The following is a 144,179-nucleotide window of genomic DNA, read 5'->3' as shown; positions in this document are numbered from 1 at the left end:
ATACTTTATTGATAAGGCGCCAATAGCAACGATAAGACGTGACTGTTATAAAGGCTTCACTATGTTGTTTTGGTTTTGGTTATAGATGCTAACAGTGTTAGCCTTTTAGCTTCACTTACTGCTCTGAAATGTGTGAAATGGTCTCTTTGGCTCCACTCAGTCAATTAATTATTTGTTAGTTGTTTCCTTGGTTGTTAATTATTTCTGCCCTGATTGTGCCTTGGCTGCACATAAATATTTGCGTAACATAAATTCCAATCAGCGCAATTCAAACAACATACCATCTGTGTCTCTTTGTCAAGTAAAACTCTCTCCATCCAATCTCCATCTAAACAGCTTTTCAGCCATTTCCCCCAACGCTCTAATTTTTTTTTTCTGATGTTGTATCCTTGAATCCTTAAATGTTTGTCAGGGTTCCAGGACACACATCTTCAGCTTGAAATAAAACTATTAAATGTTAAATAAACCATTTGCTCCAATAGGCTATGCCAGCTTCTTGTTTGGAGAAAATGCTTTTTGAATTTGCTGTCTTATTCAATAGCATCCACTCCTTTGAAGTATCACAAATAAATGTAATATAGTGGAGAGACATGGTTTTTGACACTTGTATTTTTGGAAAGGCTGATAATAGCCTTGACATTTTATATTTTTAGTACTGTCAAACAGGTGATGCAGGTTGCTGAAATAGAAAAAAAAAATGATTTGTTCAGTTCCATGTGTTATTTTTACATGAGGCAATAGAGTATTTCATTAGGGTGATGCCAACAAAGCCATAAAGCCAATGATCTATCATGAAAAGTCAATGGCTGTTTGTCATCTCTGCTTAAGGAGTGGGTTGTGCATACAAGGTCAAAATTAGGACAGGAATTCAGTTCATGTTTAGAATATTTTTTAATACAAAACATGGTTTTTGCAGCTTAGCCAGAGACTAAAAACTAGACTAAAAGACACCGAAAACATACCAAAGCAGCAGCCAAGTGCAGCCAAACTGAAAGTTTGGGATTGATTGACTATTAGCGGTGAAGTGTTGACAGAGAGTATGCACAGCCAATCAGCAAACAAAGTCCTCTGACATGTTGACCTCAAGAATGTCTTCCCGCCTAAAGCTCATGAACACTCCTGCTAGCTGCAGGAAGATGTAATTATGGCAACGAGCCACACTTTGATGCTGCCTGGTGTGTTTTCGGCGCAAGCTTGGGATTTGCATCTGTACAAATAAGTAAAGATCAGTCAGTTTTCACATGTGCTCTCTTTAAGTGCTGATCGGAACAGAAACACAGAGGAAAAGATGATATTCTACGGAGCTGAAAGAAATTATTTCATTTTTCAAACTGTTTCATCTTTACGTTTTTTTAATGATTGCTTTGCAGCAAATTATGTCTCTTTAAACATTTTCTCATCACGCACTGATAAAACAGTACAGATTGTAAAATATATTTACATGTGAAACAGGTCTAAACGTTCCCATTGAAGGGTAGAGCACTTCCCTCATTGTGTGGTCCATTAAAGATTGTCTGTTGTACTTTCACTATACAGTGTTTAAACGTGTTACCATGAAATCCCACGTAACAGCACCGCTGCTTTTCTTTAAACCTTTCATTTTGATTTATTACATGCATTTTTCAAAGTTCTTTTCCAGGATTTGAATATGTCATGGTCGTAAAACTTTCTTTTATAAGGGTAATAATATCCTGCAGTTCAGGTAAATACGTGAATATATAACTGGAACAACAAGGTTTCACTATGACTGCACTAACAACATATTTTATGGTCTTGTTCACAGGAATTGTTTGATGTCTGGCAATGTGATTATTCAAAGATGCAATGCATCCCCGCAGATGGATCCCACAAAGCTCGTCTTGCCACGCTTTGTGGGTTGTTAAGACCAACTGTTCTCGTCAACGGGGAGCAATGGAGTGATCTCTCTTTCTTTTGTTTTTATTATAATATACAGTATGATTTTCACACAATACACATGTTGGTAAACAGCATATAAATGTAATGTTTCCCCAACTCCCAGGACTGTCCTTTGTTGTGTTTACTTTGATGCTGCTGACAGTGTAATGTCCTGTGGGATCAATGGTGTAAGTATAATCCCAGTAAAGAACATCCCCTTTGGTAAAAATGCTCTATAAAAAGGTGATTAAATGTTCTGACTACATCGTGGTCCATTGGGGGCTCTAGGACATCCTAAGGCTGAGCATCTGTTGGCACAAAATCAAAATTTCAGAGATTTCTGGCACACTTATATAGTAGCTATTAGCAGCAGACAGCAGTTCGTTTAAGTCACCTCTGGTTCTGCAACTTAATTTAAGATCAAGAATGGAAAAAAATATCAAATTTTTGTCATCTTCAGGTTTATATTATTTGTCATAATTTAAAAATGAATTCAGTGTTTTATGTTAACAGTCATTTTCTAAGAGCATTTCAGGTGAGTTTCCTCACAAGGAGGATTTTCTGGAACCAAACCTCTCACATCTTTTGTTTTGACAGCCAGTCAGGTCTGTGCCATACTTGATCTTTGGTTGGTGTGTCACTTTAGCTGCCATCGACACAGATCTCCACATCCAACAGGCTGTTTACCAGTGGTTCTTTTTGACTTGTGACTCCTCATCACAGGTTGCAGTGTTATTTTCTTTCTCAGATTTTTTTTTTAACCTTTATTAGTACAATTTACAATATTACAGAAAGAAAGCACATTTATAAAATAAAATATAGGTGATATATCCACCATGTCAATTACCTAACAACTTCTTGGGGCCCCCTCCAGTTTGGGAAACACTTCAAGTACCTATATATAATTGTATGTACATACGTAGTCAGGATAGCTTCTCCACCACACTGGGTGAGTAACATTGTCACATATTAATACATTTTGTGATCCAGGCTTTCAAGTTGCACCAATAAGGTGTGAGCAGCTAGGTCTGGCAACATCATTCCAAAATAATAAATTAACAAATAATCAGCTAACAGGTAAGGAAGAGTGAAACCTAAAACTACCTGGGTGTTCTTCGACACCATCATCAGTGAAGGTGAGTAGTTTGATCAATCATTAAATGCCACATGTGTGCATCCATATTTAATTTACCATTTAAGACGTCTTCCCCTCTCAGCGATACAGCTCGTGTCTGGCCGATAACTTCACCTGAAAGCAACTGTACAGTATTAAATGCTTTGTTAGGAAAACAGGCTTTTGTTCTTGCTTTTGTCATTGTCATGCTTTTCTTACTGCCCAGTTATTTGTCGATTTTTAGCCATCGCCGCATGAGCTGCCACCCTCAAAAGCAAAAAAACAAGAGATTATTTTCAAATGTTTGACTCTACATTAGTTTTCATGGTGGATGTGTATGTATAACCTTGTGCTCTTCCAGAGGTTTTGGATTCACTCTGTTTTGAATGCTCTTTTGGAAGCATGTGCCTCTGCTCATATCCACTGGCACGCACGATCCATCAATTCTATGGCGGGAAATGGAGCCGTGCCACGACGGCACCGAGCCCAGAGCGATCACAGTTCAGTGCTCAACCTTTTCAGCTCGGGGCCCCCAAAGTGAACTAATTCTGTTACTTAGAAAGCTGAAGGCATCAATGTGCAGAGCCATGAACTATGACAACAAAAAACGTTCACCAGCTAATGACTATTTAGATAGATAGCCACAATATTAAATGTCATGTCAAACAATAATGCTTCCCAAACAGATATGAGATGACAAAAGTAAGAACAAAGGTTTGTAAGGCCTATTTTTCTCTGGATGAACTTTGTGGTGTTTAGTAGATGGTTTCTCACCAATAATCAATAATGCCATTTCTTTAATTATAATATTTAGCATACTGAGGTGAATCTACAGCATCGCTGTTGCAGTCCCATTTGGTGATTAAGGCTCATAAACTGAGTGTATAAATATTGCACAGAGCAGCAGAAGAATAAATTGTCAGTTTCAGTGTTCACACTTCCTCAGTAAAAAGATTTGTTTTATGAAATTGACCAACTGTCCTCTGTTGCTTCTTCTCAGTTAGTTGTGGTAGAAATTCAAGTGAACAAAGACACATTTTCTGCAGCACAGACTGTACTAATACCTGTGGGGTAGTACAAAGACCATAACACAAAACCTTTGCTACTAATCTCTGCACACAACATTAGAGGGAAACAAAAAGGCAACAATGGGACTAAGCATGTCCCAGCTGTCGTGTTCAGAGTACTTACACCCAATATACCATGAGAGCTTATTCCAGCTATCAAAGACAGGGTATGGCATTAACATTAAATTGATTGGAATTGTAACGTGCATATACAGTATTATGCACTTGATCTCACTTCCCCAGAACACAAACTGAAACTGTGCTTTACAATAATGAAACTCTGAGCTGAGTCTCTTAACCTCTTTAGGTGGGGCGAGAAAAAATAAAAAAAATACAGGCTATTATACGGTCTCTTTCCTCTCCCGTCCAAATCAGATTTCTACTGCGACCTCCCCCTTTCATTAATAGCCCGAGAGACAGCTACATTAGATCCGGTGTCTCTGTAATTAGTGTCTGTGATCACTTAGAATTTAATTATACCAGAAGGTGAACAGGTGAAAAAGTTTGACACCTTGGAAGAGAAAGTCTTTTTAGAGCTTTAATGATTAGGCAATTAATTAATCAGTCAATCAAAAGAGAGGTGATTGTCAATAACTGTAATAACTGATTGTTGTTGGGGTTTCTCTAAAGGAGTATAAACATTATAGTTATTTCACAGGAAAATGTTCAGTATTTATATTAATTATATATATTTTTCCTCACTTTTCTCACTGGTTTGAAGCAATCAGTGCAAAACGATGTTGTCACTTATTTCCTTCCCCGAACCAGAGCAACGTTTGAGTTGAAAGTGGATGACTGTTATTTGGGGGGTATTTTGCCAATCTACTGCCACACCCACAACTAAGGGAGACGGGAGAACAACAATTTTCTTTTCAAAAATGTTTAATTCTTTAGAGAAATACTAAGATTTTAAGTAATCTATCAAGCTAAAGTGCTCACAAATGTCAGGTATCAGCTTCTCAAATGCAATAAATATTGTTTTTGTCACTGGAAATGGATTATCTTTGGGGTTTTGGCTATTGGCCAGTCAATACAAGGCAATTTGAAAACATTAGGGGGGAAATTGTGATAGATATGTGTTTAATATTTTCTGACCAAATCTAAACCATTGTTGATTTGCTCATGATTTGGTGTAAAATGGATATGGATTTGGGTTAGAGTCACTGAAAATAAAAATGTACATGAAAAGTAGGGCCATTCTGAAAGCTGAGAGTTTTAACCATGATCCTCTACTCTGTTATCTTTTGTCTAGATCTGTTTCACAAGCTAAGTGAGCAGCCTGATCAAAAAACGGTGGACCCATATAAGATTTTTTTCAACAAAGCAGTGGTCCTGACACGAATAAAGGAAAAGGGAGAGCATTTTGGCACATCCAACACAGTCATATAGACCCCAAAAAATTAAAAAGATACAAACTCATATCATTTATGATAAATCATCAGCGCATGTCATTTTGACCTCTGAAGTTAAATCTGTCCCAGGATCAGCATGGCTATCAGCTTGTGTACACATTTTACATGTCAATTGAATTTGAATCATAACTTGTCCACTGAAGCAAACTCAACTTTTATCAGCAGTGGAAAAACAGTGTCACTGTGATGGCCAAAGACCAAGGTGAATACATTTGGTGTACTTGCCTTCAACTCCGAGAACTCCTCCATTTTTTTCCCCTTGACTCAGTCTGAAAATACAAGACACTGGCTACTGAGTTAGAAAGGTTTCACTCGTGGTGGTAGATGAGTACAAAGACAGTTTGAAGCTCCACCAACTTTTGTAACAATGTAATGTGCAAAAGGCAGCAACCATCATTGTTGGACAGTAGTTACACTGCAGCAGCTGCTATTCAGACAATATGTATTTATGGCCGCCAAGTTAAACTTGCCTCAATTGTTTTCAATCTTTTTTCCAATCCCCAGAATAAAAGAGAGAGAAAAAAAAAAGATTTTGGCTTCTTCATTGTGTCCCTTCATGTGCATCTATTTAATCACGGCATCCTGCTTCCTCTTGCCTCAGCAATCACAAATTTGGGGATATAACCATTCTGGCAGCATGGTGGCCTTGTGCCACAGTCTTAGCCTCGCTGGGCGTATTCCCCTGGCTGTGTCTGTTGGTCTCTGCAGCATCGCTGATTGGCAGACCCACAGCTTTACACATCAGTGTCTGGCTTCTCCACCAGTTTCAGAGCTTCGTGCATGCCAGCCGCCGACAACTTCCGATTGATGTTCCTGTAGCGGCACCGCAGGAGGTTACTGTAGGTGGTCCTCAGATCACGGTTGAAAAATGCATAAATAAAGGGATTGATGAGGGAGTTGGCGTATCCAAGCCACAACAGAGTCCTTTCTAGCCACAACGGCACGCAGCTGCACTCCACGCCACAGACGAAGGGCCTGGCAGTGGACACTAAGAAGAATGGCAGCCAACAGAAGGTGAAGGCTCCAACCACGATGCCCAGAGTGGCCGCGGCCTTCTGCTCCCGTTTGAAGATGGACTGGTTTTTCCTCTTCCGGCGTTGGTGGTGTTCACCGGTCTTGAGGAGGCGAGAGACGCGCGTGCTGCACTCCTCCTCCACCTCGCGCTGAAGCTTCAACGCCGCTGCCACGCAGTCCAAGCTCTCCTCTTCTTCATCAGCATCTGTCCCTTCAATACTTCTCGTTTCTCCTGATGCTTCCGGCTGGGGGGCCTCATGCCCTCTCCGTCCCCCTCGAGGAGCACTGAGCTCCCCTTCCCTGGGGAAGCCGGTGATGTTGTGCTTGGCAGCGCTGAGTTTGGCCGCCCGGTAGATCCTGTTGTACATGATCAGCATCACTGACATGGGGATGTAGAACGCCACTGCCGTGGAATAGACGGTGTAGCCGAAGTCCTGGCTGATGAGGCAGACTCTGCCGTCGTTAACGTTCTGCGCCCAGCCAAACAGAGGAGGGAGCGTGATGGAGGCTGAGAGGAGCCACACTGACAGCACCATCTTGGCCATGCAGCAGCCGTTCTGCCGGACAGGGTACGTCAGAGGTTTTGTGATACCCAGATACCTACAGAGAGAAATATGGCCGGATGAATGATTTCACTTTTCATTTCTAGTCCAACACAAAGTAATTTTCTTGACTCCCTCCACCATCATCAAGGTGCCCTTGAGCAAAGTGCGTAACAATAATCTGTGGTTGCCACATGCAGTCACCAGGTTGGAAACTCTTCCGAGATGCTGAAAGAGACCATGTGTGATCAGCAAAGTGTTAAATAAAGTTACATATGGATCATTTGACCACTAAACCCAGTAGCCTATAGTCCCTACACACACAAATTAAAACAATGTTCAAACAATATATTAATTACATTTACATTCTTGATTTAACCCACCACCCCACAGCAGATGAGCAGGCATGTGTGAGTTCAAGAAATCATTTAATTGTATTAAACGTATGACATTACATGCAAGCAAAATCGTAGGGATAATTAATGACAAAGATTTTCAGTTTTTATTTTTTGGCAGCATGTGAGTCAGTTAAAATAATCTGGTGGACAAATGACCAAAGTCACAGTTTTGATGCCCACGTTATTCACTCAGCACTTTTGTCCAAGCGCCTTTGAGAGAGAGCCTGAGCCACAGTGAGGCTCCGCGCTTTGACCTCCGTTACACAAACCCCACGTACGCGACAGAATATCATATTAGACTGAGTAATGGCATTTATAAGAACATGGCGTGTGGGAGAAGGTTTGATTAAAGATGAGGGTAGGAAGAGGATATATGCAGTATGTCTACTTCTGACAAAATCGAGGGTGGGGATTCTGGTTCCAAAACTGCGATGCGTAAAAGTTGAAGGAATGAATAGATTAAAGGTATAGTTTTAAATCTGCCCTGGTGACTTTTTTGGCTTGTATAAATAATAATCAAGTCATTTTATATAGTGTGATTGTTTGACATATCGCTTTACTGAATTCAAGAATACAAACATTTACTCTATTACGGGCAAAAGTAAGTTCATCTCACCTGTCAATGCTGATTACGCACAGACTCATGATGGACGCGGTGCAGCACATCACATCCATGGCGATGAAAACGTTACAGAAGAACTGTCCAAATATCCACTGACCACCAATCAGGTCCGTGATGCTGACGAACGGCATCACGGCCAGTGCCACTGACAGGTCCGCCACGGCGAGCGAAACGATCAGATAGTTGGATGGCTGGCGCAGCTTTTTGACGAAGCACACGGAGATGACCACCAGTACATTCCCGCAGATGGTGGACAGGGTGAGCATGGTGAGGACTCCGCCGATCAGGACTTTCTCAAACCGGCCGTAGCTCAGGATCTGCTCGCCGCACCGAGTCCCGTTTGTCTCCATGACCTGCGGCTGACTGGAAGTGGATGGAGACGTCGTCGCTGCCGCTGCCGCTGCTGCCTCGGCGGCGCCCTGCGCAATCTTCAGCAGCCGGGGCGCGAGACCCTCCGAGATCATCATGTTGGTGGAGCCCCGGGGATCTCCACCACCGTCTCTATCGTCTATCATGAACGACCTCATGTTGCCACTACCGAAGCTTCCGTTACTCGCTCCCGCAACAACCATTCTGATGCCCTCTGTTCCTTTTTATCCATGGACTTGGAGACCCGTCCAGTGGTGACATAGACGCGCACGGATGTGCCAGCGTTGGTGTGAGAAATTAGTAATTCCCTTTCCAACAGCCCCCCTCAGGCTAAACTACTCTGACATGCTCTCTTTCCCTCACAAAGCCCCGACGCCTTAATTCTTCTATTTAGAGGCATGCTCGTCATTACGCACGTGGCGCGCCGCAGGCATCTTCCTAAAATACCTGACCTATAAAATACGATTCTTTGTTCTTGTTGTCCACGCTGGGAACCGTGCGACCATTCGTCCTCGTGTGTGGAAAGATAGAAAGTTAAAAAACCGCAGTGCGCGTCGATAGATCTCACAAAAAAAGTTGGCATGTGACGTCAAAAGACACGTTGGATAGCCTATAGGCTGCCGAGTAGCCGATCTGAACATTAAACTAATTATCCACCGAACACACTATCTCTGGGGCCTTTTTGGACTTCATCCTACTGAAAATGTCTTGGCAAGGACAAACTGTGTCCATGGATTAGCGCGCGTAATTACGCAGAATGATGAAATAATCTGTCGATTCCAAATGTATTTTGGTATCGCATGTGTCATTCATTCTATGCATGTGTCCTTCCACACATTCACACACACGCGCACGCGCTTTTACACGGGAGGGAGAGACAAAGGGTGAGATTACACAGAATGTCAATGGACGGTAAACGATGGTGTGAAAGAGTGGGCTGTCGCCGGGCATTTAAGAAAATTGATATCGTTACACAAATGATCCATCCAAGAAAAATGTAGGAGCACTCTGCCATATTTTTGGATGATAGCAACAGTTTTATATATCCATTATTTGTTCAATGGCTCACTTATATCATATGATATAATGGCAGAGTGCTCCTACATATCATATGATATAAGTGAGTCGTTGAACAAATAATATTCCATTATAACTTGGACACATGGTCGTTAAGTGACTTTTTTCATGATAAAGATTGAATCAAAATCGGTTGGTTCTTATGTTACCTGTTGTTTTTATTTGCATTTCAAGCGAAATATTGAAATTGTTTGTGTTAGAACAAGAGTGCAATCATCGTTTCGCTGCTAAAACGTGTGAAATAAATGTTGCTGGAGGTGAAAGCAGTCACCCAAACTGATTCAGCAGCCTTTTCCTCATTTTCTAATCTGAGCCCAATTACCGTATGATAATCCCATACGTGGGTATGATACTAATGCTGGGGGTCGCCTTGGATGGTAGCGACATCTGGCGGTCATGAGCCTCTACTGCACATTGTTGCTGTTGCTCATGATCATGATTTATATATATATATATATATATATATATATATATATATATATATATATATATATATATATTCATTTTAGTTTTTAAATTGAACAGTGTAATATATTTGGATTGCTCTTGGCTTTTAACTGATGATATTCACCAATAATAAAAATGAATTATTCAAGAGCTGTGGTTCTCAGGGGTCTGGGGCGGAGTATTGTTCAATGTCACTTAATTTAATCCTCTGCCTTGATCCACCAAGGCAACATTAAAACCGTGTTTATGGCCAGTGTACCTTCACAATGAAGCAATGTTCAGTCTTCCTGGGATTATTTCATTTGAAAGGATAAAGATAAAAATGCAGGAGCATCTTTTATGATACGAAGATCTGACAGCATACGATTTAAGGGGGAGTCTATCATATGAAAACATTTGGCAACTCCTGTTTTATAATAGTTAATTGGTGATTTTTACCATTTAATATTGTTAGTGTGGCCCCAAAAAGCCAAATTGAATCAGGGTGCATACACAGGAGGGGCGCAAATAAGATTACTATTCAGACTAGACGCATAATTAAACCGGCCAGACTGCTTGAAAGCATGGTTACCATCAAAAGTCTGTTTTTACTCATAGCATCAGCGCAGGTATGTAATGTAAACCACCAAAGGCTGCAGATTCACACCTGAGGTCAATGCTCTTGCTGATTTGACACCATATTGGAACCATTATTCATGCAGATATGGAAAACTATTCTGCATTTGCTGTCAAAGCATCAAAAACTGCTCTTATCAGCTTCATTCATTCATGTTATTTGAGCAACATGATGACGTGGTGTATTAGAAGCAGGTCACCACACATCAGCTTTGTAGAAACTTCGCTCCGACACTGAGCACTCCCCCGTTAATATTCTTTTGGAGTATTGTCAGCAACTTTAACTTCAACTTTAATAGGTTCCTGAGGGAATACGGAGGTCCATCCATCGTCTACCGCTTATCCTGTATTCAGGGTCGCGGGGGGGCTTGAGCTGATCCCAGTTGACATTGGGCGAAGGCAGGGTACACCCTGGACAGGACACCAGTCTATCACTGGGCTGACATATAGAGACAGACAACCATTCACACTCACATTCACACCTACAGGACATTTAGAGTTATCAATGAACCTATCCCCATCCTGTATGCAAAATCTGGTTGGAGGCCTTCCCAGAAGAGTGCTGACTGTCAGCCATCACGTATCGAGGTAATAGGTGTACTGTCCACATATGGAGTGTATAAATCTCAATCTCTTCTAAAAAAAAATTGTTTAGCTTGACATCTTTATTGTGATGAGAAGTACAGCTTGCAGACAGGGTTTACAAAGAAAAGCAGCAGGCACAGAAGAACATTTCGAACATAAATCATCAAATGTAGGGCATCATAAAACATGTTAGGGGATGATAAACAGCTCACATTATACCACTGGGTGAATCGGGGTCTGGGTCTTTTTGCATTGACACTTAAACACCCCTTTACCCTCCACTTACTGTAATTAATGTCCATTGTGTATGATAAATCTTAGATATTCATCTAGATTTTGGCACTTAAAAAACTGAATAACTCAAAAGTGTTCCATTTCAGAATTGAATTAATTTCATAATTAAACTCCTGGTTGGACAACTGCGTAAAAGCCTGCCAGGCTTACAATCATGTTCATCGCTCTCATCTCTTTGCAGACATCCATTTATTGTTTCACTGGGGCTTTTTTTTTGCAGTTTTTATCTGCTCTGATTTAATATAATGAGCTTTTTTACATCATTTTTCCACCTACCATCTGTGATTATTGCATTCATTTTATTATCCCTTTTTTTTTTGTCTCAGTCTTTTATTACCCTATTGCACAATCCTGATAGGAAGTCAAGCCAATGAATGTATGAATAAATGAATGTGCAAATCAATGAATATCAATCACCCCCACTCCCCACCATCAAAACCTTGCACAGTTACAAATTGTTTACCAAGCACATACACTATATTTATGAAGGTCATTTTCTGTCATTTTCTGTTCCTTTAGTATTCATCATTTTTTTTTATCAGTTTTCATGACATTTTGATTAACATTACGAAGCAATTTACAATTTAAAAAAAACCCACACATTTTAGGAAAAAGTTATAACTTATTCAGGATTGCACTATCATCCAGATTGGTAACATAGCCTCGACACACACATACACACACACACACACACACACACACACACACACACACACACACACACACACACACACACACACACACATATCCAGGTTTTCGGTAATTTATTTACTTTCAGTTCTGTACCTGCTGTTCTGATTTCCATACAAAACTTGGATAACTCTAGCACAGATAATTTTGATCTTGTGACTCTTAATCGTTGCTGATTATATTGCTTTAAACTGCAGTCCCGAGTAAAAACAACAACTGAACAGAGTCACCACAGGGTCGGTGAGCAGCTGAGGAATGAGGTTAGTATCTTTGTTGTTTGCTGATCCGCACCTTGCTTTTAGAGAGAATGTCGTTACAGGGGGCGAAGGCAGGGTACACCTTGGACAGGACGCCAGTCCATCACAGGGCCGACATGTAGAGACAGACAACCATTCACACTCACATTCACACCTACGGGACATTTAGAGTCATTTTAGAGTTTTAGGCACAAAGTGTATGCAACATATGTGTTCTTTGCAACAACTAACTGAGAAAATATGACAACTTGATAACTGATGTAAAAGTACAAGCTAACCGTTAGCTTGTTAGCTTGATGGCTCAGAGACCCACCGCAATGTCACCCCCATCTCTCTCCCCCTTTCTCTCTCTCTCCCTCTCTCTCTCTCTCTCTCTCTTGTTTTTTGTATTATTTATTTGTTAGTTTGAAACTCGGTAAAGCAGTAGTATACCAGAAGATGGCAGTAAAGCAGCAAAATAAATACACTATACTACACGTCGGTGAAGAAGAAAAAGAAGAAGAAGAAGAAGAAGAAAAAGAAGAAGAAGAAGAAGAAGAAAAAGAAGAAGAAGAAGAGCCCTCCCCTACTTGCAGCTGTTTCTGTACATTGGCTTGCTGTTCATCTCTGTTTTCTCTTCGTTGATTTTTAAAAATACATTAATTGAAGATGTCAGAAGATCTGCGGTCCGAGCTGGAGAAATACCTGCAGACTTTAAGCATCCAGACAACATGCGTGGAGCACCCGCCGGTAAAAACGGAAACCGAAAAAACAGCGTGTTGTCTGCTACAACTCAGCTAAAGTGAATTGAGTCCAAACGTTTAAATCGGAAATATAATGTTGTCATGTCTCACACGCAAAGTAACATTTATGATACGCTATTTAAGATGGGAGAGGAATACAATGCTATTCCATAGTTTCTAACGAGAACAAAATACCTTTGAATCCCATTAGAATACTACGCATTTGTAGGTCGTCTTTACTTGTTAAATCTATTTTTAAAAACACATATTTGAAGACACTGCATGAATCAATATAACTCGCACTTCAGTTCGGCGTTAACCAATACCCGGAATTACCCTACTGTACTTGTATCTTTGGGCACGGACGTGCATTAGCCTACATTGTTATTGGACACGTGGAGTTGTGGGCGCAGTAATAAGTTGTCATCTGAGGTAAACCAGAGTTGTACTGACTGTAACTCGGTTGCCGAATTGACCATCAGTTCAATCGAAGCTGAAATCAAGTGAAGATTTGGTCCTCCAGTCATGTATTTGTGCGAACTGATGAATGCGATTTTAAGGTGACTCTTTTTTTAATGGAGTCTGGAGTGAGTCAATACACGTCGCCAGAAACGTCCAAAAATGTCACGTAGGCTATACACTGAATATTTTTATTTTGAAATACAACGCTGTTTATTGGCAAACTTCAAATGCACAGTTAAATATATGAATTAAACTTTTATTGGATAGACCTTTTAGTCGCTACACACTCTTCATATCTCTGCCTGAACACTGAGTTCAATAGACACCTTCCCTCCGATAAAAAAAAAAAAGGGTTGTTGTGCAGTCCTGAATTCAGGATCTTAGATTTTAACTACAGATTGTATAATCTGTTTGACACCTTTCTGCTGCAAGAAGCCGCTGTGACCCGCAGGGGGCGCTACTTGCTTATTTATGCCTTTCCTGCACCTTCATGAAGTGTCATTCAGCTTCATACTGATACCACAGTTTACTTATGTAGTTTTCATCCATCCTAATTGTAGGATACTTTTAATAAATTGTTTTAATTTAAAACTAAATATCTTTCAATTGCATTATGCACAATAGTTATGGGGGGAGGTCTTAAAATCTACAAACATTGTTTATAACATATTTACATTATTAAACCCAACTAAACCTTTATGTGTGATGTTATAGTGAAAAATAAGAAAACTCAAATGAGTGGTTAAGTAAATATAAGAAAAACACTAATTATTATTTAGTTATTCGTTTTTGATGCTAATGACCCAAGTTTTTTTTAGACCCTTTTATGTAGTTAAATCTTTTGTTAAATTAGATGTACCAAAAAGGAAACCTTAATGTGTCTTCAGAAAACAGAAATGCATGTAAATGTTTTTTGGTCCCTGCAGGTGTTCACGGTAGAGGAGATGATGCCTCACCTGCAGCAGGTGAGCGGAGCTGTCACTAAGAACCTCTTCCTGAAGGACAAGAAGAAGAAAAGCCTGTGGTTGGTTTCGGCTCGCCACGACCGCCAGGTGAGCTCACATCTTTACATCGTTACAGCCACCGTCACGGGAACATTTAATCCATTTGACCTCTGAGGGGTCATCTTTTTCTCTCCTGCACCCTGACTGCATCATGCCACAATCCCCTCTGTTCCTCGGCAGGTGAACCTCAACGACCTCGCTAAGAAGCTCGGTGTTGGCAGCGGCAACCTGCGCTTTGCTGATGAGGCGGCCATGTTGGAGAAACTCAAGGTGAGGAGCTCAGAGTCCCCTCATGGTGAAATAAATGGATTTAAAAATAATTTATGCCTATTGCCTCAATTAAAAAGAAAATGTTAATTGTTGTGATTTAAATACTCAAATTTGGATTTTCTATAGAAATGCACCTAAAGTTTGAATCCATTTGAAATGTTTGTGAACAAATCAGAGTGATGGATTTAATTTCCATTTTGTGGCTTTGTCTTTTCAATATTTACTTCAGCCGCGACATCTGTTGCAAACATCAAAAATATAATACCCATATTTCATGTACCTTTCCAAACTGGTTTTGCTTCCCACTGACTGATTAGGACAGATTTCTTTGCAGCTCGTTCTGATTTCTTCGTTTATTTCTTCTCAGGTGGGTCAGGGCTGTGCCACGGCTCTCGCTCTGCTCTTCGACAAGGACCAGAGCGTGAAGTTCGTCCTGGACCGGGACCTGGTGGAGGGAGGCCACGAGATGGTCTACTTCCACCCCATGACCAACGCCGCCACCATGGGGCTCCGACCGGACGACCTGCTGCGCTTTCTCAAGGAGACGGGACACGAACCCGTCCTCCAAAGCTTTGAGTAGGACTTAACCTGGAATGGACTTTAAATCTGGACTTGAGCAGCCTGCAGGGATTAAACTGGGCATGAAAATACCCTGCAGAGCCAAATATGAAATGATTATGCTTCAAAGAACCCCAAACCAATAACAAATTATCAAATTAGGTCTGTCATGATACCAGATTTTCACTATGCTATTATCAAGGCCAAAATAATTCATTCTCGACAAACATGTGGCATTCTTTTTTTTGACAAATTAATTAGACTCAAGCTCAAGTGTGGGGAGGTGGAGGGAGAACCATAACCATATATCAAATGATTTTAAATGTTGAATTATTTACACGTTATTATATGTGTATCATTAACATGACATCAATATCTAATTTATAAATATCAAACCTTTAAACTGGTATATTGTGACATTTCTAGATCAAATGATACACAAAATTATGAATCACGGAGATGAAGAAAAGCTTGTCACTCGAATTTCCTGACGCATGGATCCAAATACTGAACAGGATGATTTAAAACATAAAGGGAACATTTTTATAGCTCTGCAAAAAAATCCTTTAGAAGTGTTAAAAGTGAGTATTTATCTAGACTTTATTTGTTTAAGAAGCTGAAATAATGAAATGTCTCTCTGTTACTTTGTGACCCTCAAGGCTGTTTATGAAAGGAGAAGACTGTTGTTTTACTTGTGTAATTCAGTAAATATCAACCGAATTCGCTGTCCCTGCTAATTATTTTGAAATCATACTTCAATTTTTAGATTGATTTCTGTCTGTTTTTTTTAAATCAACTTTCAGAGACAAGAGATTGTTGATAATGTGTCATAACTCATGTTGATAAACATGACACATACACATATTTTCTTACTCTAGTAAGCAGCTGACAGTGGGCGGGAATGTTTGAAACCATTATCTTTAAAGGCACCCTGTTTATGAGCTGTAAATAATGTCTTTATCAAAGGTTAATAAATAATGAAATCAAATTAATTAAATTTATATAGCACTTTTCTGAACCCAAAGACGCTTTCCAAGTTCCATTCATTCACACACAGTCATAGATCAGTTGTGAGCCGTTAAAACAACTTCTTATATTATAATTATCACTATTAATCAAAACTACATGGACTTTCCCTCTGTTGACTTGCTAGAAAGTGAGAACCTTATTATTGGCTTGTAATGTGTGATGAAGCTTTTTATTAACAATTAATGAAGCCAATAATTTCAGCTCATAAATTAATTATTAGAAATGTCTTTTTAACCACTGATTCTGACCATGCCTTTTTTGTTGACAGAGGGTGAAAACAAATGCATCTTAGAAACGATGCGTTCACTGACTTTGTGATTCAGCTTCAGACTGAGCTGCAAACCGTCAGGGAGTGTAAAAAAAAACATACAATGCAGGAATAACAGGAACTTGTGTGGAAAGTGAAGGGAGAGGCTCAAATCTGAAAAACCTGTAAAATCACTGCAACCCTGAAAAATGTTCTGAGCTCATGAAAGGCTGACTTTTTAGAGAAACGTTGAACAAATATGTGAGGATGTTATAGAATATGAACAGTATATTAAAGGAGTTAAACATAGCACAACCCAAAGTAAAATGCAACCTACCTATTAATGCAACAGTAAAATTAAAGCTGGGAGTAGGCCGTGTATTTTTGACATCTGGCCTTCCTACACCTCCTCTTGGCTCTGTTTTCAGGCTTTAGAAAATGTAGCCCGTGACCACAGGCGTAGTTTGTGTTGGTTCAGGAGGCTCACTGAGCCCTCTAGTAGCCATTGCCAAAAATGCAATAGGCAGCTATCAGCAAGTGACCTGAGACGGCACGCACCTGCCACTCAAAGTGCAACAGCCTCAATTATGTCAAACATTTAAACGTCTGAGTTATATAAAAATCCCAGTGGGGCTCTGAGGGATTCATACCAATAATAGCTAAACTAAATCATATTGGTTGGGTTCAGTATAGACAAACCAATATGATGTATCCCTAATCAGATAAGCAGTTATAGAGTAAAACATTAAATAATAATATAATAAGTATGAAGTGTCATGAAAAGTACCTTAAATTTGACGTAATAGCCTATTTGAGTTACTGTTATTAAAGTTATTCCACCACCGCACATAATGGAGTCCAGTATGCTACATCACCATCTTCAATGTCAACAGAAAATAGAAAATATCTCTCTCCAAAGGTGCGTCGCCTTGCTGGTGCTTTCATTTTGAAAGGCCCACCGGACGTGGTCGGTGTTTGTTGACAGCAGCTTGGTCGGTCCTTCAGTCCTCAGCGAGCCGGTCCTCAAGAGTCTGACGGTAAGCAGCTGGTTATTGGAGGTGACGCAGCTTTAATGTTTGTCTGACTGCTCACTCTTTAACCTGCACCTGCTGCGCATTGTCTGTGTGTGTGTGTGTGCGTGTGTGTGTGTGTGTGCGTGCGCGCGCGCGCGCGCTCGTGTTGCTCCCCGCGTGCACGGTGACGCTGCACGTGCACGTCACATCCATCCATCTTCCTACTGCTGTGAAACAGATGCTATTGGTGTTTAATGCTGCAGGCAGGCAGGCTCTTCTCTGCTGATATACGTTGTCACCGTGTTTTCTTTCTGTTATGTTCTGTTTCTGACAAATGACTTCCGATAAAAGTGCATGTTTGCATTGTCACTGTTTAATATAAAATATGTATTTCATGAAAGGTGTGTAAAATAGAGTATGTGATGAACGCTTAAAAGGGAACTTCACTTATTTTATCAAGATCAGTGTAGCACTCAACCTTCCCCGATGATGTCATAGTGATGTCATCTGAACTTGAGCATGGATACTTAACAAACGAAACCTGCCTTACAACGTGGTTTTTGAAAGACAACTGTTTACCAGGCAGGGAGGCTGTAATGAAAGACACAGTCCAGTGGCATTATGGGAATTGTAGGATCCAGTGTTTTTAAGTCAGGATGACACCTCTTCTGCACATATTTTAAACATTTGAAGACAATGTAAAGACATTCAAGTTAATGAACTTGAAGATGTGAAAAAATCAGCTGGTTTAAAAATAACTCATACAAACTTTCTCTCTCTCTCTTTCTGTGTGAAGCTCTCTCTCTCTCTTTCTCTGTGTGAAGCTCTGTCTCTCTCTCTCTCTCTCTCTCTCTCTCTCTCTCTCTCTCTCTCTCTCTCTCTCTCTCTCTCTCTGCATTCTTAATGAGAGCGTGTATTGTTTCATTGTTGTGTAAAATTAGCAAATGAATAACACATTACATACCGACACTCAGTTCCCACGCTGAGTGTGTGTGTGTGTGTGTGTGTGTGTGTGTGTGTGTGTGTGTGTGTGTGTGTGTGTGTGTGTGTGTGTGTGTGCGCGTGCCCCATCCCCTTGGTTGTTACACAAAGACATTTTGTTGTGAAATATCCTGTGTGGGAAAATGTATACATTAGCTGCCACTGTGCCACTAAGCACATCAACTTTAAACATAATATTTTATACTTAATAATATTGATGAGTTAAATTTAATAATGAGAGAGCAACTAACGGTTCCATCCCATCTAACCCATTCCATCCAATCCAATGTATTGGTAAATTCAATAGGTCCATAAGCAGTAGTTTATTTTATGTTATTATATATATTTATTGAGGTTATTAGCAGTACTGATTACATCATAGGACAAGATAAACCTTTATTGATCCTGAAAGAGGTAGTAATTTAGCTGTTGCAGCAGTACACAGGTTAGAAAAAGAAGAAAAAGGAAAAAAAGAATAATAAGTACATAAAACTAAAAAAGGAGATAAAGTGACAGTGGTGTTGTTGGTAACAGAATCAGCATGTCTATGTCATTTTAATATTGTAGTTGGCTGGAGAGGAGCCGATTATAATAACACTAATATAACACAATCTGTTTGTTATTTTTTTACACTGTTGGTGGTTTAATTTACTGTATAACAGTGTGTAATATGCTAATTATAGGTTTTCAATCGTTATCTTCAAAGTGGGTGCCTGATAAATGATAGTTTAGTTCAATATTTCCCCCTGAGATGTAGTGAAGTAGAAGTATAAAGTGCTGTAGCATAAAATAAAAAGTACTCAATTAAAGTCCAAGTAACTCAAAAGTATTCAAGTACTCTTCGGCGATGAACTGCAGCTCCATAACCATGGCAACAGAGGGCAATCGGGTCGCTATGGGAGACTAGATGGAAATAAGCATGTCATTACTTGTGTGTGTGTGTGTGTGAGAGAGAGAGAGAGAGAGAGAGAGAGAGAGAGAGAGAGAGAGAGAGAGAGAGAGAGAGAGAGAGAGAGAGAGAGAGTGTATTTGCTTCTCAAATAATTACAGTGATACAGAAGATAATTTGTTTTCTGCTGTTTTAATTGTTCTTCTTCACAACTAAAGAGTCTTCAGTAAAGAGCACTGGGAGTACTGATAACAGTACTACTAGCTGGTGCATCTTCAGTACATCTTCAGTACTGACATTTTAATCCGTATTATCAGGCTGCCAACACTTTGGTGCTTTCAGTAGGGTTTGAATACAGGACTTTTACTTGTAATGGAATGCTTTTGCATTGTGATATTGGTACTTTTACTGACATCTATATTTTTAAAAGTCTTACATTTGCACATGGAAACTATTGCTTGCTTATAGGACCAGTTCAGCTCAGCTTATTTTGTTACTTTGGGACAGAGTCAGGCTAGCTGGTTCCCACTGTAAGGCCTTTACATTTTCTCTAGCGCCACCTTCAGGACAAGCATTTCATATTTAACTGCATTATGAGACAGATTCAACCACTGACTACAGTTGCGTTTGTTACTTTTCCAGCAGGCATCATCTCCAATATGAAAGTAACAAGAATATATTCCTTCTCTGTTTTCTGCATTTGCATATTTCATTAATTGGATGGTTCATCCTGTGTGTGTGTGTGTGTGTGTGTGTGTGTGTGTGTGTGTGTGTGTGTGTGTGTGTGTGTGTGTGTGTGTGTGTGTGTGTGTGTGTGTGTGTGTGTGTGTGTTTACAGCCCCTGCAAGGTTTCTATAATAATCACACATGTAGCTGCAGGGAGCACTCAACCTCATTAGATACAGATAACTATGCAGAAAAAAAAATCAGTTCTGTCTTGTTGTGACGCTCTGCAGGGAGACGACTCAGGTCAGAGGTCAGCCCTGAACCTTGAAGTGTGAGGGGAAATTCAGATGGTAGTAGTACTTAGAAAATGTATTAGTTGTAAATATGTGAGTAAAGCTGTGATTGGATGAAAACTTGAAATCTGATTGGAGCACAGGGAACCCGCGGCTGAAACCATCATACTTTATGTCTGACATATTATCCCTCCCTCACAGACACAGTACATGAGGTGGTGGCCTGGAGTGTCTGATGTGTTTTGACGTGTGAGGAATGTGAGAAATGATATTATGTATAATATAATAGCACATATAGTTTAATATGTAGTGTGTTTGTGGTTTCATATAGCTTTAAAGAAACCTGCTGCTGTGTGATGTTTTGTGCCACATGAATGCGGTGGGAAAGAAACTCACCTGTTGCGTTCGCCCTGCAACATTCTGACTGACGCTTCCCCTTTAAGAGATCCAGGAAGTGCATGGGAGCGACGGGGGTGGTGGTTCAGGGGTGGTGCTTATTGAGGAAACAGGTGTGTGTGCGCTGACAGGGATGATGTCATTCTCTGGCTGAGTCACCTGGGAGACGGCTGCTGAGCGTAGTGTGGACAGAGAGAAAGATAAAGGAGGCAATGAGCTGCCCTCATCATTCCTGCTTTTCTCCCTGAGGAGGTGTCGTTGTGAGGAAGGAGGCCCGGCAGACGAGGAAGTGGAGGACGAGGAGGCATTTGAATACTGCTATCTGTCGAGGTGAGAGAGAGAGAGAGAGAGAGAGAAAGAGAGAATGAATGAGAGAGACTGAGACAGAGTGAATGAATGAGTGATAGAGAGACACTTATTCTTTCCTCCCCTCTGCGACTGAACCGTCTCACCAAACTCCATGCAAAAATCTGCTAATTTTATCATTGCTTAACTGTGGTACTTGATTGAGGACCTCAACTCTTTAAAGGATCATGCTGGTGTTTTTGTATGCTTCAGCTCAATAACTAGCATATCCATCTGTGTTTGTAGTAAACGACATGGTCATAAGTATGTGGACACCCTCTGCCCACTCACCCGCTTGTACTTTGGTGTGTATTTTTAAGATGAGTGAACTCACTGCATTGACCTGTCGCATGTGTTTTCTGGCGTCTAACAGGAAGATGCTTTCTTTAAACTGACGGCGATATGTTTGACGGCGCTGGTTAGGAGTAAGGATGAGGAACAGACAGTTAAACAACCATTCAGAGCACAGGCTGTAATTTGGCCAGCTGCACTTTGGTTTAGTGGTCAGTTTGGCTTCAGTTTGTCGTCACTCCCTGTTTTTTGGTCACTGGAACTGTGGATGAACACACTGCTTATATGCGCATCCATCCACGCATTTATGCATTCACACACACACACACACACACACACACACACACACACACACACACACACACACACACACACACACAAAACCTCACAAAAACTTGACCTCCATGCCAAATGTCAGCCTCCTAAGGCAAAAACTGTGGCTGCCGAAGGGTGGGGAAATGTTTATGGACCGATTTTTTAGCTGCTAAAATAAAAACAGCGTAGTTGACAGTAGAGCTAAAAAGTTCAGGGACCACATTCACAAAACATCCTCGGCTCAACATGTCCAACTTTTAAAATCAAGTTTGTGTCAGTCCGAACTTGAAGACTCTAAAGGTCTTCAGCTCTAAAGATATCTCAGTCTGAGAGAAGTTAGAATGATAAGGAGGCCAATTAATAAGGATTCAGTCAGCTATGGATTCAGTTGGTGCAGTTTGCACTCTACTTGGAGAAATAGAATTCTCAGCAGCAGTCAGACAGAATAATTCATCAGACCAGTTTCATTTCATGCATATTAAATCATCTCCAACTGCAATAAATATATAAATATGTCTGTTGATTTTATTTTGACAAATGGAAAAAAAAATATCAGAAGCTGATGGTATTTGATACCAGAGGCATGCTGCTGAACAAGTCAATATTTGTCTTTGTTTCATGTAAGAAATCTGTGCCGCAGTTTATGATTTTTATGAAATCAATCCATCCAGACTCGTTGTTCCAAGGTGGATACAAATGCAGTTTTGGCTCCGTGAATGTACAGCAAGTTTGAAAGCTGCGGCAACATCTGTGACAATTCACGAGGCAATGCCACATCACTGAACTACGAGTGAGCGCCGATTTCATGCCGACTGGATGGTTTTAGTTTTACATCTGAGAAAGAGGCAAATCTTGGCAAAAGTGTTTCAGTATGCACCGTGATGTCAAGACATCTTATCAGTTAGCTCAAATACTTCTTTCATGTCACTTTATCTTTATACAGATTGTATGGTTCCATAAAAATGACAAGTCGTCCTCATAACATGTATGTGTTCGTAATGTTTAACTGTTAAAGGTGTCCGTGTGTGACAAACAGCAGAGCAAACTGGTGACTAATAGTCTGTGTACACACACACACACACACACACACACGCGCACACACACACACATGCACAAGACTCATAACTGCCCCAGGCATGGTGTGTGTGTGTGTTCATGCATGTGCGTGTGCGTGTGTGTGTGTGTGTGTGTGTGTGTGTGTGTGTGTGTGCGTTATCATATGACTGGGAGAGTAAACAGTACAGATATATAATGGGGGAGTGTGAGGATGATGTCATGCAGGAAGTGGACATAGTGTAATGAAAGCATGCACAAGCTGTCACTGTACCACATACATGGTGTTACATGACACTTTGTTTAGTGTTCAGCTGCTTCAAACAGAAGTGTTTTATGAAAGGACGGCTTTCTGATTGTGTTTAATGTATTTTGTTAAATATCACATTTCACATATGTATCACATGAGGAATAACATTTCACATGTAGTAAAATGACAGGAAACAGGCATATGTAGCAGGTATTTTTTGGAAAAGTTCACATGTGATATTAAATGTGAAATTGATGTACATAACACACGCATATTTATAGACCAAACATTGACTTTGTTGGCTTAGCGTACCTGTTGGAAAGTCACAGTCAACACTGTCTGGAGAGAAATGTTCAATTTGTTTGAACATCAGTGTGAGCTTCCACATTGTTAGTTATTTTTGCAGCGTTGGTCAAGAGATTTTGGTTCAGGCTGAAATTTGTTAAGAACTGTAGGATGGATTGTCATAGACATTTTCTACAGACATTCATGTTCCTCAGAGGATGAATCCTGCCGATTTTAGTGATGGACTGACTGACTTTTCCTTTGGGGGCCACCACCACAAGTTTCATCTCTGTGGATCTGAGGAAAACATCTCAACGGGATGGATTGTGATTAGATAAGATACATACATCCATGTTCCCCTCAGTATAGTGTAATAACTCTGGTGATCATCTGACCTTTCATATAGCGCCATTATCAGGTCAATGTTTTAATTAATACTTTGGTTTATGATCGAATAACTAATGATATTCCCATCAGACTTAGATGCACCATGTGTTTACCACTTATAGCAGTAAGTGATAAGTGATAATATTTAAACAGACAACACTCGTCACTTAAATTCTGCATAATGACTACTAAGACTTGTGATACTTTCAGTCCATTTTGCTGATAAAACGTATACGTAAAATAGATTTGGATGCAGGACTATTACTTGTGTTTTTACAGTCTGGTAGTAGTACTGTAAATTAACTAAAGGTTCTGAGTAATTGTACTGCGACTAACTGTAAAGCTTCTTTATGAAAATTGTGAGGTGTGCATGGTTATGTATGTCATCATCATCATCATCGTCATAGTATTGTTTATTGTTTTAAACAGTCTTTGAAAATTCAGGAGTAAACTGGCTCAAACAGGACGCCCCCCCAGCACACACACACACACACACACACACACTGTGTCGGTAATGAGCAGGAAGCTGCAGCAGGTCAGCACAGTTTCCCTCTCGTCTGTTTTGGGCTTCAGACTCTTTGTATTCAAATCACAGCAGCTTTTTGTCTGCGAGTTGAATGAGACGCGTCTTCGCTCTCACTTCACCGAGCTCTTTGTTCCTCATCAGACACCATCAAACACTAAACTGTGAGAAGATGGAAATGACTCATTGTTGTTGTGTGACTTAGTTTTTGTGCAGGAGAACCAATAATTAATTGATGCTCATATAATAAAATCACCAAATTGGCTGAAAAAATGACGTTTGATCCATTTTTTTGCATAAAAGTATAGTAATAGTATTGGGGGGTGGAGTAAGGGAAACGTTGAAATAAATTTGAGAAAAAAGTTGTAAAGTTGTGAGAATACATTTTTATTTTCAAGAAAAAAGTCATAATGGGAGGAGTTACAGTGGGAGTTTTATAACAATACACATTTGATTTCAAGAATAAAGTCATAATATAATGACATTAAAGTAGTGATTTTACCAGAATAAAGTTATATTAAAAGATAATTTAGATACGTTAACAACATGCAGCAACATGTAATGTAATGTATTCCAATCATGACATCCAATCCAATCCACTTTTATTTATAGAGCACATTTAAAAACAACAAAGTTGACCAAAGTGCTGTCCAAGTCAAACAACAAATCACACAGCGATCAAAAGCACACAATAACACATACACAGTCTGTCACATAAAAAGACAAGTCTCTCAAGCTATGTCAAAAAGCTAAAGAAAGTAAATGTGTCTTGAGGCATGATTTAAATAAACACCTGCAGAGTGGGGGCCTGCCTAACATGCAGAGGCAGCTCGTTGCAGAGCTTTGGGGCTGCCACTGCGAAGGCCCGGTCTCCCCTAAGCTTCATCCTGGACTTAGGAACAGTCAGGAGAGCTGATCAGAGAACCTGAGGGACCTTAAAGGAACATAAGGTTCCAGTAGGTCCGAGAGGTAGAACGGTGCCAAGCCAACAGCAGAATCTTAAAATCAATCCTAAAATGCACTGGAAGCCAGTGGAGGGAAGCCAGTACAGAGGAAATGTGCTCTAGACGAGCAGCAGCGTTCTGGACTAACTGCAAGCGAGAGAGGGAGGCCTGACTGACGCCAACATACAAGGCATTACAATAATCAAGACGAGAAGTCATAAAAGCATGTATAACATTTTAAAAAACACTACGGGATAAAACAAAGGTTTGACCTTGGAGAGACCTTGGACAGACATAATATTCCTCCTAATAGTACTTCATTCTAATACCTTTACTTTTTCTCAGTACATAACATCTTTATCTTGTAACATTCAATATATTTTATCAAAATATTATGAATGTATTCTGGACATCTCGACTTAAATGAAACTAATAACACGTTTCAGCTACCATACTTAATGCCACTTGATACTTCTGACTGTGATTCTATAGAAGTATAAATCCTTTTATCTTCACTAAAAGTAGCTAACAAGTAAATAAAATCAGCTGTTGCGTCTTTTCTCTTCGGCCTTACCATGATGATATAATAGCTTACATTGGTCCTTCAAAATAAAAGCATGCCATCTTTCCTCCATATTAACTTTGACCTTTCGTCGCAAAAAATACACTCATCTCTGCTTTAATGTGACATTTTCCTTAGCTGTGCTGGCTGTTTTCTTTCTTTGGCGTCCCACTAATCACTGTTGTATGTGTGCTGTGACCTCTGACCTTTGACCTCCTTGCTATGGCTAGCCCTGCTCAGTCTGATCCTCTATGCATAGAAAGGAGAGTCTGTTTAAATGTCCAAACACGGAGAACAGGAAGAAGGACTTTCTAATTTTTTCAATTTGGACAAATGTTTTTTTTCCATATTTATGCTCCTGTTGACAAACTGCAGCTCCGACCATAGATTGAGGTTTAAAATGTTGACTAAATATGTATCTGACACATTAAAATAACAGCTTACTATTCAGCAGAAGGTCCTGATTTACAAATTTTAAGCTGAAGGGAAAACATCTGTTAATAAATTGGAAACAGCAAGCAGACCTAATTGTAACATCTTCCAATAGAAATGGAAAAAAAAAAATACAATTAATTTGAGTTGTATTTGAATAAAATGAATTCACTCATTTATCATTGCTTTGAACTTATATATATTATCCATGCTAGTTCTGTGTGGCTCTGTTTCAGGCTCAGAAGCCTAACTTTTGTCGGGATGACCACTTTTCAGATCGTACATCAGCCAGCATGATTATCTGAACGGGAGTGCTTCCAGATGCAGTGAATGTACAATTCAATTAAAACGCTATAGTTTACAATGTTTAAATTGTGCAATATCTCCTCAATTTCTGGGCATTAATTTCCTGAGCAAATGTCTGGAAATTACCATTCCAAAACACCTACATCATGTTTCCCAGGGGATGGCTTTGATGGTCTCTTTACCTTTTCGCTAGCGCCACTCTCAGGACGAGCTCTGTTGACTTTACCAGATAACATCTGTTTACGCAGACCTGCTCCCACAAACATCGACGTCATCACATCACTTTCCTGTCACACTGCAGTGGAACTTCTCAGTGGGGGGTCAAACAAGCTGGAACTTTTTTCCTCTGCTGGAAACTCTGCAAACTGCTACTGCTGTGCTTTTAATTAAAAAAAAAAAAACATTATCAGGTGACATTACAGTCAATTAATTGAGCAATTTCACATCATTCTGTGCAGGATTCATTCATAAATAAATGAAGTTGACTGACCCTGAGAGAGTCTGGCTCTGTGATGGATGGGATTTAAAATCCAAACATGCTGTAATATTCATGAAGTACAGGTATTAGTTCCATATATAGATCCTTTGGAGACAAGCACCCATCAGTCACAATAAGTTAATTCTGTGCTCTCTCTACCACTGTTCAGTTCACCTTTACTTCCTTTTTTACTTCATTGGTGGAAGAAATACTAACATCCTTTACTAAAGCAAAAGTACTAATGGTGTATGAATATAGTCTACTAAATAAAGGACAACGATATAAAGGATAATAAGTAAGGCTTCTGTACAACCCTGTTTAGACCTGTTCCACCCTGTTCGGCTCACTTCAGCCCCGTTTAATAGAAACCAGGTTGAGCAGTTTCCACCAGAGGAATGTTTGAGGGCTGCGGTTCAGATCTGTTCCCCACCCAAACACTCTGTGCGGCTCCACAGGAAACTGCTTCTCCATGTTTTATTTCATTAAACGTGATGAATTTATTTTAAACCACATGTTGACTGCCTTCCATCTCTCTCACATATTTAATCATCTTGTTTATACTCTTGACCTTCTTATGAAGCTCCGTTAACTCTAGTGGATATTGTGTTTGTATAAACAGTAGATTTGGCAGCAGCGATAGTGTTTATCAGAACCACTATGATATTATGAATGTATTATTATAGATATGACATGTTTAGTATGACAAATATAATTGAAAATACATACAGGAAAAGCTAAAAAAATACATAGTTTCATTGATTTTGTTCCTGTTAGAGCTCTGATTAGAATCGATGTCCACATAATAATACTGACTGTTTTCTAAAATTCTGTTTAGATAAAACGAACAATATAAAACATAATAATTAGAATTTATTCACAAGGGGATGTGATGGAGTCTCTTGGCTGTTACAAACTGGAAGAATTCAGTAAAATGTTTTTACGGTGAAGACAAGACTCTGGGAAGTGACTGCGGCTGGCTATAATTGGTCATGTAATTGTTCCAACATATAATTCCACCTAAAACTAAAACTTTTTTTGAACAGTCTTGTTTGTGTCCTTAATGAACAAGATATAACATGTTAACCAGTGAGCTTTGGAGGCCCTATAAACTTAATGATGTCCCGTATCCTTTGTGGATGCATCCTGGGTATTTAAGATGGCGACAATTAACGTTTTAGAAGTCTGAGGGAAGTGCCTCATGCTTGAACCGTTTCTGCAAAAAAATCAATCCTTAAAACAGGAGCTATTTGGCTTGTGGGTCTATCTGCTTTTATTCTGTTAGATATTTCCTCGGTCCAGTACTCACCATAAATGGACTGATGTGTATGTCTTTCCTATCACTCCTTTCTCTAAATGTTGCTTTGTTTTTTTGTCTAAACCTAACCAACCAGACCACATCAAAAACAGATTTACTTCTACAACTGATTTACCATTAACCAGTTTCTATTTATCACACTTATGATGAACCTGGGTATATTTCTGGCATTGTGTAAATTTAGTTTTTGCACCTGATTGATGATGTTTATTGAACTTTGTTTTATCTTCACTATGTACACTCTTTACTACTTTGTATTGCAACTGCTGCACAACAATTTCCATTGGGATGAATACACTTTTGTGTTATCGTATCACAAGTTTGAAAAAGAACGGCCCTTTGGATAGGAACGTCAGATCAGAAAATACTTCCATGTTTCATTCTTGAGGACATGGACATTCAACGAATGTTGCTGTTTATATGAGCTATACACAACATTCAGTGCATTAATATTGCAGCAAACAACTATTTGCTTTGCAAATTAGTAGAGTTATCTGGAGTTCATGTAGATTATAGATCTATAATCTATATGAACAGAGAATGAAGTCACTCGTCCTCAGTGTGTGCAGTTATCTGACCTTTTCCTCACTTTGTTTACATAGCCAGGCCGGTCGGCGAATCGGCTCAAGGCCACAGCTCTGCTCTCATATGGTGTTTACAGCTGATGACACACCATCACGATCTACAGCACTGTCGTCTAAGCACCCACCCTCCAGTTCCCCTTCGGTTAAACACTGTTAGATCTGTCAGCACTTTTGCTGTAGTTTGTACTGTTAGTGCTGTAAGCTACAAGTTTCTGGGTCAGGCATCGTCATGTTGAGAGCTGTTGAGAGGCAATCGAAATACTCCCAATTTCATATTTTGCACCTTTAAAAGGACTTGTGTACTCACATCATTCTCAGAAAGAAAGTAAATAAGTGTACCACCCAAATACTAATGAGAACGTAGACAGTGTGTCTGTGTTGTTGGACTGCAGTGGTTTGTAAAGTCCTCTCAGATTTTATTTAAATTCTTGACACAAACACCATAAATCTCTTTGTGGTTTCATTAGTTCTGGTCAGTTGCATTTGCAGTTGCTCCTGAATGAATATTGGTCATTCTGTTTGTAGAGTTACTTCTGAAATATTCGTATTAACAGTATGACAGTGACACATTGAACTGTTTGCAGTTGCTGATAAAATGTAATAAGAATCAAATATTTATCGGAATGATTTAGTTGTTGATGAATAATTAAACACACTATAATGACTTGGTGTGTGCATCAGTCAGAGGTTTATTATAATTAACATGTTGTCTATGAACGTTGTTAGTCCTCTATACAGTGCGTTGCTACAGGCGGCAGTGAGCTGCCACATATTGATCCTGACATGTTCTCCAGTGTTTCTAATGTGATCAATACCGTGATCAATACAGTCACACACACACGCACACACACACACACACACACATGCTGCTGTTGAAGCACTCAGCTCAGTTTAACTCTTGCATGACTTTATTTTCAACACCAGACTCCACAATTTATCCCCACATTTTTTTGTTGATATTATAATTTAATATAATCTTGAAAAATGAATGAAAAAACAAAACAATGAATTGATCTCTACTAAAATAAACACAATATAAACTAAATACCTTTAATTTGCTGATTTTGTTGCTGCAATTTATCTTATACAGGACTTTAATATATGTTGCGATAATAAACAAAAGATTTAAAGGAATATTTAGACATTTTTAGAAATTAAAGTGGCAGTCCATAACATTTTGATCTATTTCATTGTTTTTTAAGTTAATATCTATCAAAGAGTGAGTTAAAACAATGGTGATTGATCACATGACCCACTAATGAAAGTGCTTGTACTTGCTGCTTTGCCCAGAAATAGGATCTCCGTGTCTGTGGCGACATTCCCGTGCAAAATTAAAAATTAGTGACTTTTTTTACGTCAGTCAGTATTGCAGCGGTAACTTCCAACTGCTGAGTCAGGCTCCCTCTAGTCTAAACTAAGTGTTTGACCGGCACAGCCAGGTACATTTCATTACTGCTGACTCACAATGGAGGATCAACAGCCAGAGAAAGAAGACCATTCAACTTCCAGTCTGAAGAAAAAGAAACAAAAAACAAATGGAAGTGAAGAAGGGCAAGTAATCAAGAAGCAAAGTGACTGCCAAACGAGGGACCTGCTTTCAGTGTGGAGCATTTGAAGGCATCACGCAGATGAGAGACAGTCAAACCTGTTCGATGAGGGAGATGAGGTCCCATCGGCTCGCCTGAAGTTCCATCTACCGCCAGAGAGGCCGCTAGAAGCAACGTATCTCAAATCTTACCGACTGCCGATCTGTCAACTATTTTGGAGGTTGAAGTTATAGTTTCAGCGATACAAACGTGAAAAAGTGCTGTTGATAATTGTAATGAAGGTTATTGGTGAAATGTTAAAGGGTGCGAACTGTATTTTAACGACATTTCTCACTATTTCTACAAACCAAACCCTATTGATTAGCAATGGAGCAAAAATAATCATAATCCATAATGAAAACAATCATTACTTAGTAGTTCTAAATGAGCTCCACCTCAACCAACTACAACCCTACAATTAATGCATGAGTAATAATACATCAACTATATAAAACACTAACAGGCACATGGGATATTATAACACCCGCTTTTAATACTTTAACGACGTTTTCCTTATTATAGCATACTTACGCGCGCGCGCACACGCGCACACACACACACGCTCACGTGTTGTCGCTGTCCCACGCGCTCAATGCTCGCGCACAATGCTGCAGGTAGTAACCCCTCCCCCCTCCTTGCTGCCGCTTAAACACAATAACCACCGCTTCTCCGGAGCTGTGGACCAACTGCCCTCAGGTCGACCAGGATTTCTGCCTGTCCTGCGGGTTGCGGGTCACAGGTGAGCCGCTCTCAAAGGTGCATGTTGGTGTGTTTTTTTCCGGTCTGCGTGTCCGTAGATTGTAGCCTACGTAGCAACCGTTACTCTCATTCACCGGCGTTAGCTAATACTACGCATCGGTGATGATACCGGTTACAAACACGTCTCGGTATTGGGCGACAAGCTAACGGGCTGTAACGGGCTGTAAATATCCAGCACGATTCGGCGTTTTTTGCCTTTAAGCCGAACGGTACCATGCTATGTTCGGTTAAAACGGAGTAGTGATGCTGCTCTACCCTCATTGTTCTCCGTGAAGTTTGCTGGAAGTGATGTAATGTAGCCCGGTGCCTCTCTGCGGAGCGAGCACGGTGCCGGACTCCGTTAGCTATTTAAATGCCACATCTTCTTCAGAGCAACGGTTCACGTGATAATAAGGTAATTTAGTAGTGTGTGCTGTTGTGCTTTGGTTGATTTTTGACCACAAGCATAATTTTGTTTTTAATGAAAACTCAACTCCTGGCATTTGCTCCTGGTGTTCTTCATCATTGATTTTGAAGAAGGGAATTAACTTGTAGGAATTACTGGCGAAAAGTGACTTATTTTCTTTGTGAATAAATGCTGTGAGGTGGATCTAATTCCTGCCGATTTGAAGAGTGATTCGTATAGGTTTCTTAAAGAAATCGATTTATGTTTTTAGAGGAGAAAGCAGTGACGTGGGAGCAAAGAAACCTTAAAGTGTTGCATTCGTGAACGGAGTTTGGCGTTGGTGGTAAAATGTTTAACGGGGCAAGATGCTTTGGCATTCCTGTGTACGGAGTCAAGTCTCTCGTGGTTGAGACTTGGGTTCATGAAAACTGTAAGTTCTAGTGTTTCAAGATGATTAATCAATATCAGTTTGGGTTATACTGACAAAAAAGCAGAACGACGGAGTGAAACAACCTGTAGGTCTGTTGGACGAGCACCAATACTGTTTTTTTTTTAAAGAATGAATCAGTGATGCGTCACGCCTCGGGGTAATTTCAGTGGAAGCGGAAGATGGTGTTCAGCAGAAAGGAAGAGTTTATTTCACTGTGGCTATGTGAGTGCAGGCACTGAGCTTTTAAATTAAAGGCACATTATTCAGTAGTATTCACGGGAAATAATGTGTTGAAAGAACAAGAGGAGGAGCTCCTCCCAGTCTGGATGATTTACTGGTTGTTCACTCAACTGCTGCTGCTGCTGGGAGGAATGTGTGGAGTGAAATTAGAACAATACACTCTCAGCAGGGGATGAGATGGAGGAGAAACAGAGAGTCAGTGGCTTTTAAAAACTGGAAACGTTTGAATATAATTAATTTTTAAATGAAAGTGTGTGGGTTGGCTATCGTATAAAGAAGATTCACCCCATTTACACCCGGGATTCTCCTGTATGTAATCCATATCTGGTTATCAGTAGTGGAAGAAATACTCAGATACTTTCGCTAAAGTAAAAGTATGAATGCCATAGTCCTAAAAACAAGTAAAAGTACTGAATTAAAAATGTGGCTTAAGTTATATCAGCTAAATCTTCTTAAACCACCAAAAGTAAAAGTGCTCACCATGCAGAAGGTCTCCTTTCGGTAGCATATATTCATAGAATATTGTACTATTATTTTTTTCTTTCACTAAGAAATCCAATGAATTTTAATGTTTTTGTAATGTGGACCCAATTTCAGATTACTACTGGGTAGTAGGCCTACTGCTTCAAAGCATGTAGCCTGAGCATATTGTGTTTTTGTTTAATGTAAAATCTCAATCAGAAAAGTAACTAAAGTTATAAGATAAATGTAGTCAAGTAAGAAGTAGAATATTTCCCTCCGAGATAGTGGAAAGTTGCTTAAAATGGCAATACTCAAGTAAAGTACATACAAATTGTACTTAAGGATGCACTCGCACTAGGCCATCTGTTCCATGCCCAGGCATGATTGAGCCTAAAGTCTGGTTTGTTTGACTAGTGTGAGTGCTCCGTACTATGCTTAAGTATGGTACTCTTCCTTGGCCCCTGCACAATTCGAATAGGTGCATTTTGGCACGGTACAGTTCTTGCACAAGCACATGCAGATACATAATGTTGGCAATCGGACCTTGGCCCAGTTAGGCTTGGAGCAGTGTGAGTACAAGCCCACAGGGGACAGGGGACAATCATGCCTCAGCACGGTACGGATCAACTGGACCTAGTGTGAGTGTGCCCTAAGTGCAGTGATGTGCAGGATATGTTATCTGGATAATGACTTGCAACGCTATGTCCCGCCCCTCAAATACAGACTGGCCAATCATAGCATAGCATTGACCCGCTCAAAACGGGATCAGTCAATTAGCCCATCCGGCTCTGCTCCATAGATTCACATGCAATGGCTTCAGGCTGATTTTGTGGATGTCATGGTTGAACTTTGTGCCTGGGGAAAGCGTAATTGTGATACTTAACACCTGGATGTGTTGGAAGGAGATATTGGTTTTGAATGGTGAGGCTAAGGCCCTGTCCACACGTACCAAAACAACCTTTTTTCACCATTTTTCCTTGGCGTTGTTTCAAGAAAATCTGTGTCCACTAGGGCTGAACGATATATCGTTATCGTATCGTTATCGAGATATGAACATTCAAGATATTAATATCGAAAAAGCAACGATATAAACGATATAGATTTCCCCCGCGCTCGCCCTGCATGTAAAGCTCTGGCGGTCACAATAAACTTCATTTTTACGATTGCCCTTGAATGCACCGCTACGGCCAGCCAACCACAAACCTTACTTCATGCTTGCTGTGGATCGACAGCTGAAGCCAACCAATGACGAACATACGAGGGCGGGACTCCCGCCGTGGGAGCGAGGGAGACCGAGACCGAGACGCAGATACGACATACGCAGCGGGGAAATCCAAAAGAAAGAAAAGTGAGACGAGTGCGGAAGATAATGCGGCCGGTGGCGGTGCCGAATCTGATTTGGTGCCAAAACATAAATCATCCTCCATTATTTGGAGGTATTTTGGATTTAATAACGATGATGTGAACCAGAGCGAGGTGTTGTGCAGGTCGTGTTCGGCGTGTATTGCAACGTGTTCAGTAGCGTTACACCGTATGAGTCGGCGTCCACCAGACATAAAGACATTACAGACGCTATAACATACCACATTGCAAAAGACATGGTACCCGTGTAGACAGTCTAATATGTTTGATTTTTTATTGGATTGGTGACTTTATGTTAATATTGATGGCTGGCAGTGAGTTATCATCAATAAAATTGCAGTTTCCACATTCTTTTGTATTATGATGTTTTTATTTTTCTGAAAAATATATGGTTTTCACGGAACCCGTAGTCATATCGTATCATATCGATATCGAGATATCTGGCATGAATATCGAGATATGAAATTTTGTCCATATCGTTCAGCCCTAGCGTCCACACCAATCCACTGTAAACGACTCAGGGTCGTGGCGGGTGATGTCGCCGGGGAAGAAGTCAGGGTCGAGGGGTGGGGCAATGACGTCATCGTATGCATTTCTGCCGTCTACACGAAAACGAACATGAAACGCAGGGGTGCCGTTTTTTTCTTTTTCACCATGGGACCTGGTTTCAAAAAAGTGTGTTTTCAGGCAAAAAACGCCGGATCCGTGTGGATGGGGCCTAACAATGGCAGAATATGTTGGAACACTATTAACTAGCATCAGCACTTCTATACTACGTAAACTACTGAACATATACTCAACGCTGATTGGCTGTCACGTCGGAGCATCGCATGCAAATTATATTGAGTTGAAATATTTTAACTCTTGTTTCGCTTTTGGTGTCAACGCACCTTTCGTTTAAGCGTAAGAGTTCATCCTGTTGGCGCAAAAAGACCAGACTCTATCCATGAACCAGCTGCAGTCACTGTTCACCACAACTGAAGTGTCCTTGAGTGGAGACGTTGACTTGTCTGAGAGTCTCCGAGGGACACGACAAGAAGCTAATTCCTCCTTTCACGGGGTGGAATTAAGTGAATGAAGTGCTCCACATTCCCAAATTCTCTTGAGTTATTTTGGTGCAGTCGCAGCTCTGACGGCTGTATATTCATGAGTTCTCCTCTTTAGTCATTAGGCCCCAAATCTTCCCCCCAGACTGACTGCCAACGAGGTCAGCAGCAAGAAGAGCTCCAGTTCCTGCACCCAAAAAGCTGCTTAGAAAATATTTTACTTCCGTGTTTCTCTGAAGAGCTTCATAGAAATAAATTAGATTTAGTAAATGTTGGATCAAACACCAATACATAGCCTGGAAGCAAAGAAAATAAGGTTAAATTACCAGTGTTTTTTTCTAAACGGTTGTATCCTCTTCCTCCTCTCTACCTTCTCTTTCTGGGATAATCCACCATCACCTCATACTATTGAGTGTTTTCTCCCCTCCATCTCCATGACACATTTCATTTTTAGAAATATTGATGTTGATGAATAAACAGCTGTTTGTTAAAGGGTGCTGGATGTCTTGCAGACAACCTAAAATCTTTAGTTGTATTGAGTATCTGAAATGAATAGTCAATCCATAGAGGATTAATAGGAAAATATTTTTCATAATGGATTCATCTTTTATGCTGTCTTTTAAGAATGCCAAACATTATAAATCCAGCTTTTCAAATGGGAGTGTTTGCTCACTGTTTTATGTTACTAAAAATATTATTAATATTAATGCTGTAAAGCATCTCCATGGATGTCACTGCAGCTCTGATGTGTCTACTGGCTTCAGTGTGTTTAGTACATTTGAGTGATGAGGAACTTGGTGAAAATGAACTCACCTGACAGGTCATACTGGATCAGATCAATACAATGTCTTTTCTGTCAGCTGCCAGACCCTTTATCTCTGCTTCTCCATGTCTCCATCCCTGCTGGCTTCATCCCAGTGTTCTCAGTAGCATCCCAGTCTTCTCTCCTGTCGGCCCTGCAGATTGGTTGCATCGAGCTGGCAGTGAGCCAGCCTGGCGAATTAGAGGTGATTATAGCCGTGCATGTGCGTGTGCGTGTGCGTGTGTGTGTGTGTGTTTGTGGCTGTAAAGCCTCTGCGACAGACTGGCATTTTGTTATATAACCAATTTTACAACAAATCAGACTCAGTGGAAGAAGCAACCTCTAACCAGCTCTACCAATCCTGACTGATTAGTTAGTCTGCTGTCCAGGTAAACAGACATCACCTGGGTCCCATTTCATTCTCAAGTGGAGGGAAAAACTGACCAATTTATCTTAAACTTATAAAATATTACACTAGTGGCATATCTCACATTACTCAGTAATATTCATATATCTTTATTACATTTAAAAGTGGCATTCTTTTTGTTAGGGCTGTGTAGTTTATTATTCACATTCCAGCTTTCAAAATCTGACTTTTGGTGTTTTTGTATGTCTTATATGACAGTAAATTGGTGATGATTACTATGGAGACGTGCTTCCAGTCGACCTGCGGACATGGCACAAGCAAAGGAAGAGAGGGAGAGAATTAAAAAGTTTCAAGTTATGTTGGGTGACGTGTGTAACGTACTGTAGCTTCATCAACCAGATGATGTTAGCTTGTGTGCTGTGTCTGCTAAATGTAAATCTTGTTACTTTACCAATTAAATATGGCGCTCAAATACTATAAGAAACAATAACTTTGACAGATATGGTGGCTGAGGAGGAACACACAAGGCAAACTCGCACTTTACCAAAGCGCTCTCTGTGCTATAACAATACAATATCACAAAGTGGAGCTGAGGAGAAATACATTACTTTCTTCTGTTAGTAGTGTGTGACAGGGGCAGGTTAACGAAAGGCGGGGGAGGTGACTGATCATCAACGCTGTGTACTCTGTTGAAATATCCATCCAAGAAGTCAAAAGAAAATGGTTTTATTTTTGTTATTATTATTCAATGTGTAGCCTAGTCAAGACGTGGGATATTAAGTCGTTTTAAAATACGTGGGTCAAAGGCATCTGTATATTGAGAATATAACGGCACAAAACGCATTAACGTTGCACACGACATCAGTTTCTCCATAGGCATCTTCCACTGTCATAAATCATCCATTCCTTCCATTTACTAACCCAAATATTTTCTCTCACTCTAAGGTGAAAGGCCATTTTCCATAGTACAAATATTTAATTAATTCTAACCATTGTTTTATAGTAGGGTATTAAGTCTTGTGCCAATTTATTGTTATCCCCTTACTTGTTATATTTGTTAAATATACATCCTCGGTGACATAACCATTTATATTGATATGGGATAACTCTACATTCCTTAGGTACTACTAATTTTGAATTGTACGATGCACATATTCCTGAAATCAGTTTCATTTCTGATATCCCAAAGTTTCAATGTACTTCAATGTATCTTTTTTACCATCCCATTATCTGGAGATCATCTAGTCCCACTTTTTAAACTTCTCTTGACATCTTTGTAGTGATTGATTGTAAAAGATAGAATAAATGATACAGAACATGTTCAAGTTCATCTTGCGTTAAATTCTAATGGCACGCTTCAAATCTGCTTTTTATTTTTTAGATGATTTTAATTCCAAAACTTTCCATTTGCCTTCATTGTATTGGAGACATATATACTCCAAAGTAAACCTAGATAAACAAAACCTAAACCATCTGCTTGGACAGATGCACCATTTAGGGGGAAATTACCCTTTAAAAAGAAGCTTCTTCTTTAATTTCCTGACAAGGTCTTAATACAGATTTTTAGTTTTATTAGGAGGAAGCAAAGATATCAGTCCAGTCATGTTTGTGTGTCGTCCCAGTTATTCAATGTGAATGTCACCGGGGGTTTTATCAAGGTCTATTTCTCTAATCCTGCTGGCTCCATAAACTCCTAACTGCCTCTCACTTAGTCTTAATTTTACACTTCTTTCCCCTTTAATTGACATTTCACTGGTGTTGATTCAACCTTGGGACCCTAATGTGTTTCTGTAGGATATAAAAAGCTGTAATCATTCAGGAGAGACTTTTTCCTCCTCACTGCTGTGATGTGATAGCAGCTGGAAACCGCTTCTCCATGGTTCATAAATGTCATTAAGACATTTTTTTGCCTTTCAATTTTTCTCTACAGTTTTAACACAAATTTCACTATTTAACTCGTTCGAAAAATAACGTTTTCTTTTGAGATGAGGAACAGACAGATAGCTGGATGGAAGGACAGGCAGACAGACTTTTACCCTGCATGGGGATGTGTAAAGACTGTTTTTTTTTCAGCAGTGAGCTAACAAATTGTACTTGTCTTTTCTGTCATTTGGCAGCATTTGTCTTTAGTTTTTTCATGGACGGACTTCCTTACCTCGAATGAATGAGAATAATTGTAATTTACAGCACATGCCGGAGTCCAATTTTGGTTGAAAATTATTTGAAAGTTTAATCAGATATAAAAATAGCTGCATTTTTGTTGTTGTTTTTGTTGTTGTTTTTTTATCTCACAGAGAATCGATAAGCAAATGACAAGCTGTACGCATTAAAATCGTTACACTCGGGTACACTGCTGCCTCTGCTTTAAACTGCTGACCTGCTGCAATTAACATGATTAATGTTGTTAATGGAGGAGCAACAGACAGCTATACGAACAAACGGACCTTTATACACACACACACACACACACACACACACACACACACACACACACACACACACACACACACACACACACACACACACACACACAGAGGCGCACGCACAGACGGTCTAATCCTGTGCAGACAGACAGTCTGATCAGGCTAATCCCTCTTCACCTCCCTATGCTCTGACCGGCAGTTTACCTCTCTCTCTCACACAAACACACACACACACGTTTAATTTCTTACATTTCTCACTCTGTGTTAATTCATTTATGAATGTAGCTATTTATTTACTGCTGAAATGAGGCAAAGTCCCAGAGTTTAAATTCAGACAAAAAAGTTGTGAAAGCTTTAAATAAAAACAGATTCTTTGAGCCTTTGCACTGGCGGTTTTGCAGAGCATCATGGGGGTTCTCACTGGTATGTTTTCATGTTTGACAGTTTGAGATAAAGTCAAAGGTTAACTGTAGCATTGTCTTGAATCTTTTTAAATGTATGTTCATGCATGCATGTTTCACATTATCGTTTTGTACATTAGCTGTTCAAGTGTTTGTAATGTGAACCTGATGGGAGGTTGTTCATAATTCAAGACTTCAGCACAAATGTTGCTGCTCTGCTGTCAGTCGACTTTTACTGCCTGGATCCTCTGAGTCAGAAAGATAAACTTCAGCTAAATTCCCTCTTGCAGTAAACAAGCGCTCCCTGGAGTGACACATCCCTGATCTCACACACATACATGTCAGAAGCACATACAGTAGCTTTCTTTACCCTGCGTACTTATGAAATTGTGCCGTCTTCTTATATTTATTGTTAGTTTCCCACTTTTTAGTGTACTGCTGCATAACAATTGCCCTTGGGATTTTTTTTAGCTTGTCTTATTTCATCTTGTCAAACAACAATTTTAATTTACTTTATAGATCTGTATTTTTGTCCTGTTAAAGTCTTTGTGTCTTTTTACATTCAGTCGATGTGTGTTTTGCATTAATTGTCAATAAAGGCCCTGAGGTCTTTGGCAGGACATGTAGACAGTCAGGACAATAAAAACCACTCTGAGAGAGAGAGAAAGCAAGGTACAGACGGAATGAGATCAGAGGTATATAGAAAATGGTGTAAATGCCCATTATTGTGTCTGCAGTGTTAAGAAGAGGAGTAGGATGGTTTCCTCCGTTTGCAGAAGCCTTTCATTATCTCAATATAAAGTCTTAGACAATGAAAGGCTTTAAATCCAGTGAGGTCTTGCTCGAGTAATGTTGGGTTTCTGTCTGCGTCACTGAACACACTGTTTTAACATTCTTCTTCACTTTTAGAGACAGGGTCCAAACATTGTTTATTTCTTGAGGTCACTGTTGTTTTTTATGACTTGCAATGGGAACGTGACATATTTACACTATGCTACAAACTCCAGCAGCGTGCCAAGTGCCCACTGCACATTGGTGTTTTTTCTGAGTTCCTAATAATAGTTGAAAAACGCTGCACTCATCACAGTGTAGGTGGGACAAATTGCTTACCACAAAGACGTGATCAACTGTGTTTTATTTTGGGTATATTGTGTTCTTATTGGTTTTGTTGTATTTGATGTGGACTTAATGGTGTCCTCATGTCTGGAGCACTGGACCAAATGAATTTCTCTGTGTGGGACAATAAAATTGATCTGAATCTGGACAAAACAATGGTTAGTTACTCGCCAAGATGTTTTCTTGCCCACAAAATCTCATTAGCCACATAGACCAGCAGGCCCTCTCTGCCTACGTGCTTCATCAAAAGCAAGGGCCCGAGCAAGTACTCTACCTTGTGCTGAGATGTCCACTTCTGCTGGGTGTTTTCAGAAGAGAGCCTGGCTATTTCCACTCTGAAAAGCACATGGGTGGACATGCCCTCTTGTAGTACCACAACTTCAAAGGCATGCAGTCTTTAACACAAATTCTTGGAAAGCCTTAGACACTTAGAAATAGTAGACACTTAAATTAACAGATTGATTCTCCTTGTGGTGGTTTTGTATTTTTTTATTTATTTATTTTTTTATATTATATATGTGTATTTTATATACAGTTGGTAAGTGCTGGGGGAAATGTAATAGAAATTTAATTCCTAAATAAATAACTGTATTTTGCTCATGTTGATTTTGTCATTTTTTGACCATTACAACAGTGAAAATGGTAATACATTGTTTCTTAAAATGTATATTTGATCAATAATACTCAAGAACACTTTGTGTGAAATGAACAGTAAGAACAGTCCCTGAGCTGTGATGACAATTTTAACAGAGTCTGAATGTTGTTTCTGGATAATTAGAAGAAATAACTTTAAAAATAAACTCTTTGTCCTTCTTCTGCAGATCTGTCCTGAGCCTCTGATGCCCCTCCCAACCTCTGCTGTAGGTTCTGGCTGTGGTGATGATGATGATGGAGAGAAGGATGATGTGAGGTCAATGCTCAGCTCCAAGTGTTGCCATTTGAAATGAGGGCAAAGGTTGTTGCAACCGCAACAAGGAGAGGGATGAGTCCTTGAACGTTTTGGAATATAAAGATGACGACCATGGGAATTTCTTGAAATTGTTGGCATAAAGAATACTAACCATTGCCATTTCACACAGAGGATACAGCATTTAAATCTTCAGAATTTATAACGAAGGACATAAAACCGTCGGGGACCCTCTTGGATATCCTTGGATCTTTTTTAAATCCTTTATTGCAATCCTTGGAATTTAACAATGCAGAAGGTTGAAATTATTTCAAGTTAAAGAACATGCAACTGTTCAAGTAAATATTTTACTCAAGGAAGTTATTTCTAGTCAGTTTTTCTTTTTGGAGCTTTTTTCTTAGCTTCTTTTCCTGCTCAAACTTTTTTTTTTTTTTTTTCCTCCTTCTTGCTCTTGTCCATCCTGTTGTTGTGAGTCTTCATCAAATTTTGACTTTCATCCTCCCCTCGGCCAGAGGAAATGTCTCTGTCTACCTCGATAAGAGAACAGACAAAAGGAAGTTGACTCCTGCAAGGAGTGAGGCTGAAAGACAATCGAGGAGAGAGAGAAGAAAAGAGAAAATGTCGTGGAAGAGGAACTACTTTGCGTCAGGTGGAGGTGGAAGTGGTGCTGGTGGCAGCAATGGTGGGATGCAGGGAATGTTGACGCCTCGCACCATGACGTCCATCGCTCCCAGTAAAGGGCTGAGCAACGAGCCAGGACAGAACAGCTGTTTCCTGAACAGTGCCCTGCAGGTACACACACACGCTTTCTGTCATGTCTTTCTCTCTCGACTTCACTCTTCCACATACATACATCACATTTATCTCTGACCTTTGACCCCTGTTGTAAGACGTGTGTTGAGTGAACTGACTTCAGGCATGAAGTTCAGTGTACCTTGTAAAGCGTACCTGCTGGTTTACCCTCAAGGATAAAGCTGGGTGACATGCAATGTCATTCGATTGAATAAATTAGGGCTGCAACTAAAGATAATCTTAATTATTGATTAATCTCCTGATATGTTCCAGATGAATTGATACATCTGAGCCTTAGATGTCTTTAGGTGTGTTCTTCTGTCCAAAACCCAAACATATTTAGTTTAGAGCTGAAACAATAAACAAAAAATCAGGAAACTATTTCAATAGTCACTTAATTGATCAACTCAACAAAAAAGACAGCACTACTAGAAACGTAGGTCAGACATTTTCATTATTTTCTGACATTTATGAAAGAAAAGTATAATGAATTATTTGGGGGGGGAAAATAGGCATATTAAATGATAATAGGAATGAAAATCAGTTTAGGACTTTTCCTGTTGGACAGCTGATTGGTGTGCAAATGAAATGGCAGAGCTGGAATGACCCACCTGCAGATTGCCTGCAAACGACAATGGAGAGAGAATCGTGTATCAACAAGGACTTTATGTGGGAGTTGCTATTCTGTTGTAGGGAATGTGAAGCAAAACACATCAAATGTGTAATTTCAGTTTTATAGCATAATGGATGCTTTTCAGTTGTATAGCCTATAGTTACCTGTTGCCATTTTGGGAAAGGTTTGTTCTGTGTTCGTACAGTATAATACCTAAGTGTTTGAAATGTTGCTTAAAATATGAAAATGGCCTGAAATAGTTTTCTGAGGTTGCCAGTGAGCACAATACTCCATCAGTTCGCAGTAAGAGGATTTTGTCTGTTGTTCATACTTGCACTACTCTCTGTTTAAAATAAATGAAACAAATGGATCTTTATGCATTTGTTGGCTGCAGACTCTTGACTTCTGTATTAATGGCACTAAAAAGGGCCCTCTTTGTAAAGGTGCCTTTATGCCTATCAGCATTACTCAGCAATACTGTGACTGAATGTATCCAATGGAGATGCTGACAGAAGGCCCACTTCCACCACAGTGCATTTGAGCCAGTCAATCACACTGGTTGGTAAACAGCAGTCAGATGGTTGACTCCACCATCCACATAACAAGCAGTTTGACAATGTTCTCCATACTTATGTGAGCCTGTAATGAGTCTCCCCCAGGAGCCTGTAACACCTCCCAGACTGCACATTACACTTATTTATGACTCAGCTTTTAAAGAGGAGGTGGAGGAGGAGGTGGTGTGTTGTCTGCCTCAACAATAAGAGCTGAGACGATGTGAGAGCAGTAATTATTGGTGTTTAAACGCAGGCTGACTCATTAACCCTGTCGTTTGGGGCTGCTGCTGAAATGACAGACTGGGCTGAGGAGGAAACGCTCATTACATAATTTAACTGAAGCTTAGGGTGAGCTCAGCAGCAACATTACACACAGTCAGAGGTCGCCACACACAGACTTCATGGTGTCTTCTGTCATCAGAAAAACCCTAAAATGGTTGTATTGTAAAATTGTAAGTCTTAAATGGAAACTGATTTGCCACCTCAGCGATGTTTCCAGTTGTTGTAAAGAACTCCTGTACATGTTTTGAAAGTATAACGCCCTGTGAAGTCTGATAAATGTCCTCAAATTATGTCACTGGAGTCGGCAACAGTTGAGTCTGAAGACTACAAGTTTGAAAAGTGAACAAATATGGAGATTGAGTGCTCCAGACCTCTGTAGCTGGCAGCTCATCTCTGCTGCAGGCTGCCTGAGATGCTAACTCACTTTGATGTTGTATTGAATTGTCTGTGGTTGAGTTGCATTGTGGGTAATGTAGGTGCCAGGTTTGGACTGGATTACATGCTGCATCGCTTCCTGTCAATCCCTCGTATGTGTGAACACTAAAAATGAAAACCACTAGAAAGGTAATTGGGTAATTTAAATACATTGAATGGTTATTGCTAAAGAAAACTCAGACCATACAACAGTGCACTCTAGTGTTGCAGCCAAACACATGCCTGACAAAGTTCTCATTAACAGATTTATGCATGAACGTAATTCAAACTTTATTTTAATTTAAAAATATCAATAAAATCACTTTATACTTGTTTAAAGTACATATCACAAATATAGCAAATATAGTGAAGGAGATGAAGACTTTATGAATGAAGTAGCTCCTGTTGAAGTCCAAATCTCTTGACTATTAGTCCAAAACCCAAAGAGACTCATTTTACCGTCCTATTAAGCAAAGGAAACCATAAATCTCCACATTTGAAAAGCAGGAACCAACATTTGTTTGGTATTATTGCATGAAAAATGCAGAAAATAGTTTTTTTTTTTTTAAACAGTTGCTGCTATGACCTGTCAAAATATCTGCTGCGTTTTGGTTTTGTTAAAATACAGAATGAGTGTCTTGGATTAGAGCTGAAAACATGTCTTTTTTAGTCCAGTAAAAATATATACAAATTGTATTACAAAAATTGTAGGATAGCAAGAGAAGTCGAAAGTATACTGCACTCAAAATATCAGTCTCCACACAGTGGATTAGTGCAGTGCCTGTTCTTAATATACTTTTGGCATTAATGGGCCCATTGCCTGGCCTCCAGTATTGCTGCTTGCAGCTTTCTCAAGAACCACTTATCCGAACAACTTCACACTCTACACTGCCCTGGACACTGATCAAAACACCAGCCAAGTTAAGTTGATCGGATGAATTGTTGTCAAGAAAATTACTAATAAACATACCCTGTAGATCCCACATCTTTCAGTGGTGTAACCAGTGTTTCCCCCAGAAAATGTGTTAGTTAAGGTGGTGTCTGTCAGGGGGGGGGGGGGGGGGATGATGAGCATCACATTAATAGCTACAGATACTGTAAAACACTACAACGACATATGAGTGCATGTCTTATTTTATGAAGTAAAATATAAGTTATGGGTTTACTCAACAGCTTAATAGTTCATAGAAATTCAGGTAGAAATAGGTTAACTCAGAGTTCCACAGCTTATCAAAAACAATCCTCCCCCCACAGGGGGTGTCTCCCCCCCATGTAAATGATTATTGATTTATGAATGAATTGATAGGTGGCTTATTTTTGGCATATATTAATTTCTTTTTGGCCTGGAGGCCCTGCCCGGCCTGTACAATGGTAGGGGAAACACTGCGGCGAATAATGCTAGTATATGGATTTTTTTTTTTTTCTTTTTCTTTTTTTTTTAAGACGTTAGTTTAGGCGGCAGCCCTTTGTTGTTAAGGCGGCCGCCTTAACAGGAAAGCGCTGCGGGAAACCCTGGGTGTAACCATCAATATTGTGGCGAGTAGCGAAAAGTGAGCTATACCCAGCATGCCGTTCAGCGGTGTAATAGTTAATTGGGGTCTCCTTTCAATAGTGTGTACATAACACACTTTTAATAAGTGGGTCCCATTGATCTCAAGAGCTTGCTCTGGACCTCCTGGTTCCTCAGCATAACTCCTGCCAAGTTGATCATATGAACAGACAGACAGGGATTACAAGCAGAAAAATGACTATCCCAAATCTGAGCTGTAACTCTTGGCCTCCGGTATCAGTCTGCTGGGCTGCAGTTTCTCAATCCCCCCAACCCTGAGCCCAGCGTACCGTGAACACTCACATTTCCTCATGACTCCTCTGCAGCGACCACCTTCACCATCCTGACCCCCTGCAGCTCTTCTTACAGCCTTAACTTGTCACTGTTGTGAAACATCAAAACAAAGTAATCAAAAGGATTGTGAGGCTGTGGGCAACTGAGCTGAGGAAAGTGGAAGTGGCGTGATGTGGCGGCGGACCGGGGGAGTCATCAGGAGGCTTAGCAGCTCCGACATGTGACGAAGACGAAGTGAAGATGAAGAACATCACGGAAACAAGCAGCTGAGGCTTTCCTTTCAGCTGTTCACACACCATCATCCTCTCATCCTCCCTGCTGTTCAGGACATCCAGCTTTCTGATTCAATTTGTTAGACTTTATGCAATCAGACACATTCATTTAATAAAGATGGGACAACATTTGATATCTAACAAAGGTCAGACAGGCAAATTACATTTTACTTCATCCCTTGTACTGGTATGTTTGCAGGTTTTAACACAGTAACATGAAAACCTGCAACTGTCCATCTAATCCAAATCACTTTTTAAATCCACTTCACTCCTTTCAGGCAGTTGCTGGTATGAGGTCATTAGTTTAAAAAACTTGGACTATAATAATCATAATGTGTACGGCATTGTTGAAATCAACAGTTGTGATCATTTTTGTTTTTCTTTCAATAAATATTTTAACAGATTTAACTGCAACCTAAAAGCATGAAAGACCTTTCAAAAATATACATTAGTCCTCTCAGCCTGCTGACTGCAATCCTTCAAAGATCATGTCCACTAACCTTATTTGGACAGTGTGTTAAAGAGCAGCATAACTTGCACGCACCTTCTTCAGATATTTGAAAAATGTATTCCAATTCATGGTGCAGCCTCCCCTCCTTCCCAGTGGTTTACCCCCTGAACAGACACTCCCACCCCTCTAGCTTATTACTCCATCAAACAATGCTTCTTTCTTTCTCTAGCTCAACCTTTACTAGACCTGATGCGTTTGAATCACATTTATAAGTCTTATACATCGTTGACGTTGAAAATGTTCCTGTTTCCGTGTCAAGTGTCTGCATCCTCATAATAAAGTATAGAAGAATAACGTATGTTGTTCTGAAAATATAAAGTAGACTCAATGCTGACTCTCTTGGATTGTTGTGACGGAATACATTTGAAAACATCATTTTGGGCTGTCGGAATTTATAAGAGGAATTTCCACTATTTTCTGATATTTTTTAGACGAACGGTCACTTAGGTCACTTTAAACCTGATGGGTGATGTATTAAAGCATCCAAGCATGATTTAAAGCATACCGGATTTATCTTAGATCTGGGCTGAAGGTTTGTTACCTGGCTGACCTGCTGAACCCCGCTGGGTTGTCCTGCAGGAACAAAGCAACATATTGGACTTGGTGGGGGGCAGGGCAGGAAGGCGAAAACAACACCCAAAGTGCTGACACCACAGTATGTTTCACCAGATTCACACCTCAGGGCTTTTATTCCAACACACCTTCTGTCATTTAGAAGATATATATATATATATATATAATATTTTTTTTTTTTTTAAGAAATTACTTTGGCTCATATATGAAGCTGTAGTTTTCTCTATATAGCACCATATTTTCCTTAGTAAAGTCTATACCAGGCCAGCAATTATCAAGTATTTTCATTATTGATTAATCTGCTGGTAATTTTTTCTCTATTAATCTTGGTATTGGTCTGTAAAATGTCAGAATAGTGGGAAAAGTTATAATTGCCTGAATCCAATGTGATGTCTTCACATGTCATGTTTTGTCTGACCAACGGTTGAAAACACAAAAATATCAAGTATACAGTGATAATAATACAGTTAGAGAAACTAGAACCAGAAAAAGATTGTCAACTAAAACTGTAGACTATGAAAGTAGTTCTGTTAATGGACTAATCAAATAATCAACTAATCCTTGAAGTTGTAGTCTATAAACATCTAATACTTAAGAAGTCTGGTTTCTGCATCTGTACAACCATAAAGTGGAGCAGTGTAGCTCTGAATAACGCATAACAATTAACTTTAACTTTGGTGACAGAAAAAAAATGCCACAAAATGAAGCTAAATTCTGTTTTATTACATTTCAAGGATCCAAGGATTCAAACTATCCCCGACTCTGACCACCAGGCCACCACACCTCCTTTTTAAAACTGAAGTGATGAAAGAATTCCTCAATGTCTGAATTCCTGCCACCCGGCAGGAGACTCCCAGAGTCTCTGGAAAGAAAATATTGTTCTTATAAGCAGAAGTTAGACGTGTACATTTTCTGAGTTGAGCAAAGAGGTAAAAAATATAAAAGTAAATACTCAATTAAACACTACATGTTTATTTGGCATGTTTGAATGATTTTCTCATCCACATTTTGAACTCTTTCTGTGCTGCTGATGGTTTCTAATCCTGTTATGAAACCTCTAGTTGCTTTCACCACCCGACGTCACAGCTGCTTAAATTCCCTGTGAGTGTGTGCAGGATTTAACTACAGCTCCTTCAAGTGTTGAGATCATTTTTAAACAAGTGTTTCAGATATATCTGATGGTTTGTGATGTCCAAGGTCACATTCACTCCTGTAGTTTAATTGAACATATTTCTGTCCTTTTTCTGCTACAACATCTTAATAATAGTACTAGTTATGTTGCTGTTAGGAGACGTTCTTCCCCTCTAAACTAAATGCTTGATTGTTGTGATGGTGGGTTGTTCTGCTTGAGGCTGTTCAATCAATTTTTTTATGAGTTTTAGTCCAACACTGTCACTACTACACCTACTCATCAGCTCACACTCTTATCAATTAATTAAGCTTTTTTTCTCAATTAATCAACTATTCGTTTAATCAGGAAGACTTCCCGTAATCTATGTGACGTTTTGAAATTGCTTGTTTTATCTCTCCGTCCGAATAACACATATATTTTCTTTACTTTCATTTATGACAAAAACAAAACTGCAAATACATTTTCTGTCATACTTTCATACTTTGGTACCAGATCATAAAACGATGATTGCATTGTATTTGGTATTAAGGCGAGAGACACCCAAGGCACTGGTCAATTTTGAGATTTTGGGCTATTTTGCTTCCACAACATATCGTGTTCTGTTACATTTCTTGACAACAGCTGTAATTTTCCATGATGACAGGCCCCTGGTCCTCTCTGCTGCATAATTTTACCAGGTTGTATGGCTATTGAATGTAACATACTATGTAATGACACAATTTCCAAATTATTCTAGCACAAATTTCCATATTAGATTCTTTAAAAAATGTGTTTCATATCGACACGTATGTGCAATTGACGCCGGCCCATTAAATCGACCCACCGATAAATAAACACTATGCAAATTAGAACATATTTAATAAGATTATGCACCATTTGCATAAAACCTTTTGAAAAATATAAAAAAATAGTAGATAAAACATAATTGCCTTCATATACATTATTAGTTTAATTTGTTTTATTCTATCCACCTAAGAGGTCTCCACATAAAAAGATGACACATTCTTGAACTGGTGAAAGCTGGAAAAATTCAAATAAAATATTAAAGGAACATTTCACCCCAAAATAAAAAAAATATGTATTTTTCCTGTTACCCGTAGTGCTATTTATCAATCCAGATTGTTTTGGTGCGAGGTTCCAAGTTTTGGAAATATTGGTTATAAAGATGTCTGCCTCCTTGGCCCTAGGATTGTGGAGCTCAAATTGCCAAAAATACTTTTTGAAAAAACAAAAGCATGGAGTCTTTACAGATGTCATGACCCGGTTACTCAAGATAATCCACAGATCTTGTTTTGAGCAGTTTCATGTAGAAAGCTGCTGAGACATGTGCTCTCTCTGACACATGCAACATTATCTTTGGTCTTTTTTTTTTACCCTGTTTGTCGTCTTGACACAAACACGCACACATTTTATCCCTCAAAATCACTGTCACTTTAACACACACACACACACACACACACACACACACACACACACACACACACACACACACACACACACACACACACACACACAGTCCTCTTCATCACATGGCCCTCCAGATGGTTTCCTGAAGCAGATGGAGATGGTGATGGACTCAGTTTGACACACACACACACACACACACACACACACACACACACACACACTCTTTTCATGTCTTTACTCGTGTTTTCGAGTCTCTTTCTTACACACTTCTGCTTGTCCTCGGGTCATTTAAGTAGAACAGCTCTCTGATTTGCTGGCTGTAGTCTCAGGTCTGTGCTGACAGGTGATTGGCCGGTTGCTGTGCTGATGTAAACACGTCACATTGAGCCTTTTAGTGGAGTCAGAGCAGCTGCTGCAGCACTGACACACCATTAGAAGTTTATTCAGATTTTAAATCTTATACTCTGAACAGAGAGTCCAGTTTTCTCATTATAGTAGTTGTACTTAAAAAAGGATTTGGACTCCAGTTTTCAAAGATTGCTTTCATGATTTGGTCAACTGCTCCTCTGGCTTTAAATCCCACTGCAGAGTTGTGGACCGAAAGGGGTTTTTGCGGTAAAGTCTTTATTTCCTGCACTCTGTCTGCTGAGATTGTGGGATCACATCTTTGCAGGTAACTGCTGAATTCCTTTTTGGAGGGTACAGTGTACCAGGGATTGAAATCAATCTGTTTTGATCAAATCTTCAGTTTAATAACTGCTGAATGGCGACCTGACCAGGTGGTGTGTGTTTAGTATTTATTTGTGTTGTTTATCGTCACTGTCTCTGTCGTTCAGGTTCTGTGGCACCTCGATATTTTCAGACGTAGTTTCCGTCAGCTGTCGACTCATAAGTGTATGGAGGACTCGTGCATTTTCTGTGCTCTAAAGGTGAGAATCACTCTTACTGATGTTTTAAGCTGGTCTCGGATCAGCTTCCTGTTTCTAACACTTTGCATCTGTTTGTATCCTCTCGTTCCTCAGAGTATTTTCGCTCAGTTTCAGTACAGCAGTGATAGAGTTTTACCATCCGACGCTCTCCGCAGCGCACTCGCCAAAACCTTCCAGGACGAGCAGAGGTTTCAGCTCGGTATTATGGACGACGCTGCAGAATGCTTTGTAAGGAAACACACACTGCATGCACTATTCACTTATCACTGTAGAACATTCATTAATGGGATGTTTTGAGAGGAGTTTACTGTTGATGACCATTTCTGTTCTGCAGGAAAACATCCTGATGAGGATTCACTTCCACATCGCTGATGAGACGAAAGAAGACATCTGTACAGCCAGACACTGCATCCCCCACCAGAAGTTCGCCATGACGCTCTTTGAACAGGTGAGACTTAGGCATTATTTATGTGAACAGTCTTACAACTGGAACACATGACGCACTTTTAAACTATTTATTTAGATTTAAGGACAGGCTCACAGTTTTTCAAGCTTGTCTTAAAACAATAGTCAGGTGACTGAGACGGTTAAACTGTAAATTTAAAATGTTTAAATGTAAACAATTTCAGTGTGTATTAGTGTATCTATTTACTTCCACAAAACTATTTATTAATCTGTATCAATTTACCAGAATGTAAAGTTGTGTGTATTATACGCATATGAGCAACATGCATGGGAATGATTTACAGTATAATATTTTGAATATGTCTAAATTTTTCCCTGATTGTCTGAATACGTTGCTGTGTGGTGAATTGCACGCAACATGAACCACCGTGCAGCGCATGCAGGAACATTTGACTGTCACAGACTCTATGTTGGAGATTGATCAGGTGGTCACCGGTCATGGCCAATCAATTGGTGCATTACTATCCCTCCACTGCAGCTCTGCATGGGAACACTTTGGAAACAGAGGGATTTTATTTGATGAAAAGTCTGTTGCTGTAGAGCTTAGTGATTATTGTTTCCAGAAGTTTTCTGGTGAATGAATGACTTCTGAAACCACCAGTAAAATAAAAAATATAATGTCATATTATCTGGTGAGATGTATGTTCAACATCACTCTAGCTAAACTCTTGTCAAAATCGGTTAAATCGTATGGTTCCAGATGTAATGTTTACCTGTGTGTGTGTGTCAGTGTGTTTGCAGCAACTGTGGAGCTTCCTCAGACCCTCTACCCTTCATTCAGATGGTCCACTACATCTCCACCACCTCTCTGTGGTAAGTCTGTCTGTGTGCCTCTATAGCCCCTTTTACACTGCCTTTTCATTGCAGGAGTATCGCTCCTTTTTTCTGCACTTTCGTTATTGTAAATAGTACTCAGACGGAAAGTGGTGACAGAATGTTAAACCTCTGAGACAGCAACGGAGGTGAAACATTGTGATTGGAGCGAGCCGGGAAGCCGGAACAGAAGGTGCCGCTTGAAGATGTGTTACATGTGCGACTCGCCGCCGGAGGATTTAACAAGCTCAGAACGTTGATCTGAAGAAGAGAAAAAGCCAGTAGTTGCTCGTGTGAGGCTGCCGTTGTTTGGATCAACACGCTGCGAACGAAAGTTCTTTTTAAACGGTGTGATCGCCACATATCGAGGGCACTCACACACTGTCGCTAGGTTACACATAAGGGTCACCAAGGCAACCGACTAATCGCTCTCTCACCACACAGAGGTGATCTGGGTTTTTTATAATAGTTCTTGTATAGTTTCTCTTTTTAGTTGTATTACTATTTTATTGTTTATACTACTACTAATAATAATTATAAATAATTAATTCAATAATAATCTTATCTTATGATGTCTATGGCTTTTTTTCTGTAATTTGAATGTATTAAATACATACAAAACTATGACAATTGGAAAAAAGTCAGAAAGTTTCACATCTTCCCCTTCTCACCTTCGTCAGTAACCAGGCAGTGAAGATGTTGGAGTCGAGAGAGAAAGCGACTCCTGGCATGTTTGGGGAGCTTCTGCGAAACGCCAGCATGGGAGACCTGCGCAGCTGTCCCGTAAGACACTTATCATCACTAATGAATTGTCACTAATAAAATGATTACAGCGGCTCAGATGTAAACATTGATACTGTTTACTATCAATGTAAATTTTGTATTTGTTCTTTCTCCTCCTCTTCCTCAGAGTCAGTGTGGTCAGCAGCTCAGGATTGCTCGTGTCCTCCTCAACAGTCCAGAGATCATCACCATCGGTCTGGTTTGGGACTCTGAACACTCAGACCTCGCTGAAGACGTCATTCATACCCTGGGAACCTGCCTGCGTCTGGGGGATGTATGAAGTTTTTTATCGCTAACAAACCTCAGCCATCAGCATACAGTGGAAAAAATCAGTTTAGCTACTTCATTGAATCTTTTCCTGGTTGTCAGTTGTTTTACAGGGTGACAGAGGAGAAGGCTCGTCAGTCGGAGCTCTACTTGGTCGGCATGGTGTGCTACTATGGCAAACATTACTCCACCTTCTTCTTCCAGACAAAGATCCGACGATGGATGTACTTCGACGATGCCCACGTTAAAGAGGTATATTCAGTCATGGACAGATTCATGAGGAGTTATTGTTGGTAGGGCATACTGATATAAGCAATAAAAACACAGAAATAATAAATTAATTTATACTGTATGGGGCTGAAACACACTTTTGTTGTCATTATTGATTTATCTTATGGTTATTTTCTAAACCCTAATCTGGCTCAAAATAGTCAGTTACCTATCTCTCACACACACACACACACACACACACACACATATATATATATATATATATATATATATATATATATATATATATATATATATATATATATATATATATTTTATATATATATATATATATATATATATATATATATATATATATATATATATTTTATATATATATATATATATATATTTTTTTTTTAACTTTAACCATTTCCCCCTGCTTCCAGTCTTTATTCTAAGCTAGGCTAAACACCTCCTAATTCCAACTCTACTTTAAACAAACATGAGATTGATTTCCTGAATATCTCATTCTCAGAATAATAACTAGTGCATTCCCCAAGGTAAGAAGAGGAAATGACCTCATGTTGTAGTCGGTGATCGCTTTCTCTTCCTGTCCATCATCAAACCTTTCTCTTCCCTCCCTTCTTTACCTCATTCTGCTTTTTAACTTGACTTTTTTTTCTATTAAAGCTGTACTTGAATAACTTTGGTGGAATGAGATATCACATTCCCTCACTCCCTCACTCCCTCTCTGTCTCTCTCTCTCCCTCCCTCTCTCTCTCTCTCTCCTCTCTCTCTCTCTCTCTCTCTCTCTCTCTCTCTCTCTATCTCTCTTTACTGGTTGCAAAAACAAGGATATCCCTCTATTGTTGATCAGTCCAGCTGGACAGAACCGAGGGTGTGGTCAGAGCACACACACACCACAGCCGACACTTTTGCTCACACATCTCTTTCTTTCTCTTGCACACAAATTTTTCACACACACACACACACACACTGAACGGTACGCAGTTGACGGACAGGTCAGCGTTTTTGGATTTCGGGACGTCCCTTTAGACCCGATCAGATCTGGAGTTGAACAAGGACCTTTTTTTGGGAAAATGTAAGAAATGTTGAAATAGCAAGTGGGAAGCTTTGTGTCGCGCAAACAAAACAAACGGAAAGGAAGCAGGAAGACAGCGTTTTCTTTTCCAACACCCTGACGAAATTGCCTCCAAAATTTCTGCTGCCGTCACTGTTATACCTGCCGAGCGGGACGTCTTTACTTCAGCTGGTAAATTCACCAGTTACTTTTGTCACATCTGATCTGTAGGATGAGTATTGTTTGACTCTACCTAAGTTTACATGCCCTTTTGGGTACTTCAAATCCTTTATTTATTCTAATTTGTTACAAATGTTGCATGTTTTTGTGATACTTGAGGTAGAAAGCTTTTAGCACTAACCTGAAACTGAGCATGGGATGGTATGAAATGTTGATTACATACTACGGTACTAGGGGTGTAACGGTACACAGAAGTCCGGGTTTGGTTCATACTTAGTTTTAGGAGTCACGGTTCGGTATAGCCTAAAAGCAAACCAAATGCATATTGATAAGTTTCTTTTCAGTTTTCTGAAAGAAAAATTTAAGAATGACAAAAATATGCAACTACGAAGAAACGTACAGAACAAGTTAAAGTATAGCTTTTATTTATTCCGAATTTTTGACCACTACACCAGAAGTTTGTATATCTCAGTGTGGGGTTTTTGTCACATTGACTTTTGGAGTCATTGCCTGTCGTTTGTTTTTGTTTCCCTCCTCCAGATTGGTCCCAAGTGGAAGGACGTTGTGTCTCGCTGCATCAAGGGCCACTACCAGCCTCTGCTGCTGCTGTACGCCGACCCTCAGGGGACGCCAGTGACTGTTCAGGACCTGCCCTCGCGCTTTGACCTCCACCACCTCAACAAGGCCTGTTACGACAGCGAGGACTCTGGTAACTACAACACAGCTAGGAGTCGTAGTAGTAGCACAACAGCAAACATTCAGGTAACTAAACCAGAAACGGCAGTACTTGTTGTAGTCGTAGTAATGCTATGACAGACAAGACTGTGGCAACTAAAAGAAAGTAGTAATAGTGAGGACAGTTAGAAAAGTAGTTGTAGTAGTCGTGGTACTCATAGCAGTGATGTTCATGCGGCTCTGATATGTCGATTTGTGTTTGCATGTATACGAGCAAACCACTGACGCCCCAACTTCTTTACTAATCCCCCCCCCCCCCCGGCCAGGCCGTGAGCAGTCAATCTCCAGCGACACTCGCACTGATTCGTCGGCGGAGAGCTACTCGTACAGACAGCCCTCCCACTCGCACCATGAGTCCCTGGCCAGTCACTACTCCTCTGACTCCCAGGGAACAGTCATCTGCATCGAGCACTCCGACGGACCCCTACACGCCTCACTCTGCAGCCTGGATACCGTAGGTGGGTAGCTGGAGGGACCAAAAAGGAGTGTTGTCTGGGTGGAGTATAATAAAAAATGTAATAGCAGTGAGGTGAAGTAATGCCTCTAGTTAAGTGTTTGGAACAATCACAATATCGTATTGAGGAATGGATATATATATTTGTAAGGTAAAGAATACAAATCAGAAATAGTTTTATTATTGTTTGATTAATATGTTGATTGATAAATTAAATGTGAAATGAATTGTGAAAAATGTTCATCCCTTCCCTTCCTACCATCAGTCGTTGTCCTGCATGTTGTTAAACAATCACAGCTGGGTCTGCTCAGTCACAATTACAGCCAATCACGTTCTGCCATTGTGTTGCATGATGTGGCGACCATGTTGTAAACATCTGTTGCCATGCTTCTTGTTGCTAAGGCCACGTGACGGACAGTGAGCAGCACCAGTCTCTGAGGAAGGGAGGCGGGGCCTGTGATAGGCGGCGGAGCTCTAGTCGTCACCGGCGTTCTAAACCTGACGAAGCCTCATCGGCTGGTTACCACAGCGAGGGTAGGCAGAGGGGTTTGTGCCAATCAGGTTGGGGAACATAGGGCCTGTGCCCCCTAAATCAATCACAGGGCAGAGAGGAAACTACTGTTGAATAATAATAAACCAACACTGTATTTTAATGTTTGCTTTATTATGATAATGATATGTCTGCTTAAAATGAATTACTACACTAATATTTTTGATAAGAATCCCTTTAATTTGGCACATTTTATAGCTGAAAAACACGTCAACATGTTAGAAAAATAGCGTGTACAACAGCACTACTTAAAAATATGAAAATATATCCTGTTAAACTTTTTATCTCATGTACATCAGGGGGGCTCTAATGTTCACACATCGTGTTGAATGCTTTTTTGTGGGAAAAGAACGATTTCTTACCCGCTGGAGAACTTATGTTGCTGTTATCATTTTTTTTTTTTTTTAGTTGTCACTCATATTAAAACGTGTTCTCTCTTCCTTCATTCATTTCTAACCATCACTGTAATATAATCTTACGTTCCCCTTTTCTATTTTGTTTCTTTCTGACTAACCTACTTTGTCTCTATTTCCTCCTCATTTTATCCTTTCTGTCTTTTCTTTCCTTGCTACTCTCCCTCTCATCCAAATTTCCATCTTTTTCTTATTCCACTTTCCTGTCTGTTCCTCTTTTCTCCCCTCTCTTCTCTTTCTCCTCCCTCCTCTTACTCTTTTTCCTCTCTCTCCTCTTTCTTCCCCCCAGGAGAGACTTTAAAGGAGCAGCAGGTTCCTCGTCACCTCCCCAAACCTTCCTCCTCTTTCTCATCCTCGACCAGTCGCCTCCGAGACTTCAAGGAGACCATGAGCAACATCATCCACAGCCGACCCCTCTCCTCCTCTTCCTCCTCCTCTTTACCAGCTGCAGTCCTCTCCTCTGAAATCACGTCCTCCACCAACAACCACCACTACCCTGCCACCAATACAGCTCCATGTTCCACATCCAGTAAACCCCATGACTGGGAGGCTGAAAGCACCAGCAGCGAGTCCAAGTCCAGCTGCTCGGGGGAAGCAGGCTCAGGGAGGTACCGTCCTGCATGGAGGCCCTGCAGGGAGGTGCTTAACATCGACAGCATCTTCTCCCGCGAGAGGCGAAGGCAGGCAGGATACAGCCCACTCGGAGCCCCCCTGTCGGACGATTGTGGAGCTCCGGTCTCTGAGGGAGCAGATGCCTCTTTACCACCCCGGGAGGATGCTAGATCTGTCAGGCTAGGCTCCTCCTGGACTCCCACCATCACCTCAACCAGCCTCAGAAGAGGTAGAGATGGACCTGGAAGGGGAAGTGAAGCACGTGCAGATCTGCCTCCTCCTCCCCCTCCTCCTCCCAGGCTCATCCAGAGGATGGAGAGCGGATACGAGAGCAGCGAGAGGAACAGCAGCAGTCCGGTCAGCCTGGACCTAAACCTAGGAGACAGGTGAGCTGACAGAAGATCCAGATCCACTGCTGTTTGTCCCCTGATGTCATTAAGTATTCAGCATTTCTGATTCAAATCATATATTAACTGCATAGTTTCTGTCTGAGAGAAGTTGTTGTTCTGCCCTAACTAATCAGTAGAAAGCAAACATTTATATATCACTAAGTGCTCAACAGGATGAAGAGAAAGGGACATATCTGTCTAGTGGACATCATTTTCACAAGCTATGCTAGTGGTAACTAGGAGCATTTAACATAAAGGAATAGTTCACTCAAAAAGTATATCAATTGTATATTAGTCACCCCCCCTAGGCTGTCCAAACAAAAGACAGCATAAAAAGTTATAAAACATCCCAGAACTGAAAATGAGTCAGCTTTATAAAGCTGATACCCATCAATTAAAATACATATTGAACGGAACCAGCTGGTTAACTGTGACTGTAGCCAGATGCGGTTGACAGTTCTCAAAATATTGAAGACAAATATAACTGGGTGATACATGACTCTCTCTTTTTGTCTCTCTCTTTCTCGTCTTCAGGGATTGTGTTGTGAAGAAGCCTTCCTCCTCCTCTTCATCAGGACCTTCATGGAGGAATATCAGGTCGAAGAGCAGTGGATCTTTGCTGCAAGAGCTCAACTCTTCCAGCAGGGGGAGCCTCGGTACATATCCAACACATCTCAACATAATAAGTCTTTCTTTGCGGTCACATCACATCTAGCTTTTACTATGCATTCTCCTGACCTGCAATGTTGAACAATATTGCTTGCTTGAATCGAGCTGCACACACCTGTACTTAAGTAGAATCCTGCTTAACCAAGTTTAAACAGTTAGTCATGCTAACAGAACTATGGTCTTTCATTATTTTGCTGCTGCCCCCTCAAAGTATTGCTGGTTAAAGAAGCTACGGTTTGTTTTGCTCATCGTATTTGACAGTGTATTCTCTCCCTCAGAGAATTCAATGGAGCATGAGCAGTCACCATTAATGCCCCATTGGCCAACTCCAACTAACAAATCCTATGCAGAATATTGTATTTTAATTTGAATTAATTTTAACACGTCTTCTAGTTCAACCACTCAAACTGGAATCAGCTGACAAATATTGAATCTGGCGTGTGTTTGTGTGTGTGTGTGTGTGTGTGTGTGTGTGTGTGTTGAGCAGCACCCCCTGCAGGCCGCAGTGAGCTGGACGAGCTGCAGGAGGAGGTGCAGAGGAGAGCAAGGGAAGAGGAGCAGCAGCGCCAACAGGAGAAGGAGAAGGAGGTGGCGCTTGGCTTCAACCCACGACCCAGCAAGTACTTGGACCTGGACCAGCTGCAGATCCAGGGTACACACGCACAATATTTTCAATATCTAAGTGTTAACAATGCGTCATGGAACATGTGGTTGCATTGGGTTCATTGAAAGCAGAATAAACGCAAAGTAAAGTCAACGAGGCTTTGAAAATTCTTCGCCTGGTTGCAGTTACTGTTATGGTACATCTCTGGGATGAATGTCAATTTAATGTGCCCCAAAAGTCATGAAGTCAGCAGGTGTGTGTTGTGTTGGACAACAGGAATGTTCCTCATTGAGCAGCTGAAAGGGCTCGATTCAGCCGAAGCACAAAAGACAGAATGACCCATGCAGTAATAAAGCCTGTGTTTATACAGTATGTGTGTGCGCCCTGCCGGCTTCTCTTCACTCTATAACTGTATGTTGTTTGCTGTTTTGGAGATCTTTCATTTTATTGAGAGTGATTGCAAGTACTACTTCTCTGTCATCCTGCAGGTAAAGGTGACAGTTTCGAGAGGTGTGTCTCTGAGGCGGAGCTTCTGCTTGACCAGTCAGTGCGTCTGGAGCAGGCGGGAGAAGTTGCTGCTGCACTGTCGGCTGTCAACGAAGCTGTCTGTAAGCTCCTCCCACGACCCCCGTCTCCTACACTTTACGCATGCATCACCTGCCACACACACACACACACACACTCACGTTCAGTATCTCATCGCAAATAAACACACAAACATGAATGAGGTCACTGCACCCCCGCCCACCAACCCTCTGCTTTGTTGCTAATGGCAACCAGAGGCTGCACTGTGGCCTGCTGAGAACTGCTCGACATCAGCCAATAAAATTCCAATGTATTTGTGCATCACTGAGGATTGTACACACACACACACACACACACATACACGCACGCACACACGCGCACACACACACACACACACACAGAGCCTTGTCCAGCATCCACCAGTCTGTTGTTGTTGCTGCAGCACGACTGCTGTGTTTAGACATTAAAGGATAGATTGAAGAAATGCATCAAATATTTAAAATTGAAGGGAACAAAATATCAAAACGAGACGAGAGCAGACCAGTGAGACGAGTTTCAGATGATCTTAAAACCTCCTCTCCTCTAAATAAAAGCCCATCAGTGCAGCATCACTTTCCAGAAACTTGATGTAGGAAGTAATTCCAGTGTATCATGGCTCTTATTTTGTTAGTTTTATCATTTCTATCAGAAAAAATATCCTATTCAACAAGCTTACATCTGAGAGCACAAAGACCTCATTAACAAGAAGTCCAGTGAGCAGGAAGACAATCAGATAGGTTGGAAACAGAAATTCACCTGCACAGCTGAACAATTTGTTTGTTTTGGAAAATTATGGTACACCGATGTTTTTGGTTATAATTTAATGTTCTGTCCGAATATAATTTCACCATATTATCATTGAATACCAAACCTGAGTCATGCATACCATTCCCATCCAACACACATGGTCACATCACCATCATGTCAGCACTCTCATATTTTATTTTTCTGTCGGGCATATATTTGCTTTTTAAGATTTTTGCATGAAATCATCATAACAAGTTATTTTCTGCATCTTTCTTTTCTTTTGTTCCCCTTATTTATTCTTTCCTCTCTTTGTTTTGTTTCTTTCTGTTGTGTATTTTCTGTTGATATGTGACCCGGCTGCAGCCAAACTGCAGCTGGTGGCAGCTGAGAGCGGAGCTAGTAGTCACATTCGGCTGCAGCGCTGCATGAGGAGAGCCCGCAGCCTGCAGCAGCGCATGCAACTGCAGCAGCAAGACTCAGAGGCAGGCAGACAGCAGCCGCAGCAGGAGGGGCAGCAGCTACGGGAACAGCCCAGGTACCACCTGTAGCCAATTAGGAGTAGCGTTAACTCAACAACATTTTCCGTGTAAAATATAAAATACATTCTGTCTCTATCTTTTTGCTTATAATTGAAGGGGGGACTAAAGCTGTAATTGACAGCCAAAGTAATTGTGCAGCAGTGGTGATGCCTTTGCTGCGATGTGTGCCACTAAAAAGGAGCAGATACTACCACTGTTTCAACCTGAACCAGGAGAAAGCACAAGCAGCCCAAGCTGACCAGATCACTCACAGATCTGGTTGTCTCTGTGTGATCTGTAGCCCCAATTAGTAGTTATCTGTGGTATATTCATGCACAGCCACCAAAGCTATGCCCTAGTCTCTCATAACCCCCTTTTAAGAGTAATTCCATCATCAGTATTCAGTATTTTGTTTGTGTTCCAATATCTTCAAGTTGTGACTGTGATGAACACTGCAGCCTGTAGAGGGCACTCATAGGACTTTCGACTTGTGTAGTCGTGACAACTAGATCATTTGAGTGTGAGTCATGGCAAGAGATAGTTGACATTTTCCAGGGAACATCCTCTGAAAGACACACCCACACACATGCACACGGACACACAGGAGCTCTCCCATGACACCATCTGTTCTTTCTTTCTCTCTCTATCTCACCTCTCTCTCTCTTTCTCTCTCTCTCTCGCCTCTCTCTCTCTCTCTCTCTCTCTCTCTCTCTCTCTCTCTCTCTCTCTCTCTCTCTCTCTCTCTCTCTCTCTCTATGCAGTGAAAAGCCTCTCTCGCTCCAAATACTTTTGACTGAGAGACAGGGAGACCAATCAGCTCCCAGTCAAGACCAACAGGCCCCGCCTCTCTCTCCCTGCCTTGTTGAGCCCCTCCCTCCCAAAACCGCCTCCGGTACCGGGGCCCCTGCAGCTTCCCCCAGAGAGAACAGCAGGACCAGTGGCCCCTGCTCTCGCTTTGGGAAACCCCTCGCCGCCACCATGTCCCTCCCTGCCCTGTGCATGGACACCTTGGAGCAGAGCCCCCTGGGAGACATGGTTTCACCCCCTCCACCTAAGGAGGCGAAGCATCCTGCTCAGTGGACCAGAACGCCCCCCGTCTCCATCCAAGCACAGGCCCTGCCCCCGCCTAAGTCTTATTCCCGAACCCCATCACCTGTTGGCACTAACGACAGGAGTCAACTGATGATGGAGGAGGTTCCATATTACACCCAACATCCACAGACCATGCCCCCTACTGCTACCATCACAACCAAGCTAGCCCCGCCCCCATCCTCCTACCCAGCCAGGAACTGGTCCTGCTTACCACCTGATGTTGTCGATTCTCCCGTTGACTTGCCAATCAGCTCCACTCTTTACTCAACCCCAGACTCCCCTTCCAATGCACCCCCACTGCCGCCTGTGAGCTGGCCCGGTAGGACCTCCTCCCCACCCCCCAGTCAGGACTACAGAGCAGCTCTGCCTGTGGAGCGCTGGGCGGAAAACGTCAACAGATACTATGGCTCCCAGAATGCAACCGTAGGAGGAGTGGGAGTGCCCAATGAGGAGCTGTCGGAGCTGGACTCTCTGTACCAGGCAAGTCTGTTGGCTCCCAGCATGCAGCGGGGCAACCGTGGAGTCAGTCCTCAACCAACCAACAACAAATCAGGTATGAACTGAAGAAGTCCACGTTCAGCTCAAGTATACACAGTTAAATTTATAAAATAATGTGTGTGTGTGTGTGTGTGTGTGTGTGTGTAGGTGTGAGGAGAATGCTGGCAGGAACTGGACGGTCCAAAACACCAACGGCTGAGATCGAGAGATATGCCTACAGAACACCGGTTACCACTCCTAAGGTACACCAGCGTTGGTTGGGTCTGAAGACTGCATGTTAAAAAAGTAAAACAATAAAATGTGTGGCATCAGAAAGAAATGAGCTTTCAGGACCTCTGTGACCAGCTGCTTATCTCTGCTGCAGGCAGCGCTAGGCTATATTAACTGTCACCATATCGTTCTTTTTTGCACCCAGACATAACATGAGAGGGTGAAGCTAAGTACAACTGAAATAAGACATTTGTAGGCAACCAAAGAGGTTACAATTAACGTTCATGCATTGAACACACACTGTGAAAGGGTTAAACTTAATGACCTGTCAATAACAAGGGAGCCATGCCCTCAAGCATACCCTGTTTAACATCTCTTTTCGCCTTAATGGGCCCATAATTTACTAAATGAACACCATGTTGTATTGAAGAAGACCTTGAAACTAGTGATTGAGACCATAAACTCATGTTTTACAAGTGAGAAAGTAGGGTAATTTCCTCATAAACTTAGTTTTTCAACCAGAGGTGTCGCCCCCCCTGCTGGTTATTAGAAATAATGCAAGTTTAAGGCACTTCCACTTTGGCTTCACTTTTCAGACCCCGAGGTTAACACCACCACAATATCCAGTTGAACTGTTAGTGGTTGATTTGCATTGCGGATAACGTAAGCACGTAAGAATGATGGAATGGGGTTTTATTGTATGGGTTTTTATGGCATTTCTTTTTTCTTTACAAACAAATTGAACGCTTGATACCAGGAGGGAACCAAAAAAAAAAAAAAGTTAAAAATTGTATTCCCTTCTGCCCTCTTACCTCTGTGTAGCCGCCGTCAGGTGAAGACGAGAGCTACAGTGCAGCAAACCTGCGACGCATCGCCCGCAGCCTGAGTGGAACCGTTATCGGCTCGCAACCCCAAAACCTCAGCCCCTCCCACAGCAGCGTAAGCAAACACACACACACAGTCGATTGGTTTTCATTTAACCAAGTTGTACACCTGCCCCTAGTTTGGAGAAGCAGACAGGAGTAGCTGCACAGGTTTCTATAGCAGTAGCCTGTGTTTTTCTACACAACCTATTTCTTTCAGAGGGCCTCTTCTCTGTTGCCGCTGGCGTTCAGCCCTCAGGAATCGCCTCAGGCCAGCACATTAAACTTTGATTACTGATTTAGTTTTCCATTAAGCTTTTAACCTTGGCACTCGCTGCAAGGCGAAGCCGGTTTTATCTGAACCAAGATCTGAGGCTTGACTTCAGATATCACACTGTCAAATCCTCCACCTGTGGGAGGAACCCTGATGTCTCACTTCAGCCATACCATTTCATTCCCCACTGTTGGAGGGCCGATTGAGTCTGTTATACACCCACTGAAACATTCAAAAACAAGGTAATCCCTGACCTGCAAGCAGTGAGCCTCATATATGATTCAACCACTGACATGAAGAAACATCAGCTCTGCTCAAGAATTATTATTATTATTATTATTATTATTATTATTATTTTTGCCTGTTTCTTTACTGCAGTTTTTTGAAGCTTGAAGGTGAAAAGAAATAAACCCCTCACTTATCACAATTTACTCCTGACGGTTCTAAGAAGGTATAAATAATTCTTAAATCGGGACTGCAGACAGTAATGTTTCTCTATGTGACTGCTGGCTATCAGGAGACGTTCTACACCTCTAAACTAACAGTAGGAGTGTTGTGACAGTAGATTTTGTTTCTGCAGGAACCTTGCGTTGTCAACTTCTACAACGGCTACATGTTTATATTGTACTGCACATATTGTTTTTCTTTTATTTGCTTTTTTTTCTCTTCTATATTAAAAAAAAATATATATATATATATATATATATATATATATATATATATATATATATATATATATATATATATATATATATAATTGCCAAGTAACAGACTAATCTGCCAACCAACATGTAGATGATGGTGATATTTAAAATAAAAACATACAATACAATACTAAATATAAATAGGTTCCTCAGAAGTTGCCGGAGATTGGATATACAGTATACTGTATATTGGCCATGCATTCATCATTAATCACCCCCCCACATGTTCACCATATCAACTGAAAGGTGATCATATGTTGATTTCGTGTGTACTGCTTATTTCTGCTGAAAACAAAGTGGAATAATCAGTTGGAAGAAATCATCTCCACCTTTTTTCATTTCTAGAATGAATAAACTTGCATCTTTAAGGATGCAAGGTGTCTGGATCTTAAGTTTTCCTTCCATCATGTTAACTTGTTTTCATTTTTTTTACCCCCTCCTTATTTTTGATTCTTTGATTCCCCACCATCTTTTTTCACCTCCTCTCCATCCTTTCGATATATTTTCACTTCTCATTCTATGCATCTCTTTTTCTTTTCCTCTTAAATGTCCTGTCCTGGTCCTGCGTTTGCTTCATTATCCTCCTCTTCATCATCATTTTGTACCCTTTTTCCATCTCTTTTCTTGCCTAATTTTCTTCCTCTTGTTTGCATCCTTTTACTCCTTTCTGTTCCTCCGCCATCTTTCTCCATCATACTCCTCATTATCCTATCCCATTATTACCCTCCTGATTTCATCCTTATTATTTTCTTTTCCCATTCTTTATTCTACCTCCATATTTGTCTTTTATCATCTATTTTCTTTCTCCTCTTTTTCCCCTTTCCGCTTTACCCTAAAGGACGCTTCTGTGTCCAGGCCCCCCCTCAGACACTCCTCCTCTTCCTCCTCCCTCCCTCGTCGCCCCAGCACCTCCTTCCTGCACATCCCCTCCTCCTTCACTACAGATCACTCCTACCACCACCACCACCTCCCACAACACCTCCAACCCCGACACCACGGCCCTTCAGCTCCTGCACTTCCTCCACAGCACGCTCCCTTGCAGACATCACAGTCTCCAAGCCTCTCGTCCTGGGGACACTCAGGTAACATAATGGCCCTTCACCTCCACCCTCCACCAAAACCACATCAATCACCAACTAATAGGGTCCCAAAGGTCTGTAGCATTAAAACATTTGGTCTTTTTATCAGTTTGGTTATTTATTTTATTTTCTCTGCATCATAATGTGAAGTTTTAAAATTACATATCTAATGTGAAAAAAAATATATTTAGTGATTTAGTGAAATAGTTTATTATTTATCCTGCATAACTTTATGCCTGGCGGTGTGGAGAAGACTTTCATTAGGGAAGATATTTTCCGAATAATTGCTCACATAGTTCCCTGGAACTAAACTGCTGAATTAGTTTAGCTTAGAAGCAGTCTTCAGAAGTTGAATGTCCTTGAAAGCTCTATTTTAAATAGAGTTGGCTCAAAATGCAATTTCTATCTACACATGGATGCTATGTAGTGGTGGTGGTGATGGTTCAGACTGAGCTGAAGTTTAACAAGCATCAGGACATGTCGTTTTTTAGTTGTTCCTGATTCTTCGAGGATGGACTGTGGGACAGTTTTATTTACAGATTTTCTGCAATGCGTAGTAATGTTTTAATTTCCTCTTCCTCCTCCTCCTCCTCCTCAGGAGCTGGACCAAACCTCCAGCAGCAGTTTCTGGTTGTGTCTGACAGGCACCCGGCTGTCTCAGGTCAAAGCCTCCACAGCGTCGCGATGAGTTACGGTACTCTGCCCCGAGCTCCTCGCAGAGTGCCTGCTGCCTCCTCCTCCACCGCCTCCCTCCCCAGACCCAGAGCCAGTTCCGGTCCTGCCCCCCCACTGTCAGGTTCACAGAGTCACTACGCCACTCTGTCCCACCCTCGCCGCCCTGCCAACAACACCACTAACGGTCACTACCAGCAACCACTGCTGCCCAGTAAAGTCAACAGGCCCACATGCTACACTCCACACCATGTTAGGGTGCCAGGCGAGGCCCCCACCCAACCACTCCGCCTGGACGTGCCCCCTGAGACAGACTGGCGCCGTGACGCCGACTACAGGACTGTCAGCTCCTCCTGGGACCCCCGCACCTCCCGCCACCACCAGCCCCTCCAGAGAACCAACTACCACCACCCGCCCCTGCCTCGGCCCCGCAGGGACCCCCAGCTCTGCTCCCTCTGCCAGCAGCTTCCTGCTGAGCCGTCACTGCCCTACTGCGCGTCCTGTGGTGCTTACGTGGCTCGGTTCCGCCCAGTGAGCTGATCCAGCTCGAGGCTCATGTCTAGGCTTGCCCTCCTGCAGAGAACACAGTCTGATGAATCCTGTCTCATCCATCAAGATAACTTTTCTTTTTTTTGTATTTAAAATGTGCCAACATTTCTTTAAATCCAATTGCATCATTTGGAGAAACAAACAAGATTGTCTTGCAGAAAGCTGCCACTTTAAGAACCTTTCTCCAACATTCTCCAGTGTAGTTTCTTCTCTATTGCATCGGTTTCCCCGTGACAAGCAGCTACTTCGCACCGCACCTCTGCCATAACACTTCACATTTTGTCCTCATTCTGGACGCCCACCACAAGGCCACAAAGTGAACGATGCCACACAGACGGATCTCCTACATACAGTCTATGAATGTCTGCTGGATTTAAGCACATATTAGATTTTGAATCAAGAAAGGCGTCTTGATACATACCAGGACTATAAGAACTACTCTGGCAGATGATGATGAACAGAACTGAAATCAAAGCAGTGTGATCATGGAAACACTGCGGCTGTCTGTTAAAACTGACGAAGTTTGATCAAAATATGAGAAAAAGTTATTATTTGTCATTTGCTGGGAGTCATAATAAACATAGACATGTTTATTAAGTGGTAAGAAAAGGAACATAAGAGCAGTAAAGTTGTATAACTTTAAAAAGAATGGTTTAATTCAACTGAAAATTTGAGTAATTGAAAAATTGCTTTAGGATATTTTTAAACGTACCAAAACATTTCATGGTTCCAGGTTCTCACATGTGAGGGTTTGCTGATTCTTTGGTCTTTTAATGATAAAAATATGAATATCTTTGTGTTGCAGACACAAAACATCTGAAGATATCTCCTTGCGTTTAAGGGTATTATGATCATCAATGTTCTTTTTTTCTCATATTTTCTAAACAGAAACGATTGATTTGATAAATTGAGAGAATAATGGACCAACTTATTGATAATGAAAATAATTTGTTGATGCCGTAATGTGCTTTTTCCATCAGCAGCTGCAATAATTTAGATAAACTTTTTGACCGTTATGGCTTCTTTATTTTGTTCTCTTGTTCTTTTGATTGGACTGTAGTCTCCATTATACAAAATCTCTATTTGAAATAATACCCATTATCATTTATTTATTTATTTTGTCTTTAACTTAATACTTACTAACTCATAACATAGTGACTATAAAACCTGCAAAACACACTCTTTCGGGATCAGCTGTGGATCTCATTTCAGTTTATGTTTCAAATGTCGCAAAAAAAAAGCATGTTGTGGATGTGGCAATATTAAAAAAAAAAATAACTGCATTCATCATAATTTCTATAAAACAAAATCATAATGAATGCTTCAGAAGAAATAATTCCCAACGTTCACTTCGACAAAGAAAAGGAAAAACCAAATGTTATTACTTTCCCAATTAATCTGTTAATGGTTTACATTATAAAACATCAGAAAAGGATGATTAAATGTCTGTTTAAATCACAAAGATATTCAGTTTACAGGACAGTGAAACTAGCGAACGTTCACATGAGTGAAGCTGGAACTACAATCATTCTTTGACATTTCTATGTTATAAATTGACTAAAAATAATGAAGCATTTATCAGAATTGCTGATGATGACTTTTGATGATTTATGTTGATGAAGTTGGACATAATCAAGGAATAATTTCAGCTGTAACACCAGGTAGGAAGAGGAGAAAAGCTGTTTAAGATACTCCAGGTGGCGATTGATGTGTGATTGGTCTGATCTTGAATGCAATTGAACAGATGTCAGGTTTCAAATGAAGGACACTGACACATGACAGGAAGTAGAAAAGCTGCTTCTTTTCTGCCATTGTGTCTAAATATATAAATCTACTCAGCTTATTACTCTATTTATTTTTGTAGGCTTGTCAGACTGAGTTGTGCATAGATGAAACTATTCTACCTGAATATACTCTCCTAATATAGTCTAATTTTCTAAAGGTAGTTAGTCGCCTTGTTTGGGATGTGGCGCCTTATACTGCACACTAGGCTGTTAGAGATTAATATCTAAAGCTTTTATTTTGACAGCTAATATTTAGCATGATGTTTTATTATAGCCTCGAGAGACTTTGGTGTACATTTATTGTAACAATGATATATGCAGATCTTTTTAGCACAGTGACTTGCATTTAACTCTAATTTAGTGCACTTCAGAAGTGTTGATGATAGATTTCGTTCATGTGCTTGTTGCTGGTTTGTGTTGACTCGTCTCCCATTGTTCTGGGAGACGCTCCACGTAACATTTATGAGCTTGTTTTTGTACTCGGACGACATTAGACAGATTTAATAGATGGACAAAAGAACAACTTAAAAATGCTGTTTGAATAACTTCTGAAGGGCTGATTTGTCCTACTGCCAAGAGTGGCTGACCCCGCCCATCTGGGTCTCCAGGTGAGCTAAAACAAACAATACCCCGTCTGGTCTAAAGTCAACATTCCGCCTCAAATCCTTTCACCTGCAATTATTCTGAAGAACAAGAATAATTATAATTTTTTAAAATTCACTTTAATAACTAAAATGCTAACTATTAATTGATTTTTAAGTCCTGATTTATTGATTCAGCCACAATGTCGCTCCATCTTATATGCTGTTTGTCCTCATAATAATAGTAATGACCTTATTTTTTCATATCAAAGTTGATGGGGTTCTTTGGGCTTTTTGCTTCGCCAGATTTTATTTTGTTGTTGATTTTTGGTATATTTTTGATGCTTATTTTTCTACACTGTAGACTTGACAGAGATATGATGATTAAAATGTTTAAAAGAAAAATGTCAGCGTCTATTGGGATTTTTTATTTATTTTAAATAACCTATCTAGTGATCTTACAAAAAAATAAATACATAAATTGTATTTTTTTTTAGGGATGACCGATATTATCGGCAAGGTATCGGCCGATATTGACGTTAAAATGTATTATCGGATATTGGATAACATGCTGATATATTAAAACGATAAATAAAGACTGCTGCTTCCTTGATTAATTCAGATAAAATGCCTGAGGGCGCGAGGATTGCGTGTGCAGCGCGACGTGACACTTCACCTACTTCAACTTGCAACAGAGCGAGGGAGAAGTTCAAAATGTCAGTGGTGTGGAAGTTTTTTAAGGTGCCGGAAACGGATAGCAAGGTTTGTATTTGCAATGATTGTTCAGCGTTGGTGATGTGAGGAGGAGCCAAGACACATTCTTTTAACACCACAAACTTGATTATCCATTTGAAGAACCGTCATCCGAAATGTTACGAGTTTGTATATATTTGTATGTGTATATATCGGTATCGATATCTGTTATCGGCCAAATGAGTTGTTAAATATCAGCATATCAGATATCCGCAAAAAATCCAAAATCGTCCATCCCTAATTTTTTTTTTTTATAAATAATGGTCTCGAACATCAAGCAGGCTTTAATTCTTTTCTGATATCATGAAAGAAAATGGAAAATCTACAATTCTGTCGCAACTGGGTCAAATACATCTGCTGATGAAGATCATGTGGTGGAATGAAAAACTCCAGAGCAGCAACCGAGTTACCGAGACACTGAGGTGTGATTGTTTTTTCACACAGTTGCTCCATGATGTGAATCTCCCGTTCCACCCCATCCCATAGGTGCTCTATTGGATTGAGATCTGGTGACTGTGGAGGCCAAATTAGTACGGTGAACTCACTGACATGTTAAAGAAACCAGTTTGAGATTAGATTGAGAAGATGGTAACGCTGTGATCATAATGGGATGGACATGGTCAGCAACAATATTTGGTATGAATTTTTTGACCTATAATATTACTTTTTATTACTTTTCCACATACTATACTGTGACTTTTTTCAACTTTTTACACATATTATACTATGACTTTTAATAACTTTTTAGACATACTATACTATATATATATATATATATATATATATATATATATATATATATATTTTGTTTTTTCAATGCCTTTTTTAGACATACAATACTACTTTTTTGACCTGTCGACATACTGTTCTATGACTTTTATGACCTTTTCGACATACTATATTATGCTTTTTCATGACTTTTTCAACATACTATACTATGACTTTTTTTAAACTTTGTTCAACAGAATATCCTGACTTTTTTATTTATTTCGACATACTATACTATGCTTTTTTTTTGACAGTACTGTTTTTTAAAACTTTTTTTTCGACATATGACTTTAACAACAGTATAGTTTGTTGAAAAAGTCATAATTACTTTTTCAACATACTATTCTATAACTTTTTTAATTACTTTTTGACATACTAAACAATTACTTTTTTTATTACTTTTTCTACATACTATACTAGAATATCAAATATATACTATATCGAATGATATATGTCGTTTTGAGTGTTTTTGTATCATGGATCATGCAGCGACTTCTGTAGATGGAACTTTTTTTTTATTAAGTAAACACTGACAGTTAAGATAAGAATATTCGATAATCCGACTGTTCTATAAACACATTCACTTACACCAACAAATGTCTCAGTTGTTCCTTTTATATAAATATATACTGCTCTGTATGTTTTTACCTTCATATATTGGCACTTTACAAACAAATATTGTCTTTACGTAAAGTAAATATTCCTTTAAAAGACACAGATGAAATGATGACTTTACAGACATGTTTGATTTTTCTCCTCAGCGAAAAAAACGGCGTCGGCAGCAGCTGATCTGTGGTCAGATTTGTGTCCAGAGATTTAAAGTGACACTGCAGGGTCAACAACACGTCAGAGTTACATCTAACTGTACGCAGACACAATACTTCTGACTTCTACTATCGTCAGCCTTTCTGTCCGGCATACACTGGATGATGTCATTGTTTAGAGTGGGAGTCAGGATGTGGTCATATAGTTTAGCGTGAAGACTGAAAACGGGGGAAAAAAACAACTCATTCCAAAATACAACAAGCAGCATCTCTACAGATCACTGATTAACCAGTTGTATTTGTTTGTTGTTTTAAGGAGAATCATGCACTAACTATCTCTTGAACTGTGTCTTCATTTAGTGGTTTTGCGCAACTTTGTAGTAAAATAACGGGAATGTAAAACACAGTTTGTGGTTTTGGGCTGGAACTATTTCTCATACAATCTGTGTTTTAATAATAATAATAATCCATAGGACTTATACAGCAATTTTTTTGCATACTCAAAGACGCTTTATATGAGATGTGATTGACGTTTTTTCTGTTTCTGTCCACAAAAAGTGTTATGGTTAGTCTATTTTTAAACTCTGGACAGGGCCAGGATGGCTGTTTTCCCCCTGCTTCTAATTTTATGCTAAGCTAGTCAAAAAATGGTCTGACTCCGGCTTTGAACTGAACACAAAGACACTGAAATGCTTAAGTTGGGGCTTCGCTTTAAGTTAGTGGCAGTGACAAACAAGGAAACTGAGAACATTCCACCATGACATCCAGCCAAATACCCCCTCAGAAGCATTTTTAGCGATGGTCAACATTGTTTAAGATAGGGCTATCAGCCGAAGGCTTAGTACTAGCGTATGGTACATTATGTATATCTCGTTAATTACCCCACTAATATTGCAAACTTCTGCAATAGTACACATAGGGTCTGTACTCACAAAACGAGGCATTTGAAAGTTTGTAAGTACACCAGGAGTTTATTTAAAAGAACACCTGCCTGATAGCTTCTATCCTCTGCTGCTAACGCTAGCGCTGCGTCGACGCTGCTTCCGTGTTTACCAAGCTCTTGCCGTCACGTGAGTTTCATGTGAGAGTATGAAAAAGTTTTGCTGAATTTTTAAAAATGCTTATATTATCAGGTCAACAAGTGTTGACAAGTGTTGACCTGATAATACAAGCATTTATAAAAATGTGTTTTGTGAGTACAGACCCTATGTGTACTACTGCAGAAATTTGGTAACATTCCATGCATTATTAGTGGGGTAATTTACGAGATATACACACTGTACCATTGCGCCAGTACTAAGCCATTCGGCTGATAGCGGCTATCTTGACCAATGTTGACCATCGCTAAAAATGCTTCTGAGGGGGTATTTGGCTGGATGTCATGGTGGAAATGACCTAGGGTGCATTTTACCCCGAACCATCACTTTAATAGTTTCTTTGAATTTCTTTCAGGCCTTTATCAGAATGAGTGTTGGTTTAAAGGTTTAGGGGTGCTTTGCTATAAACATCCATCAACTGGAATATATTTGAATATGTTTTGACTCCAAGAGTCTCTGGTCAGTGTCTTTCCTCCGGCTGCATGGTCCACAGCGCCCTCAGATGGTCTGGTGGAGCAGCATAACAGTAAACACATTGTCCTCTGACTCCGTCCACACGGCTCCCTTCAGTTCCAGCCTCACTTCTTCCCCCTCCCTCAGCGACAGGAGGCTCATATTAGTGACCGGCCCTGCCTCCGTCACCTCCCGGCGGTGAAGAGACATCGGAGTTAGGACTGACACCCTCCTCAGCAACACGTGAGCGGGACCCGGCCTCAGGTCCAAGGTGAGTACGAACAGGTAAATCCCGTTCAGTGGAGCCGTGAAGGTGCCGGTGTTGGAATAAAACTGACCCTGATTCAGTGATGCTTCAAACACGATGACGTCGTTTGAGATGCTCAGAGGAAATCCAGCCACAAGCAGCAGGGACTCTCCTGATGGGCTGGACGAAAGGGGAGCAACACCTGGAGGGGAAGGAGGAGAAGGAGTCAGTACAAGGTGATCTGTTGATGAACCACAAAAGGTACAGGGATCTACAGGGACCAAAGAGCTTGCCTACTTGTACTGGCAGATTTGTTCTTTAATAGAAAAGTTTAACTTCACGGTTTTGACATACCGTACTATTAATATTTTGCCTATTATTTTCGATATGTTGCATTAATACAGTGGTCCAAGGAGTTGTCACACACTGAGGCTGTTTATTTATCATGTATGTTAAATGTAAGTTAAATTGTTGGTAATGACCTGGTAGAACTCAAAGAAGCCAAACTATACTTTGGTTTTTATGACAATGTACTATTTTGACATGGGTTTTATGAAATACTTTACCATGACACTATATTGTGACTTTTATGAATTGTTTTTATGACATTGTGACTAACAATATAAAAAACTTTTTTACGACAAACAAGACCTTTTTGTTAAATTTTTCATGCAAGTCTAAAAAAAATGTATGACATAACTATGACATACCATAGTATGCATTTAATGACAATTTTATGCTAATTCATTTTTTAATAAAATACTAAACTATGACATTTTTATGACACTACTATGTCTCTTTATGATATAATAATATGCATAATAGATAGGAATACTATAACTTTTGTATATGTTGTGGTCCAAGGAGGAATCACATGCTGAGACTGTTAAGTTGTCGTTCATAACAATCAATGTAAGTGAAAGAGTGTCGTTAATGTAACTTGTTAGAGCTTAAGGTGGCGATTATGAAATACTGTATATTTATATATGAAAAATTACTTATGATTTTTATGAAATACTATACCAGGACTTTGTACAATTACTTTATGGCTAATATACTACAGCATGATGACATTTCTAAACTATACTTTGTGTTTTTAATGCCATACGTTACCATGACATTTCTTTTGACATTTTATGTTCGTGTCATACTATAACATTTTTTTAGAGCATTTTATGAGATTAAATAATGACATTTTTATGACATAATTTTGTGGCACAGTATACCATGACATTTGTATATGAATGACATAGAATGTCATAACATACTACGACATATAGTATGTGTGAGAGACTGTCGAGTTGTTCTATCTCCCAATCAATGTATAGTAAATGTAAGTTGAAGTGTGGATAAGGTCTTAAAAGGTACAAAATTTAAGTTCAGAATTCCTGCACATAGCCTACTTTGTACTTCTGTATCTTTTTGTGGTTGCTTTGTCAGATGGTGCAGTTAAGAGAGTTTAGTAAATTCAACTTGAAACACTCATGTGAGCAGATCTCACAGAAAAAGTAAGACATTAAGGAGAACATGAAAATGTGCTTGCATCAAGTCCACATTCACCTGATGACTCCCTCCTGCTCCGAGGGTTTCCTCCTCTTCCTGAACCTCCTCCTCCCTTCCTCTTTTCCTTCTTTCCGTCTTTGTTCTTTAAGAGCTGCCACAGCTTATCGAGCTCCAGCGTGGCCTCTGATCCCATCAGCACGTCAGTGTTACTGAAGACGTTCTTGAACACCCTCAAATGTTCCTCCAGCCCTCTCTTTAGCCACATCACCTCCTCCTGCAGTTTGGCCTCCACACCACCGGGTGGCGCCTCCCTCTCAGTAGAAGTGTTGCAGGGTTTCTCCTCCAGCCGAAGCACCTTCAGCCCCAGCTCCTCCACTGTTTTCTCCAGATTCCACAGATCGCTGCCGTCTCCTCCATGATGCGGGCGCCTCCCCTCAGGGTGGAGGAGCAGTTGGCGCTCCCGGGCTGGAACTCCATCACTGCTCATCCTCATGCTGCCAGGGGGCCAGTCGTCATGGAGGAGGCGGGAGGAGGAGGGCTGGTCAGCAGACGGTACATCCTCTCTGCTTCCTGGCAGCAGAGGGAGAAAGAAATGAGTAAGAAACTGAGCTGGTGGTCGAGAGGTGACCATTTAATCACGTATCTAAAAGGCAAAACATTTCTTAAATACTAATACATTGTATTACAAATTTGATGTAGCCTACTTGTATGTCAGTATTTCCATTTTATGTAACTTTATACTTCTACACTATATTTCTAAGTTCATTCCTATGTTTCCCCAACCCATTTTCATTCCCAAATCGTCACATATGAACTCTTGGTCAAGGCCCCTTGTGCGGCTTAGGTCAAAGAGTAGTTTATATTTTTTTAATAAAGGTTACCAACTGAACCTTTAATGCAGCAACATTGCATTAGGGAAAATGTTGGAAGGAGTTTAAAGTTTAAAGATTTAGATAAAGTGAGCATTGTTTTAATCTGAAGAATCAGGTTTCATTTCTCACAGATTGTCTTCGTGCAGCTGGTTGAGAATTCGCGTTTTGGTGATTGATATGGAGTTGCTGTAGTTTTTATTATTAGATTATAATTATGGATGCATTCATGCATAATTACTTTATATACTGCTGGGTGGCTTAATCTATAATAATTGATTTTAATCAGGTTAAATGATTAATACAAACTATAACCAACTAATTATTATGTATTAAGTACCTCAAAATTGTACTTTCAGAAATGGACCACTAAAACTAAAACCTCTGCTTTCTAGCTGAAGCTATTTATGTCAGGAGGTTCCTACCTGGCTTGTTGCCAAGCAGTGAGGTGATGCTCAGGTCGTGTCTTCTCAGTTGCTCTTGCACGAGCCCCAGCTTCTCCTTCAGGACTGGAATGGAGAGGGCCTCCTGGTCCTGGGCAGTCCAGTCCAGGAACTCCAGCACCTCCTCCCCCATCAGCAGCTCCAGCACGTCACTGTGTCGGACGGCGTCCGTCAGCAGAGACTTGAAGGAGCCAGACAGGTGTTGCATCTCCTCCAAAACTCTCTTGTCTGCGTCCTTCAGGCCGGAGACCTCAGCCAAAGTGACCGTCACTGAGCTGCTCAGCTGGGCCAGGCTGTGCTCCAGAGTCCTGGTCCTGCTTTGCTCCGAGGTCAGAGACTCCTTCACCTGCCGGACAAGGGAGCGAAAAGAAAGGATGATGTTTATTTTCAAAACACTATTACATCTCTCTATTGTTTTCTATGCACACCCAGACCAACAATGTGGATCTCTAAATACTATCTGACTTCCTGCTGATGGGTACCCTGACCTGAGCCTGACAGTCCAAGTTCAAGTATTTACATACACAGTTTGCAGAAGTCTTGTTGCCACGAGCATTCTGTACGTTTGTTGCATGCTGTAGCCCTTTTCTCTCAAATGACACATTTTAGTAGAGGAACAAATCTTCTAAAAATGCTATAGAATTTCAGATGGCCCTTGTAATGAGAGATACATGTGGTGAAGCAAAAGCTGTCCATTTGTGAAACATCAACCACATCACTCAATTTGCATTCAAATATTTTCATACAACCACCCATTTCAAAAGCTAAACATATTAAAGTAATGACCTCAGGGGTAGCCATGCGTTAGGGGCCTTCATTCCTCCTCTAGTAACAATAAGCTTAAACTCAATAAATATACAATATAAAGCTACATTATGCCAAAGATTCTGCTGATAATATATTTATTTTATCGAGACAGAAAGTAGAGTCTGTCTCTTTACTAGAAAACAAAGCGTTTTATTCTTCATACCTCTTGCAGCCCATACTGGAGCGCCTCCACCGCCGGCTCCCAGTCAGCAGCCCCACTCCACTGCACCGCCTCCCCCTCGCTGTCCTCGTCCAGGGCGAATCTGTTCTCATTGGCCAGCTCCGTTACATTCGCCACGCTCTTCTCCAGTCGAGCCAGGGAAGCTTGCAGCCTCTTGCAGTCGCAGTCTCCGGACGTGTTGCGCTTGTAGACGACTTCGTACAAATAGTCCACGTCCACGTCCATCTCATGCAGCCGATCGCCCTGTTGGCTGAGGTTTCCCGCCAGCTCGCCCACCCGCCCCAACACCACCTCCCTTGCCGCCTCCACCTCCAGCCCCGTCTCCATGAACTGCATCTGACTGGTCCGGGCCGTCTTGTTGATCTGCTTCTCTAGCTCCTTTAAGTCCCGCCTCAGCTGCTGGACGGCCCCCGAGGTCACCTCTACGTCCTCCATCAGGCCGTCCACCTGCACATGTGATGAAGGATCTATTTATTTATTTAACTTTTACAATAAAACTTCTTTAAAAACTTTTGTATCTGTCTTGCTGATATTTACATTGATAAAATGTATATTTGTATCCCAATTAATAAATAGCCATAGAGTCATGTGAGGATTTCAATATTTTCATTGTATCAAGTTGAAATTTTAGATGTTGAAAAAGTACATACAACTGCTTGGATTATTATTAATCAAAGCTTGGAGAAACCAGCAAGAGCATAGAAATGCAGAAATATGTTTCAACTTTAAAATTACGAGATCTTGGCCAATAATATCTTGAGCCAGAACCCCCTTGAAATGGTTTGGGAAGGTTTGCATTGAAAGCGTCAGCCCAAATTCTCATGTTGTATTTAAACCCAGATTTTAGAAAGTAGGTTACACACAATACTGCACTGTTTCCTGCTGAATGTTGACCTCAGTCATACTAATGTTGATTTTCATCATCTGGTCCAGATAGATTTTATATCTTAAGAAAAATAATGAATAAATCATGAGTATACAATATATTATTATCTAATATTGATCTATAAAAAATGGTCTATATCTATTTTTTTTTCAGGATGTTGGGGGTCTGTAACGATCCCCGTATTAATCCTGGTGAGTTTTGGTCTCAAGTAAAGAAGTAAGACAATGAATGTTGCGGCCTGCAGGGGGTGCTATTTAACAGGACTCTGCAATAATTGATCATGGCTGACAGTGACTATGAACAGGAATATGGCTGACATACATGCTGTGTTTTGGTTTGACCCACCTTCACTGTGTTGTTGACCACCATGTTGTCCAGCTGCTCGACAGCCTCCCAGAGCGCCGAGGTCTGTGAGGGTTGCAGTGGCGGGCGGCTGGTGGGCAGGGAGGGAGGAGAGGGATGGTCCTCTAGTCGAACCTCAGGAGTCTGATCCGGATCCTGGCCTGGCTTAAACTCAGTTAGCGTGGCATTCATGACCTGCAGGCTGACCTGGGATCAGAGACACTGGTTAAATGCCTCTGAGGGTGTTTAATCATTATCAAGTAAAAACCCTTTAAAACAAATAAATTGATACTTTAGAGACAAATCATTTTGGTTTTACTTTCTGGAAACATTTGATTCAAATTTTACAAAGTCAATGTTGAATCATTAACTGAAAAGTGTTGAGAGATGAATTAATACTGAATTTAATCATTATTTGTAGCCTTGATCGTTATTAAAGAGCCATCTCTGACTGTTATCCATTTACCTGCAACATCTTCTGGTGGCGTTTCAACTTCATGTCGATGTCGGTCTTAAAGCTGGTGAGGTTGTAATGCAACATTGCATGCTGGGAGTGCAGTCTGTTCTCCATGTCTGTCCGCTGGCTCTCCAGCTGCCTTCGGACCTCCCTGATGTGCTGAAACACCTCGTCTAGTTTGGTATCCAGGCGCTCCTCCGCTGCCTCGTCGAGCTGACCGACTGGGGGCCCCACCTGCATCGCCACACCCAGCTGGGTGCTCTTCAGCTGGGCCACGTCATGTACCAGGTCCCCTACCTGCCGGCTCAGGTGCGCCAGTGAGCGATTGAAGCCCTGCAGGACCGGCTGCAACTGGGACATGACCAGGGCCATCATGTCGGGGACGGGGAGGGCTGCAGGCGTTTCTGGGTATGAGAGGGTGTCAGCATCCACGTCATCATCTGAAAAAAAGAACTCATTCAATTACAGATGCAATTCATTTCATTTGAGGCTGCTCACCAAAACCTGTCCCTGCTTATATCCCCAGGCTTCAGAAAAGTGCCATATTAAATCTAAAAACATTTTGTGTTGCCATATTTCAAATTTAGCAACGCATAAATATTGAATCACAACAACACAGAATTGAAATACTTGAAATACCGTCCCCAGAGTCGTGCATAAAGTTAGCATAGTAGCATATGTTATTGGTTGACCCGTTGTTGGCGCTAGATGAAGCACAGAAGAGCACAATATTAGGATGGATCCTCTGGGAAAATATGAACCAGATTTCAGGCAGAGCTAAAATAAAAATAAAATAACAAAACGTTTTTTATAATCCCACCCACACTCACAAAAACACAAAGCTAATCTTAACAAGAGAGAACACACACACACACACACACACACACACACACACACACACACACACACACACACACACACACAGGCTGGTGATTCATGGGCCTCTGGGGACCAGTCGTTGGTTGGCTCCGCTCTAAAATGAAACCAGTTTAGTTTCCAAACTGGAATATAAACATAGCACGACTGGAAAACACTCCAACAGGGAAACAAAAATGGATGAAATGGCTCGGATGACTCCGAAAACACTGATGTTGATGACATACAGAGGAGGTGGCAGAGATTCACACACGCTGTGTTTCCAGCAGGAGAGATGATCAGAGATTAGATGAGTTTTCACAGAGTTTGTTTCTGTTGGTTCAGTCGAGACCGACACAGTGAAGCCAGAACACACACTGACCGCAGGACTTTACCGGTCCTCCAGCAGGACTCTGCCGGTCCTCCAGCTGGACTCTGCCGGTCCTCATTCTCGGGGACTCTGTGTATCCATCTGACGTCTGCATGTTGTTGGTGTTTGAAACAAACATTTCCTGCTATTTATCTGTATCCTGATCACGTTTAAATCTAGAGCACCATCAAACTCCTCTCAGTGAAATATCCAACTTTGTTTTTTTTAAACTTGATGGTGGAAGGAAGGTCCAGGATCTGGTTTATATCTAAAAACTGTTTCCAAGTCAATATGTGTCAGCATCTGCATATTAAACCACAATTGGCTTTTGAAATATTGATGTTACAAATCTGACTTGATTACGATTGAATCTCAGATTTTAGGGAAGTGCAAACAAAGCTCCCACTTCAGTGGAGGACTGTGAATACACCTTTGTCGAGTCAAGATCAGAATTTGAGGGGATATAAACATTAAACGAAACCAAGAGGGGATTTTTGCTAGAGAATTAGGATTTTTTTTTTTAAGTGGGGACATTTATATTTTTCCAGTCTTCAATTCTTCAAAGAGCCGTTTAAAGGTTCAGACTTCCCATCAGGTTTAGGTTCAGTTTAGGGTGAGGGGGGTCAGGAATGTATCATGGCAATGAGGGTCCCCACAGGTATAGAAATACAAACAAAAGTGTGCGTTTTCCTAGGGTCACTGCTGTCACTCTCCTCTGGAGACACAGTCCAGACAAAACTACCTTAAAAAAACACACACAAGCTTTCATCACAACCTGTTTTCATTACAACAAGCCAAACTCTCCCACATGCTGCAGGGTCCTGAGAGGTCAAAGATCGCAGTACAGTGAGGCCACGCTGCAACAGGAAGTTCCAAGTCACCTTTAGCTGCGGGGGTGGGGGGTGCTGCGGGGGCGTCGGGAGGGTGAAATTCAACACAACTCCGTCAGCTGGCAGTGTTTCTATCTAATGACTGTCAGCGTGATTTACGGAGCCGGAGCCAAGTCGACTTCCTGTCCGGACAAAACAACGTCTGTTGCACAACTGTGGTTCTGTATTCTTCTTCTGACATTTTGTTGTAAATGTCACAATTAAAAAGGTAAGACGACACCCTAATGAGACACGTGGGGAAAGAAAGACAACACAGCAGCAAACTGAGCACTGCACGAGGAAACCGCAGTGAATGGAGACCTCAGTAATTATCACCTGGTTTGTTCACCTAATGTTTAAAATGCATTTCTCATTTTAGAGCTCTTTGTTGTAAATAAAGATTTATTTAAGAGATAAACATCCAAACGGGACAGATATTAATCACATTACTATGCCTGAAGTTTGACCATCATTATACATTATATTACCATTCTTACAGACTGTCCACCTCGAGAAAACGACCACATAGGTCGTGTGTCAAGCACCGAATTACGACCATATGTTACGTTTCAAAATAGCGCGCCCTCTAGCGGTCAAGTAAATATCGACACTCCGGTGTCTCAGACGATCGCCCCCCCCCCACACGTCGACCTAACCCTAACCTTAACCACTACTATCGTTGCGGAAGAATCTCCGCAATACGCTCCCAGAGGTCGTATTCGAGTGCATGGACCAACGACAACTGTGGTCGTATGAGTTGGAGGACTTGTTGCATTCTTAGTAATATTTAAAAGTAGGTATATGATTTCACAGAAGTAAAATAAACGTAAACTTGTCAGCTATAGCTAACTAATCGTAAAGGGCCGAACAGATTTAAACTCCAGATGACTCAATGAAAAGTCTGTACTGTTAGCTAACACATAGTTTCATTCAATAGACGCCACTGTCTAAACTCACCAAAAAGGCAGGATTACATGTAAATGTAGTCCTGCCAGGAAGGAAGGACTCATCCAAAAAACTGACTGGATTTGAAGGGACTGATGGAGCTGCAGAATTTTCCTTTGAGATGATGTAATGTTGCTGGTGTGAGGTCAAAGGTCAGAGAGAACAGAGTAATGTGGGAACCTCAGAGTGAGGTTGATCTCCAAACAAGCTCCACATAGGACGGGGGTAGTGTGTGTGTGTGTGTGTGTGTGTGTGTGTGTGTGTGTGTGTGTGTGTGTGTGTGTGTGTGTGTGTGTGTGTGTGTGTGTGTGTGTGTGTGTGTGTTTGTGTGATGTAATGCACATGCTGGTCTGGTGACACAGGAGGTGTGATATAGTGTCATCATATAGTCCACACACACACACACACACACACGTAGTGTATGGAAACAGAAGAAAGGGAGGATTTCCTGAGAAGGAAGTGTGTGTGTGTGTGTGTGTCAGTGTGTGTGTCTGTGTGTGTGTGTGTGTGTGTGTGTGTGTGTGCGTGCGTGAGTGTGTGTAAGTATAAGTGTGGTTACTGGATGCCAGGTGTCATTGCAGAGGAATGTGTGTGTTATAGTTCCCTCATAGGATGTGACACACACACACACACACACACACACACACACACACACACACACACACACACACACACAGGAAATGTACTTAAAGTATTAAAATGTCCCATGTTTGTTTTGTCCAACCAGTCCAGTCGAAAACATCAAAATTATTACTAAAACATACCTATTTTTGACATTATATCAAGGAAAAGCAACAAATCTGGAACCATGAAGCCATGTTGGCCATTTTGACCACCAGCAGACATTTTAAGGTTATAACAATATAGATGTACAGAGCCCTGGAGAGGCCATCCGGTGAAAAATAATATATTATTATATTATATGTTTTACTACATTGAGCGCACGAGATACAACTCATTCCCACGTTTTAATTAATTTGTGGCCATGATTTAATTATATAGTTGTTTTAATTAAATCTTTTTTTATGGCCTCTCCAGGGCTCCGTACAGATGCTACAGGTCACAGTTTTAGGATCACATTTGGCCGAAACTCACCAGAAGGGTGGTGTTTCGGCTGCCCATGTTGACGGTGGGGGTGGTGGTCGTAGGTGTCTGCAGTGTGGCCTGATGTGTGATGGGGGTTGTGGTCATGATTCGGGCTCAGGGTATGGTGTGTGGGGTTGTGCTGGTTGTCCTGATAGTCGGTGTGGGGTACTGCCTGGTGGTCGTTCTGTTCGCGGTTTGGGTCGCTGCGCTGCTGCTGCTGGAGACGCTCCTGCTGGAGACGCTCCTGCTGGAGACGCTGCTGCTGGAAACGCTGCTGCTGGAGACGCTGCTGCACACCTGAAACACACACAGGTGGATATCAAATAAAGAAGGGAGAGAGCTAAACGTAGCTGGACATTCATGGGATTTGTTGACAATAATTAAAATATGAAATATCTTCAGCCTTATATTCTAAGCGTCATCAGTAACTGTTTTGCAGAATAGATCCAGACTGAAGAATCTATTTGATGGATTCCCCAGTAAGTCTGTCCAGATGTTTATATTGGTATCCTGGTCTTGATATCCAGGACATGTGTACATGGAACAGGTCATAACTCCTCAACATCTCAGTCACTTATTAAAGTGGCAGTCCGTAACATTTTCATCTAATTGTTTTTTAAGTTACTATCTATCAAAGAGTGAATCAAAACAATGGTACTCACGTACTGTACTTTAAAAAAATGCACAGAAAAATGACAAAATATTGCAATATTACAAAAACAAAATAAAGTGTGCCATTAGTACTTCTATCTGAATACTGAGGCACTGGCAAACACGCGCACACACGCACACAAAGTACTTCAATTCAATGAAGTGAATTCAACCTCTCCTGTGTAAAATCGAAGAGAGAGGGGGGGGGGGTCAACAGGACGTCAGGCAGACAGGTAGAGAGTGAGACAGAGGGGGCTGATGGGAAACAGGCTGATGTATTTGGGGATTTTCTGAGTTCATTGTTTAAATCTTCAGTTAGAGAGACAGCAGGAACAAGGAGCTCCATATCAGTGACCTGCAGTCAGCGTAGAGGGCAGGAATACATCACGCTGCCTCTGCAACACTGGAGATGAAACACAAAGAGGAGGAAGTCCTGCAGTGTCATCAAATCAGTTTCCTTCACTCCTGTCAACTCTTCTCCTGAGATCAAAATCTGTTTTCCCATAGAAAAACTTAAGACGCCCCTTCAGGCAAAGCAATTGCTTTGATTTTAAAGCATTTATCCAACAGCTATTGGATGGATGGCCATGATAGTTTGTACAAATTTGGAGTATGTTTAAGAGAACATTAGTATCCTGGTCTAGATCATCCAGGAAATAACATTTACATGGAAAATTAGAAATCTGATCATAACAATATCCAATGGATCTTAATTCCTGAACATCTCAGCTACTTATTTCTAAGAATGAACACATTTTGATGTTAAACACATTGATTTGTCATTGCACCTCTATAAAAAGCAGTGGAATAAACCTATGGAGAATTTCATCAGGTGGACATAAACACCACTCCTAATGATGGATCATGTTGCTCAACTGCTGGATGCGAAGAGCTTAGCTGTTCGCTAGGGTTAAACACAGCAACTGAAAAGGTGGTATGTTAATGTGGATTTATTTCTGCTGAAAACAAGCAGGTTTAAGCTTTGTTGAAACACTAAAAAGGTTGATCTTTCTGTGCACAAACACAAACTTCTATCCTTGATGTAACCCATAATGGAGAGATGACAGCAGCCTGAGAGATGACATTCTCTCTTTGTGTTACCATCGCTACACTTGTGTAGTTCACACTACTGAAGCTTTATATCAGCTTTAGGTAAACTTGAATATATCAAAGAAACCATGAAAAAATGTGTCAAATTAATTATTCAGAATGTATTATCTTCTTCTTTCTTAATAGGTTTATCTTATAAAGTATTATTGACAAAAAGCCATCGTGACTCAACATGTGAAGTTATTAAAAAGTTTTAACTGTACAATTTGAGCAGCAGTATCGATAGCAGTATGTTTCTTGACTCCCGTTGTACAGGAGCTGGACGTAATAACAGAAACAGATCTATTGTGTGTAAAGGTTGTAAAATGTGTTGTGATGACTCACCTCTGAAATGTCTGTATTTCAAGGTGTTCCTGTTATTGTGTCCAGTCTGTTTCTGCTGGGCTGCAGTTCTGTTGTTAATTTAATTATGGTGACATCACTTCGCAGGAAGTCAGTTCAATCGGAGGCGTGGTGGGAGCGGACTATTCGTACCATGTTGAGGTGTGTGTGTGTGTGTGTGTGTGTAAAACTGCCCTCTTTGTTTGTGTTTCTTTGTTAAATCAAGCCTCTAAAGGCCAAAAGGTCTATTTTGGTCTGAATTCTTTCCAAAAACATTTTGTGTTTTGATTCTCAGAGATCTTTGTACCACTCATGGTACAAATATTTCATGTTATGTACACTACCAAAATTATGTACATGGAGATCAAAACGCTGTTCAATGGTGAAACGGGACTGAGTGAAAAAGCAGACAAAAGGGCCGCTAGGACCGAAGGCTATTCCACTACCCAGCCCACTCCTGGTTGTCTCACATGCAGTTGTCGGAAGATAATCTGGAAAATAAGACTTCACCACTGCGCCCAAAATTTTACAGAGGCATGCTCCATCCTGGCAACCCTCAAGCTACACTTGACAGGATAGTGGGACAGAGCATGGGACCCTGATGGGACAATACGAGGCTTGGTGCTCAAACTTATTCAAAATTGATGGACAATGTTTGCCTGATTCTGGAATTTTATTGTTAAGATGCCAGCCGTATCGGCCCAGATAATTGTACTAGGCTACATATGAATCCCGTTGTTGCAGAATGACAAGCGATCCTTGAATCTTGAACCCTTTTACAAGCTATAATTAACAGGTGTGTGGCTTCTTGAAACTTCACAACAGAAATAGAAGGTTAGTGGAGGGTTAGCACTACTGGAATTTGACTGGGGAATATCATAGGGCCCAAGATCTATTTGTAAAGAAGACTGATCTTCCACCTAAAAGCATGAAGGACCATTAATAAATATTGAGTAGCCCTCTGCCATCGGAAAGTTTGTGGCAGGAGTTTGCAAACGTTTTGATCAGTGGAAGGTCAAATCTCTTGGACTACAACATGTGCGAGTGAAAGGCAAACATGTAAAAACGCTGTTCATTCTCCTTTCCAGATCTGAAACATGTCCTTCACCAGGGCGGCAATCTAACCCCCAGCCAACTGTGCTTGGCTCTCTCTTCCTTTACTTCATCAGGTCACAGTAACATTCATCCACTGTCAGGCTGCTAGGAACTCTGACCTCTGTGTACAGTGTTTAAAAGTATTGGTATGTACTCCCCCTGCTTCAATGTTAGTCACTGCTGAGGATGTGTGTGTGTGTGTGGGGGGGGGGGCAGCTCACCCAAACCCTCTTCCCCTGGGGAGGGAGGTTGGGGTGAACTGAAGGTTTATCGAAGCTAAACGTTGCACTGTAGCTTCACAGCTTCCTTGCTTTGTTACAGAGGCATGAGTCAGACTGCTCTGACACTGTTAACAAAGTGTGTGTGTGTGTGTGTGTGTGTGTGTGTGTGTGTGTGTGTGTGTGTGTGTGTGTGTGTGTGTGTGTGTGTGTGTGTGTGTGTGTTCCCAGGCACAAGGGAGTCTCAGAGACAAAAGAAAACAAAGGAAAATCACAGATGGATGCTTGAGTCCTCTGTGTCAAAAATGAAAGTTAGAGCTTGACTGAAGTCACCACTCCAACATCCAATATGAGTAACAGACAGCTATCCACACGGAATAAAATCACCACATATGACACCTTTTGGTTCAGTCTGGGATGAACTGCTCCAAAAGTTTGTGGTGATCTTTGATGTATGGTGAACTCCAAAAAATAAAGCTGAACCTTTGACATGTATGAAGGTGAGCGGTGTAGCAGTGTCATCGTACCTGGAGCGTGGAGCTCTGTTCTCACGTCTTCAGATCCTCCAATCAGAGCTGAGCTTCCAGAATCCAGCTGTGCATCAGACTCTGTCAAAGTCAAACACAAAAACAACCCTTTAACACTATATATTTCCCATTCTGACATTCAGTTTGGAGTTCAGGAGATTTTCGAGACGCATTGAGATTGTCTTGAAATGCATTGAAGCAGCTGCCATGTAATTGCTTGATTCGATAATTGCAGCAATTTAAAGTTTTTTTTTTTCAATTTTATATATATATAGTTTCAGCACAAACAAAAGGGGAGACTGAGAATAGAAGAGAGGACGTCCGTCTTTAGATAACTGGTAAACACTGCAGTTTCCCACACTAAAAAAATCTGGACTGAATTAAGTTCCTGCGCGATACCAAAGTTTAGCTGTTTATGTAAAAATAGACTCCTGTAGAGAAAAACAGAACACAGAGAACAAGGGGGTCGAGTTTCTACTCAGCAACACACTGAAACCAGATTTTGGATCTTTTCCCACAAAAAGTATCACTTTATTGTGTGAATTGTGCTGATTCAGGGGTTTTACTTCTAGTGGAGTATTTCTACACTGTGGTATTACTAATTTAACTTTAATAGATATGAGTACTTCTTCTACCATTGGCAACAACAAAGTGACACTCCTGCTGACCCACCTGTGTCCTCACAGTTTTCTCCTCCGTGTCCCGGACAGCAGTGCCACAAAAGAGCGGTGATGATCTCCTGCTTCTGCCTGTAGACCGGCCGATTGGACAGCTTGTACCTACACACACACACACACACACACACACACACACACACATACACACATTTGTTGAAGTCAAAACTCAATATTTGAAACTGCAAAATACCTGAAATTCAATTTAAAAGGCCCAAAACATCCATGAGACAGACAACAGCTGGAACAAGTGGACAGGAATCTGATCTCAGATCAGAGTTCTGCCGCTGTCAGCTGAGAATTAAAACGTCACTCTCCTCCAGAAACTTTCCAGGAACTGAAGTCAAACAGTGTGGATTAATTATCTGATGTGGTTACAACAGGGTTTCCTAAGTGCAAATTGTTTGTATAAACTGCTCTTCACGTCTATCTGATCCTTCAGTTGAAGTGAAGACAAGAAAATGTGGAAAATCGGATTTACAGTTAATGAGGTTTTTAAATGAAATGTTGTGACTCTGGATCAGGTTTCAGGAAACGTTCCTGACTCTTAGTTTAGTAGTTTTATTAACGGTCTGTTTTAATACAAAGACGCCGTTAGAATTCAGCTGTACTGTATCCTTTAGGGCATGGCTGCCTGTGATTGACAGGTTAAATTAATTTTAAGCTATTTTTAAAGTTCCAGTCATTTTTCATTTGCTTCACAAATATGATAATACGCTTATTTTCCTTTAAATAATGTTATTAATTGCAGGGTATTTGTAATAATGTTGAGGTTTGGGCTGCTGCAAAACAAACATTGTCACTTTGACTATTCACTTTGGCATCACTATTTTTAATTACCAAACAATCAATTGATCATGGGAGAAAATAATCAGCAGAGTAATCCAAAATGGAAAAAATCACTAGTTAACAGTTGAAAATAAGATCCACCTCAACCAACTACAACAATAGATCCTGATTTTACAGTTGCAAGGGACACTTTTCTACTTTTAATATTTTTACATTATGAACCTTATACTTTCACTGAAATGACATAATGCAGGACTGTTTACCTGTAATGGAGTATATTTATAGTTGGTATTAATACTTTTACCGACGTGAAATATCAAAACTTCTTAGCTGCTGGCAAACACACACCAAAATGTTCCCCAAATCTTAAAATGAACCTTAAAAAGTAAAAGGTACAACTGTTCATGGAAACATGCTCATAAATAAATTTAAGAGGACGACTTAAGTAATGCCTTCCAGGACTTTTCCTTTCCTCTCCCGTTATTATTTTTGTGTACTCACATGATCGCCTGACAGTCGGGTGACCCACTCGGACATGGACTCTGAGACCTGATGGTGTACTTCTCTATTCCACACTCCATCGCCTTGGTAACCACACGCCTGTGCACAAACGCACACCAGTTCCTGCAAAATACACACACAGAGTCAAGATACTGACATGCTTCAGGAAGCTGGATGATTGTTTGGGGTTTGTTGTTGCCTCCTTCCTGTTTGGGGTCAGAGGTCAAACATAGTGTCCTCTCCTCAGTGTCCGGCAGAAGTTAACTTAAAGCAATCATTTGACGTTATGGGAGGAGTTGGACTAGAAGACACATGCCACCAAAACAGTCTGGCACAGGATGGCTTTCATAACAAACCATAATGTGTTAATCTGTGAATTTTAGAGGAGTTGGACAGAGCCAGGCTTGTTGCCCCCTTATGTCCTTGGCCTATGGCCTTTATGCGATCTAGTCGCTAAGCTGACCAGCTGCTGCTTCATATTTACAACAGTATATAGACAGTGATATAGATTTGACTTTCATAGAGGAAGAGGATGGGCATATTTTCCAAAATATCAAGCTATTCCTTTAACATCCATCCATCGTCTACCGCTTATCCTGTATTCAGGGTCGCGGGGGGGCTGGAGCCGATCCCAGCTGTCATTGAGCGAAGGCAGGGTTCACCCTGGACAGGTCGCCAGTCGCCTATCACAGGGCTGACATGTAGAGACAGACAACCATTCACACTCACATTCACACCTACAGGCAATTTAGAGTCATCAATGAACCTATCCCCGCTATTCCTTTAACAATACAATCATTTTGGGCTTACTTTACCCACTCCAATAAGTCTTAGATTTTGCTGTGCTGGCAAAATGATATCGTAGATAAATAATAGAGACATTTAATTGGTGGTGAACCAACTTGGTGGATGTTATATAAAGTGTCAGGCTGGCTATGGTTATTAGTTTTCTTATTGTTAACAAATCAATTGAACATTTAATGAGGTTTTACTTAAATTTAAATATAATGAATTCTCACACACACACACACACACACACACACACAGAGTGAAGTTTAATCAGTCACTGAGTAGCTGTGGTGAATAAGGACGACTATAAATTCCCTTAGTGGTTAAGGGCGTTCAACATGCTTGCAAAAGATACATTTACCAGCTAAAAACTCAATTATCTGCAAAACATTTCGTCTCGAATCAACAGGGGAGGTCAAGGGTGGCAAGTTATGGGGGCCCATGTTGGAAAGTCAAGTTTCCCGAGACAAAAAATAACCACAAAGAGATTAAAAATGACAATAAAGAGGCACAAAACCACAACACTTTCAGTCTGAGGAGGTGGGGGCCTTTAAATGTCTTCACCCAGGGAACACGTCTCATCTGTGGTTGTAGAATAAATTGAAAATGTATTGATAATATCATCATATCATTTCATATGAGAATATTTAAATGTATTTGTTTCATTTATTCCCAGGACTCTTGTCTTTTACCTTATACACCCTGTCTAATCTGGTGATGTTGATCCATTTGTCTCATCACTTCCTGTCTGCTTGACAGAAACTCTGTATTTCTGGAAGTGACTCAATATGCAAACACATTCATTCCGTAAACAAACACAAACTCACATTAGCTCAAGTTTTATTCATAATTCAACATCCCTCTTTTCCGTTCCGTCAAACGTACAAATATTCTTCATCTTTTTTTTTTTTCTTCAAGATTTTTCAGGCATAGACGCCTTTTATTAGCAGTGGACAGATAGGAAAGACAGGAGAGAGAGAGGGGGATGTGACATGCAGTAAAGGACCTCCGGCCAGGATTCCAACCAGGGTCGGCTGCGTAAGTGCGTACATGGCATGCGCTCTAACCACTCCGCCACCTGCGCACCAAATCTTCTTCATTTTGAACCAGAAAAGAGACAGATCCTCCTGGATCGAACCGTGACTCCTGTACCATTACACCCTGTACAGTTACACCCTGTACCGTTACACCCTGTACCATTACAACCTGTACCATTACACCCTGTACAGTTACACCCTGTACCGTTACACCCTGTACAGTTACACCCTGTACCATTACAACCTGTACCTTTACACCCTGTACCGTTACACCCTGTACAGTTACACCCTGTACCATTACACCCTGTACAGTTACACCCTGTACCATTACAACCTGTACCTTTACACCCTGTACCATTACACCCTGTACAGTTACACCCTGTACAGTTACACCCTGTACCATTACAACCTGTACCTTTACACCCTGTACCGTTACACCCTGTACAGTTACACCCTGTACCATTACACCCTGTACCTTTACACCCTGTACCGTTACACCCTGTACAGTTACACCCTGTACCATTACACCCTGTACCGTAACACCCTGTACCATTACACCCTGTACAGTTACACCCTGTACCATTACACCCTGTACCGTTACACCCTGACCCAACCAACAGATTGCAGCTAGAAGAAAGGATCAGATGAGAATATTATACAGGAATATAATTATAAATCCCATTGTTTCGACATAAGTATTCTGACTCAGAAAAGCTGTGTGTCATTTCCTGTGACATCTCAGGAGAAACATACACACACACACACACACACACACACACACAGGAAATTCCTCCTCATCCTGAGCCACTGTAACAGAAAGTATACACGCACATACATATACACATACAAATACAGCGTGTGTACATACAGTATATATATAAAATTGCGGCAAGGTGGTGAGACTCAATGTTGGAATATCAGCTTTGGGTCCAATAAGCTTTTAATAGTCCCGCAATAAGGAAATCTGATATCCACCCCAACCTCATACCTGTGACGAGCGTGCAGTAGATAAATATCCATACAAGGTATAATAGTAGTTAACAGTTTCAAAATATCAGCAGGCTTATAGAGGAAATGTAGAGATTTGTGGGCGCTGGAACAACATCAGAGAATAAATCTTTCTCTTCATCTCCATCTTAATTTGTCCTGTCAGACTGAACTCACTCAACGAAAGCCTCTCTTTCTCATGTGTTGTTCACATGATGTAGATTTATCTCAGACATTTATATCTATTATATCTGTCCTCATCTAACCTGAAAAAAAAAAAAAGGAAATAAACCAGTGGTTCCATTTCTGTAATAGCAGAATTAGACTGGGGCAAAGTTTTACATTTGTAAATTAATTAAAATGTGTCAAGTCATTTAAAATATTGCTAATAAATTAATGTCAAATATTATATTAGACACAAAATGATAAGGTATTTGGAATACAGGAATACATATTTATGTTGTACTATTACCCTGTTATTTATTTCAGGAGCCTAAATAGGAAGATATATATTTATAAAAAACAAACCAATGGAAAAAAAGTGCTACCGTGGAGCCCACACTGTCACTAGCACTTCCTTCATCGATATTTTTATTTTAGGACAGAAAGGGCTACACTATGGGTTGTCAAACTGATTCAACAGCAAAAAAGTGCTCATGCTTATTATGTGCTAACATACTCTGCAAATAATCTACAGGTTTGTATGTAGAAACGTCAGTCATTTCAAACCATGAGAGCAAAATTTCAAATTTCAAACCGTGAGAGCAAAAACCCCAGGCTGAAGTTCATACTCATGTGTAATGCGCCTTTGCAACCACTTTAAGTCTCTCTTGTTTTCTCTCTCTCTTTTTTTGCGATTGAAATATGGCCCACAACTACAAAACATCCCAAATTAACCGCTGGATTGTGTTGAACACTTCAGACTGCGGAGATGGAACCCCTCCAACACAAACATCCAGTCATTTGGTTTAATTTTGTGCTGTCAGTCATTTCGTAAGAGGAGGCGTCACTTTGTCAAAACAGCACAGAGACATCTCTTCTTTATTTGGGGGACGTGCCTCGAAGTGACATAGGCTCACAGCTGGGATGTGTAAAACTGTCACTTTTGGCTGCGTTTTGGGTGAGCGTTCAATAAAGAGGTCGCTTTCAGAGCGAGACCTTGACTCGTCCTGAGAGGGATGGAGGGAAACAAGCTGCAGGGTTTTGGGTCCAAGAGTTCAGGTTCAGATTTAAAAGATGTTTGCGTGCGAGTCAGAGACAGAATAATGAATACAATGAAACAAATGATTACAATTTATTAATGCAAGGGCACACATTAGTCTCCCTTTCTCCACAACACCGACTGGGCTCCATGTGTTGCTGACTCTGAATGCACCACAACGAGACTGACGCAGGACAGTGTGGTGGTCGAGCATGTTGCTTTTACGTTGACTTTTGGTTATGTTGTGCAATATTTGTTGCAACATTTGTTGCACAACATAAACATTTTGAGGAGATATTTTGCTGTTGATTCAGCCTCGATATGCTCCCTTGTGTATGTAGAGAGAACCTTATTGAAAATCCCACATTTGTGCTTATCATCAGATTTACTGTCTCAGCAAAATGTATCCACCTGCATGATCATCAGTCTGATAACAACATTGCTTTTAAATCCTGTTTTTTCCCACTTTTCTTTGGACACCGAGTGTCGTCCTTTCATCTGCCAGCTGCTTGTCTCCTGATAATGGCCGAATAAGCAGTAAATGATGCCTTCATATTCACGTTATCCGCAGCTTCAGCCCTCTTTGATCTGAATCCGTCTGCTCACTGAGCATCTTCTTCTTCCTCCTCAATTTGTGTCAACTTTTACTTTGAAAGGATTTCAGTGAGGCCTTTGATAAAAAAAAACATCAGCACCCTTGGGGCCCACAGCTCAGAGAAAAAAGAACAAACTAATCTTAATCTCAGCCTGAAACTTAAATGAAGAAATAAAGAGAACAGAGCTCTTCAAAATAAGAGCATCTACTGCTCATCCTCTCTGCAGCAAGTTTTGTGTTATTTTCAGAGCAGGGAAGTAAAACAAAATTCAAGTAAAAACTACACATGGAAAATGACGAATGTGTAAAAGTCAATTAGAAATCTAATCAATGTAATGTATTAAAACGAGGTTAAATACCGAGTAGTTTCCGCTTGTAGTTCCTGGTCAACTAGATAAAATAATAAAATAGATATTTAAAGAATACAAAATTACCATAATAACCAACACCAGAAGTTTTTTTTAAGTTATTTCAAAGCATCAGATTATATCTGCTTTCATCCAAACAAAAACCTTTTCTACCTCCACTTCATCAGCACTTAGTACTTGTTGACGTCTGACCTCTGAAGTATGTATTACCCCTTACAGTAGTCTTTGTGTTTATGGTTGTGCTAATTTTAATGTATTTGTATATAGTTTAATCTACAGCAAGGCATCAGATTCTATAGGATGATAGCAGGCAGGGCGGTAGCTCCCATGACAGAACTCATCCACATCCCAAGAAGAGAGGAAGAAGGCCGGGATGGGAGCGAAGCTAACACATCTAGGACCAAAGGCTATTCCAGGTCCTGGCTAAGGTCCAGGGGCAGGAAGAGTTTAAATAAGCCTTCAGACTAACCCAGCAACAGGAGGTCCATGACTGTTGTCTCTTTACAGAGACCTAGCTACACCGTGGCATCCCGAATCAAGCTGACAGAGGGCAGGACTCTGGTGAGACGAGAGGAGGTGGACTCTGTGTTTGCACCCATGAGGCTAGCTGCTCAAACGAACACTGTGTCCCTGATGTTGAATTGACGGTTAAGAGGTCATATTATCTGCCCAGAGAGTCACCAGTGTTTTTATTTCAGGTTTTGCCTTCAATTAAGAAAGTACAATTATGATTATTAACAGAAAGTGGTGGACAGTATGACTGACATTAGTAGTGCCCCTGCAGCTACAGGTTTTATTTTTACTTCACACATGAAATAATAAACCAATGTCAGCTCAGTGTGAAACCTGTAGCGGCTTGGTCTAATACCTGGAGGACAAACACCTACTGTGTCTGGGACTCATAAAGTCATGAAATTAATGTGTGGCGTCTCGGCTGTGTGTGTGTGTGTGTGTGTGTGTGTGTGTGTCAGAATCAGCCTGGGTGGTACCAGCATATTATAGGCATGCTGGCAGTCAAAACATCGAAGCGCTCCCTGCTTGGAACTTCTATATGCGATAGGTATGACTCATGCGAGTGTGTGTTATTGTACTTCTATCTTTGTGAGGAACAATTATGATATTGATATTTTCGGAAAGTGACGGGATGTTGTGCTGTGCTCACTTCCTCAGAGGCCTCATGCTTGGTTTTAGATTTACATGAGAGAATCGGGTTAAGATTACCAGTATTGTCATTGTCTGCTCCTTTATACTTCTACTCCATTTCAGAGGGAAATATTGTCCTTTTGTACTTTACTACATTTATTCAACATTTTAAGTTACTTTGCAGATTCAGACTTTTCATACAAAATACACATTAACTAATAAAGGATGGTGTATTACTATAGATACCCAGCAGTAAGTAAAATGAGCTGCAGCTGGAAATTTGAAATGATACATTAATAAGTATAATCCAATAACATATATTATAATTCTGAAATGGGCCATTCAATACGATGAGTACTTTTCTGTTGTTTTCTTAAAAAAAAAAAAAACAATCTATATTACATTTGAATATCTGAAACATTTCCCAAGATACAGATTTGGTGAAGATGTTATGGTCCTGGAAGTGGCAGAGAAAAATATTAATCACAATTTCTGCTTCACTGGTCATCAAACTCATGTTACATTATCAACTGAAAATGAAGCATATGTAACACAAACACCAGCACATTTTTTGGGCTAGTTTTAATGGATTTGTATACAATAAGCTAGTTTAGTCCAGTGTCTCCCAACCTTGGGGTCGAGCCCTCCAGAGGGTCACCAGATAAATGAGGGGCCATGAGATGATTAATGAGAGAGGAACGAATAGAGAAAATCAGTTCTAAATTCCTGGACTTTTCTCACATATTTGTGAAATACTGGATTGTTTGAACATTTATTTAAATGAAACCATGTGAGCTCTAGAAGAAATTGGTTGTATTTTATGTTTGTTGTATATAATATTTCTCTGAGATGCACTGCAGTAGACATTGCATAAAATGGAAATACTCAAAGTATAAGAACCTCAAAATTGTATGTACTGGAGTACTTACTATTGTTACTGATGGGAGGGTTTGGACTGGATCAACAAAATGAGTTGTAATTGAACCAGAATTCTAACTACACACGTGCAATGTAGTTTTGTTGCAAAAACCAAAACTGTATCTTTTACAAAGAATACAGTTATAAAGAGTACATTACGAAGACTAACAATTCTTTGGCTGCCTGGGTCAGATGGAATTTTTCTCTCCTTCCACAATCTGTTGCCAGTTTTCGAAATTGCCGTAGTTACGTGAAAACGCAACTTCCAAGCTAGCAACCCTGTATGCTTGTTTGCTTCTGTCAGCAGTCATCTCGCGGTTGTCCAAAATAACATTGATTCATCATTTTGTCCTTGTATGTTGAAATAATGTTTTAAGTTATGAGATATTTGTGTGAAATAGTCATGATTGTAACATGGATTCTTGAGTTATGGCCAAAGATGTGATTTGTGAGGTCATAGTGACCTTTGACCACAAATCCTAATCAGTTCAGCTGGACGTTTGTGCCAAATTGGAAGAAATTTGCTCAGGGCTATTGACGTCACTCTAAACTTTGACCTTTTGACAACACAAAAAACATAATGCCTCCGGCCACAGCTAGCTCTCCCTCGTACAGAATCATTATAAGTGTTGACACAGCTCTAAAACAAAGTGTGGATATCTGGTCTGGCTTTGAGAATAAAACATTGACAAGATTCATTTTCTGTCAACTAATCGATTAACTGACTATTAATGGCAGCTCTACTCTCGACTTGTGAATGAAACTTTCTCAGACGGGAAAACAGTTGAAAGCAGGGAAAGGATGTATGTGAAGCTTGAGTTCAGGATGTTTTGGGACTCACCCGGTTCGGGCTGGGAAGTTCCCTGTCTGTCCCGGAGGGGGAGTCTCTGTCGCCCTAGGGTGAAGCCTCTCAATGAAGGGGGGATACGCTGCTCCTCCTCCTCCTCTTGGTGCCAGCTCATCCTCATCCTCCTCGGGGTCTCGTGCTCTCACATCACAGTGAGCACTAACCAGTAAGCCGAGTACCAGCACCAGTTCTCCCACTGCTGTCATGTCTGCTCCCCTCCACATTACTGAGTGGAGGCTCGCACGCCCACCGGCTGCTTTTAAACGGGTGGGGGAAGGAGAGGGAGGGAGGCCACACCTCCTGTTTCCTTGGCATCCCCCACCCCCCATCTCGCTGCTTCTTCTATGACTACATTACATTTGATCTAATCCATCATTTTATCATCCTGATTTTCCACATTGTAATTTTGTTATTATCTACTGCTCGTCTGGAAGAAATTCTCAAAAAAGAAGAATAGCCTACTGTTAAACTACAGTGTAGAGAGAAATCCTGCATACAAAGTTTTACTTAAGTAAAATTACAAATTACAAACGTATTAGTATTAATATTAAAGTGCTAAAAGTTACGGTGGTCATTATGCATAATGGCCCATTTTAGAATAAATATTACATTATTGGATTAGAATTATTGATGCATTCATGTGTGTCTAAATGTGGAGCTAATTTGAATTACTTTATAGACTGATGGGTAGTTTATAACACATAATGTGTGCATTAAAACAGAATATTTGTGAGTGTAAATGAGGCAGCAGAGGTTTCACCTAGTTCATACACTCCTTTACTCTCTCTGTCTGTCTTCAACCTTTTCCTGTGGAAGTGATAAGAACAGAGGATATCCACCAAACTGCAGGAGAAATGACCTCCTTCCGTTCTTTCCATCTGTGTGTGTGTGTGTGTGTGTGTGTGTGTGTGTGTGTGTGTGTGTGTGTGTGTGTGTGAGTGCTGCTGGACATTCTTCAAAGGGCTGTTTGAGAGTTAAGCCTTGGTTTGAGGCTTAAAAGGCCATGTAACATTATTTAAATATATAAGAGTCATTAAAAATAAAAGTTAGATTTCTTGCAATAAAAACAATGCGACACCTCTTACATTTGGTCGCAGAAAGCGACTAAAACAAAAAAAAAGTACGATCATGTCAGTACTATGGTTCACGTTTGTCACTTTCCAGTTGGAAATACATTAATTCAACAAGCAGTTATTTGATAGAATGGTCAACATTATACATAAATGAAACGACGGGACTCATTTGAATAAAAGGAAAATCACAGAACCACACTGAAAAATAAGGATATGATGTTTGTATTTCGGCCCCATAACAGCATCATCTGTGTATTTCTGCTATTTTTACCCAGTGTTACCGTGTGCCGACTCCAAAGCGCAAAGCAAATTTTCGCATTGTGCTGTTGAACACAAAGTCAATGCAAAGAGGAGAAATGGAATGACGTGCATGAGCTTTTTTATACAAGTTGAAATATTTCAACAAGAGCCTATGAGCCTATCAGCGTTGAGGAGGGAAAACTTCACTTTGTATTGGGGGTGAACACACCTTTAGTCTTTTCCATATTAACAGTCATCAATTAAACCAAAAACTAGACCCCAAGTTGTTGACATTATCGTAAACTGATGTGGAGATGTCTCACTTGTGTTACCTTGAAAGATGTATTCTATTACATGTTGTTTATTTATTCACAACACCGAAGCAGATACAGTGAGTTGAAGTGAACTGAAGGAGAGGGAGAGCCAGAGGCAGGGAAGCTGACAGTTCCTGTCCAGGCCGAGAGAGCCTGGACTGGACGGGTGGGAGTCATTTCCGAGGATTGTTTTAGAGCGGTGACGAGGTGGAGGAGGGGGATTGAAATGTATGGCAGAGAAAGAGAAAGTGTACACTGCATTGACAGACACTAAGGTTATGATTTTATATGACTGGTATTTAGCACATGGTGACACCTGAGTAACAGGTAAGCAGGAGGATGAGGGAGTCAGGGACAGGAGGGGAAATCTGAGGACAACTGGTGGACAGATGGAGAATTGCACCCGGATGAAGAGGCCCCGAATTCGGCATTTTGACCATATTTGGGCTGTAGAGGAGCAACGAGTCGGCAGAGACTAACGGCAGAGCAGCACTGCAATTGGCAATCTTACTGCATCTGAGTCGATCTGTCTTCTGGTGTGAAGCTGTTGATAATGTTAGCTTCCATCAACTTTACAACTAAGTGTAAAACCTGATAATCGCATTGTTAGCGTCATAGAGACATAAGCAAAGGTAGCACCTATCAATTTGAAGGTCATGTCCTAGAAAACTTCATTGTCTATTTGACTCTAAATGGGACCATACTTTCCTAAATGAACATCACGCTGTATTGAAGAGAGGGTGCTGCGGCTGAAGTCTGATCCCAGCAACGCTGATCAGGTACAGATGATGTTCAGTGAAGAAAATGCAACTAAAGGGATTGTACAACACAGATTGCTGCCAAATCAAACATGTCTGCATGTGAAGCTTACTGTTGGTAACTGTGTCCTTTTCTAGGAGACGACTCGCTACGCCCTGGTGAGCATCGTCAGCCATCAGTGTCCTGAGAATTGTTGCGATATGGCATTTTAAATTAAATATAATTGAAGAAATTAATTGTGCTTTATTAATCCAATGATTAATGAGTGTGAGTGTGTTTGACTGAATGAGAGGACGTGTTGGCACACAGCTGCAACCCGAATATATATTATCACTAACAACAGAACATGAAACAGATATTCAAGAATAAAAGTTTGACCTTTTAAAAAACAATGAGGTGGTTACTTAAAGTACTTTCTGCCTCAGTATGAAGTCCGCATTCGGCTAAGTGATTCATCCAGCTTCAACTGTACTCCTAAGGATGTTGTGCATGCACGTTCAGGTCGACTCAACGTGTGTGCGTTATGATTCATGTTGAGAGAGGAGGGACAGGAGGTCAAAGAGAGGGAGGAGAAAGAGAGGAGGAGGATAGTAAGAGGAAATAAAGAAAGAGGTGCACCAGACAGTGGAGAAGAGGAGAGAGGAGGAAGACAGAGAATTAAGTGTTGTTTTATTTTGATTAAATAAACACTTGCAATACAATAGCTTTATTAATTCTGGAATTGTCTTCAACATTACTTTTGATAACAGAATTGGATATAGTGGGTGTGTGAAGGCATGAGAGAGCACTTAGTGATGTCATTGGTAGTCATAAATATAGCACACATGCATACGATAAAAACATTTGGCAATAGACTGCAGGTAGTATCCCATTTCTTTTCCCAAAATGAACATTCAACAATAACCAAAATATCATCATAACCATAACCAACAATTTTGACACTGATGACACCGGTCCGGTATGGTACAAAATATAGGCCTGATTTTACCACTACAGCCCTGCCCCCGAACCATTAACATTATTATGTGTTCAATATCCACTGAGTAAAAATTAGAATGAGTGTAATGGTGAATTATAAGACACACACACACACACAGATTAAGCTCGCCTCTAGCGGAGCATTTCAGAAGCCATGTAAGCTAGGTATGTAAGCTAGGTATGTTCGAAGATGCTCCCTTTTCTACTGTTGTCTAGGAACAAAGTTGAGTTTTATTGGCTGTTTCGGCTGGAACATGAAGTTAAACTCCATCGGAATCTAAAGGGAGAAATTAATGTAAAATCAGGGGTATGACAGCAGAGTAGTCTGAATGTGTGTATTGCGGTGCGTTGAAGTGTTACCCTTACCACAGTGTCTTTGCATGTTTCCACAGTGTAGCTCTGCAGGAGACGGACAAGAACGGCCTTCAATGTGAACACAGCGTAGCGCATCCCAACGCAGTTACGAGGGCCGAGTCCAAACGGCATGTATGCGTACGGGTTCACCTCCTCCGCACCGCCTTTACTGAACCTGCACATGCAGACGGGAACATAGTCTTAAAGATCATCAAATCACTGCTGAGAGAGAGCACAGCCATGCATGCTCAACAACGTTGAGAGGAAAAGCCATTTTGACCCTACACAGTATTATTTAACATAATACTCTAAGTCAGGCATAAAAAGGTATGATGTTCCCTATGACAGCAATGATTCGAGGGACGTGTAAAATAAATTATGAAACAATTTTCCTTGTATCAGAGCTTGATTCGTTCTATCAAATCACACACACACACACACACACACACACACACACACACACACACACACACACACACACACACACACACACACACACACACACACACACACACACAATAAAGACGTACTCACTATACAATACTGCAATTTGTACCAACATCTGAAAAATATGTATCAATATGTTTTATGTGATTGCAAAAACCATGTAATAACCAGTAGAGTGGACTTACTGAGGTTTGGTACTTTTTGTATGAAAATATATATTTATATAATAAATAGATATTCACTTCTAATTCTCATACCTGAGTTAGTATGACAGCTGACATGCATGTCGTGCACGTGTGCTTTTGTTACACTACATTTGATCATTTAACATATCCCGTAATATTACTTGCGTCCCCTGCTTACATGTTGTCAGGTGATGCTTCTGAGGACAAGAACAAACTTTCACTCCCACCTTTTAAGCCAACATGGACAAGAAGTGGCCAGTTAAAATGCTAATTTGAAAATCTACAATTTCATTACAACTGCGTCTCTATCTATATCGTGTGATATGTCCAAAAAGCTAGTGTGTGAGCCTTGTGGTGGGATTGTTTTTGTGAAAGTAGGAAGTCTACATATTTTCTTGTGAAGGAAGAGAAGGTTCTCGCTCATAGATTCAATATTGAAAAGAATGAAAGCTTAGTACGATGTATGTTTACCTCTCTGGTCTGAAAAGCTCAGGTGAGCTCCAAAATCGTGGGTCCTTATGCAACAAGTGCACAGGAATGGTAACCAGGGTTCCTTCGGGGATGGTGAGGCCGTGGATCTGGACAGTTTTTTTGCACATCCTCTCAAGGCGAGGTGCAGTGGGAATCAAACGCTGTGACTCACAAACAACCTGGTCCAGATACTGAAGACCGACCACATCCTCGTATGAAAATGGTGCCTATGGGGGAAGAAGTAAAGGAGGCAAAGATAAACAGACAATGGTCTGAAAGATATACAAAGTCAGCTTTGAATTCTATTTATCACATATGAATCACATGCAAATCAACTGTACATCTCTTGGTATGTTGGCATCGATTTCCTCCTGCAAGGTCCGCAACGCATCAGGGTTGGTGGCCAGATTGTAGAGGAGGTAAGTGAGAGTGACACTGGTGGTCTCATAGCCCCCAAAGATGAAAATTAAAGCTTGGGAAAGGATCTCGTGCTCCGTCAAACCTACAACAAATAATGTGAAAACATGAATGAAGACATGTACTCCATTTAAAGTTACTATTGTTGTAATTACGGTTATCTAATTTAGACCTAAAAATCAGCACATATTTAATGCTCATCTGGACATCAAAATGATCAGGACCATTTAAACGGTATTTCCTTAATTTATCGATTAGTCGTTTGTTCTATAACATTTTTTTTAGGAATAGACTCGTGTTTCTCCTGAGCTGAAAGACTTGATGAAGGTGTCGCACAACTCAAAAGTGAATTTTGAGAGCCGAGCCTTCGACTCAACTTGCATAAATGACGGCTGTGGTGCAGACATACCTTTACTTGGCTGATCATGTTCATCCTTTACGTTTGCTTCTGGGATCTCATTCTGAATCATCACCTGCAGGAAGTCTGCTCGACTCTAGATCAGCACAGAGAAATTGGAAAGTGTCGTCGGTTTTGACAGAAAGTGTATTTTCCAAAATGTCGAGATATTCCCATTATTCTGTGCAATCTTTTTTCCCCCAGTTGGTACAAATGAAATGCTTACAGATTTCTCTGCATCGTGCTGTTCTTTAAATCTCTTTATGATATTGTAGAAATAATCCACACTGAGACTGGGCATCATTTCAATTTTCAGGAGGTCCAACAGACGCGCACAAAAGGGAAATACCACTGAAAGGAGACCAAAGGATGGTTGTTGAAAACTGGCATGTTGCTGATCCCAAGGTACTCTTGGGACTACGATTAAATGACCTAAAACAATAAGAGAGGTGAAAGGAGCATATACTTAGTAAAAAAAAAGGCCATAATCTGAAGTTAAGGATTTTCTTCATATGAACAGCTATTGGGTCATCTGGATTGCTTATGGAGTTTGCCTCAACACTGAAAGACGCACTGGTCACAACATCCAAACTATAAGGTGACACGAATCTACGGTAGCAGAAAAAAAAGACAGGTGGTTTTCTGTTAAGAGCCAACATTATCTGTTAAAATGTTGTATTTATTTCACAACAAATAATGTAATCAAATGCTGACATAAAGCCGATTCACAACATACTGTTTGACATCGATGGATTCATCCAAATTTGTGTGTCCAAGTTTTTCAGTGAGCCGGTCTGCATAGCGAGCAATGATGGGAAAGATCTAAATCAAAGAAGAGTTGTTTAATGTTGTTAATACATATGTACAATAAGTAATTGATGCAGATTTCTCTGAGTGGGTCTATATGGGCAAACTGTAGACACAAGGCATTTCTATTGCTGTACAACAGGGTTCCCACTCCTTTTCTAGGACTTATCCAGCAATGATCCTGCCGGTCAGCCAGACGGGGATCTTGTCATACACCGATATTCATCTGTTTTGAAGTCTGATTTAAAAAGATGTGAAATTCATGGCTAAAATGAAATGATACTGAAAACTTAATATTATCTTGGCTCTTTCAGATTGCAATAAACTGTACTGTTTTCTAGGTTTTCCAGGACAAGTGGGAACCCTGGTCAAAGGAAGCGGACTGCAGAAGCAGTGAGTGAGCTCGGAAATTAAACCAACCTGTTTCAGTCTTCCACTGGTGAAGCATGGTGATAAAGTGCTCCGCATTCTCTTCCACCGTTCATCTTTAACTGCTGTTATTGCATCCATCATAGGTCCTGCCATTATACTGTCCTGTGAACATGAGTGTAGTTACGCCAAATGTTTAGATTCCTTTCCAGGACAGGTCCTTCTAGTTTGGTCTGCTCCAATAATGTCACGTTGGATTTCAGAGTTGAATCAGCATACTGTACACAACCTTTACTTCATTTTGCTACAGCTGTTTTTTCTCCTTTTGATTTGAATATTTGAAGGTAATCCAAAGGATAACATGTATCTGAATCAAAACAGAACTATATCAATCACAACAGGTTTCTTAACTGATATATCAAAATGCCTTGTTTTGACAAGTTTGAGCCTAAGTGATTTACACCAGGATCAGTCTAGGTTGTACATCAAAGAAGTCATTTTGCATGAAATCCTCGAGCATACACCTCTGATTCTCTGCGTAAACTACAGGAAAATTACAAAAAAATCCCAAATTCCTGACTTAAACTATAAGCTGCCTTTTATTCCCTCAAGTAAGTTTTATTAACTTTTTTTAAATTTGAGAAACTCCAAAGCCTGATAGGATGGACACACAATGGTTTTCTTAACCATATTGATTAAGAAAAGATAATTTGCCATACCTTAAGCATCTTTCCACTTTTTTAAAATTCTTGCATCATTACAGGCAAAGTGTTGCTTAATAAGCGCTGCATGGGGCTTTCCAGTGTTGCGTGATTTGATTAAAAAGCAGATGCAATGACAAATTGCATCTGCTTTGATAAGCAAATTCCAAATGTTACTCTCACTGAACAAGATATGCTGAATTTCCATAAACTCTGGTCTACAATGACATGAAACAAGAAGAGTCTCTCACCCTGCGGTTGGTAAACGTAGAGTAGCATTCCTTCACCATCACAGTTTTAATAATCTCAGGGTCTGCCACCATTAAAACTGGCATTCGTCCATCAAATAACCTGCAACAATATCACAGTCTAAGGAATGAGTTATTAGTTGCGTTTCATAAAACATCAGAAATGATATGTGTTGATAAATATGTTTTGATCAGTGTTAGTCAATCCCTATGAGGAAATAAATATCTTCATCTTTCTGTGGTTATAATAATTCTTTCACAAAATAGACCCCATGCAAATTAACTGTACACATTTATAGCAGAATTTAACCTTTTCTAAACCCCTGTATGTAATTAGTATGAATTTACTTGCCTATATGATTTTATTTATTTATTTTATTATTATTTTTTTCATTTATTTATCTTTCTATTTTGCCTTTCTCCTTCTTTCCTTCGTTTTAAATATGACGTATGTCTGTTTTAGAATTGTGATATATCTCATTGTTAGAATTCCTTCTTGGTTCTTCATAGGAGGTGTGAATTACTTTGAAATGTGGAATGGTGACGTTTTTATCTGAGTTTGTCATCATTCTTGTTATGTTAAATAAAGCATTAAAAAAAGTTGGGTGAAAAATGCTGCTGCGCCATTTTATTGTTTTCTAGTCGTTTATGTTGTAAAGGAAGTATTGCTTCGGACACCATAGCAGTCATAAATTCGTGTGTATTTTGTCTGTTTAGGAACAGAGGTACAGAGAAAGAAGGAAAGGCAAATAATGTGTGTTAATGTCTTCTGCAGGAATGTGTTTTTCTTTGCTACATGTGATTAGTTTCGTTTTCTCTGTTTAGTCGCTCTCATCCACATACTGTTTTCATTTGCCCAATAGAGGTCGCTGTTCTCATGTATATCTTGTCATGGTTTTGAGGAGATTTGTTGTCAGGTTTAAATGTTTCCCTGCCAATTAAAATAGCTCTGTCACATACTGTGATATTAAAATGATGTGTTTATGTGTTTTATGTATTTTGAGGTTAGACACTGCCGACTTGCATGGTGAGGGAACAGAGGTAAGGGGAAAGAAGAAAATAATAATATTGTGTGTTAATGTCTTCTGCAGAAAATAAATGCGGGAAAACAAGTCCTTGGGTAGCCTCCTTTCATGCCCTATTGACATCCATTACATATGCAGTAAAATTACTTGGAATAGCCATCTGTTTACTTACTTTTTTTTAAATGTCCCAAAATTATAATTTAAATAAAATAAATTCATTTTCACAAACTACTTCCACCACTGATGTCACCTGCAGGAAAGAAGAAACAACTCACCGCCAGACGTCTCCATACTTGGCATGGCACTCAGAGTCAAAAGCTACCAATCCCTACAAGCAAGTTAATTAAAAAAAAGAAAGAAAAGAAACGGGGACAGTCATTAACAGTCATCACGTGTGTAGATAAGTCATTACTAGCAGGTAGGTTACTGAGACTGCAGTTATGTTTCAGTGAATAAAATAAAAATAAATGTAATCAACAATTAAATTATCAAATAGAAAATAAATCAACTCCTTATTGACGAGTGTCTAGAGTTTGTTTTTGTTTGTGTGTCATTACCTTTCTGAAGGACAGTAACGTTCCAATAAATGGCAGAGGCCTTGGTCCGCGTATTCCCAGTTTTTTGAAAACCCTATATGGCCAAATGCCATACCTAAAATATATATGTATAAAAAGACAATTGTTTTAGTTATTACACGAACGTGAATGAATATTGCAACAGTTTAACGAAGACATCGCAACCTGGTGCCATTTTGACAGTTCCACAAAGTTACTCACAATACAAACAGGGTGAAAAGGAGAACCAGCAGTGTCCAGGTAGTTGCTGAAAACAAGCTCAAGACAAACATTTTGATTTGTTTTTGCGGAGGGAGATCTCGACGCGACGTAAAGCCTACACGATCAAGCTGAACAATAGGGAAATACGGAGTAAACAAGTAGAAGTAGCCTATGTCCGGGGCTGGGTGGAGCCACAGGAAATACGATTAGTGGTGTTTTTGTGCAGAAAGGAGTCAAGTGGCAGGAGCTTGTTAAAAAGCATCTCCTGTTGCCCAGTTTGGTGCGCTACATGCTTTGAGTCATAATACAAGACTGTTAGGCCTATATCTGCTCAACAATAAAACCAGAAAAGCAAAGCACTCCATCAGAAGTCCGGTTTGGCAAGCGGAAGCATACCAAAATAAACGTAAACAAAAATTGACCAAAAAAAACACACAAAATGTACTCAAATCACTGCAACTGCGATAGTCACAGCAATGTAGACGTGCCATAGTTTATATAAAGCGTGAATAATGGTATCGTAATGTGCAGGTATGTGAACCCACAGTCCCGCAATGTGTCTTCCTCGTATTGATGAAACAGTTTTAAGCCTCCCTCTTGGAAGATAATTGCCTTAAGTCTTTACTTCTCGAACGAAAATATAAAAACACTGATTGCGCGAGGAAAAACTAATCGTTTGGGTGATGTTTGAGCTTTCTCCCGCACCGTAGATAACCCGGAAATACGACCGACCCCTTCACACATGCAAATAACAGCTAACTCTCTCAGATTTTGGGCTTTGTAGATTGTCGGTTTGGGGGTGTTTTTTCCGATTTTGTCGTCGGAAAGTGAATTACATTATCATAGTTAGAAGTCGAACTACTGAGTTAACGTGTGGCTTACAAGTAATTATCTGTCGTGAGTATTACATGGTACTGTTTTAAGTTGTCCTTGGTCTGTGTTAGCCTACGGCTAAGCTAGCTTCACACTGTACGTCAACCTGGCTAATGTTAGCAGACGTAAATTATCCTTCTGTACACGCACGAAACTGTATTTCGCTTCACACCAGTAATCTGCAATAACTCTGAAACACTCACATCAAATGTACATGCAAATTAAATGATTAAATAAATAGTTAATTGTCTTATATGTGGGGAATTCAAGTCTCCTTCGTGTATTAAGACTATTACTTTGGAGCCTGACATTGGTCTCTCCTCCCCTCCCATAAACACTACACGTTACCTTTAAGTTTTCACATCTTTATGCGTTAATCTTTGTGACTATTTTTATGTACATTGCATATTCATATTCTTCCTAATGAAAACACTGCCATTGCCATCGCCGTTTACGTTGATGTGGCGAACTTGTTAGCACATTTCTTATTTACACATAGCCACTAATAGTGAACTGTGTTCATAAGCTAGTCGCTAACTGCCTGTCTTGGTGCTGAGCAGGTTGTGTACAAGTCTTTTATTTGAGCTTATTTGCTGAATACAGCTGCCTGCTGTGGCCAAACGGCTAACTGTGTCTCTATCTGTGACGCTATTCACATACACGTAGTCACATGATCCCACGTTAATAACAAATACTGATTACAGCAGTTTGAAACCGTTTTTATGGGTACTCTTGACTTTTTTACACAATAACCTGTTGAACCCTGTGGGATAAAGCTGTTGCATAATGTCATGTGATGCTGTTAACCTTGCACAATCCATGACTCATACGCTGTAGTAACAGTTTACTTTTTGATGTGTACTGAAATCATGCTGGAAATACAATTCACAACCACACGAAGGATGGATTCATCTTAGATGCACACTCTGACATTATTGTTTTTCAGTTATTATCTTTCTTTTCAGTGTCTTTTGGTCTGATGGCCTAGACTCGACAACACAGCTCAACGGATAGATCAAAAAACATTTCTAATCAGCACGTATGCATTTAACACACCCTAAGCAGAGACAAGGACACTGTGACATGGGTCGGCCATGTGAGCCACAGCTTACAGTGGTTTTTGTAATATTTATGACGCTGTTTATATTTATGACATGAAGGCTTCACCTCCGCACTGATGAGCCACCCACACAGGTTGCTTAGTTTTTCTTTTTTCCTTCAGTGAGGAGGGCAAGACATGCCTCAGACCCTCACGGAGGATATTATAACCATCACTGATCTTTTTTTTCTTGTCTCCACTGTTGCCTTTTCAGAAATTATTTGCCACCATGTTCCTCACCCTCACCCTACTAAGGAAAGGCATCCCTGGGAAGCAGTGGATTGGAAAGTATCGGCGTCCACGACAAATTACATGGCAGATGAAACGCAATACGCTGAAGCACCTGGAGCGCGAGGCCGAGAATGAATACTGGATCAGCCGGCCGTACATGACTTCAGAGCAGGAGTATTGTCACGCCGTAGAGCGCAGAGCCCAGAACTGGCTCAAGATCAAGGAGGCCAAATTTGCCAATTTCCCTGAACACAAACACATCACCGATCACCTGAGTCATCTCAAAATCACCAAGACATGGTGACAAGTTAATGTGATCGGAAAATGTACATGCAAGGACTGCGTTTATGTGTGCAAGAAAGCTAGTTTCTGTTGTTTGTATAAATGGGAAGCGAGAGTTTGTACGTCAGCTGAAATGCTTCAGAGAAAAGTTGTCAAGTAGACCGTTTTAACCATCTTATCTGCCTCCATCAAACAATTCTGTTATGTTTGTTTGGTACTGTATCACAGACTGAATCCACACCACTAAAATGGCTTTACATTCTACACCTGATCTGTGGTTCCTTATTTAGCTTTCATTCCCAAAAAAAGAAAAACAGGCTTCCCAGCAGTTATAATATCTCTGATTATATGAACCGCTGAAGTGTGTTCCATGAGGAAGAATTATAGAAATAGTCTGGGGATGCTGGGGCAAAATTATCTAATTTTATGATAGGTTAATTTCACTGTGTATGTATTCTGCATTTTAAATGTAATGTATTAAAGGGTTGGGCCTGTCTGTAAGCCCAATTGTAGCTGAAACTAGAGTTTAATCCCTTTGATGTTAGAAAATCCAGGAATTCACAGTTTATGGAAATGCTCTCACATCATTAATGGATTCTCATAAAGTCAAATCTTTTCTTTGCTACAGTGAGGAGCATAGGGATTATCTATATGTGCTTGTGCTGTTTGGAGAAACATGGCCTGTTTGATATTATAATACCTGCAAGTCATTGACTATCAGGACATTGACCCTCAATGAAGCTCAGTTTCTATCTGCAATCTGTTCACATGCAACACAGCCCACTGTGTTAATGCCTTGTCTGATAACAGTTATTGCCATTACATCACTCCCTTTTTCATTCCAACATTATAACTACAGGAAGAACCAGCAGGTGATTATCATAGTCTCCACCTCCGTTTCATAACCTTTTAGGGTTATTAAAAAGCCAGTTGGGTAAACTGTACCATAAAACTCAACTAAATCAAACACTGAATCGGCAATCATTAGCCCTTAAATAGAGCCGTAAACACGGGGATATTTGGTAGTTTGTCATGAACCAATGTGTGCACTACTATTAAGTGGGCAAACAACAGCAGAGTTCAGCCTTTATTTTTACTTTTTAAAATTGGTTAAGCAAGAAGTGTGATGTCCAGTGTTGCTCAGACTCCTGCTGGTTTCTGTAGTAGTGAGAGGATAGAAAACCAGCAGGGAAACCACAGGTGTGAGAAGCTTTTCGTGACCCTTAAAAACATTTTTATACTGTGTATTTGTTTCATTTATATTGGAGATGTTTGTTGTCACCAGGAGTTATTTGAGGTCTGTCTTAGTATGGGCCCTGCAGGGTCCAAAATAATTGAACAGGATTAATGAGCCGGTGGGGAAAATGCAGTCTTTGAAAGGGACAATTTGCATGAGTCAATGGGATCAAAAAAAATCCACGTCTCAGTATTGCTGCTCCTTTGGGACACCCATTTCAAGGGCCTGACTGTAAGTGATTAATCCATGAAAAACTTCTTAACAAGCTTCCTGGCTTGACTGCAGGAAGATTTCCCTACTGTTTTTCTCCATTTGGTTACACACTCCAAACTGGAAGAAGTTGTTCAAAACAGTTCACTGTTTTAAACTGCAAAGAATCATTTACATGAGAAATAAAACAACTTCCCTGATCTTATTCAAGTCAAAATCTGAGAATTGTATCGGCAAAATGTACCAAAAGTTAAAAGCGTGCAGAAAAATTGTACTTCAAAGAAAAATGGCTCTCAATGATTAACAATACCTTTTCTTATAGGCATAGCATTTAAATCTTATCTGTAAAATAATTAGAATGGAACTAAAAACTACTATACCCCCCTCTGAATTGCAGTCAAATGAATAATAAAGTAGCAGGTAAAGAAATGGTGTTACAAGTACTGTGTGGTGACACACAACTCTGGAGTGTCAGTTTCACATCATTTCATCCAGCAGATGGCGCTCCAGTTCCTGTAAGTGACGCGTGTGGAGGAGCAGAGCCCCGGCCCCTCCTGTGCGCTGAGCCCCAGCCGTTGTTTTCGTCCCCTGGATGATGAGGTGCGTAAAGAGGCGCCAGCGCACCGCACCGGGCTGAGGAGGCAGCTGAGCAGCAGACCAGGATCAGGATCCGAGACATCCGCGCAGCGTCCCGGAGTCGGAGAGACCATGAAGACAAACGGCAGATGGAGGTGTAAAGATTCACCTGCAGACGAGGCGACTGAGTGAAGACACAGGATGGCGGGGGGTCGGAGGGGACTTGTGGCCCCGCAGAATACTTTTTTGGAGAATATTGTCCGACGGTCGAACGGTAAGGATGGAGATTCATATGGTGCATTGAACTTAAAGATTTGCATATGAAATACAAATCTGTGTTTTGAAACATAGGGGCATGAATGTCCGTCAACCTGTAATTAAGTCAATTAACTAATTAACGAAATGAACAAACGATGGAGATTGATAGAGCTCTCGCCTTCATGTCAATTTAAAAGTTTAATTGAGCTATAGGGGGGGAAACCATTAATTCGACGAATCATTTTCAGATAATGAATTTTCTTCCAAAGCTCCTGTTTCCCCTCAGGAGTCCCTGCAGGAGCAGCACGCAGGTTACTCATTAAACGTACTGATTGCATAAGGCCACTGGAAGTCTTAATTGAAAAAAATATATGGACCAGAAATGTCTGGATAGTTTCTAGCCTACACTCCTAACGCAAACTAACAAAAGTGTGAATATATTCCTGCTGATTAATTTCTAAAAACGTGGCTCAGCATCAACTCTGTGTGAAAACAGACTAATGCCTTTTCACCGCACGCGTCCATTGAAGCTACAGACTGGTTTGAAATTACAGAATTTAATGCTTGTTGGCAGCGTTTTAGGTTTTAAAAATAATCTCATGCATATTATTAACCAACAGAATCTGAATACGTGTTTAAACAGGAGATCAAGCAAACCTCAGGCCGGGCCTGTAAGTAAGACTACTGCATTCTCTACTCTACTCTATTCTAACACCACTGAAACTACAGGAAGCCCCGAAAGACATTGCGCCGTCTTCTCATATCCAGTTTGTTTATAATCACACAGGCATCCCCAATCAAATAAGCATCCCAACAGAGATGACGTTAATGTACTGCGGTTAAAAAAATTATTATAAATTGTCTATATTTAACGATTTACGTTACATTTACATTTGTAAATAAATAAATAAAGACAGAAGAGACCAATGAGATTCATTTTGGCCAATTAGTGCACAGCACACTGCCCAGGTGCGAAGGCATTTAACTTAAACCCATGAGGAGGTTTTACAGTATCTTTTTGTCCATGTGAGTGTCAGTAATCCTTTCTGTATAACCAGATCCAATAGCACGTGACAGGACACACTGGACAGTTGTGACACTGGACAGCAGTGATGCAGAACCAGCAGCGTTCTGTGTGTTTCTGTCACAAACTGCATTTGGGGCCAAACACCAGCTAATTGGTTTGAGCTATATATTTTTTTATAAATAGGGTTTGGTTAAAATTAGATTTGAGTATTTTCTTTAATTTATGCATAGCTCCCTTAGAGATATGCCAAATCATCTTGTGTGTCTGTGTCTGCACTCCTTGGGCCTCACTGTCAGTCCTGCCCCTGGAGCAGATCCACTTAAAATGTGTTATGACAGAAGAGAACAACTAGTTCAGGAACGGTGAATACATCTTTCTAGAGCAGTGATAATCTGGATCCCAAAGGTGTATGATATATAAGAAGGAAAATAGAAGCTTTAAAAACAAAAGCACATGGATATGTTTTTCTGATGACCTTGGGTGGTCTATGGATTAGCCAGCAGTAAATCTCTCCCAAAGTAGAAACAAAAGAGCCAAGACTATAATTTGCAGGATGCCACTGAGACACAGTGAGTGACTTGTGAGAGACACAGTGGTGGTGTGTGGGCGTTCACAAACAATGAGATGTTCTTTCATTTTACCTTTTTGTCTCTACTTCAGATTTTGATCTTCAGGTCTAGTTCACAACCTAAATTAAACTAAAACATAAGCAATAATAATAACAACAACAACAACAACAACAACAACAACAACAACAATAATAATAATAATGCCAGTAAGCAACAATACCTCTGGAAAATGGAACTGAATGTGAAACAATCAGCTTGTTAAATTAAGCTTTTTATATCCAATGTAGCAGCAAATAAAACGTAGACAGGTAAGGCCCAGTTAATCTGACTGGTGAAGCAGCTGCTAGCGTGCTGTTCTACATTAGCCTCAGCAGTTCTGAAACATGCTACATATTTGAAAAGATTCATTTAAAATCTTTAAACCTGCAATAACAATAATACTCCTTTGAACACATTTACACATAATCACCTTTTAAGTTGATATGGATTACTTTTTGGCAAAGGGTTGATTATTCACACTTACAGCAGTTATTATATAACTTATTTGAAGTTGTGTCTCTGGGCACCTGGTGCAAATCCAATATTCACTCTCTTTTTTAAATCTCTTTTTGAAATTTCTCAGTCAAATGACAATTGCTGAACGGTGAATATGTTTTGCTTGGATGTTTTGCTGACAATGACAATTAATGTACTCTTGTCCTTGGCATTTAAAAATCCATGGCCCAGGGATTTTAATATAAGTGCCAGTAAGGAATACTTTATCATAATAATCGCTAACTAGAAATTGGACCATTTAATTACAAACAGAAGCACTCACTGTTTTCCCCCAAACACCTCTCAGAAAACAGCTAACCAGGCCTGATGCAAGCAACACATAAAAAGGGAACAGAAGATGCTCTTGTGAAAAGTACAAGCAGCCAACTACTCATAAAAAGTCAAGACAGCAGATGTTTGGATGTCTTCTACATAAGTAAAGAATATGTGTTTTCTACAATTGTTTAAGCATCCTGTGTGGATTGAGTCATGGCCGTAGATCATCAGAGACGATGAAAATCTTTAAAGCGTGTTCGCTTTTAAAAGCAGGATTACTCAGTCTTATTATATATTATAAGCAAATATGTGTCATAAAACCTTAAACATTAAAGGACCTCTTCTGTTATCCCTGTACATTTGTGTTAAGAATCTATTAAGAAGTCTACAAACAATGATATGCTCTACAACAAAGTCAAGCTTACACACTTGAAAAAAAAACTTCATTTCAATACTATGGAGGATTTTAGCTTCATGTAGGTCGTGTGTTTGGCCTGCCCACTTGCCGAGCAACCAACCAAAAAAAAGCTAATGGCAGCTAAAGAGCCAAATATTACTCTCAGAAGTTGACTAAAAGGAAGCTACAGGTAAAGCAAATAATCAACTTTAATTCATCTAAACTAAACTCTTAAACATGAATGCTAAACTGCTGCGTGTGTAAGTAAGCAACTGTATGCTAACACGTTAGCCACAACAGTTGTGCTAGCTGTCAGCTTTGTTCATCTGTTTCTTTAGTAGTCAAAAAGTGATGAATGCAGCTCGACGCTGACGCCGACGCTACCTGTTTCTGTATGATGTAACACACTGGGTGGTTTGCCAAATTCACACTGATTGCATTGTCTCTCTTTTTCAGTTGACATGTCTCATCTTTTTTTTTTTTTTTGACATTCAACAGATGTTTCTCACTGTAATCTGTTAACCCTCTTTCCTTTTCAAACATTTCAGTTTGGACACTGTCCCATAGACAGACAGGTACTATAAAGTTTAGTTTGGTGTGCTGCTTATGTTTTCTCTCCAGTATCTCTCTTTGTAAAGTACCACCATATGTTCTATACCAAACGCTGTTAATTTACAAAGCGCTCGACTGATTCAATACGTTGAGATTATTAAAAATGTGACTGAAAATGTGCTGCGACACACAGCTAATCCAGGGCTAATAACAATAATGGAGTTTTGGACTTTCCTTACACACAAGATTAACATTCATCTGATCATTGTAAAATAACACGTTGGCATGGAACGTCTTGTGCATCATATTCTGTGAGTGATATCAAGCTTGTAGTTGAATGTCATTTCAATGTGATTTATTTTGACGTGATCAAAGATTTCTTTCTGTGTGTCAAAAATGACATTTCTGGATGTTGTTTTGTGCCTGAAGTTTAATTCCTTCTCCTGCTCTTTCACCCTTGTGTCATCAGATTGTCGTAGTCTGCATAGCAGGGCGGTTGCTTTGAGATTTGGAGGTTTAATCCTCAAATTATTATCACTTCTCCTGTCCCCTTTAAAACCATTACATCTGCTCCCTTTGCCTTTCGCCATGTGGGTAGATTTTAGATTGTTTTACTTTAAAGCATTTAAAAAAATATATTTTCCCCAAAAATAATCCTGAAAAACAAACCATAGTTTTTAATATCTTAGCTTTTGATCCCAGCTGTGGAAGAAAACCTAATTTATGAAATAAGGCTTATATTATTGTCATTGAAGTATTATTATATTGAAGGTAAAAACTGATGGCTTGTTTTCATTCTCAAATCATGCCTTAAAATCATCTCAATAATCGTACTGTATATCATTGCCTTTAAAATGACTTGGTTGAGTCGTTGAAACAAACATTCTGTTTGTAGATATTTGTTTTAAGGCAACATTTTGCATATTTGTCCATGGCAAATACTACACAGTGCAATCATTTGCATGTTTGTTTCATCCTTAGTCAAAAATCCAGCTGTTAAAACACCCACATTATCCTTTAATTACATGCATAATGACATGATGACCACATGGAGTTTCAGTATTGCTAACAGCATGTGAATGTTAAAGGAGCAGTGTGAAGGATTTGGCGGCATCTAGCGGCGAGGTTGCAGATTGCAACCAACTGAAACTTCTCCCATGTGTAGTATGAGATCAGTGGCCTCCGTGAATAGACAGTCTACAGCCAGTGTTTGGTTTGTCCGTTCTGGTCTACCATAGAACACGGGTGGTATGTAGATATAAAAGACTGATTCTACGGTAATGAAAACATAGTTATTATGTTCCATTCCTGCCAATAGATCCCACTAAATACTCCACACTCTTCCTTTAAATCTCTGAAGTTTGAAAATAGGGCGAAAGCAAAATAATCCATGAAAGAATGTGCATGGAACTCAATAATTACCTAAATGTATTAACATTTTGACCGTGAATATGTTTTGCTTGGAGGCATTAGTAGCATTTGAATATGCAAAATCTGCCATATTAGGATTAATCTCCTCTGTACCCATGACATTTAAAAATACATGACCACAGCTATTTATATTTGTAAAAGTGTACGTGCCTATAGGAAATACTTTATCATAATAATCACCAGCTAGAAATTGAACCGTTAAATGACAAATACAAGTAGCCTACTCACTCTTTCCCCACCAAATACCACTGAAACAGCTGGGCCTGTTACATACTAATCATCAACCAAAAAGACAACACAACATGTCTTGTCTTTTTAAAGACAAACTCACATCTTTTAAGTAAGAAAAATGTTTTAGAAATAATTTTTAATATATAATCAGCATGAATCGATAGTATCATCCATTATGTTGTCAATGAACCAACAAATACTGGCCCAGTTGAACGGTTTAAGTACTCAAATCTCACATTGTTCCCTCTCTTCCCTGTAAATTTGTGTAAAGAGGTCTACAAACGATTCACTTCATAATAAATGTGTTCAAGGTTAGACACTTTTTAAAATGTCAAATATACCTTTCCCTAACATTTGCTTTGTAGTTGTGTGCTGTCATTGTTTGAATAACGGTTACTTCTTTGCTGTTTTTTCTTCAGTTGCAGCCCAACAATTCCTTGAGTTTGATTTAGATCAAATGTAACAGACCTCAAACCAAACTATAGTTTAAATTGTTGTATATTTTAGTTATATTGTAGTTTTTTTTTGTTAGAAAATACTGCAACCCTTCACTTTTATTGGCCCTTCTTCCCTTTTCATTTTCAAACAGATACCAACTTTGTCCTGGGAAACGCTCAGATAGTAGACTGGCCCATCGTCTACAGCAATGATGGTTTCTGCAAGTTGTCTGGGTACCACAGAGCTGAGGTGATGCAGAAAAGCAGCACCTGCAGGTAGGCGAGAGGATCTCTGCGTCTTAGATGTGTCAGGATTACAGTTTCCAAATGCTCATGAGGGAAGGTACAGAAACATAATGAGAGAACATATCAAACAGCAAATGTTGTTTAGCCCACCCTGATAAAAAAAACAACAACATTTGACATTAATATAACTGGTTATTATTTTGGAATTAGCATATTTTGCTTTATTAGATCCAAGTACAAGATTAGCCAGTGACAGTTCAAGAACTTGTTAAGGCGGCATCTTGTTACTCTGGCTGAGCTTCATCTTGCCTGACAAAGCTAAAATAATCATGCTGTTGATGCACTTACTACTACTTACTACTATACAGTAAGAGAGAGGATGATTTTCTCTATAATATAATGATACTTTTTTTTAAATGTCACTACTTAGTGCCTACAGTAAAAATGTTGTGTGGAGCTCTCACTTAAATCCCTACAACATATAGATGGGGACTGAGGATGAAAGGTTTGGAGCAATTTGACAGTATATCTGAAAATGCAATTTGTTTATTATAGCCATTTTATACTCTATGTATCTATTTTGGAATTCATATTTTCATCTCCTACCTCCAGGCAGATCATCCTTATTTGGAGGTAATTACTTGAGGGGAATAATGTAATCGGCTGCAGGTATATATTGTGTGCCGGGGTTTGTGCTCACGTTTGCGATTTTGAACTCTCTATGGAAATTTTGACTTAATTTAAGAGAAAGGGAAACAATGCTGTGAATACTCACTAGGCTTACATTCCACCATTTCACGTGTATCCTTTAAATTTTTCTTTTGTGCATAATTCCTTATTACTTACTGTAGCAGGTTGAAAGGAAGTGGGGCATCAGCAGTTCAGAATATTTCTTTTAGCTATTATCATATCCAATCAAAAAGTGAGATTTGCTTGTGGTTAGAGTCTGCAGCTCTATGAGGCTATACTTTATCACGGTGACTGTTCTGAAGTGATTTCGCTATTGGCAGTAAGTTATTTAATTTTATATGGAATATGTTTTTTATTTCTTTGATCTGAACAAAATTTGATTGTCATCAATCCAATAGTGGTTCAGACATTTTACCCAAAAACACAGATTTCAACCTCATTGTGGCAACAGGCGGCACATTGAGAAATTAAGCCAACGTGAAAGTAACAAAGAAAATGCAGTTCTTCAAATGGCCACTTGAGGATGGCTGCAAATGCGAGTCAATCCCCATCTACCCCCATGTTAAAACTTTACAGCAGAAATAAACATGCTTCCTGGTACTAAAAACATGTTTGGTCTCTATAGGGAATATTCCTGTTGATGACAACTGTAATTGGACTGAATTTTTGTATAACTCAACCATTTAACTTTTAAGGCATACATTTAGGCTGCTTTGAGTGACATGTGGGTGCCATCTGAGGGCCCCTTGCTGCTAGCTGTCTCCTCTGATGCATCGCGAGGGCCCGCCTCAGCTCCACCGACGAGCTACCTCTTTGTTCATCAGCTGTGTTGTCACTACCAAGATGGAGTAACCGTCCATATTATATTCAGTATCGCCGAAGGGATCATCCTCTGGTGAACGTTAATGTTTGCATCAAATTACATTGCAATTCACTCAGTGGTTATATATCGGTCTAAACTAAAGTGCAGGAAACTCCAAGCTTTTGATTTATGGGTCTTCATTTCAAACCTCAATTATGAATATGAGCTCTGGGTAGCAGCCATAATAATGAAAGTGTGGATATAGATGAGGTTGCTCTATAGGGTTGCTGAGCTCACGCTCAATAGTGAGAGAATAAGGAGCAGGGCAGCCGAGAAGTTAACACCCCGATATATTGTGTGCTATGTTGAAGTGGATGAGAACATTGCGCACAATAATTAATGATTCCCATCATTTAAGACAGTTCAGGAGGAAACCAGATACCAGACACAAATCTGTGATGTAATTAGGTTGTAAGAACTGAAACCGCTTCCACATCCCTGACTGCGACAGTGAAGCTGTGGACAGTGTCCCCAGGGTGCTTGCTCCTATGTTCACATAAAGGAAGAAAAGGAACTCTTAAAACCAGTTGTATACATATTTGAGTGGCAAATTTCTGGACATGTGTACATTGTGCCGGTAATAAGCATGCCAGCAAGCTATAATAATAGGATCGCATGGAAGCAGTTGGCGCTGCCAGATTTGAAACCCGTGGGAGATTTCTTCTGTTGTGGGAGACAGCTTTTGTCAAAGACAGCGCTGCAGCTATTACTGATTTAGACCCTGAGGTCCCTAAGCATAAGCTTCAGACCACTTGCCAATACAAATATTGAATAGTGTGTGTGACAAAGTGCTTTAGGTTTATTTTTAGGTTGCTAGATGGAGTGAAATCTTGGCTTTGTAACAGAATGGAAAACAGACCCCTAATCTAAAACATTTTTTTTTATCTTCATTATTATTATTACATGCAGTTGGTTTTATATGTATAAATATTGCCATCAAATTCAGTAAATGACAATTAACTATGGAGTGAGTGAATACGCCTTCAACATTAAGTTTTCATAAGAAGTAATTCTCCTAGTAAGCGTACGCATACAGTAGAGTCAAGAGTAAAAGGAGTAAAAAACTTAATTATTGATTATTTCATTGTTGTACCCTATTAGGAACACACAAGTGTAATGGCTGGTTTGTTTAGCAGCATCCTGTTGAAGTGTTTGAGTAAATATTTTCTGATAAGTTTGACTTGAATTAGTTATTTGATGCTATAAATGATTGCTAGCTAGAGTAGTTTGTGTGCATGTGAGCAGACATGCTGGGAGTCTGTATTTGTGGTTAGTTGTTGTGTCTTTCTAGCCAAACAGCTACCGTGGTACTAATATAGCAGCGAGATGACTCATGTTAGCAAGCTGTGCTCTTGCTCAGCACGAGATTGGTTTGTGAGGATGTGTGGGCGGGGCCTTGATATTGGGGCCCCAGCATGGATGGTGCTCCCTTTGAAAGTTGCTCAGTGGCACAAAGTGAAAAGAAGTTTGAAGATAAAATAAAATTCAGATAAAATTACCCACAACTTTGTGTAAGCACTCTAGCGTTTCTTTAACTCCGCCTCTCCATCAGTTTCAGTGTCCGTCTTATTCACACAGGGGAAGGAGTATAACTCTGGAATCAGCTATCAGTGCTTTTTACTTTTAGGAATTAATGATCTAAATAAAAACCATTTCAGTGTGTTGGAAGTTGACCCATCCGCTGATTTACAGATGCCTCTTTCACAATTGAAGTCAATGGGAAAAGCCTTTATGGGCCTAATGGCATCACGTGACTGACTCATAAGTTGTCATTTGGAGATTTGGCCGCTGTGCTTCAAAGCCTGGCCTTCTTCCTGTGGAATAGGGTTCCCATTGTTTATTTTAAGTTATACATTCATCAGTAAATCTGCAGTGATTGAGTATGGGCATCCCCCTTTCCTCCAGTATAAAATATATATGGATGGATAATGTTTGGTCCCTTTACTTTTCATCTAGCAGCATCATCAGGTCAACATTTGAAATGGTTTGAATATTTCATTTATGACCAAACACCTGCCAAAGTAATGTACCTCTGTATTTATGTCCGAAGTCAACATCTGGAGTGAATTTATTAATATTTGGCAAAAATGTCCACTTGAACTCAAGAAGGAAGGATTCAAATTTGTAAGTCATACGTCACTGTGACCTCACAAAACATTGTTTTTTTCCATAATCCGAGACACAAGGACTAATTTAAGACAATTTCACACAATTGTCTATTAGGATTAAATGATAAAGTGATGAAATTTTTTACATTTTAGATGTAAACTTCAACTGGACTCATTAGTTCAGATGAGTCCTAATTCCTTGACATTCAATCATGCTCATTCCTCTCATATCATATTGACCATCTCTGTTGTAAAAAAAACCTTTACTTTCGGTTCATCTTTGATGTTACATTGTACTTTAATACAATGGCCATTAGTTGGTTCATGATAAGTCATTTTAATAGATATCACTACCCCCTATTATTCTTCAAATATGTCTTTTAAGGAGTTGGTCTTGTTTTGTTTTTTTTCCTGTCAAACATCTCCATGAGCCTGATTATGAGGCCATAAAACATTCACAGAGTGTGGATGTTTGATGTTTTGGAGGATGACTCAAACATAAAATGTATGCTCATCGCCCCAGAGTGTTTATGTCTAATATCTGAACCTCTTTTTTTTGAAGATGTGTGTGGATCAAAGATGTTATTTCCATCTCAGCTGCTCTCACTGTGTTCTGTCTCCTCAATTATGTATATGTTTTTTGTCCTATGCCGGATCCTGTAAACATACAGTGACAAACCTGTGGGAATTTTTCACACATGACGAGAGCCAGTTGAGGAATCGTTTCTTCTTCTTTGAAGCAAGTCAGAGAGAGAGAGAGAGAGAGAGCGAGAGAGAGAGAGAGAGAGAGGACATTCATCACAGTGATTACATCAAGCACTGGTCTGAAAAGTCTCTGCAGCGTCAGGATGTAGTCTCATTAAATTTAGCCTTCCTTTTTTTTATTTCATAACAAACTCAGAGTTATATTTAGATCATGCTGGAACAGGCTGCTACTGAGGGTGGCGGTAACAAGCAAAGTGAGATGAATGTCTCTGCGTGGTTAAATGTGCTCACGGTTGCTTGACCCATCTTCAGGTTTAATCTGTTTTTGAGAGGGTACTTTGCATTTGACCAATTATACATCAGGCTGCATTTATCTTTTTTTATGCTTTCATGATCCATTTCAGTGAGTTTGTATCTACTCCTGCTCTATATTTAATACAGCCTAACTCTGCATTGTACCTCCATAGAGGTCTCTAAATAGCTTTCAGTAACTGGTCTGCACAGTTAAGGTGGAAGCCTGCCTTGATATAAAAAAAATTTTTTGCCAAAAAGTCTACAGTTAAATTCAAGGGGAAAGTACCATCTAAGAAATGGGCGAACAGAACAGAATACCACAAAGAAACCAGCGAATACCAACACATTCAAATACTCACTCATTGGAGCTTTCTAGTTCAAGAACGTGCACGCTCGTCCAATGTGCCGCTGCCTATTAAATATTCAAATTGTTATTTCCCTTTGTGTTTTTCCAGCTTCATGTACGGGGAGCTCACAGACAAGGACACAACCGAAAAAGTGCGGCTAACGTTCGAAAATTATGAGATGAACTCGTTCGAAATACTGATGTACAAGAAGAACAGTAAGTAGCAAGTCAGAGGAAAAGAAAATAAATTTGAAGTTTCCACTCTCTTGTCATGCAAATGTATTCAGAGCTCCTGCAACATACACTTGAGTTCAAAGGCAGCCCAGAACATTTCTACCTCTGTAGAAATGTGCTAATTGGTGGAGAGCCAGAGCAGAGAAACCTTCCCCAGAAAGTAAACGTGGTGATGTGTTTGTTTCCACTCACAGGTGTACCATCCCTCCGCTTGCAGGTGTTACAGAAACACAGAGAACATTTTACCAGCCGAAGCTACACTATGCAATCAATTTCTGCTCTCTGAGCGCTCGCTGTCTCTTCCTCTAGAAATGAGGTGACGATGCGGCTGAATGTGTGTGCTGTTCTTTCTATACTTTCAGGGACGCCCGTTTGGTTTTTTGTCAAGATCGCTCCCATTCGAAATGAACAAGAGAAAGTGGTCCTGTTCCTTTGTACGTTCAGCGACATCACCGCCTTTAAGCAGCCCATTGAAGACGATTCTTCCAAAGGTTAGCGTCAACAATTGAATTTGTCAATTGAAGGATGTCTCTATGATGTTGCCAATGGAAGTTCAACTTCAAAGTGATTAAAAAAATATTAAAATATTATATATTCCATTTTTTTTCCACATTTGGGGGCAGACACTTGTGATCTAAAACATCTCACCCAGAGATGATTATATTATACAGTGAGAGAGACAGAGGTAACACCATGTGACCCCTGTGCAATGTGCATCTCCTCTGGCAAACACCCACTCTGTCAAATACACATCACATCATAATTGTTATCAGCACACAACACAGAAATGATTCATTGGTCTGTGTAACTGCTGAAGACAGCCAAAATAGAACACGAGTTAGTGCGACTATAAACAAGCCATTATAAACAGGATGAGTGATTTTCATGAAATTGAGATTGTGGCTCAGCATCAACAGGTGGCGCTCTGCTGTAAAGCCTGTTGCATTAGTAAAGACTTTAGCTGAGTAGAGTAGTGGGACTGTAGTCACGCAAATATCCTATGAAGACAAAAAAAAAAAAAGCCTAGCTATTAAATTATGACTGCAGTCTTTTTAACCTCAGAGGAACAGCAGAAACAACAACAATGACATACTATCACCTTTTATTCTCACCAGAAAGATGGATATAAGAGCTAGATAAAAGGGAAAACAAAGTCAACCCGACCACTCTATGAAACAAGAATGAAACAAGAGCAATTCATGTGAATAAAATAATTAGTTGCGGTTTATAAAGTACATTTTTAGGAAGCTGTATTTACAGTATTTTGAGACTGATTCTGTGAGTCTTTTCACAACTCCTACAAACTCTGCTGTAACTCCAGGAAATATATGCTATCACAAAACAATTTGTTGTGTTTATGATCCTCAGGCTGGGGAAAGTTTGCCCGACTGACTCGAGCTCTAACCAGCAGTAGAGGAGTCTTACAACAGCTGCAGCCCACAGTTCACAAAGGAGAGAACGTCCACAAGCACTCCCGATTAGCTGAGGTACGGAGGTTGTCATGTGACTTTTCTTCTGATTTGATCCAGTAAAAATAAGTAGGAGAGAACGAACTCTGGACGTGAGAAATTGTAACACAGCACTTCTATTGAGCAGGCGAGTTGTAGTCGTCGTTAAAGACCCAAGCTACAGGATGTTTGGCCTCCTGCTGTGTATGTTTATTCATCTGTCTGTTTCTGAGCTAACCTGACTCCCTGTTTTTTGGCAGGTACTGCAGCTCGGCTCAGATATCCTACCTCAGTACAAACAGGAGACCCCCAAAACCCCTCCCCACATCATCCTGCACTACTGCCTCTTCAAGACCACGTGGGACTGGGTCATCCTCATCCTCACCTTCTACACGGCCATCATGGTGCCCTACAACGTCTCCTTCAAGACGAAGCAGAACAACGTGACGTGGCTGGTGGTGGACAGCATCGTGGATGTCATCTTCCTGGTGGACATCGTTTTAAACTTCCACACCACATTCGTGGGACCCGCCGGCGAGGTCATCTCAGACCCCAAGCTGATCCGGATGAACTACCTGAAGACCTGGTTTGTTATCGACCTGCTGTCCTGCCTGCCGTACGACGTCATCAACGCCTTCGAGAATGTAGATGAGGTGAGTGTGGCGGTCTGCTTGTTCCCGCTTGCTGCTTTTATTTTGTTTCAGGTGATTGCAAACGGCATATTTTTGAGGTTTTGAACTACTGGTCAAACAATATGAACATATCACCTTCAGGTTTGGGAAAATGTGAAAGGAAACTTTCTGACATTTAATGCAGATTAATTGATGTGAAGCCATATCATATCAGGATACAATTAATATATTTTGGTTTTGGACTGACAAAAAAAAAGCAATTTGTTAGTTGTCATCTTGGGCTCTGTGAAATCATTCTTGGCCTGACATTTCAACAACTTTGCAACATATAATGCCACTTGCTCCAAAGAAAATAGAGCGCAGCATGTCTTCTTTCTTTCATTATGTTTCAGTAATATTTCCAGAGACTCATTTGGTCAGACACACTGTTACAAGGCCTGTCCAGTTTTCCACATAGGTTATCAGATTACACACCAACAAAGTGAAAGCAATCATAACTTAATAACCTGTATCATTGTCGTGAAGTTAAACATAAGAGCTCTTGTCACCATAGAAACAGCAGCTGCTGTACACAGTAAGCTAGTTGAGCTAGCTGTAAAAATGGAAGTGATGAACGTAACTTTGGGAGAAAGATCATGTTTTTAGTGATATAGTGTTTCCAGGCCTTTGAAATCCTCTGAAATGGATGTGGGTTCCAAACTTCGAGAAATGTATCATATATTATTAAATCAATAGCATACAGTGGCTGCTTTTTACAAATACAGTAACATATTTTATTTATGTTAAAGTAGGAATTGTGCTCTGTCTGCCCAGCTTTTTGCTATTACATTGGGAAAGAGTTCGAGGTGATCATTTCTAAGGGGACTGACAGGTTATTAGGTTTCCACGCAGTCACTCACATTTAATAATGGACGACAGTAACAATCAGATCCTGTTCACCGGTTGTTGTTTCGTAGGTTGGAATGAGCAACGTGACGATATGCTTGTTTGTGAATTCATAAATGTTTGACCATAATGAGGAGTGTTTGCTGGAGAGCTATCGCAGGATCTCGAGATAATTGGCACATTTTAATTGGGGAACTAGTGTTACATTATTAAACTGAGGCACTAGCAGCGCTTTGCTATGTCAATGATGCCCTAAAACCATTAACACCCAATGACAGCTGACACAAGGCTTGAATCATGTTCTGTGATTAAAAATAAGACATGTTGTGTTACCAAACAAGCATTTTGAGTGAGTCACTTTTAACCGGATGAATTACAGTTTGACCATATGTGTGAATTGCATGGTGGCGTTTTAAGGTTTACTCTGTGTTTTCTTGTACAAAGGGGGGACATCTATTTACAAAATATCCAGCTGATACATATGTTACACCTCTAGCTGCGTCTGTGTGAAAATATATTTTTAGGGTGCAACCAAAGCTTCTGAAGCAGGTCTGTTTACACACACATTGATTAAATGGGGCCTCAGGGTGCTGCACTTGCCGGTTTTCATTCTAATAATGCATCACTGTGTGTGTGCCTGTGCTACTGTGTCATGTGTAATGATGTTTGTGTGTGTGTGTGTGTTATTGTGTAAAATGCTGTGAAAGCATTAACACCATATGTCGGCTCTCGGGGGCTGTCGGTTAGCACACACAGTACACACTGATATGAAATGCTGTGCTAATGCTTGAAGTTCGATGATGGGCCGCGAGCACTGAGTTGTATTTGCAGGTCCAGCATTTTGGCCCCTTTCTAGTCTTTCAACGCTTCAGCATCCTAAATGCTGACAAGTTCAAGTGGCTGGAGCAGAAGCAGTCAGGGGTCAGCAGGAGGGGAAAAAAACAAAACAACAACCCTTTGGGATTTAAAAGATAAAGCTGGCGTTATTTGATATTTTTAGCATTTTATTAAAAAAAAATTAATTTTAGTAACAAGTATTGTCTGTATAGCTTGTTTGTTATCATATTTTAAAAGGTGCCATGTTCTTGCTTTTTGGAGACAAATTCCTTCATTATTATTATTAATATTATGAACTCAGGCTGTGTCTGAAATCTGTAATTAGTTGATTAGTTAGCTTTTGCATTTACGTAATCAATTCATTGCTTCATAGCTGCTGGTGTCTCATTTCAGAGCAAACTGAATATCTTTGCATGCATTTCCTTCCTTGCAAAGCAGATTTTGTTTTCATCATTTACGTCCGTCTTTACCTGCTTCTTCTATTTTGCCTTTGCTCGTGCATTGGAATAATATGAAAACTATAATAAACTTCAAAGGTCAACCGAGAAAATAAAGGACATATTAATCCAAAATGAAAAATATTTGTTACAGCATTAAAAAATACCCCACAATGCAACATGTTCTGACATTTTGTAGACTTAATCAATTAGTTAAAAGAGAACAAGCAATAGTGAAATTGATTGATTAGTTGCATCCCTTCACTTTCGAGTACAGCTTCTTGTCATGCTTTATATTTCCTTTGCAGTTCAAGTGTACATTTGGCCTACGATAGGAGTATGGACACATCAACCAACATGAAAGATGACCGTCCATTTACAGGATCATCCTCTAGTGTGTCTCTGCAACAACTCCAATTTGACTTTGAGGCAAACCATGGCAAGAGTAAATGAGATCGAGAAAACCAGTGTTATTAAACCCGGGAGTCGAAACATCTTGCGGCTGCTGCAGACCTTAACGACTGACATGAATAACTTTGATGGCTGGTTTCCCCAACAGGTTTCCAAATAGGGAGGGTGTGATCAATAACGAGAAGTGGCTGTCAACATCGTTCTTGTACGTCACCTCGAGACTGACAGAACAATAGCCATTGTGTCATTTCAGTTTCTAATGACTGATTACAAAAACAATAGAAAATGAAACCACTTCATGTCGCTGCAAAAAGCTAAAAAAAAGAGAAATGTTAATGGAGCTTTAAGTGCATGCTGCACGTTCTTTACAAACACAGATACAGTTTCATGTTTCTCTTTATTTGAAAGCCTTTACTGATTATTAATTTTGTCATGTGTTTATTTGTCACTTACTGTTGATCAAGTGTCTTATCTGTTACTTGTGCTTCATTTTTGTTTTTCTTCTTTTTCATCCGTTCTGTTTGCATGGCCTCCCCCCTCCCTCCCTCTTCTGCCTGTATTCATGCATGGGACGTGATGAAGAATTGGAATCACCGAGCTGTCACTCAAGTAGGCTTAAGTTTGATTAGAATATGGTTATGAGCTGTATTGTATTTAATTCTACTTGTAGACAGACACGCACACTTGACGAAGGCTTTAACAGCAATTGTCACACACTCAACATTTCCTGAAACTGATTCTTGCAGCTGTGGCGCTCGATGAGAGTACAACAGCAGAAGCGTCAAAGCTTAGAAACATTGAACAGAAAGCAAGTTAAGATTTGTGCTGCTTGTTATTTTCCCTTCTAAGCTTTTCATGGAGATAAAATCTACCAGATTACTGTTCTACAGTACAATTTGAAATGCCCAACAGTGTCATTAAAGCTGCAGGAGAGCGGATTCAGTCCTCAAGTCAGCAGTAACAAATATATTATTTGTGACAAATTGACTGCAGCTATGAAACAATTAAAATGTCAAAATTGCTTATTTAGCAAATTGGGTGTCAGAAAGCTGAAATGTATGACTTTTCATTATGATGTTTTAATATTTTGACGTTCTTGCAAAGCGGAAAGAAAATATTGAACATTTTATTATGTTGTATTTTGTATGTATTTTATTTTAATTATTTGTAAACTGCAACATTTACTTCCACATTATTAGTATTGTGATTAAAAGTTCACCAAGGTCCATTTAGTAGCTGAGCTTACAGTCCAATTCCAAGATCATCCTCAGCAGATAGTTTGCTTAGTTGTTGTGAAATTGCAGATATTCTATGAACTAACTATTACATTTTTCTGGCAAATTAAAGGACTTCATCTTCATCTTTCATCATCTTTGAACCCCAAATACTAAACTGTTTAGCTATGTTGAGATAAACGGATAAAAGATTGCTGCACGGTGTAACGATGCCAATTTGTAAAATGCTTCGTTAGGTCTGTCTGCAAGACGACAAGCAAACAACTTTCAAAAAGCTGCCAATGGAGCTTAGATTGATCAGTGCTAGGCTATGCTAACATTGTAGCTGCTGCATCAACACCCACAATAACCTAATTTAGATATACTGTAAATGCAGCAGCAACCAGTTTCTGTTTTATACATTTATACTGATATGAGGTACTATTGTAGAGCTCTGGGTGACAGACGGATATAATTTTTGCCTCCAGTTCATGAAAGTTAACTGAAAAAATTTTCCTCAACCCTCTCATGTGGCAACGGCTAAACAGCAAGTTGCCTTCAAAACAGTAGTCCACAAATGTCCACTGATCTACATGGCTCTGTATGGGAGTGCTATCAATCTTCTGACCTCCGAGGTAAAACTTCCTAGTTCGATTACAGACCTTTTAGCCCAGCTTAACAATTAGCCTATTTCCCAAGATGTCGCCTCATGCCTTTATTGAAATATATTTTTATTTCTATTGAGCGATTAACTTTTCTCCCAACAGAGTTTGCAGCAGAACTCAGAAAGGCGATCGCACTGATGATTGGATTGTGTTGGAGCACGGGTCTGTAAAGGGATTTGAGAGCAGATGGGGTGTCTGCCGGGCAGCTAGATCAGATCAAGTGACAGCAAGCGCTGCAGTTGTACTCGCATTGCAGACCACAGCACATTAGCAAATCAATAGCCCTCCCAGCACACACACAAACTCACTCACAACACTAGCAGCACAATGATGGGGCTGCAATTGTCTGTGTGAGTGGGTGTTTCAATATAGTTGAGCTGAGTAGACTGCTAGAAGTTCTAAAGTTTCATCACATTGCAGAGGATTTATATAAAAAAATCAAATCAGCACACGATAACTCTTTGAATCTTATGTTTTGTGTTGTCTTGTGTGTATATTCTGTGTTTGCTGCTATCTTCATATCACATTTGCTGCAGGTGCATACACTTTAAAACGTGTTCTGATATGTGTTTTTTGCATCACTTCATCATCATTATAATGTAAATATGTTATTCGGAATAATATGTTCACTGTGGGTTTCATTGCTCCTTTTGACTGATAGAAATACTGCATCTCATATTTTCACTACTCCAGATGTGTTCAAGGATCAAAGTTAATATCAAACTGTGTGGACTTTATTCATCCCAATGGGAAATTGCAGCATTACAGCAACAGAGTCACTCATGAATCATGAAACAAAAACAACATAAAAGGAGACACAAAAAGGTAAAAAGGAAAGTAGAAAAATAAAACCAATACAATAAATCTGTACAATACTAGGAGAACATACTGTATAGGTTACAACAATAACATATTAGGCAACAATTTATTTCAACGCCCACTATTTCGCACTTGGTTTGTTGTGATTTAAATCACACTATAATTCAGTTATAAGCAGACACAACTGTTAATAATGTATTTGCCAACAACAATATGTCCTCTTGTGGGAAGCCATGAGCAGAGTTTGGTGTATAAAGAGATAATGAATGTCAATAGTACAATAGTAATAGTACAATGCAGCTGTAATTATATACATATAGTGTTCATGTTAATTAATAATTGCTGACAAACATTGTACATTAAACAGCACTTCTGAAAAAATTATAATAATACATGTCTATAGTAGCATAAAACTGTATTATACTTTGTAATTAACTATATTAACAGTTATTGTAGTACTATATTATAAATAGGAGGAGATGTTACCATCAATAGGCATCATCTTGGCATTTTTAACATACTTTCAGGTGTTGGGTAACATTCAGCAAAACCTGAAGTTTATAATATAACAATATATTGTTATTGATGTGTGCCTCTCATTCTGTCTCTCCTCTTTCACTGCTGTTTCAGGGGATCAGCAGTCTGTTTAGCTCACTTAAGGTGGTCCGGCTTCTCCGCCTGGGTCGGGTCGCTCGTAAACTGGATCATTACATTGAATATGGGGCAGCTGTACTGGTCCTGCTGGTGTGTGTTTTTGGACTGGCCGCTCACTGGCTCGCCTGCATTTGGTATGTTCATGATGTTTTTTTGTTTTTTTTTCATTAAGTGGCAGTAGACAACGTCTTGCCTCATTTCATCATGATGAAGGTATCATCAGTTATGTTGATTGCACAATGTAATGGCTATAGGATAATAACATCATCTTGGTTCCAATACTAACATGCTACCTTGACAGCGACTAACTCCTAGAGCATCAACATTAGCTATGCTCATTGTTTACCTTCATTGTGATAATGTGAGGTGTTTTATGTGAATGAGACATGAGTTAGCTGGATACGAGTCTGGGGAGGGGCTTTCAAGAGAGGCATGAATGGAGGAGCTGGGATTCTAGCTTTACTCTTGTTGGTTTCTCCAAAGTTGTCCAATTAACTGAAAGGGTATTTCTAGTGGATCATAATAATTGATGCAGTAATGCGCCCACCCCTTTAATGTTGTAGCTGTAAAGGTGGGCTAATTTTAATTCCTTTTTATAGTGCTGGGTGGCTTGTGAATTAAGCCTGCAGGATCAATAAAGTATTGCGTTATGTTAACCTATGATAATACATCATCATTCATTTGTTGATCTAACTTTGTGTTATAAATGTAACTAAAGTTAGCAAATAAATGTGGCAGTAGGTCAAATATGTGCCTTTGAAATGTATTGCAGTAGAAGTATAAAGCAGCAGAAAATAAAAATTCCCAATCTGTTAGACTGCTGCCAGCAAAGCCAATTAATATAATGAAGCCACCAATTAAGCTCATTAATGCATTAATTAGCAGATTTTCTTGTTTTCATGCATCAAAACCGTATGGTGGTACCTTAAAGCCAGAAAGAGCTGTGGTGGTTTCAAGAGAATTGGCTTTTCCTCATCAATATGTAAATTTAGGGCATGCGGGCCTTCAAAGTCTAATCAGATCATCTACTCTACATGGGGCAAGTGTGCTGGAATCATGTGTTGATTTATTATGTTTATGAGAACATACAAACGCACACACACACACACACATGCCACCGTGATGTCTGCATACATAAAAAACAGAGAAAATGTGTTTGAAATGTGTTTCCTTGCAGACAGAGTTTTATGCTTTATTGTGACACGCTTCCAAACATGAAAAATAACCACTTGCTCACGTATTCACATATTTTCATGTCGTAACAAATACTTGATTACAAGACATGTTGAAGTTATATATTCATAACGACGACATGTTGTTTGTCTACATGATTTCTAACAACGTTAATATGCAAGATTTCATATATGTTTATTCTCCTGGTACTGGGATCCCACAAGAGGCTCTAACCAATGTTGTAAATATCCATCCATCGTCTACCGCTCATCCTGTATTCAGGGTCGGGGGGGGGTCGAAGCCGATCCCTGTGAGGGGACCGTGCTACCCACTACGCCATAGTGCAGCCCATGTCGTAAACATGCTAATAATAATAGTTCCTGGCATGCTCACACACCGACGGCTTTCATTTGAGAAAAGTTTAACAGTCAAGTATCACCGGGGAGTAAATACATCTTTTTGAGGGCTGTTTTCTCAAATATTGTCTTTCTTCTTGTGAAAAAGTAGTTTTACCTTAAAATTGATTTGAATCAAACTGAGGGAACATTTAGTTCTGGTTCTGTAAATAAGCCTGATCCAGTGCTAACCACCCAGTGAACGATCTAAACAGTTACCATTGAGTGGCACCAGATTTTGCATACATTCAAGGTTCCCAGATGAAGAATCCTGTTACGCCCCACGTTTGGGCAGCCGTTTGGGGTGAACGACAATCCATCACCGACCCTAATCAATTACAAAAAGACACCATTTGAAACCATCAAATCCACAGGATTTAATAACATGCCGAATACAACAACACATGACAGGTAGCAAGACCAGCAGTGTCTGCACCAGAGGCCTCTCCTCCTGCTGCTGCCACCGGAGCTTTTAAGGACTTCCTCCCAGGCCAGGTGCACCTTGTTGTAGAGTTAAGCTCACCTGGGAAGCCACTGGAGGGGAAAAGGGACAAGAGCACAGGGAAACTTCATCCCTAACAAATCTTATTGACTTTGGTAACGTTCTGAGTTTTTCATCTAGTGTGACAATGAGATGTAAATTTGTGGTTTTGAGTGAAATGTCTCAAACGCTATTAGATGGTTCGTTCAGGATTAATTTGAAAACATTTGTTGCTCCTCTGGCTTTTCACCTTCATCAGATAAAACAAATATTTTGTCTAATAACATGACAATGACATCACCATCATCCTTACTTTATGTTAAGGACTATTAGCTCATGTTAGCATGCTAACACGCTAAACTGAGATGGTAATAACTATTTGCTGAACATCAGCATGTTTAACATTGTTAGCATTTAGCTCAGAGCAAAACTGTTAAGCCTCACAGGCTTACATTTAAATGTACAAAAATGCCACATAGTTCCTTACTGCAGCTGTTCAATACATTCACAGTAATGTCCAACATATAACTTTTTTATTATTTGTTTCCTGACCATTTCTGCATTGCCGCGGTTCAGGTTCAGCATCGGCGATTACGAGGTAATCGATGAAGAAACCAACATCGTGCGTATGGACAGCTGGCTCTACATCCTGGCCGAGACGGTGGGCACGCCGTACCGCTTCAACGCCAGCGGTTCAGGGAAGTGGGAGGGTGGCCCAAACAAAGACTCAGTCTACATAACCTCGCTGTACTTCACCATGACCAGCCTGACGAGCATCGGCTTCGGTAATATCGCCCCGACCACAGACGGGGAGAAGATCTTCGCGGTGGCCATGATGATGATTGGATGTGAGTGCAGGCGTTTTATCTTTCGTCCAAGTTAGCAGATACATGATACATGAGAAGTTTAATATGCTCTTTAAAGCCACAATCCACAGAGGTAGATGAATAAATGAATTATGAATGGAGCCATCAAAGTCCAGAATATATAACTTTACAGGTAATTAGATGGAAACTCTTTCTAACTCTTAAGTAACCCAGAATGTGCTGCTAGTAGGTAGTTTCAGGGAAGTTCAGTGCCACAGCTATGTATATTTTCAGGCTCTGTACAGATACTTTTGGGGCTTTTTTTTTTTTTTTTTTTACAAATGTTTGTTTTAATTCCTATTTTCTCCTGAATTTGCATATTGTATAATTTTGACATGGGAGATTGGAAACGTCATGAGTTTACTTACTGAAAACGCCAGTGACATTAGCAACAGAGCTAACAAGCTTGCAAACAGACAGTTTCATTACTGGTTTATCTCCCATCCATGAATCTTATTGAATGAAATGGTGTACAATCCTTAAAACAAAATGCCAGGGGGAGTAAAAGATACTTTTTGTAGGAGAGCTTTTGTGACTGAGTAGCACTAGCATGTTCTCTGCTGGCTGGCAGTGGCATATTATCAGTTAGCAGCTACAGTAGCTTGCTAACTGGCCCTGCAACTCTCTAACCATTTGTCACTAAGTTTCTAGATATTTTGCATATGCATGGATGAATTTACCTGTTTCTTTTGTGACTACATCTTTGAGGCAATTTTATGGAGCTGTTTTACATGTTGTCTGGCTCTGGGACAGTAAGATGGCATCCTTCTAAATCCTATAAAGCTCTGATTGTCTCTATTGTTTGTGAGCACCACACCAGGCGTATTTGAATCACTGAAAGAATCCCAGATCTGAAACAGACTATTGCATCACTGTTGTGACCGGTTTTACAGAACAGCTTCAAGTGGAAATCCTGTACAACTATAGGGTACCATAGTTGGTAAAACTGAGGCGATGCAAAAATGAAATACACTGATACAGTGCGTCAATGTCTGTGACGCTAACATAATGTAAAACTTGTGTAACACAGTTTCTCTTTCAGTGCCGTCAACTCTGCCGTCAACTCTGTCCACGTTAACACTCTGACGTGGACAGTACAACAGGAGTGCTGTTATTCTTGCCTACATTAGACTCATTACCTCTGTCGTCTGTGTCATATTGTGCTGAATTATTGAGATGATGTGTGTGATTCGTCACTCACACGCGTTTACTGTCTGATTTGCCTCAAATGGCAGCTGAAAAGGTGAATAAGACAGCTTCTCCTTAGAGGCTCTATCTATGTCACCTATAGCGGTTCAACAACAAACGTAATGAGACAGTTTTGCTGTAAATAACAATGACTGGATTCAAATTAATTTAAGAAACCTGCCAGCGTTGACTAACGAAACATCTAGCAAAGGAGGCATATTCTCACAGCTTGCCCTTCTTTCCGCGTCTCAGTATTAAACATTCATAAGGTATCTTTCTGCTTGTGTGGCTCATAATGCAGTGTACAGCACGGTGCATTTATGTGTGACTGCACACAGAAAGCAGCACCTCGAAGCAATAACTGACCGCCAGATCAATTTTACACAGCGTTCCCTCCGATCCCTTCGCAATCACTCCTCACCTCTGTTTTTTTTTTCAGCGACAATGAACCCTGAGACGAAATGATGATTGCACCCCCCTCCTCTCCCTTTTGGATGCTCAGGTTTATGGATACAGTCTAAGGGATCTATCAAAACTCATCTGCAGACTTCTCTAAATTTTTCATTGTGAGATACAAATCTAAAATATCTAAAAAAACAGAACAGCCTCAGGAGGATTCAGTTGTAGATGCAATCTACTGTAGTCCACGGCTGTTCTCTATGAAATATGGATGCTCTGATACTGTTCTATTTTTACCACCAGCACTGGATCGGTGCTGGCAGTAGAAGATCACAGTGTGACGAGGGATTCGGGCGGGGAGGGGGGCACTATACATATGTCCTGTTTCTATAGCAACCGTTGGCCTGGGGGCTGAGTTTCTGACAACTGTCTTTTAACTACCCTCGCACAATCCAGCTGTTGGATGCCGAGCAACACAGCGACGGAGTTGTGTACGTCAGCAAAGCAAAGAGCGGCGTTGGGGACGAGATGAAGCACCACTCCATGGGGACCGATTGAGTTTCCTTTGTTGCAGCATTTTTTTGCTTATCAGAGAAGCGAGCGTTGCCATCTGCGCTCGAGCTTGAGGTAGCAGCCGTCCCGAAACTTTGCTGACTTCAAAAAGAGATGATTGTCAAATAATCTTGGATTTAAATGGGTCAGACCTTTTTTTTTAAAGAACCTTTCTTGATGCGTTACAAACATTTGCATATATTCTTTGTGTTTAGGTGATAGAGAATATCATACTCTGCTTGATAATGTGTGAGTGAGTGATGGGATGAAAGGATGAAAGTTGCGGCTGTCCTCGTCCTTGAGGAGTTTTGAGTGCTTTTTAATTAGTATTTTTTTCCCACATGCATTTTTTTTCAACACTTTGATTGTGCGCCGTGAAATAAACACACAACTCACACAAACGCAGGCACAGGTTACTGTCATCGTCGGAGGGTAATTGTAATGTGTGGCTGGCATGTTTCCCCTTCGTCCCTTCTAGCAGGACTAATTAGAGCTCCATTGCCAAGAGAACACTACACACATAGTGCAGACATCTGATAGCTTTGATCCCCACACACACACACACACACACACACACACACACACACACACACACACACACACACACGCGCGCCAGCTGTTACACTAGTTCAACCACCTCGTAGATGCACTGCAGTACTTTCTCTAATTCTATCACAAGGCAAGTTAATAAAAACGTATTTAGTTCAATGTACACATAAGGACGGATGCTTCTGAACACACACACACTCAATATGAAGCTGTGAATTATATATTTTTCTGGATTATACTGTATTTAGAGGCAGCGGTGAACACTTATTGTTTATTTCCCATGTGATTGATTAAGGTTTCTCACCGCATAAAACAATATTCTTGGTCATGTGAAACAATGATTTTGAGATTTTTTTTTTTTTTAGATTCTCATATTTTATCTTAAAATGTACTACAGTATTAGTAGTACATTGGTTTACTGTTGGTTTACCGACAGGATGATTTGAGAAACAAATAAAAAAAATTGCATCTTCCTGACTGGTGTTGAGCTAAACACGGAATCTTAATAAATACTGACCATGAGGTCAGATCTATGAATGGAAGATTATATGCATTGATTTATTCAAGTCAAGTGGTTCCAAGCAGCTAAAAAGTTGGTGGATACCTGTATTTTATATCAAATTAAACTTTTCCCTTTTCTTCTTTGGATTTCCCCCAGCCCTTCTTTATGCCACCATCTTTGGTAATGTGACAACAATCTTCCAGCAGATGTACGCCAACACGAATCGTTACCATGAGATGATCAACAGCGTCAGGGACTTTCTCAAGCTCTACCAGGTGCCCAAGGGCCTAAGTGAAAGGGTTATGGACTACATTGCTTCCACCTGGTCCATGTCGCGGGGTATAGACACTGAAAAGGTATGTGACACTTCTATAATATCCAGTTTTGCCATAATGCGTTATATGTGCAATATTGTGCAAATGCAGCATAATTTGTGCAATATTAATATAATAGTGTATAAATGGAATTGTATATAATTTAAGTGGTATGCCGTTTATAGCAGCCACCAGCCACCCTACTGAAGTCAGATGATGCTGGAATTATTTCAGTGTGTGGATATTAAGCATTCAAGGCAAATATATTTAAGCAGTGCTGCTCTGATTGATTCAAAGCCAGAAAGCATTCATATCACCGCTCATCATTTAAATCCACCAAACCAGGCATGGAAAACATTTTATTATTTCACCTAAAATTAGAAACTCAATTTCTAATATGGATGGGATTTTATCACGAAGAAACCTGTAGTTAAAATCAAATTGTGGTCCTAATTCTGTCCTCTTTATTTGTGACACATGCACTGCATCTATGTATTATTTATTTGTGTGGCATTAGGCCACACTAAAGGGTCTAAAAATGGCATATAATCCCCTCTGCTTCACATTCATCTTCAAAGAGATTAGTTTTAAAGGCAGAGCTGTGCGACGGCCTGGCATCCTGTTGATTATGTGTACTTTAACAACATGATGCCACTCAGTGACACATGACTGTGAGGCAGCTGGACATGTGAAACTTTGTCGTAAAAACAGTATTCAAACTGAAGAATTTCAGTCCAATGGATGGTCGACTCAAGAGTTCACCAAAAGCTAAAAGAAAGGACTTCTAAATCTGCTATAAATAATCTTTTTTACGAGGCAAATAAAGAAAGGCTGTTGTATTTAACCTGTAACCATTTAGCCTCTGGTTAACAGCAATATACCTAATTAATCACACATGTGGGTGTAAAGTCAGCCTATGCAACACTATATGTTAGCAGTCCTTCATCGCTTAGGGATGAAGACTGGTTCCACATTATAATGCATAAAACCGTGTTTACATTGTTAGTTCTGTCAAGTGCAACATTGAATTTATTTTTATCGGATGGAATGCAAATCCTTACACAGCTCTCCCCTCTCCTCTTGTTTCTGTCCAGGTGTTGCAAATCTGTCCGAAGGACATGAGAGCAGATATTTGTGTTCATCTCAACCGCAAGGTGTTTAAAGAGCACCCGGCTTTTCGGCTAGCCAGTGATGGGTGTCTCAGAGCGCTGGCCATGGAGTTTCAGACCATCCACTGTGCCCCTGGTGATCTGATCTACCATGCCGGCGAAAGTGTGGACAGCCTTTGTTTTGTGGTATCAGGATCACTTGAGGTCATTCAGGATGACGAGGTGGTGGCCATATTAGGTGAGTTCAGGTGAAGTCCTGGTGCATGTCTTTCCACCAAATCACACTGAGCATTTGTGACACAATCCATAATACAATTAGCCAATTGTGTTTATTTCACTAAAGAGGCGGTAAAGGCTTTTTATACCCACTACTCATGTTTTCAGATTTTTCGAATTTCTTAAGCTTAAAAAAAGAAATTCTAAATTTGTTATCATAGAGACTCATCAACACCCAAAATATAGCAGTGATGACACTGCCTCCGGCACTGTTCTAATAAAACAGTTTTGCTTCGTAGTAACAACATATTTTTGTTACTTTAAATCCTCCTTTTTTTCTACTTCACAAACTGTTTCTGACTGCAGTGAAAACGGACGGCCGGGGGATTTTTGTCTGGATTGCAGATAGAGTAAATTGAGACCCTACCCAACGTGATTGGAGTAGCATTTGGATGCTGTCTGACTCTATGAAATACTCTAACCTGTAGTAAGCCACACCAAAGGAAAGGATAAGGAAGGAACCAGAGCAATTGCTAATTGCCATGACATTGTTTATCTTCATGTAATCTAACAAAAGAGGCTACATCTTTATTTATCAAGATACAGAAGAACAACACCTTTTCCTTGCCTACGCTCGCCTGATTGAATCCCACTAGAGGATTTCCTATTCTACAACTTCGTCATTTTAATTTGACAAATAATTCATTTTTGGAATAATGGATAACATGCTCTGGCAGCGACACCATCGTGGTCAAACGTGCAACGTTTCTCTTTGCAACAATCAATATATGATCAGGCTAATACCATTGACCCAGGTGGAGACTGTAATGAAGCCTGAAGTGATAAACAACTCACTACTCAGTTTCTCATTAGCCTAATGGCACTGTGGAACTGAAATAACATGTAAAGTGCACAAGACAGTCTAATTTAATCCTCACACCGGTGCTGTTCGACGTCTCATCCTGCGGACTTCTCAACAAACAGGAGCTCTAAGCATTATTATTTGGTGAAACTCATCTGGAGGTCACTAATCATTCCATTATTGCTTTTGGGACTTTATTTGTTTTAATCATCTGCATACAGCTGTATACAGCTGTTAATCCTGTGGTTCAAAGAAGTAATCAGATGTTTGCAGTCACGTACAATGGAATTCTAATACTTTCTGCAGTCACACATTGAGAAGCTGTTGTTTAGATGTTGATTACATAACAGTCAGCTATATGGTCACCTTGAGCCTTCCAAACCTAAAATAGTACTCTACAGTCCATGACTCATTGGTTTGGCTTTTATAATAGTTAATACATAATCCTAATGCTTTGTAACTGTGTTCCTGTCTGGGGAACAATAAAGGCTGGTTGCCAGGTTAAAAAAACACTTGCTTTGCTGCTGACTTGTTTTTTAGTAGGTATTAAAATGTTGCTAATAATGCTACTAATTGGTCCAGATGTCCCGCAGCTCTTTTCCAGAAGGGAGCTGATCGCAAATTAATTGAAGTGACTTCCTGATGAATTAAAGCACTCGCTGAAAAGGCAGGGTGCCTTAAACATATTGCTTTGTATTGTATTTTTAATATGAATTCATTAATACATCATTAATTTAATATTTTAATTACAATGTACAAATAAAGTTGATGTTTTCCTTTTATTTTAAGTTAACATCATAAGAGCCTCTGTATTTCCCAGGCATCAACCTCTGGGTCTGAAAAGTGAAGCCGATGCTGAAGTCCCTAAAACTTAGTAAACTTTTATACCTTACTACCTTTGTGAACATTGTATACACACGTTTGTGGTCTCAACTGTAAGGCTTAAAAACAACATTCCACAAAGTTATTGGTGCCGTCACAATACGTCCATTTCTTATATGCAGTCTATGAAGTTCCATGAAATAGATCAATCCTGCCCCCAAAGAAATGTCAATGTCAATTTTAGTTACATCATTGTTACGTTGTTTATTGATGTTAAAGTCGAGCTGAGATAAGATTAGATTAGATCACATCCCCTGTCATATCTATTTAACAACTAATGCTGGAAAAAAAAAAAAAATACAAAAAATCATCCTGAAAAACAAATTATTGGTGGGACACTGGAAATAATTCCACAGTGTGCAGAATTTTGAATTGTTAGATTTGGCCGATCCCAGTCACCCACTTAATGTTGAGTTCACATTGCTTCTGTCAGGATGCAGATTTACCCAGATGCAGTACAAAGTACTGTATGTACTATTTACTGTCATGTTGTTGATATCTTATTGTCCTTTGATCGTTATGTTTGTTCTGCTGGCCTCACTACAAATTAACCTTAGGAGATAATAAAGATACCTTGAACCATGAAAATTTCCGCAGCTCAGTGTCAGTAAATACCGTTCAGTCAGTATTGGACTGCAGGAGTTGCAAGCCTGCAATCTTTATTTAAAGCTTTGAATGGGTCAGTGGGGTTCTGGAGGTGAGGTTACAGTAATTGTGCAGGGTTGGCATGGCCTGTGATGGTGTGATGATGGGGCCCAAACGCCCTGCTCCTACCCCTTACAACAAAAGAGACCTGCCTTAAGAGCAGTACACACAACCTTGCTACCCATAAAATACATATAACTAATTTATGAAGCATTCTTAAATGATTTATCAACCAGTTTTAAAGCCTTTTGTTATAACTTAAAGGCCTTTAATAAAACATTAGAAAAATGACATTTACTTCCTTATTTCTTTAAGTTTTTGGTTTACTGTGCTCTCTCTGCAGGTAAGGGAGATGTATTTGGGGATGTTTTCTGGAAAGAAGTGACTCTCGCTCAAGCCTGCGCCAACGTCCGAGCTCTGACCTACTGCGACCTGCACGTCATTAAACGTGACGCCCTGCAGAAGGTGCTGGAGTTCTACACAGCGTTTTCCAACCACTTCTCAAGAAATCTGCTACTCACTTACAACCTACGGAAAAGGGTGAGTGACTCTTCAAATAGCACCAAGAAAGAACAATTCACTTTAGAGGTCGTGTCCACCAAAGCGTTTTTTTCTTACGAAAAGAGCTTTGGAGGCGAGGTGGTTTTTCAGCTGAGATAACTTGTTTGCGTCAGGTTGCTATGATACGGAATGTCCCCGGATGTAAAAATGTTGGCACAAAGCAGAGTAGGCCTGATGGCCTCTATGGTTAATGAGATTTTGTGGGCGAGGAAACATCTCGGCAAGTAAAGTTGAAGATTCAGATCAACTTTATTATCCAACACGGGGGAATTTGTTTGGCCCTGTGCTCCAGATATGAAAGGCACCACGAAGTCTACAGTAAAAACAATAAAAACAATGACAACATACACAATGAGATCACAAAATACGTATAACACAACACATTTGGTCATGGCTATTCCATTGTGATTGGACGGCTGGGTTAAAAAGTGACAAGTGCAGCATTTTACTAAAAGCTGCACTCCGATCTGTTATTTTAATAAGAGCTTGAACTTTGAGTGGATGTGCTGCATCCTGGTGATGAGTCTTACATTCTCTGATGTTTTTTTGCACTGTACTTCCCAGAGGTCACATAGTAATATGTGTGGGCGAGTACAATGACTGCTTTTCTTTCTACAATTTCTACTGTTATAGCTTTTTCTCTCTGTGTTCTCGGCTCTCGCTGCTCATGTTAACTGAATCATTTGACATTTTTGGGAAATATTCTCAGTCGCGTTCTTGTGAGAGTTGGATGAGAAGATTGATAAATGTGTCTGTCGGTTGAATATGAAACCCGGCCAGGAGATGGTTGGCTTAGCTTTGCAGGAAGACTAAAAAATAGCTAGTTGCAATTCTAAAGGTAAGCTAACTGTCTCCTGGCGTTGTATCTATCAGACAGACGTTGATCTTATCATCCAAAGCCCAAATCATGGCTGCTACCAGAAACACACAATTGCTTTAGAAAATGTAAATTTGCTAGATTGAATAACACAAATTGAAGTATCTGTCAAGTATCAGTAACTGAGCACATACACAGCTAAACATACTACTCTTCATACAAAAACACAGTTCCATTAAACCGCCGCTATATATTAAAACCACTCTTACATCGTTCATTTGGAAATGAACAGCTGTGATCAACAAGTCAAGTGTGTGGCTACTAATCATTACCTCATTCATCGTAAAATCAGCCGGCCCATGACAGTGCATAAGATTGAATATGCATATAAAGAGACAATCTCATCTGCTGCTTTAAACTCACTATTCACCAGGGCCCAATACTTCCTGGATGTATACATCAGGGAAATCCAGAGATGGATTGAATAAGGAGCCAGACGCTGCCTTCACATGGAGCTTGTGACGCTGTGTTTTTCGACTTGGGAAATCTGGCATGCGAAATTTGAGTGGTTCAAGTTGTGAGAGCAGCTTTGCTATGAGACTGAGAAGGAAAATGGATGTTGTCTAACCTTTTCAACAAATGATGCTTTTATGTTTATTGCACTGTGACGTCATGTCTGTGAACAAGAAAACAGTAGATGACAAAAATGATAAAAATAGACACAATGTCCAAACTCAAAGCTATCAAAAAACATCCACTCTTGAACACGTCAGCTGGTGGTTCGAGTGCTCGACTCTTTTCATGAACACTGGAGCCAGAAAGCCTCTGTTCTCCAGCCAGAGCGATTCTTCAATTGGCTCTCTGTCTGTAATCTTCACTTCAAGAAATAACTGAAGAAATAAATAATCCCAACTCAAGGTCCATTTACTTGCTTTTTCCTTTTGCTTCTTTTTTTTTTACCTTTCAATCACATCACTTAGTCTTCTTTAGTGGAAGGAACTTTCTCTTCTATTGTAATGGATATGCTGTTTTGATTTTATGCAGTTTCAAAAAGATCTAGTAATGCACCTCAAGTTGGGTTTGATTTGTCAAACTACAATTTATATAAGATAAATAATGTATTATCGGCTTAACAGTTATATCTGTAGCATTCAAACGCTGCAGCTTAAATGTTTTCTTTTAAAGCACGCCTGTGGCTGAGACTCAAGGGAGGTGTACTTGTTGGATACTAACAAACTAAAATAAAAACTACACTAGAACATAAAAATCTAGAATATTGTTTTATGAATGTGTTAAGTCTTTAATTGTTATAATATCACAAACATCAATCCAAGGTACAGAAGGAGGGCTGCAAAGCTAATAGAAAATCTTAGAAGACAGTAATCCATTTGCAGCTTTGTGGTAACAGTCGACAGTGTGTCTTCACCCGCTGAAGCCAGAGGCATGATACGAACTTTCCCTCTGCGTCATGGGAATCGCGTCTTCAAAGGTGACATTTACAAAGCACACCCATTTTGAAACATTCACAATCTTCCTCACAAAAACTGTACAATCAGTAAGATACATACACCTGTTCATCTAAGTGACATTGATCATGTTTTAGACTTGTATGTCTTCACGTCTAGAGACTAAAGTGACTTTGAGGAGAGGCATTACAGTGTAACTTGCTTGTGTGCTTGTATCATTCAAACTTGATGGTTATTATGGTGTCAATTCTCTTGTAGATCGTCTTCCGAAAGATCAGTGATGTGAAACGAGAGGAAGAGGAGCGTCAGCGACGTAAAAATGAAGCCCCTCTAAACTTGCCACCAGATCACCCGGTACGAAAACTCTTCCAGCGCTTTCGACAGCAGAAGGAAGCCCGCCTGGTGCCCGACAAGCCGGAGCTGGACGATCGAGACATCGAGAAGGGTCCGGTATACGTGGAAATCCCGATAGCAAAGACACCACTCACAACCACCAGCATTGTCACGGTGACAGAAAGCCCAGCAACGCCCTCGTCTTCAACACCTTCCTCTTCAACACCTCCACACTGTACTCCCTCAGACAAGGTAAAGCTGCAGGTGCCCGCTCCCGTCTCTCTGCTAGGAGGCCGGGCTGCCGAACCTGTCAAGGTCAAAGGCTGGGGTCGCTTTAAGGAGTCCATGGCCAAAGCCGACAACTGGAACAAAGTGTCAAAAGCCGAGTCCATGGAGACTTTACCTGAACGGACCAAGGCGCACGAGTCACAGACGTCTCTAAAGAAGACGGACTCATGTGACAGCGGTATCACCAAAAGTGACCTGCGCCTGGACAAAGTGGGCGACTTCCGATTGACACCGCAGGATCGCAGTCCCGTCCAGCCTCCGGAGACCAAGCACGCCTTCTACCCCATCCCAGAACAAACGCTTCAGGCTTCGCTCCAGGAGCTCAAGCTGGAGCTGAAGGACGATCTCAAGAACCTGAACGTTAGAATGTCCGGCCTGGAGGCTCAACTCACAGAAGCACTTCAGCTCCTCAAAGCGAGGAGGTCGAGTGCGGACTCCCCGCGGCCTCTTTTTGACATTTCTAGACCTGCGTCACCAGACCTGGACAAAGAGGACATCTTCTCTTGAAGGGCCTAAGGTTATTCCATGAGGTTAACTGTGAACTCAGTCTGAATGCACTATTATCCAGATAGCGTGGCTAGCTGGCGGTGCACTGGGCAGAAGTGTGGTCTGCACTGGCCTTCATCATTGGGGGCATCCTGTCGGTTAACAAGGGAACGTTGTGTTGAGAAGTCGAGGTCGTAGCCCAGATTTTGTTGTCGTAACACTGAATCCTCTGAGGTTACAAAAAACACTGACAGCTCTAAGTTTGTACATAAGTTTGAATAATTTTTTCCATCACACTATAATGGAAAAATAGCTTGAGCGGTTTGACTTTTGTGACTCGATTGTGAGAGTGTCAGCAGAAGAATATAGTCGTATCTCTGTTGGGAAGCAA

The 144,179-nt window shown here is 40.2% G+C and overlaps 7 protein-coding genes across 9 annotated transcripts; 4 read left to right on the top strand and 3 right to left on the bottom strand.

Annotated features, from left to right (window-relative positions):
- Nucleotides 1-6,140: 6,140 nt before the first annotated feature.
- Nucleotides 6,141-8,903, bottom strand: LOC311021046 (5-hydroxytryptamine receptor 7-like). The gene is made up of 2 exons (XM_084021357.1): nt 8,060-8,903; nt 6,141-7,103 (listed from the first exon to the last, which is right to left on the bottom strand). The coding sequence occupies exons 1-2, from the start codon at nt 8,635-8,637 to the stop codon at nt 6,224-6,226; spliced, it is 1,458 nt and encodes a 485-aa protein (XP_083877483.1). The 5' UTR covers nt 8,638-8,903; the 3' UTR covers nt 6,141-6,223.
- A 4,056-nt stretch (nt 8,904-12,959) lies between these two features.
- prorsd1 (prolyl-tRNA synthetase domain containing 1) lies at nt 12,960-16,135 on the top strand. The gene is made up of 4 exons (XM_084021140.1): nt 12,960-13,128; nt 14,510-14,635; nt 14,768-14,857; nt 15,225-16,135. The coding sequence occupies exons 1-4, from the start codon at nt 13,048-13,050 to the stop codon at nt 15,435-15,437; spliced, it is 510 nt and encodes a 169-aa protein (XP_083877266.1). The 5' UTR covers nt 12,960-13,047; the 3' UTR covers nt 15,438-16,135.
- A 25,599-nt stretch (nt 16,136-41,734) lies between these two features.
- On the top strand, nt 41,735-69,773 carry usp54a (ubiquitin specific peptidase 54a). Of its 3 annotated transcripts, XM_084020997.1 has the most exons (21): nt 41,739-42,077; nt 50,515-50,607; nt 50,701-50,835; nt 50,942-51,055; nt 51,803-51,885; nt 52,566-52,668; nt 52,796-52,942; nt 53,038-53,187; nt 54,950-55,118; nt 55,411-55,602; nt 56,001-56,132; nt 56,851-57,559; nt 58,097-58,218; nt 58,719-58,883; nt 59,324-59,443; nt 60,510-60,681; nt 61,426-62,309; nt 62,402-62,496; nt 63,287-63,403; nt 65,144-65,387; nt 65,983-69,767. In XM_084020997.1, the coding sequence occupies exons 1-21, from the start codon at nt 41,904-41,906 to the stop codon at nt 66,594-66,596; spliced, it is 4,734 nt and encodes a 1,577-aa protein (XP_083877123.1). In that variant the 5' UTR covers nt 41,739-41,903; the 3' UTR covers nt 66,597-69,767. The 3 variants fall into 3 exon arrangements, with proteins under 3 accessions (XP_083877124.1, XP_083877123.1, XP_083877125.1); XM_084020998.1 differs by lacking the exon at nt 56,001-56,132 and having other exon boundaries at nt 41,735-42,077; nt 65,983-69,773; XM_084020999.1 differs by lacking the exon at nt 65,144-65,387 and having other exon boundaries at nt 41,747-42,077; nt 65,983-66,234.
- A 1,313-nt stretch (nt 69,774-71,086) lies between these two features.
- mmrn2a (multimerin 2a) lies at nt 71,087-96,652 on the bottom strand. The gene is made up of 11 exons (XM_084021562.1): nt 96,431-96,652; nt 88,552-88,674; nt 87,260-87,366; nt 86,588-86,668; nt 82,675-82,962; nt 78,550-78,980; nt 78,087-78,290; nt 76,838-77,302; nt 75,850-76,213; nt 74,613-75,125; nt 71,087-73,254 (listed from the first exon to the last, which is right to left on the bottom strand). The coding sequence occupies exons 1-11, from the start codon at nt 96,640-96,642 to the stop codon at nt 72,851-72,853; spliced, it is 3,192 nt and encodes a 1,063-aa protein (XP_083877688.1). The 5' UTR covers nt 96,643-96,652; the 3' UTR covers nt 71,087-72,850.
- A 2,822-nt stretch (nt 96,653-99,474) lies between these two features.
- On the bottom strand, nt 99,475-106,271 carry LOC311021292 (cytochrome P450 3A27-like). Its single transcript, XM_084021750.1, has 13 exons — nt 105,998-106,271; nt 105,779-105,872; nt 105,497-105,549; nt 104,200-104,299; nt 103,299-103,412; nt 102,808-102,893; nt 102,538-102,680; nt 102,298-102,422; nt 102,084-102,168; nt 101,599-101,759; nt 101,258-101,484; nt 100,167-100,329; nt 99,475-100,077 (listed from the first exon to the last, which is right to left on the bottom strand). The coding sequence occupies exons 1-13, from the start codon at nt 106,066-106,068 to the stop codon at nt 100,003-100,005; spliced, it is 1,497 nt and encodes a 498-aa protein (XP_083877876.1). The 5' UTR covers nt 106,069-106,271; the 3' UTR covers nt 99,475-100,002.
- A 1,927-nt stretch (nt 106,272-108,198) lies between these two features.
- mrpl57 (mitochondrial ribosomal protein L57) lies at nt 108,199-108,504 on the top strand (the record flags this gene model as incomplete). Its single annotated transcript, XM_084020926.1, has 1 exon — nt 108,199-108,504. One exon carries the CDS (start codon nt 108,199-108,201, stop codon nt 108,502-108,504), a length of 306 nt encoding a protein of 101 aa, XP_083877052.1.
- Nucleotides 108,505-110,517: 2,013 nt separating this feature from the next.
- On the top strand, nt 110,518-143,895 carry kcnh1a (potassium voltage-gated channel, subfamily H (eag-related), member 1a). Its single transcript, XM_084021244.1, has 12 exons — nt 110,518-110,779; nt 116,370-116,493; nt 121,578-121,684; nt 122,065-122,193; nt 123,071-123,189; nt 123,411-123,803; nt 129,681-129,838; nt 132,330-132,601; nt 135,966-136,165; nt 137,218-137,470; nt 140,181-140,377; nt 142,940-143,895. Exons 1-12 carry the CDS (start codon nt 110,707-110,709, stop codon nt 143,807-143,809), a joined length of 2,895 nt encoding a protein of 964 aa, XP_083877370.1. The 5' UTR covers nt 110,518-110,706; the 3' UTR covers nt 143,810-143,895.
- Nucleotides 143,896-144,179: the final 284 nt, after the last annotated feature.

The sequence above is a fragment of the Eutrigla gurnardus genome, assembly GCF_963514095.1.
Source record: "Eutrigla gurnardus genome assembly, chromosome: 11".
Classification (NCBI taxonomy): Eukaryota; Metazoa; Chordata; class Actinopteri; order Perciformes; family Triglidae; genus Eutrigla; species Eutrigla gurnardus.
Note: the sequence above shows the minus strand (reverse complement) of the source record. Positions and strands in the feature narration are given on the sequence as shown.

Coding starts and splice junctions, on each gene's coding strand:
- LOC311021292 (XM_084021750.1), bottom strand. CDS start 106,068: ATGTTTGTCTTGAGCTTGTTTTCAGCAACTACCTGGACACTGCTGGTT. Junction 101,485..101,598: donor ATGCCAACATACCAAGAGAT/GTACAGTTGATT, acceptor CTTCCCCCATAG/GCACCATTTTCATACGAGGA. Junction 100,078..100,166: donor AAACATGCAAAGACACTGTG/GTAAGGGTAACA, acceptor TTCTCCCTTTAG/ATTCCGATGGAGTTTAACTT.
- usp54a (XM_084020997.1), top strand. CDS start 41,904: ATGTCGTGGAAGAGGAACTACTTTGCGTCAGGTGGAGGTGGAAGTGGT. Junction 50,608..50,700: donor GCATTTTCTGTGCTCTAAAG/GTGAGAATCACT, acceptor CTCGTTCCTCAG/AGTATTTTCGCTCAGTTTCA. Junction 62,310..62,401: donor ACCAACCAACAACAAATCAG/GTATGAACTGAA, acceptor GTGTGTGTGTAG/GTGTGAGGAGAATGCTGGCA.
- kcnh1a (XM_084021244.1), top strand. CDS start 110,707: ATGGCGGGGGGTCGGAGGGGACTTGTGGCCCCGCAGAATACTTTTTTG. Junction 129,839..132,329: donor CACTGGCTCGCCTGCATTTG/GTATGTTCATGA, acceptor GCCGCGGTTCAG/GTTCAGCATCGGCGATTACG. Junction 140,378..142,939: donor CTTACAACCTACGGAAAAGG/GTGAGTGACTCT, acceptor ATTCTCTTGTAG/ATCGTCTTCCGAAAGATCAG.
- prorsd1 (XM_084021140.1), top strand. CDS start 13,048: ATGTCAGAAGATCTGCGGTCCGAGCTGGAGAAATACCTGCAGACTTTA. Junction 13,129..14,509: donor CATGCGTGGAGCACCCGCCG/GTAAAAACGGAA, acceptor TGGTCCCTGCAG/GTGTTCACGGTAGAGGAGAT. Junction 14,636..14,767: donor CGGCTCGCCACGACCGCCAG/GTGAGCTCACAT, acceptor GTTCCTCGGCAG/GTGAACCTCAACGACCTCGC.
- LOC311021046 (XM_084021357.1), bottom strand. CDS start 8,637: ATGGTTGTTGCGGGAGCGAGTAACGGAAGCTTCGGTAGTGGCAACATG. Junction 7,104..8,059: donor TGCGTAATCAGCATTGACAG/GTGAGATGAACT, acceptor TTCTCTCTGTAG/GTATCTGGGTATCACAAAAC.
- mmrn2a (XM_084021562.1), bottom strand. CDS start 96,642: ATGACAGCAGTGGGAGAACTGGTGCTGGTACTCGGCTTACTGGTTAGT. Junction 78,981..82,674: donor GCCGAAACACCACCCTTCTG/GTGAGTTTCGGC, acceptor TCTTTTTTTCAG/ATGATGACGTGGATGCTGAC. Junction 75,126..75,849: donor ACTGCTTGGCAACAAGCCAG/GTAGGAACCTCC, acceptor CTCTGCTGCCAG/GAAGCAGAGAGGATGTACCG.